Here is a 141,513-nt window from a genome sequence, read left to right as displayed (position 1 = left end):
TCTCTAAAGTTATTAAAAATAAAACAATTTATTTAAAAAAAAACCAAACAATTAAGCTGGCCCTGAGTAGAGGCCTCTGTGATACGTCCGTGCCATGTCCCCTGAGTGCCCTGTTCTTTGCTGTAGCTTAATTCATCCCACGATGTGACAGGGTCTTTCCCATTAGGCTAGCCGCTCCGGAGGGAAGAGGTCGTGCCATACTGCGCTTTCTGCACGTGTCACAGAGCATTTATGTTGTCCGGGTCACCTGATGCTCAGTGCAAACCTGGGGGTAGGTACTGTTGTCATCCCATGTCACAGATAAGCAAGCGGAGGCATAGGTCAAAGAGTGACAAAGTTCACAAAGCTCGGAAGAGGCAGGGCTAGCACCAGGCTTTGAACAGCTCTGGCTGCCTCACTTCAGAATTCCGTGTGTAACCCCTCTGCCATGGGAAGCCGTGCAGCTTGAGGGCTGAGCACATCACTGACATCCGGTTAGCATCCCAGCTCTGCCCAGTGCCAGCTGTGCGACCCTGGACAAATTCCTCAACCTCTCTGAGCTCAGTTCCCTCTTCTGTGAAATGAAGAGAAGAATAAGAACCACTTCACAAGGAGTAAATGAGACACGTCAAGTGCGCAGCACGGCGCTGGGCACATAGCAACCAAGGTGATGGTGGTAAGTGGTAACCATGGGGATAAGGAGGAAGGCGGTCCGTGGTAACCGTGGTGACGGCATGCTGAGTGTGGTGATGACGGCGATGATGATTTAATGCTTGCTGACTGAGTGAATGATGCAGGAGGAAAAGGGGGCTATTATCAGTTTCTGGAAGAGTCCAGACATGATAAACTGGGTGATGGGGAAGGAGCAAATGGCAGCTGCGGGGCAGTGGCCGTCAGTCCGGAGACCAGAGAGGACACAGTGGGTGCGAGCCCAGGTGCAAGGGAACGTGCCAGTGGAGGCAGAGTGGTGGGAGAGCAAACAGCCCACCCCAGGCCAGATGCAGACCTTTGGAGAAGGCAGATGTTTCCACCACGGCCTCCTCTACTCTCCAATCCTGGCAAAATGCAAGCAACTCAGGCAGGGGCCCCAGACTCGGTGAAAAGGCTGGGTCTCTTTGTTCCACAATTGGAAGTGGGCTCCTGTCCCTGCAAGAGCAGGAAGCTCTTGTTTGCCGGGAGGAGGGGGAGCCGGGCCGCACCGAGAGGAGCCCCCAAGGCCACTTGTTCTGAGTTCCTCCGACCGCGCCTGCCGGAGCCCAGGTGGGCGTGGGGCCCGAGGAAGCCCTTGCCACCCAGTGAGCAGGGCTCCAGAGGCCGGGCACCACCAGCGGGAGAGGTGACAGCTGTCAGCACCGAGGAGGAGAACGTTCTGAGGCACAAGAATAGCCCAACCGCAAGACAGGGAGGCGCTGTCTCTGAAGCATCGCCCTTCTCCCCGGGGCAGAATAGACCACATGCAGGCAGACCCCGAGGTTTCCTGGAGCCACTAGGAACAGAAGCTGTACCCCAGATAGACGAGTGTCCCCTGCGGAGCCCCGATGCCCTGTGCCCGGGGCAAGCGTCCTCATGGAGGGGGGTCCCCGTCTGCGCCGGCACCCTCCTCGCACAGTCATGTTGGTGACAAGAAGGCGACACTTGTGCAACCACCTTTGGAAGAGGGCGCATGCTTTTGTTGTTCATGTGAGAGCTCAGGCCCCAGGAAAGTGTTGGCAGAGCCCGGATCCCGTTGCGAGCTACAGAAAACACCAGGGAGCTTCAGATACACCCCGGTTCATACATCCTCCTGCATTTGATTGTTCGCTCGTTAGGTGACACTGGAGTGCGTCTGCATCAGGCCCTGTTCCAGGAACAGGGAGGTGGGGCGGGGCCCAGTGGCAAATAGAGAAGACCCCTGCTCTCCCGGAGTTTACATCTTACATGCAGAAGGAAATAAAGAAAGACAGCAGGTGATTTCAGATAGCAGTAAGTGGTGCAAAGATCTGAAGGGTGGTTATGGGATGGAGATGTCTAGGCTGGGGCATGGGGTAGCTGCTCCAATTGGGTGGTCAGGGAGGCTTCCTGGAGGAGGTGACATTAGAATGGATCTCTCCGAGGTGAGAAACAGCCAGCCATGCAAAGATCCGGGTGAAGGCTATTTTGAGCACAAAACCCATCAAACTGCGAAGTCTCTGGGAAAGGAGCCAGCAGGGAAGAGCAGAGTGGATGGTGCGAACAGGGGAAGGGGCAGCAGATGGGGTTGGCGGGGTAGCAGAGGCTGTGTAGACACGGAGCCAGATAAGTCAGTGGAGGGGGAATGCTTGTCCTGATTCCAAGCAGCCTGGGAAGCCACTAGAGAGCCATGAAGAGAGGTATTGTGTGATCTGGCTTTTGTTTTCCAAAGACCACTGGCAGCTGGAGGAAAGCGGGTTATAGCAGAGTCATGGGAGGGAGCAGGAAGCCTTCGCGGGTCCATTTCAGTGCCAGCTGGGGACGATGATGGCACAGACCAGCGAGGGAGAGCACCGGGCAGAATGAGGCTCTATTCTGGAAGGTTGAGCTGACAGGCGCTACCCATGGAATGTCAGATATAAGAAGACAGAAAGCAGAGGATTCAGGTTTGGGGCTTGAGCAAGTGTCTGGGTGATGATGTCCATTTGCTGTGGTGGGGGGGGGGGTCAAGGTAGTGCCACCTCCAACAGGAAGCTGGACATCAGGGCCAGACCTGGGTTTTCAGAGCAGCAGGAAGGTGTTTCAGGTTTAGGGGGCTGCCACGGGGCATGGGGAGATTGTGGGAGAAATCAAATCTTGGTTCAAACATGTCTTCTCTTTTGATCTATTTTGTAGATAAAAATGATGTTCAGTGATTCAGGGGGAAAGAAGCACTAAGTGAGCCTAATGGTCAAAACTATAGCTGTTGACCCCGTGTTCATAGCAATGTTATTCACAGCAGCCAAAATGTAGAAACCACCCAAATGTCCATCAACAGATGAATGGTTAAACAGAACGTGGTGTGTACATACAGCAAATATTATTCAGCCATTCGAAGAAATGAAATTCCGATATATGCTACCAAATGGGTGGCCCTTGGAAATGTTACACTAGGTGAAATAAACCAGACACGGGACAAATGTTACACACTTCCATTAATAGGAGGCACCTAAAATAAGCAAACTCCTGGAGACAGAAAATAGAATAGGTGTTGCCAGGGGCTGGGGGAAATGACGGGGGGATTTTTTTTTTTAAATGTTTTATTTATTTCTAGGAGAGAGAGAGAGAGAGACAGCGTGAGCAGGGGAGGGTCAGAGAGAGAGGGAGTCACAGACTGAAACAGGCTCCAGGCTCTGAGCTGGCAGTCAGCACAGAGCCCGACGCGGGGCTCGAACCCATGAACCGCAGGATCATGACCTAAGCGAAAGTCAGACGCTTAACCGACTAAGCCACCCAGGCGCCCCAACGGGGGGAATTTTTATTTAGTGGGTCTGCAGTTTTTGTTTGGGATGATGAGAAAGGTGATGCTTACATCCGATCCCCTGGGTACGTGGCCCCAGGTCTGAGTAAATCTGTCGATCCGCGCCACCAAGAAGAGTGCCCCCAGGTGGAGGTGCATGCAAATGCACTTCTATGTCTCTACCTGACTTCGATGCCCCCCCCACCCGCCATGGCCTTGCCTGAGCTCGGGTTGCCATCACCGACTAGGGTAGCCTGGGGGCTTAAACAACACAGTTCGTTCTCCCAGTTCTGGAGGCTGGAAAGTCCAAGATCAAGGTGCTGGTCAATTTGATTCCTGGTGAGAACTCTCTCCCTGGCTTGCAGAACTTCTCATTGTCCTCACGTGGCAGAGAGAGAAAGAGAGAATGAGCGCTCAAGCATGTGCTCTGGTATCTTCTCTTATAAGGACACTAATCCTATAGGCTCAGGGCTCTGCCCTAATGACCTCATTTAACCTTAATTACTTCCTTGCTCTGAATATAGCCACACTGGGGTTAGGGCTTCAACATATGGATTTTGAGGGGTCATGGTTCAGTCCATAGTGGGTCTCACCCTCAGTGTGGCTTGATTCCATCTCTCCTCTTGTCCCCAAGTCACCACTTCCCTTCCATTTGTCTGTGGTACTGGTGGCAGCTTAGTGCTCCCAGTCCTTCAGTGGTGGCTCCTCCCTCTCCCTCATTCCCATGCCCCACCTGTCACCTGCTGTCAGAGGCGTCTTCCTAAAACACCAATCAGACCATACCATTCCTTCTCTATCTGCATCATCCATGCTCAGACACCCTCCGTGGCTCCCCATTGCCAACCAAACCCTTCACCCTGGCTTGCACGGCCATCCTATAGCATGGCCCAAGCCTGCCTTTCCAGGGATTCCCCTGTCCCTCTAGTTAACTATTCTACTTTTCCACACCTCCCTCCCCATCTCTGCTCACACCATTCTCTCCACCTGCTGTACTTGACCCCCTCCTATCTAGAGGATTTACAGCCTCCCAAATCAAGTTCAAGTTCAACATCCTCTAAGATACCTCTTCTGACTGTTCCCGCTGGAAGAGACCTCGCCTTCCTTGAACTCCTTTGTTCCTTGCATTAGTCGATGACACCTTTGATAAGAAACCACAGAAATGCAGTTCATGTTGGTGTAAGTCCCAAAGGGGAAGTGATTGGCTCACCTATCTGCAAAGTCCAGGCTTAGAGTAGGTCCCAGAAATGAAGACATCAAGACCCTCTCGCCTTTCATCACTCATCTTTGTCTCTGTGGGGGCCGCCCTCACTCTTTCCTGCTCAGGTGGAGTCCCTCTGGGCAGTGGGGGGGGGGGAGGGCACAGAAAGAGGGCACAGTCATGCTGTGTAGCAGGCTCCCGCCATCCCTGTTCAGTGGCCCCGCTTGAGAGAGCATCAGTCTACACTCAGGGAATGGTTCTGACTGGCCGGGTTCACGTCACCTGCATCCCAAACTGGTCCCCGAGACCAGGAGACAAGAGTCAGGCAAGAGTCGCATTGCCAGCTGGCGGGCCAGAAGCATGGAACATTGTGGCAGACACCTTGCCAGTAGTGGAGCGTGAGAGAGGCCACTCCCCAAAGGAAGGGGTGTGTGGCAGACAAAAAACGAATGTCTATCATGCCACATGTCCTTATTATATGCTTTCTGTAGTTGTGATTCCCTTTGCACGTGTCAGTGTGCATTTCACACACCCGACTTGGACTTTCTGGGGACAAGGGAATGTGTCTTATATTCCTCCAGAGTTCACACTAGGATCTGACACATAAGTGCTCCCCAAATATTACTTCTATACATACGGTTGTCCTTTCCCCCTACAATGATCTTTCAAATCATTGAAAGGGGTGGGGGAGGGGACACAGAGCAGGGGACTATGGTTTTCAGAGCTTCCTAGGAATTCTGAGATACTGCTCAGGAGCCTCCTGGGAAGGACAACGAATCATCAGGCCTCTGTGTTGTTCCATTTTTGTTCTTATCTGTTCTGCATAAAATCCACTAGATTTCTTATAGAAAATAATTTGTACAAAGTGTTCTGTGTCTTTTCAAAAGTTGGAAAACCACCGTGCTGGGGAAGGGGGTTCCGTGAACCATTGTTTCTTTGAGCTGCCCTTATCCGAAGGATTCTGTGGTTAGATGAGCTGGGGAAACTTTCACTATAGCCCCTTTTTGGAGATTTAAAAAAAAAAAAAAGGCACATTAACATATTAAATGCTCTGAGAAGTCCTGCAGTGGTTATCTTCTTGGATTGCTTAATTCACTGATTCTCAAGATGATTGCATCGTAAGATCCTTTTGGCTGGCAATATCAATGAATCCCCTGCAGATCCGGTATGCCGGAGAAGCCAAACTGAGAACTCCTGGGCTGGGGACCCCCAAGGCCACTTCTGGCCCTGCCGTTCTTGCTTCTAGATGAGGAGTAGCTGAAGGACCTGGGGATAAGGAGCCTGGAGAAGGGGACCCATAATCACAGTCTCCCAATCTCTGAAAGGCTCTCATGGGAAGAGGCAGCTCTTTTGCACAAATCCCTTCCCCTCCCCTGCCAGCAATGTCCCCACTTAAAAACCCAAGCTCTCCTAACTTGCCCGTAAATTGGGTCAGCTTTTCTTTAGATCATTTTAGCCACATGTCTAAAATCTTAAAAAGATGTGGCTCCTGTGTTCTAGCCATTTCCTTTGTGAAACTTTATCTAAGGCAGTACCGGCACAAATGCACAGAGAGAATATGAATAAAAATGTTCATCACATAGTGGCCGTTATCCTGAAAACTGAAAGCCATCAGAATGTCCAGCAGTAAGAACTGGTAAGCAAAAGCTGGGGAGCACCGATGCCGTAAAAGTGAGGCACCACTGGACACAATGTGACAGGATAATGGAGACACAGTATGAAGACGGAGCAGGGAACAAAACCGGGTGTTTATGAAAAGATTATCGATGTTAGCGCTTCTCAGTCTACCTATGCTTGAAGGACCACTCCGTAATTTCTATTCGGTTACCACTCAGTACTTTTGGCAAACACAGTAATTTGGCCATGTCAAATGGCGACGGAAGTTTCTGCAGGCTCACTCGTGTTTTTCATACTTTTCTCTTCATGAAACAGCTTGCAGACCACACTTAGAATCGCCCTGGTTTCTTTCTTAGATAAAAGTCTGGGAGGAAATGCAATACAAGGTTGAAAGTGATTTTCTCTAACTAGTGAGGTGGGGCTGATGATTCTTCTTATCTGTAGTTTAGCTTGGCTGTAATGGATATGCATTGCTTGAGCAGGAAGAGAGGAGCTGTTCTGGAGCAGGGTAAGAAGCCAGGAGCCGACGGCCACGGAGGCTGATGGCCAATGGCTTCCGGTTCCCATACCCGACCTGTGGCTGCCTCTGGAGGAGACATCGTGGCCCAGCAGCTTCTTGTGGGCACAGCAGCGGGGGCCAAAGCCTCCCATTCCCTTCTGAGTCTGGATCATCATCCCTGGTCCCCACCCTCCTGTCTCCGCCACTCCGTCCCCATCCGTGGGCACTGAATTTTCTGGAACCCCGGAGCTGCACGTGTGTCACCTGCCCAGCACAGCCCCGCACGCCCACGCCAGGCCACCAGACATCCCGTCAGCATGTCCAGACCAGGGGCTGAGCCACGGAGGAGGCATCCTGAGCCCAGGACCCTGCCAAGGCTCCGGGCACCGTCTGCTGGCTGCTCGGCCACCGGAGTGTTCCCGGGGACCTCCACCCTGCCGGCCGCCAGGCCGAGAGGAGGGAGGGGAGGCAGGGGCTGTACAGTTGTGGTTAGCACGCGGGGAGGGATGGAAAAGCTCTCCCCACTACCACCCCTGCGGGATGGAGGCTGCGCTGTCCCCCAGGACATGAGTCCGGCTTTGTTGTCTCCTAAAAAGAAAAAAAGACAGAGATGAGTTTCCACAGGCCCCGAATGGAGAATGCAGAAACCCCCGGGGCTGACAGAGTCCCTTCTTCTGTGCAGCCTGGGCCCTGTGGATGCCTGGGAACCAGGGGACCTCGGCCAGCAAAGCTGGCTGCCTGGAGCCGCCCCTCATTCTGGCCCCAAGAGGGAGGACAGGTGACCTGGGGTGACTGTCATCTCTCTGTGCCTCCCCAAGGTCAGGCCCATCATGGTCATCAGGGCACAGATTCGAGGATTCAGACTGTTCTGTAGTTTTGCCCTAAGCCAGTGGGCCAGTGTGATCCCTGTTTTACCAATGAGGAAACTGAGGCTCAGAGCAATAAAGCAGCTGCATGACCCAAAGCCACAGAGCTGGGAAGGGACAGAATCCGGACTTGAATCCAGGCCAGGCCAACTAAAAGTGCCACGCTGTGGCACCCCCAGCCCTTTCCTGACACCTTGGCCCCATCCAGGGCCCGGGACTCCTGGCATGTAGATCACGCTCCTTCCTGGTCTTCCCTCCCACCTCCCCCCCCACATTGGAAGGTGCCAAGAAACTAGTTGTCAATGTGTTCACCCCAACAATGTAGAAAGATTAGCATTTTCAGAGCGGACTCTGGGAAATCCAAAATCTTCAAACCCTAAAGGAATAAATCTCTAATGGTGGAATTCCAGACAAGGGGGCAAGTATTTGATTGTATGTCCTTCCTGGGAGGTTTCAAATTGTCCTCTGCCCTCCACGTATCTAGCTCTGTTCCCACTGAGCTGCCTTGAGCTGGATCAGAAGACCTAGATTCTCACCCAAGTTCTGAACCCCTTAGCTGTGCGACAGTAGAAAGCCATCTACCGTCTCTGAGCCTCAGAACATCAAGGAGGGTGTACCAGAAAGTGACCTAGGGCTCACTTATATCAGAGTCAGCTGTAAGTGATGTGATAATTGCGGGCTCTTATATGCTCCACGGGCGCTGATGGATGAGCCTGTCCAGAGGGTGATGCCTGGGAATGTGCCTTGTGAATAGATTCCTCAGACGATTCTAACAGCAGTAGAACTTGACAATCACTGACCTGGAGGGTGTCTGAGGTCAATTTCAGGCTCTGCATGTGACGGTAAGGTAGTGAGCATTAGCTGGCTCTCCGTCTGCCTCTCCGCCTGCAGCCCCACCCAAGTTTCCTGTGCCTGATGAGAAGCGGCAGTGGGAGACCAGGCACACAGGGAGCTGGGACTGTCCCGGCAGCTAAAACAAGACAGTGGGTGAAGAGCTGGAGCACCGCCCGGGGGCCTCCGGGCTGGATCTTTGCTCCCGGGCTGGCCCCAAGTCCAGGAGTCTATGTGGGCTGGAGCCTGGGTGGGGCCGCAGCTTCAGCCCACACTGTCTGGGTCTGCTCCAGACCCCTCCCTCTGCCACAGTTCGGGCGGGGGGCAGGGGGGCACCTGACATCCCAGCCTCCGGAGGGCTTGCCACTGGCCCCGATCTCTCTGCCCACACTTAGCTGTGCTAAGCTAACCCAGTCTTCCTTCGGAGGTGCTTCTGGATGATGCCAAGGACGAGGTTTGGGCCGGATAAGGGTGAAAGGCTGGGCAGGGCCATTCCATCTGTCTCCAACTTGGGAAAACAAGTGGAGTCCTGGAATTCTGGCTGCGTTACTGGAGTGAGCTGGGATTCAGGTCAAGTGCTTGGAAAGACATTGGCAACAACAGTCAAGCGGGGGAAGAAGCATCTTATAAACTAGGATTTATAGAGCAATCCCATCTTTGTAAACACATGCCTTTCAATGAGTGTTTACGTGTGTGAATCCACATCTATATCCATATGGACCTGGAGTGGAGCCAAGCCTCACGGGAAGAGGGCACAGTCCTCCACCCGACTGCCCTCTCTTCACACGCTAGCCACAGTTGGGTGGTCCCCGGGGTCTACCTTCACTTCAGACCAGCTGGCCACAAACTCAGAGGTGCCCATGACTTGCTTCGGGTTCAATCATTCTCTAGAAAGGCTCATAGAACTCCGAAAAGCACTGTAATTGCTACTTGCATTTTATTATAGCAGAAGGATACAGATTAGAAGAGACACATGGGGCTCAGTCTGGGAGGGCTCCAAACATGACACTTGTGTCGTGCTCAGGACCATGCCCCCTCCTGGCATCCGTGTACGACACAGTACTGCAAACAAGGGAAACCTCACTCCAGCGTCCAGAGTTTTTGACAAAGCCTCATTACATTGAATCATGGACTGGACTCAATCTCTAACCCCTTCCCCTCCCCAGAAGTTGAGCTGATATCATGTGGCTCAAAGCCCCAAGCCTCTAACCACTTGATTAGTCTTCCAGGTATGGCCATCCCCTTGCCCTGAGTCATCCTGTTAGCCTAAACTGTCAGGTCTGGTCTGATGGGCACACCAAAAATAGTAAAGCACTCCTATTACTCAGGAAATTCTAAGCACTTTGAGTTTGCTTCCCTAGAAGTGGAGACAAAGGCTAGTCAAATGCTTGGTTACACAAAATGTACATGGCATAGAAAACGGAATGGACAGGGATTCCTCATAACGTGAATGGTGCTTCCCAGAGTGCTGAAGTTCAGGCTGTGGTAGACCCCACGAAGTGCTCCCAGGGTCCATCCCTCTTCTTCCTGATGCATAGTTAGGCTACATTTCCCACTCTCCCTTGTGGTCAGACATGGCCATGTGACTGGCTTCTGTCCAATGAAATGTGAGCAGAAATCATACTTGCCATTTCCAAGCAGAACCTGGAAAACCTGCTGCACAGTTTTTGCTCTTTTTTCTCCACCTGCTGGCTAGAGACAAAACAGCCAGGGCCCTGGAGGATGATAGAGCCACAGATAGGAAGATTCTGGGTCCTCGAATCATCCAGAGAAAGGCCATGTACCAGACACTGCCATTGGATTTTCGCAGGAGCAAAAATAATCTGTTATGCTAAGCCACTGAAATTTGGAGCTGTTTATTAATAACAGGTGGCCTACCCTGGTTAATGTGTGGGCAATCTTCTTTTCTTCCCCTTATGTGAATTTTCTTAACGTTCTATAATAAATGAGCATTCTTATTTTAAGAAGCAAAAACAAACACCAAAGTTATTTTTTAATGACAGCATACAAAACATTAAATTAGATGGTTAGAGTGGAGGGCGCCTGAATAATTTTAAAATGTTTTTGAAGAAAAATTTAATAGAAACGTTTGATAGCCCGGGAAAAAAGCTTTGTTTTTCTGGAATCCCTAGACCCTGAGGGGCTCTTCCCGCGTCTCAGTGATCCACCCAGCAGGACTTTTAAAGTAGCTTTTCTCCTTAAGCTCCTACCCCAGCCGGTTGCCTGTGAGCTGCCTCTGATCCTACCTTGTTCCCTCTGCCCCTCTGCCTGGGTCACTACCTCCCCCACCCCCCAGCACCTCCTGGGAATCCACCGAGGCAGGGCCCTTGGAAATTTTAGAGCCCTAGCCCTCATTATACCTTATATATGGGGAGACAGACGGAGAGATTTATCTTAAAGGATTGGTTCATGCAGTTATGGAAGCAACCATCCAAATTCTGCAGCGTTGATCAGCAGGCTAGAAACCCAAGGAGTAGCTGTTCTTGCAGTTCAAGTACAAAGGCTGTCTTGTGGCAAAATTTCCTTTCACTTAGGGAAGATCCATCTTTTCTTCTATTCAGGCCTTCAATTGATTGGATGAGGCCCACCCACATTACAGAGGGCAGGCTGCTTTACTTAAACTCCACCAAATTAACTCTTATTTCATCCAAAAACACCCTCACAGAAACATCCAGAATAAAGCTTAACCAACTATCGGGGCACCGTGGCCCAGTCAAGTTGGCACATACAATTAGCCCTCACAGGATCCTGGAAAACCCAGCCTGTAGATCAGTTTTTCTTGACACCTAAGACCTCATCCTCCAGGTGAGGCTCGGCCCGTGGTAATCACAGCCACCCGGGACACGCCACCAGGGAGCAGCCACCCGCGGGGTGCCACGGCACACTCGTGGCATTGGCACCACCACGGTTGTTATATTGACCATCACTGTCCCCACTCTACAGAGCACGCGCCCAAAGTTGCGAGTGACTCAGTGACGTCCTTCTGCGGCCGAGAGGAGAGAACACTGGACAGGAGCTCAGACACGGGACCCAAAGCCACGTGCTTTCCATGACACTGTGCTGTCTCCCTTCAGGCAAATTCAAAAGCACCTACAACACGGCATGGCCCTGTCCTGGGCGTCGATAGGCACCAACTCATGAAATCCCTAGGACACCAGTTCCTCTGAGCTCCCCTTGTGACAAATGGGAAGAACAGGGCACAGGATGTGGCAAGCCTGGCCCCACGGCAGAGCCCATGGCTGGGCCACCGCCCTGTCTGGCCTCTCTCCTGTGCCCCTCTCTCCTCCCCTCCCTACACACACTTGTAGTTTATTATCTAAAAATATATTTATTTATTTATTTTGAGAAAGAAAGAGCGTGAGTTGGGAAGAGGCAGAGAGAGAGGAAGACAGAGGATCCCAAGCAGACTGTGTGCTGATGGAGCCCCATGAGGGGCTCGATCTCATGAACCGGCAGATCATGAGCTGTGCTGAAACCACCGACTGAGCTGCTCGGGCGCCCCCCACCTACTTTAATTTTTAAAGAAACTCTATGGAAAAGACGACTCTGAAAAGTGTTAGGCTGCAGCTCTCTGCTTATCCCGAAACTACAAGCCTGAGTCTCTAAAACAAAGGCTCCTTGTTGTCATTGTGGCCCTCACCAATTAGGGGCTCTGCCTTTTGCACTGTCACCTGCTGATTTCCTCGTATCCACAGAGTCAGCGTGCGGGCACCCATGTGGCATGGTCACTCCCAATCTGGGGATTTCCCCAGCTGTTTGCCAGCCCCCCCAGACTGTTGGGGGTCACTACAAGTGGGAATTTTCCAAGAGGCAACACAGGGCCGAGTACAGGGCTGGGTTTACACACAGGGACACCCTGAGCCTTCCCTCAAGCGACCCCGTGAGGCAAGCACTTCAGCACCCCCATTTCACAGATGAGGCAAATACGGCACAGAGCCATTAGGGGACTTGGTTAAGGCTGGGAAGCTACTGCCTGTGGCCCAATCCAGGTCTGACCGACTTGACGACGGGAGCCGGTCCAGGAGCTTGCCAGGTAGACTTTGGCCCCACTGCATACCTGGTCTGAGCGTGTGCCGGGACCTAGATGCATGTGAGATGCCGGCCCCGCCCTCCCCTGCTCAGAGCCTGGTCAGGCAGCATATAAATATCTTACCTAACAAGCAAGCAGCCGGCCAGGACCCCACGCTGCCATCCCTGGCCGGCCTCCAGGTCCCAGCTTCCCAGCCTCCAGGCTGCCGCCCGTGCCAAGGCCCAGCCTCTGCCGGAGGCTGGTGGCATCTGCTTCTGCTTTGCTTGGGAAAACAGCTCCATTTACAAATATTTGGACTGTGGGGCGTCTCTCTCCACTCAGCCTCAGCTTGCGCTTCAAAATGAAGCCTTCCAAAAGGGACCCAGGACAAGGCTACAGGCAGGGAAAGGGGGGGTCTCTGTTGAAATCTTCATTTTCCCTAATGGTAACTGTACCCCCTTCCTCCCCCTTCCCCAAATTCAGCAGGGCTGCTGGTGGTCTGGGGCCCCAAGGGGGGCAGTATTTCCAGAGAGCAGGGCTGAGCTGGTGAGGTACGCCCCCCCCTTAAGACCCCAGACCCCTCCCCATGACACCTCAACAGAAGGCTTTTCCCTTCTCCCGCCCTGTGCTCCCTCCCACCCTCCCGGTTCTGGCTCTCACCTCTGAGACCCTCCCTCCCCAGAGCAGGTGAGTGGGAGTAAGGGTCTAGCGGTGAGGTGACCGGGATAGTTCTCCCAGAGGGGAAGTGCCAGGTCTTGCTGGGACAGAGCTGCTTTTGAGCCAGGAGTCTCCCCACAGGCAAGAGGCGGAGCCGGTCAAAGCCGCCAAGAAACACGATTCATTCACTAGCCAATTGCGGAGTTCCTACCCGGTGCCAGCTCTGAGCTAAGAGGGGCCCAGAAGCCACACAGATGGGTGGGAATTAAAACCACAGGAAGTGCTGAGGAGAGGAGGAGCTTGGTTCTATGACACTTGAAACAAAGACCCAGAGGGGAGTCTGTGAAGGCTCCCTGGAGGAGGTGATGCATGGCCTGTGTTCTGTCATATGAGTAGGAGTTAACCGAGGAAGGAGGCAGAAGAGTGAGCATCGCAGTTTTGGGGGGCAGGGAGACTTGGAGGAAGTGAAAAAAGTCCTGAAAAAAGTCCTGGTTAGTGAGAGGCCAGAGATGAGGGGGAAGGTCAGAGCATCTGGGCTAGAAAACCATGGAGGAGGGAAGGGAGAGGCAGACCAGGCTTTGAAAGCTATATTAAAGATCAGGTTTCTGACCACAGAGGGGCACCCAGGGTCTTCAACTGGGTCCATGTGGCTAGTAGGCAACTTGCCTAATGCCCAGCATCTCTCATGGGAGGATTCTGATATCCACATAGGTTCATTATTTATTTTATTTCTTTTTTGCCACTCTTTTTGTTTTTTGTTTTTTTTGTTTTTGTTTTTTTTTTAAGAAAATGCTAGGCGCCTGGGTGGCTCAGTCGGTTAAGCATCCGACTTCAGCTCAGGTCATAATCTCATGGTTCGTGGGTTCGAGCCCTGCGTTGGGCTCTGTGCTGACAGCTCAGAGCCTGGAGCCTGCTTCAGATTCTGCGTCTCCCTCTCTCTCTGACCCTCCCCTGCTCATGCTGTCTCTCTCCCTCTCTCTCTCTCAAAAATAAATAAAACATTGTGGTGCCTGGGTGGCTTGGTCGGTTAAGTGTCTGACTTCGGCTCAGGTCATGATCTCACAGTTTGTGGGTTCGAACCTCACTTAGGGCTCTGTGCTGACAGCTAGATCAGAGCCTGGAACCTGCTTCAGATACTGTGTCTCCCTCTCTCTCGGACCCTCCCCTGCTCACGCTGTCTCTCTCTCACACACAAATAAATAAAAACATTTAAAAATAATAATAAATGAATAAAGCATTAAAAAAAACTTTTTAAAAGAGAAAATGCTAAATAATTGAGCCAAGTGCTGAAAAGTTGTTGAAAAATAGAAAAAAGTTTTTAAAAGTATAATAGTTATTTAAAAATCTTGTTATTTCTAAAAGTTTAATTAGGAAGTCACTGTTGAGTCTAACAGTTCAGAGCAGACAGACTCGAGTTTGAATCCCAGGTCTGTCCTTTATAAGCTCAGTGTCCACTTCCCCTCTCCCAAATTCTATTCTCATTGGGAAATGGGAACATATCTATTTCACAGGATTATTGATAAATTAAGGGAACTAATGTAAGCAAATAGCAAGCCCACCGTGTTCAATTAACTAGAGTTACCATTGTTCGCATTATCACTCATGAACTTTCATTTCCTCGCACCAAAAACCTGTTCCAGCCTCTGTATTTCTCATCTGGAAAATTAGCTCACCACTTAACTACTATTTTTCAAGCCAAAAATCTAGGAGTCACCATTGAGAGTTCACTTTTCTTTTCTTTTCTTTTTTTTTTTTGAGAGCTCATTTTCTTTACCCTCCAGGGGTGATCCACCTGCAAATAGCATCACTTTCTAAATCTTCCGCCATGTGGGTTATGTCTGCATTTTCCCTATTCCCCTCCTTCTATTTCTGTTATTTTCACCCCCTCAGCTCCCTGCGTGGTCCCTGAGTGGTCTCCGGCTTGCCCCCCACCCCCATCCACTCTCCACCGCATGGCCACAGTGATCCTCATATCCTCACAGCTCTAGATCCTTCCTAACAATGGCACAAACTTAACTTTCAGCTCCTCAGGTAAGTGTCTCTTGACCACCTGACTTAACAAAAAAATTTTTTAATGTTTTTATTTATTTCTGAGAGAGAGAGAGAGACAGCGTGAGCAGGGGAGGGTCAGAGACAGAGGGAGACACAGAATCCCAAACAGGCCCCAGGCTCTGAGCTAGCTGTCAGCACAGAGTCCGACGCGGGGCTCGAACCCACAAACCGTGAGATCATGACCTGAGCCGAAGTCGATGCTCATCCGGCTGAGCCACCCAGGCGCCCTCTGACCACCTGACTTAAGTCACTCCTCTCTACTCCTCACTGTCTATTCTTTTGTCTTATTTATAGCCCTTCCGACTATTTGAAATGATCTTATTCATTTAGCTGCCTACTTGCTGTTGCCTAGAATGCAACTTCCTTGAGGGCAAGGACCTCTCTGGCTTATTACCATATCCCCAGCACAGGATACAGGCTTGGTAAGCATTTGTTAGATGAGGGATTAACATCAACTGTCACACCGAATTCACTTGGAAGTGCCTCAAATGTCACCTCCTCTCTGAAGCCATCTCTGATTTCCCAGGGTATTTTGTGCCTGTGTCCACTGGCTAGCTGCCCGATGGTTGGACTGGAACTAGACTCTCTCTGGGAGAATCGCTGAGCCCCCGTTGCCTTGGAGGCCTGGTAACACCACCTCCAAGCACAGCCACCGAGCCTCCATCCCCACCTTGCAGCTGATGGACCAGAAAGCAAGAGGTCAAGGCCAAAAACTAGCACCGATTTTCAAAAGAGGGAGAAAGCTGCAACCACCGACCACAATGTAATGAAATGAGAGAGCCACCCAGAGAACATTTGCATTTTAAAAACTGTGATCTTCCAGGGCTTGCTCTTACCCACTCGGTGTCCGGTTGCTGACCCATAACTCAACTCTTCACCCCGTTTTTGGAGCCTGTGTCTGGCCACTCTGATATCCTGGGGCTGCCTGGAAAGCTGGGCGCCCCTGACTTTTGGAAACAGAGCAAAAAAAGAGACAGCAAACTCTGGGTAATCCGGACTTGGGATTTAGAGGTTATTCTGAGGTTTTGAATAAGGAACAGATTTTTGCTGGGTTTTCCCACGCTACTGTGGTGGCTATGGGTAACGGCCCCTGGAGTCCCTGAATTCAAATCTTGGCTCCCCAGCTATAAGGTATATGACTGTGGGTAAGGCACTCAGCCTTTCTGTGTCTTCACCTGTAGAACGGAGTGAGCAATGGATTCTATCTCGAAGAGATGCCTTGGAGATTAAATGAGAGAAGGCATATAAAACTCTTAGGAGGGTGTCTAGCCACGGTGTCAGTGTTTGCTTTTAATATTATCTTTTATCCGCACCGATTGATTGCCCACAATACAATCTTAAAGCAAGTCATGATAACATTAGATCTGAAGGAATTAAAGATGCCTTTCACCGCATTGCCTTTTCAACAGGCAGGCAGAACTTCTGGAGTCTTATCAGCAAACTGAATAGAGTCCTAACTTAGATTATCAGAGAGAAAACACATTTGATATGATAGGCCATTTAGGACAAAGACCCACCCCGTGTCCCCACCCTCTCCTACAATCTGGCATAGAGAGTAATCGTTCCGAGGCATAGATCAGAGAGACAAGAAGATTCTTTTCATCTACCTGCAAAGGGCAAGATAATAATTGGAAAATATCTTATAGACAATAGAACAGCTTGGTATGATGTTCAGTTACAAAATACGTGTACAAAAATCAGTAGTTTTCTTATAGAGCAAGAATAACCAGTATACTGGAAATCACAAATCTGTTCACAGAGGCAAGAATAACAGCACTGATGAATGAAATGTTGGGAATAGCTTCCGTAAAAAACATGCAGGTTCATATGAAGTGGATGTTTATATATTTATTATATATGTGTTAATGATCTGGGTCCTGGCCTGAGGGGCACCCAGGGTCTTCACTGCGGTCCATAAGGCAACTTGCTTGATGGCCGGTGTGTCTAATGTTCATTGCTCATGGGACAATTTTGACAGCCACATAGTCCCATTATTCATTTTATTTCCTTTTGGCCATTCTTTCGGTATTTTAAGAAAATGTTACCACCTGTGACATATATATAAAATCCCCAAAAGCATAGAAATGAGGACTTGAATAAATAAACACATACTGTATCTTGTTTTTGTCTGGAAGGACCCAAAAGTAAACAATGGCAAATTTTCCTAAAATGTATTTAAAAATTCAATCCAATCTGCACCCAAATTCCAGTAAGTTTTTTTTTTTTTTTAAATTTCTGGAGCTTGACAGCACAATCCTGGATTTTACCTGGAAGAATAATAGGAGAGAATAAATGTCTGGGACCAAATGAGAAAGGAGGGAGAAATCGCAGTAACAGATATTGAAACACATTGTAAAGATGGAACAGTACAGATGTTTGGATACAGGATCAAAAATAAGCAGGTCAAGGGGTGCCTGGGTGGTTCATTCGGTTAAGTGTCCAGCTTCGGCTCAGGTCATGAGCTCACAGTCCATGAGTTCGAGCCCCGCGTCGGGCTCCGTGCTGACAGCCCAGAGCCTGGAGCCTGCTTCTGATTCTGTGTCTCCCTCTCTCTCTGACCCTCCCCTGCTCATGCTCTGTCTCCCTCTGTCTCAAAAATAAATAAACATTAAAAAAAAGTTTTTTAAATAGGCAGGTCAATAGAATAGAGCAGAAAGTGCCACTTCATATGGAAACTTAGGACACTAGAAGAGACTTCTAATCAGAAGCGAAAGATGTATTATTTAATAGATGATGTGGGCAACTGGCTGGCCATTTGGAGGGGGAAAAAGATGGATTCATTCTTCTCTCACCAGAATAAATTCCAGATGGAATGAAATTTAAATGGAAAAACCCACACCATAAAAATATTAGAAAAAAACTATGGAAGAATATTTTATGAGGATAAAGCCTTTATAAGTGGCAAATGAGACCCAGAAGCCATAATGGAAAAGATAGACAGCCTGAGGTTTTACAGATTTATAGTAAAATACGCTGCAAATAAAGTCGAAAGGCAAGCTTCCCTTGGGAGAAAATATGACAGAGGTAGATTTACTCTCCATAAGATAGAAAGAGCTGCTACAAATCAATGAGAAAAAAAGCAAGGAGCCTGAACAACCTTCAAAAAGATGATCAATCTCTCTAATAATAAAGGAAATGAAAGTTGGAACAATGGGATGTGCTCTCCTCACATCGCACTGACAGTCTGCAAAGATCAAATACTCGGAGTTGGCTAAGAGGTTGGGAAACAGGCATTTCCGTACACTGCTGGTGGAAATATAAATTGGTTCAAGCTTTTTGGAGAGCAATTTGGCAATCTCAACAAACATTTTAAATGTGCGAACTGTGTAGACTACATCTCTGCCCTCTTTTAGGCTCTTCATATAGATCATTTCATGGGAGAACAGCTGTGGCGTGGTGGATGCTGTGGTGAGTCGCCCAGAGCTCCCGCCAGCTACTGAGAAGATTGATGGCTGAGGGCTCCCAGCTGTGACCAGCCCCACCCAGCCACCCAGAGGTTGCTCTTGGCTGGAAGGAAACATCTTGCCCAAGGTCATGCTTGTCTCCTGGGGCAGCCAGCCTCCGATGGCTGGTTAAGGGAGGTACATGAAGACCTAACCCTGTCACCCCAATCCGGGTTGACTCTGCAGGGCTGTTCTGCTTCCAGAACTTTCTGTGGGATGAGCTGAGGCTTCTGTTGGGTCTGCATTGCAGCCTATTTCTTCCTGTGCCCAGATGTGCTTCCTGCACAGCCCTTCGGACGCTGATGTTGAGAACATCTCCCAGTAAACCTTCCACAAGAAAATCTCTGTCTCAGAGCCTGATTCCCAGGGCATCTGACCTGTGACCTTGGGTGCCATGAGTTATCCAAGAAGGCAGACTTTAAAATGGGGTTTCGGAGCTGGATTATTGCACACCAGACTGGCAGTGGGGCCCATCACTGTTGGTTTGTGGAGCACTGACGTCACTAGTTTTGACTAGTGTTGAACTAGGATTACTCATACTATGTCATGGGAGATTGACAAGTATGAGGGAAGGGATTCTAAGGACCTTGGAATCGAATGACTGTTTCCAGGAGCAATAGATGCTCTGGAAGTAGACAAGGATAGGCTGAGGGTGTTGAATCAGCAATGAAAACCTGATTGTGAAAGCCAGCGGGCCTCTTCCGCAGCAGAAGGCCAGAAGGCAAGAAAAGCTGAGATCTGGTCCAGGACTCCTATGCTTCAAAGTAGGAGAGCTCCAAGGAAGGAATTTCTATGAAAAGTCAGAGCTTCATGCAGGGGTAGAATCCTGAGATATGAGACGGGGATGTCAGGATTGATACACATGAAAATCTTCTGTTCCCAGATGACCTTGAATCTTCTGACCATTGCTTGCAGGCAATGAAGGGGTCTCTACTTATAAGGCAACATATGCCTTCCTTAGGATGTCTCCTTACCTCCCCTCCTGACCTTCAGACCAGTAACTAGGACTGAGTCACAACATAACTGAAGCAGGCAGAGGTGTGCTCCACTTGCCGAGGGAGGAAGGCACTATACTATGAAGGAGATAGCCAGCCAGAGTTGGTTAAGAGAAAATGGTACCCCTATGGTTGTATGGGCCAGCACCAAGGATATTTCTTAGTCTATACAATTAAATCAAGGAAGAAATAATCAGAAGTCTGAGAAAAGCCACCTAAATAAAAAGCCATGATCCCTTGACCAGTTTCTGATCCTGAGTCAGGTTCGAGATCTAGAACCCACTGGCTGTAGAAGAGGCTGCATCTCCAGAAGGAAAGAGCCTACAATACCAGGATTTCCCCAGCCTCTTCCACCAAAGGGGCCTACGACCATGTGCTTGGGCAAGTGAACACTGGAGGGAAGAACTGAAGACTAAACATTTTGAGGACTATGGAACACAGAGCATGGCATTGACATTGACATTCAGGGACTCAGAGCATCATCACGGGCTTTCTGTTAGAGTGGGGGTGTATGAAAGCCAGGCCCAGCTTACAGAGGATCCACTGGGTCCATCATGTTACTCATCATTTGCCTGGTCCCCATATTTTTCATAGGAATGTCTACACTTGGAAGTAGGAAGAACACTTTGGTTCCTTGGCATATGGAGTAAGATCCAGGTGTAAACTTTTGAAACTGACCTCCTCACTCTGACCAAGATGGTCAGAAATAAACAATATTGAATCCCAGGGTTGAGAAGGAGGTGGTGAGGGATGACAGCAGTTAGTGCCACCCTTAAAGTCCTGGCCCCCTACAAAACCCAGGAAGATCCTGAAGGATGACAGGTGCTACAGTGCACTGCACAGGGAGATACGCCCCTGCTATAGCTGTGTCAGATGTGGCTTCTTTGTTAGAACAGATCCGAGTGGGCTCCAGGAAACGATATATGACCCTTGGTCTAGTAAGTGGGTTATTTTCTATCTATCACATAGGAGGCTCAGGAACAGCTTGCATTCACTGAGAAGAAACCACAGTCCACATTCACTGTCTTGCCCCCAGGGCTCTGTTAACTCTGTAGAAGGCACAGCACCATCAGCTCATCCCACAGAACTCAGCTGGGCTTCCCTGCTGACAGCATCAATGTTAACCAGGCTAGATGAACAATAAATAGCAGGTACATTGGAAGCCTTGGTACAACATGCACCCCAGGGAGTGGGAGGTCGTTTTAGGTGGTTCAGGAGCCTCATTTGTGAAGTCTGGGGGTCCAGTCTGGCCCTGGTCTAGAACATCTCAGCACATTTCCTCTAAAGTAAAGGTCAGATTATTGCATCTCACACCTGTCACCACTGAAACAGAAGTACAGTGCCCGGCAGGCCTCTTCAGGTTGTAGAGAGAGTATATTTCACGTGTGTTGTAGCCCAGATAGTAGATGATATGAAAAGTGACCGGCTTTGAGCAGAGACCAGAGCAGGCTGGGTCTGCAGCCGATCCAGCCTGTCGAGCAGGCAGCCCAGCTGCGTGGGCCGTGCAACACGACAGACTATGTGGCATTGGAGCTCTCCATGGTGGGGAAAAGTGCTGTGTCGATTCTACGGCCAGCTCTAATAGGAGAATCTTAGCGTAGACCTTTGAGGTTCTGGGGCAAGGTCATGCTACCTGAAGTGGAAAATTATACACTTTTCAACAATAGCCCCGGAAAGGATGCTGTGTGCTGATAGAACACCTGATCGTGAGACATCAGGTCTCTCTGTGGCCAGAGGTGTCCATCATTAGTGGGGTTCAGACAATATTGCAAAGCTATGAGCTTGGGTAGGCCGCACAGGGCCAGAGGAGGCAAACAAGCCGTCCAAGCTGATAAATCACCTGATCTCCAGATGTAGGATGCCTAATAAACAAACACCTGGCAGAAGAGGGGGAAAAATTCCCAGCTGGGGTAGCTTGATGTGTGGATGCAAGCGACAAATAGATCCCCACTGCATTGGGCCTCACTCAAGGTTAGCACTGAAAAACCACACGGAGGGAAATCCTCCTTTGGGCAGAGTTGGACAGTGACCTGTCAATCCACTTGGTGCAGAAAGAGAAGTGGCCCGAGGTTGGAATAGTTAAGGCCTCCCAAGCAGTGGCGGATGGCTTGACTGCCTGTGCAGAAGCCAGGAAGGAGCCCATTTGGAAGATCGGGAACAAGGAAGTCTGTGGAAGAAATATGTAGATGGATTTAAGGGCATCCAGTGTAAAGATCTTTCCATCACATGCTAATCCCCCACACAGAGAGCATCTGCCTCAGAAGAGGCACTGAACAACCAGGCAGAGAGAATGACTCAGCAGGAAAATGTCGGCCAACATGGTATCATTTACAACCAGTGCTTGCACAGAGGAGTCTCGGTGGCAGGGACCGAGGTTGTGCTTGGCAGGGAGCCGCTTCTCAGGGCTGACCTAGCTTTTGCCACCGCTGAATAGCCAACGTGCCAGCAATGGGACCGATGTGGCACCTTCCCTCAAAGGGACCAAACAGCCATTCAGTGCGTTGGATCCCTCTGCCCAGGAAGAAGTGGATCTATCTTGACTGAAATTGACACACACTCAGCTTGTCTTTTCTGTCTACCTACTAGTTATGCGGGTTGTGGCTGTGTGTTCACGCACCCACACAGGATCCCGTGTAACCTCATGTAGACCAAGGGACCCCTTTTAGAGCAGCCTCCTCCCTCCATCTTCAAAGTACATCATTCTAAGCTGTTTCCATCATCACATTTTCTGACTCTGATCCTCTGCCTTTCTCTCTGTTTTTAAAAAATTTTTAATGTTTTATTTCTGAGAGAGAGAGATAGCATGAGCAGGGGAGGAGGTCAGAGAGAGAGGGAGACACAGAATCTGAAATAGGCTCCAGGCTCTGAGCTGTCAGCACAGAGCCTGACATGGGGCTTGAACCCACAAACTGTGAGATCATGACCTGAGCTGAAGTCGGACGCTCAACCAACTGAGCCACCCAGGCACCCCTCTGCCTTTCTCTTATAAGGACCCTTATGATCAACTTGAGCTCACCTCAATCATCCAAGATTCTCTCCCCCTCTCAAAATCCTTAAGTGAATCCCATCTTCAAATTCCCCTCAGGCAACACATTCATGACAGCCAAGCATGAAACTCTACCTATAGTTCTTTGACACACTACGGTTTGAAATCTAGTGAGCTGGTGGTCTGCCTGACCTTGGCCAGGACAGAGAACAGAGCAAGGCCATGTTGATTTGACCGGTCAAAAGGCTAATGATTCAGTAAGAGCTGAGGGATGGCAATGGCGGTGAGACGCTGGGCAGAGAGGTTAGCCTGGGGTCTCCGCACAGGGTGGCAATGGAGAATGTGATAGGCAGAAACAGTGTCACCCTTGGTAAGAGAGCCTTCCAGCCAGAGTCCATAAACAGACCCCAGCCTCCTTGCCATGAGGCTCAGAGAGAAGCCTCAATAAATCTGAAAACTGAGGGATGGGACAGAGTGCATCAGAACCCTCAGGTACCAGGACTGCCCCCTGCTGGAAAGTTTGGGGCATACAGGCTAAATGTCAGATCTGGGGTAGATGACAGATCCGAATCACCAAGCACTTTCTATATATGTGTTGATTCTCAGACTTTCTGTGATTTTCTTAAGGTTGCACCGCTGGAGAGGAGGGGAGCTGGGATTCAAGTCCAGATGCGCGTTCCCCGTGCTAGATCCCCTCCTTGGTCGGCTGGTGGGAGCTGGTTGCCAGGCCTATAAAAAGATTTTTAGTTTCAATGATATCCAAGACATGGCTAAAGCCATCATATAAAGACGCTTAGAATCAGATCCCTATAATCAACAGAAAAGTCCTCAGGAGAGGGCTTCAGTTTATGATGCCGGGGCCAAGAAGTCTACAAAATTTGGGTTGGAAGATCTAGAGAGAGAGAGAGAATGACCTGGCCTGTTTTCTCCTCTCGCTTCCTCTGTCTGGCCAACATCATTAATGTTTCTGGCATTTTTATTCTTGGCTCTTTACCTCAAACAAAACAAAACAAAACAATGAAGCTTATTTATTATATTTTAGATTTTGAGATTTATGGGTTCACAGTTAAATAATCTTATGGGGATTAGGACCAGGGTGAACTCTCATTATAAATGTCAATATCTCTGGGTCCCAGATCCCCAAAGAGCTGTCTAAAAGAGTCTGTATTTCATAAGCAAGCATTAGGAATATGGCATATTAATATTATTCATTATCTGTTGCCACAATAATGCTGAGTTATGGCCACAGAGACTCTGAGGCATACACACCAGTAAACGTGTGCTTGGCTCAAGCGTCTGGAGGGTTGTACTGATGCAGGGCAGGCTTGGCGGGCTTGCTGGCCTCGGCGGCATTCACCCCTGCCGCCGCGGCATGTGGGGTTGTCTGGGCAGCTCTGCTGATCTTGGCTGGGTTTGCACACATCACTGGAGTTGGCCGGCTCTCAGCTGATCTGAGATGGCCTTTTCTGAGACGCTAGACTGACTCAGCTCTGCTACACCAGTGCCATCCGCCAGCGGGATAGCCTAGACCTATTCTCAAGGGCAGGTGTAGAGGGGCAAGAGAAGGAAGTAGAAATATGCAGCTGCTTCTCCAAGTGTGTGCCTGTGTCACATCTGCTAACATCCTGTTGCTCAAAGCAAGTCACATGTCCAAACCAGTTAGAGAGGAAGGACACTAAACAGGTATATAACATAGAGTATGGGGGGTGGAGGGTAAAGGACTCAGTAGCAGGTGGAAGGGAGGAGGCATTAATGCCATCAATCTACCACAAGACTGATCATTTATTGGGCATTTACTGTGTCCCAGGTCCTGAGTCACATCCTTTATACATATGACCTTCAGTACTCAGGAGCATGACCATTCTGTCCCTGATTTAGAGCCTCAGAGAAGTGGAGCAACTCGCCCAGGGTCACACAGCAAAAAGCAGAGCTGAGATTAGAATTCCAGGCCTGCTGACCACAGGGGGGTGGCTGTCCATACCAGCACATGGTTCGGATGGAAGTATTTTTAGGATTAATTTTGAGGACGTATCACACCATGACTGTTCAGACTTCTAACTTCAGCAGAAGGTTAATGGCAAGGGTCTGGGCCTTTGTCGGTTTGCTAGTGTGAACATTTTGGGTATAAAATTTTAATATAAAACGATTACTCCCAAAGCACAAGAATAACAGTATTAGTGACAAAAACTTAATGAGAACTTACCACGTGACGAGCACTAAGAACTTTACATACATTACGCTTCATTAAGGGCTTAGAGCACGGTGTTCTCTCTCCCTTTTCTTACAGACACTGGTAAGGGGCACATCTGGGCCGGAACACAGGTGAGATGATGCCAGAGCTTAGCCTGCTGACCATCTTGCTAAATGGCGCCCTTCCTTTGTTAAGTAGAGCATAATGTGTTTGGGGCCACCTTGGGGACAGTCAGCCGGGTCCCCACCAGCCTCTCTGTCTTCACGGTGCCCCTCTGTATCTCAGGTGATGGATCGCCTTGGGCAGGGATGAGCCAAACCCCGGGGTGGAGGGGTGAGGTGGGTGCAGAGGAAGGCTCCCCAGCGGCAGCCAGAAAATTGTGCCGAGGGTGGGGGTGGGGGTGGGGGGCCTCTGCGCGGAGTGAACAGGCACTGGCCACGGGGACCCGGCTTCTTGGCAGTATAGCCTCCAAGATGGATGGCCGTGGCCTTTGGGGCTGGACAACCTCTTCTCAAGCCTTTGATGCCGAGAGCAGAACGAATGTGAGCCGGCCGCCCGGCCGCAGCTGCCTCTCATTAGGGCTGCTTCCGCCGGCCCAGGACAAGGTGGACCCGCGTGGTAAGCCGGGGCAAACGCCAGATGTGTCCCCCACAGCTGGCTGCAGAGCATTGCTCTTGACTTCTCGCCCCCCGCCCCTCACCCCACGTCCCCCTGGTTTTTCCAGGCGGAATCTGAAATCAGGACGGGTCCCCCCTCCCTGCTCCCACCACTTTTTCCCCCACACGTCCGACGCGTCAGCACATCCCCCAGCTCTGCTTTCAAAATATGTCCCCGCCTAACCCCTTTCTCCACCTCCACCTCCACGGACGTGGCCTGAGCCAGGCCACATTCTGTCCCTCTGGACGATTACAGTAGCCTCCTGTTACGGGTTGAAAATGCAAACATGTCGAATTCATATGTGGAAGTCCCAGCTCCCCCGTACCTGGGAATGTGACCTTATTTGGGAATGGGGTCGTCGCAGATGTAATTACTTACGATGAGGTCACGCTGGAGTAGGAGGGACCCCTAATCCAATATGCCCTGTGTCCTTATAAAATGGGGGAGATTTGGACACGGGCAAGGACGCAGGGAGAGCGCCACGTGGAGAGGAGGCAGAGATCAGGGTGGCCAAAGATTGCCAGCAAAGCACCGGAAGTCAGGGGACAGGCTTGGAGCACAGCTTCCCTCCCAGCCTCCGAAGGAACCAGCCTCCAGGACACCTTGATCTCAGACTTCCAGCCTCCGGAAGAGTGAGACAGTCGTTCCCTCTGTCTGAGCTGCTCAGTCTGTCCTTCTTTGTTGCCACAAGCAAACCGACAATCCCTGAACTGGGATCCCCGCTTCTCCTTCTGCTCTGCTCCCCTCCCCCCCACACACATCACAGTCCGCAGAAAGCGGGATATTTTAGAATTCCAATTTGGGCCATGCGACTACCGCTTAGAACCCTGCCACAGCCTACCATGGCCTTGGAAGACATGGCTCGCCACTCACACCAGGCTCCGTGTGCTACTTGAGCATGCCCAAGTCCCTCCATGCTTCTCTAGGGATTTGTGTGCCCTTGGAGGAGTCTCCAGTCTAGTGATATGGCCTCGCTTTACCCATCTGCAAAATGGATCTGTGCATGACATCTTTTAATCCTCCTCTAAACAGTGTAAGGTCGGGGGCACCTCTCTCAACAATGGATGCTGTTACTACTATATTTATTTCTTTGAGAAAAACTTAGGTGGATAGTGATAAAGTAACTTGCCCTGCAGGAAGAAAGGCAGAGCTGAGAGTTAAACCCGAGTGTCCCTGGCTCCAGCGTCCATATCCTTGGCCGCCTTGTATATTGCCTCCAAGAAGCTGGCCCTATGACTGTCCCCATCTGTAAAATGGGCCGGTGTCCATGGAGGGGGGTGATGAGGCTCCGAGTGCAGGTGTCCAGTGTAATTCTGTAGAGAAGCTCTACAAGGTGAAGTCCGGGCAGGCATAGGGTGCGATGCGGAAAGGCACCCCCAAGTACCCACACCATAGATAACGTGCATGTGGAACCCATCGTGTGCTGTCTGCTCTGTGGCATAAGTAGGAGAGAAATCCCAAAGACACAAGTCACACTCTGTGGGCTGTCCCCAACGGTAACGGTTGCTGCTCTTAGAGACTGAGAAACCACCGGGGTGACCCCTGAGATTTTCATCAAGTTGGGGAAGTTCCCACTGGGACATGGGCTCCATGTTTTCAACCTGATGCCAGCTCTGAGTTAGGGGGGAAAAAAAAGAAGAGAATAAGCAATGTCACCAAAGCTATACGATTGGAGCAAAGTTTTCATCTACATAAACAAACTGCTTTTAAACATGCCTAATACAGATTGCATATCATTAACGGGAAGTCCTCAGCTGCAGCTTACCTGTCACCTGAGTAGCACCTACTGACCAGTGCCCAGGCTGTGTAGGGGGCCCGGCCAGGGGCTAAGAGCCTTGCACACAGGCTCCCCTTTAGCGCTCGCACAAGCTTCTGAGGTAGATGTCAAGGCTGCTGCACCCATTCTACAGAAAAGGGCCCTGTGCTTCAGAGGAGTCCACTCTATCGTCTCGTGGCAGGCAGAGAAGTGACATCTTAATTAATATGTTTTTCTATAGTTTTACTCTTTGACACTCTCTGCCTCTCACACCAGAATATGTGCCGTTAGCTTTAAGTGGCCCTTAGTTATCGTCCGTTCCCGGGGGGTGTCACGAGCAACAGACGAAGAACAAAGCTTCCAAAATTCAACTAGGATGGGATGTCATTCAGGTGAGAAGCTGAGCAATTTGGAAAGACGGTTTGTTTCGGGAAGAGCAGAATCTGGGGGCATCGCAGGAGGCTTCGAGAATGGGAGCCCGGCCAGCACTGGGGTAGGGTCCCCAGAAGTGGGAACTACGTTGGGGGCTGGGCAAGCAGAAGGAAGTGGTGCCCACAGGCCTGGGGCACAGCCCTTGGTCCCAGCAAGTGCAACAATGGCCACAGGAGGGGACCTATGTCAACATCCCCCCCCCCTAGCAAGCAGGGCCCAGAGCATGGTGTGTGGGGTCTCCCGGGGCCCAGAGCATGATGGGAGAGCCTCCGGGGGGTGTCCAGGGACAGCACCCCTGCTTCCACGGGATTATGTTGGCTAAAGCACAGAAAGGAGAAGCTGGCACCGGGAGGCGGGAAGAGGCGCAGCTGCCTCCAGGGTACCAGCCAGAGTTGAGCTGAAAGCTGAGGGCTGTCAGGGGACGGAAGTGTGTGCTGCGGGGACAGAACTCAGGGGTCCCTGCCTCCCCTCCGGCTCAGTAAAAGCCCGAGAGCCTCGTGGCTGTCAGCGTGTGGGTGTGACTAAGCCTTATTGCGACTGCACAGTAAGGGCTCCTGATAAAGTGCATCCCAGAAAAACAAGGTTTCATGTATTTGCACACCGAGGTTCACAGCCTGTGAAACTTACACCTGCCTGATGGGGCATCTCATGCTGCGAGGTGGTCCCTCTGCTAGAATGTCCAGGTCTCTGCACACACACACACACGCACACACAAACGCACTCCCTCAGGAGGGTGTCTCTCTGACTCTGTGATGGGCAGAAAATGCCCCCCCCCCCCACCTAGTATGTCCACGTCCTAATTCCCGGAGCCCGTGCTGTGTTATGTTCTGGGATGGAAAGAGTGGGCCCGTCTGAGTCCCGGCTCTAACAGAACTACCCTAGACCGGGGCGGGGGGGGGGGGGGTGGCGGAGGGTGGTTAGGGACACCTAGACAAGAGGGATTCCCCTCTCAACGTTCTGGCGGCTGGGACGCGCGCCATCAGAGCCCCAGCAGGTCAGGCTTAGAAGGTTCAGGCCTCTGTTGGACTGTTAATGTGAACATTGTGAAATAAAATTTTAACATAAAATGATTGCTCTCAATAAAAACAATACCAGTGATGATGACAATGACTTACAGGAACTTCCCATGGGACCGGCCCTGTGCTAGGTTGTGTCCCAAAGACCCCACCTCCAGAGGCCATCCCATTAGACTTTCAACATCCGGGTTCCGGAGGACACAGGCATTCTGTCGATTGCAAGGTTGCCAAGGAATTCTGCGGTTGTGTGTCCATAACCTTGAAGGGGAGGTTGTCCTGGCTTACCCGTTAGACCCAAAGGAATCACAGGGAGCCTTGTAGGTTAAAGAGGGAGGGGGAGAGTCAGCGTCAGAGACATAGAGAGGTCCGCAGGCCTGTACCGCAGCCTTTGAAGATGGAGGAGGACCCTGAGCCCCAGGGGCTGGAGAGGGCACGGAGTGCAGTCCTGCCCAACACCTTGATTTTAGCCTTGTCAAGCCCACTTTGGACTTCAGACCTCTAGAATCACAAAATAATAAACCCATGTGGTTTCGGCAACTAAGTTTGTAACAGCAGCAAAAGCTGGCTGATTTGCGCGCTTCCTCGGGACCGCTCTTTCCCTCCGCTCCCCTCCTCCCTGCGGCTCCCTTCGCCCCATCAGCCCACCATTCCCTTGGTTTCCGGCCCGCCCCCCCCCCCCTCCCCGGCCCCGGACCGCTGCCCTCCATTCCTGGACCTCTAACCCAGCCCAGAGCGGTTCAGGCTCCCGGCCCCGGGCAGCTCCCAGACTCCAGCTCCCCCGGGGCAAGGTGGGAGTAAGACATCTGGGGCGGAGGGCTGGACCGTCTGGGCCTCCTCAGTCTTTTCTGAGGCAGGACCAATCGCCCCCACCCAGGACAAGGGTGCTTGGAATGGCTCCGCGTGGGATGGGAGCAGGAAAGGGGGCCGGAGGGGCATTGGAGGTGAGTGGAGCGGGTGGGCAGGAGGGGAGACGGAGGGCTCTCGAAGGTACTGGAGTGTATGACACCTCGTAAAACAGTGCAGACTGGGGCGTGGAAAGGTACTGGGCTCAGACTTTCATCTCCTGTCAGTAAAGCCTTATCAGCACTGAGCGGGTTTTCAGCTCTTAATTCCAGATGTGGCCCAAGGCCCATCCACAGAAGGGCTGCTTTCCTCCCGCCTCTTCCCAGGAAGGCTGAGCAGGGCAGTGCTGGGCCGGATGGAGGCGGACAGAGGCCTTTCTGGACTGTGTTCTGGGGTCCCAGGAGCCAGGCTGGTGGACCGTCATGGATGCAGAGATTGTTACCCCGGGAGACAGCAGGGCAGCGAGGGAGCTGGTGGTGCCTCCGCCAAGGTGGGTCTGTCCCTGCTGAAATGGGGGGGCACGGTCTCAACTCGGCGCTTCGAGCTTCAGGTCCTTCACCTGAATGGTGACCTTGGGCAAGTCAATTTCCTCTTCTGGCCCCAACAGTCTTAATACAATTAGGAATGAGCCCTAGTTCCTTGTGTTAGTTAATAAGTATATACTAAGCCTGTAGTGCACGCTGGTTTCTATTTAGTGTTGTGAGATGTGGGAAAACAAGGGCTCTCTGATCTTATAAAGTAAGTGTAAGGCAGTCCCAACTGAACATACAAAGAAGCAAATCACCCGGACCATGAGAAATTCAGTGAAGAAAGGAAATGAGATGGTGTGACCGCGGAAACCTTAGGGGAAGGACCCTCATGGGGAAGGTGGTCCGGGACACCCTCTCTGAAGAGGGGATGTTTGATTTTCCAAAGAAAGTTCTCTTTGATCAGAGTGGGTCTGAGGGGCCGCAGATCAGGAGGCCCCAGCTTCGGACTCACCCACGCACCATGCTTTTGCAAAACCGAGCGCATTGCTTCTACTGTCTGGGCCTGCCTCGGTTTCTCCATCCATGGAGAAAGAGGGTGGCTGAACTTGAAGGTCCCAAGAGTCCTTGCAATTAGCTCTCCTGTTGATAAAGATGTGCGCTCTTGAGTATCTGTGGAAAATGTGGGAGGCTTATTTAAATGTGAATCTATTAGTCAGGAGAGGCTCGGCCATGCTGGTAGCTGATAAACCCTGACATCTCGGGGGCTTAGCATGTTAACAGTGTATTTCTTACTTACTTACTGTCTGCTGTGTGTTAGCTGCGTCGTGAGGAACATGTGGCCACCAAGGTCCAGAGGCAGGGAAGAGAAAGGCCAGGAAGTCACCCTGGCTCTGATTGTCTTGGCCAGAAGGTACAGTACATTTTCCATTCACAGTCCACTGGTGAAGGAGCCCCACCCCAGCTGCAAGGGAGTCTGGGAGAGGGGAGGAGCCCTTGAAGTATCTGGCGAGTTCCAACTGTGTCTGACACACTCCGTGGCATGATGTCGGGGCACCCCACGAGCAGCGAGTGCCTTCCCAGCTCCCGCCCCCAAACCCCATCATTGCTCACATTTGGATCTCAGCTGACATTCAGAGACCTCTCCTCTATACCTGCCCCTCCCCCTCCGTGGAGCATCCAGTGCCTCAGAAACATCTGGAAGCCCTCTTTCCCAGTAGGAGACACAGAGCTGGCCACAAATGGTGTCTCACCAATCCCCGGGCATCCTTGGTATGACGAAGGGGACATCTGTTCTCCCTTTGCCTGGAGTACGGTCAAAGCGCATGAAGGAGAGTGGTCGTTCAACCGAGGAGAAGCCATTTGACACGTTTAAGTTGCCCCGTCTGCCACCACTCTCCTGCTGCGGAGTCCTCACACCCATCCACTCCGTTCCTCAGGACTCACTTCATTTTCCTAAAATGTTTATTTGTTTATTTTTGAGAGACAGAGAGTGAGCAGGGGAGGGGCAGAGAGAGAGGGAGATAGAGAATCCGAAGCAGGCTCCAGGCTCTGACCTGTCCGCACAGAGCCCGACGCGGGGCTCGAACCCATGAACCGTGACATCGTGACCTGAGCCGACGTGGATGCTCAATCGACGGAGCCCCCCAGGGGTCACTTCATACCAGCCGCCGGCTGACACGTTGCAGTGCAGAGCCTCTGAAGTGTGCATAGTGCTGCAGGGGCGCGAGAGCTCTGTGTAAGGGGCACACCCGGAGCCGAAGAACCCACAAGTGGCCGCGATGACGGCAGGTGCTGAACACCACGGTGACAGCTGTCACTTCCTGAGCGCCCGTGTGCCAGGCCCTGGGGGACTGCACTGAGTGCCTTACAGCTTAGGTTGCCTTCGAGCCTCAGAACAGTCCCAGCGGAGCGAGAACTATGATCCCCACCCTCTCAGTAACTTGGTGTTCGAAGGCGGCAAGGGTATGTCGTGACTGTAAAGTTTGCTGTGCAAGGTCTTCTCAGGGACCATGGTGGGGCCTCTGAGGACCGGCCGCACAATGTCACTAAGGGCATGGGTCCTCGTGACATGGCCTCTGACCCTGGTTCCCTGGCCCTAGTCCGTGCAAAGTAGCCACATTTGGTTTCTGTCGCTTTGCCACCAGGAGCTCCGTGTGGTTGGCATCAGCCTGTGGGTAAATGCCCCAGCCATGCGGGCAGAAATCCACTGGTCCCTCGGAGGTGTCCACAACTGTCTGGGTTATTAAGACGCCACCTAGGGGCCTCCTTAGTTGCTCCTCTAGCCATCCTGCACACGGCCAGCAGAGGGCGCTTTCTAACACAGACCCCGCCATCCTCCCCCGCTGGCTTCCTAGTGCAGCAGCCCTAGGACAGAGTTTCCCCGCACCGCCAGGCCTTCTGGGCCATTCAGATCGGCCACTGCCTGCCTGTGGCCCCAGCTCTGGTCCTTCTCCAGACACCTCCGGACTGTTTTCCAAGTGTGCCACTGACCTCAAGTGCCTGAGCCTTTAGTCATCCTGGCCTCCCCTATTTACCTGCTACTATTTACCCTGTAAGTAGTCATCGAATACTGAGCCCCGTGTCCATCTTGTCTGCACCCACAGTGTCTGCACAGCACGTGGCACATATGGATTTCCCAGTAAATGGTTGCTGGATTAATTGAATTAAAATGAGATGGGACCCTGGGCATCTCATCGAGAAGTTTCAGACAAGTAGCTCATGGGCTGGATTCAGCCAGCATCATTTAAGGTTCAGTTTTAAGGGGCGCCTGGGGGGCTCAGTCGGTTAAGTGTCCGACTTCGGCTCAGGTCATGACCTCACAGATTGTGAGTTCGAGCCCCACGTCAAGCTCTGTGCGGACAACTCAGAGCCTGGAGCCTGGTTCAGATTCTGTCTCCCTCTCTCTCCATCCCTTCCTCCCTCCCTCTCTCTTTCTCTCTCTCTTTTTCTCAAAAATAAACATTAAAAATTTTTTTAATTCAATTTTAAGGTGTGCCTGGGTGATTCAGTCAGTTAAGCATCCGACCCCGGATTCTGGCTCAGGTCATGATCTCACAGTTTGTGCGTTTGAGCCCCAGAGCCTGCTTGGGATTCTCTCCGTCTCTCACTCTCTCTGCCCCTCCCCTGCTCTTGCTTGCTTGCGTGCACTCTCTGTCTCTCCCTCTCAAAATAAATAAATAAAAATTTAAAAATAGTTACAAATTTTCCATTTTAAGCAGCGTCAGTATTTTAAAAGGGGAAGATTCCCCGTAGGAATGAATCGCGCTTCCTGACTTCTCTTCCCACCCTCTCCCCTGTGCAGGACAGGCTCTGACAATGGTCCCAGTGCAAGAAGCTGAATGGTGACGCTCCTTAGGAACAGGGCCAACATTCTCTGTTTCTTTGTGGCTCCTGCCATCTCACCTTCCTCATGTAGGCAAAGCGTGTCCTGGGCTTTTCTGTAGGCACTGACATTTTCAGTCCTTGACCCGTTTGAAGCTCCATTTTACACGTGGACATGGGGGCCTGTGGGGGCTAGTGCGTGGGGCAACGTGGGGGCTAAGACACAGTCCCTGCCTCATGTTCCCCACGCACCATTCTCCGCGCGGCAGAATTGGCTCCGCGCACACCCCACACATGCTTGGAATCTCCGTTCTGGATTTGCCTTAAGCTCCTTTTGCTACAAGGTAGGGATGTTTTAGAGCCTCCGAAGTCTACGCCAGCTCCTCCCATTACCACCCCCAACGAGATCCTCGGTGCCCCCGAGCTGGGCGTCCAGAGCCACATCCATCACGGACACTGGGCTGTCAGCACGGCCACGTGCCCCTCTCAGAGGCCTGAATCCAGAATGGATTCATCCTGGGGGGGAGCCCCGCGTGCTTTTATGTCTTCGATTCATTAGATTTTTCTGTCAGCAGCATAAATCAGGGCTGGACCCTCTTCTCACACTCGGGAATGGGGAAGACACGCAAGGAACAGATAGGAAACGTCCAGAGGGCTGGATGTGGCAGATGGTGATTCTACAGCCCTTATATTTATTCGTGTGTGTGTTTGTGTGTGTGTGTGTGTGTTTTAACCAAAGAGAGATCTTAGAGAGATCCTTGAGGGGAGACAAAGACTGGAGGGTGGGTGAGTAGACTGAGATTGAAATGATTACTTCCCCACAATCCTACCAGATTGCCCCTAATTTCTTCCAATTCCATGGTGAGAAAATCTCCCCTTTTATTCTGCCCAAGCACACCGGAGGGGGGTGGTCTTCAAAACACCAACAAATAAACAAAAGCCCAAATCATGCTAAATTCTCAAGTAGCTGCTTACGGCCATTAGTACAAAATCCAAACTCCTTACCAGGGTCAGCCAGGACTTCCGTGGTCTGAGCCTTTCCCTCTCCCCATCTCATCGTCATGTATAAACCCGCCCCTTTGCTTGATTAGTTGCAAAAATCTATCCATCCATCCATGCATCCCACAAGTGTTTCATGAGCACCTGCTAGGTGTCAGATACTTCTATGAGCTCTTGGAGTACAGGAGGGAATGAAGACAAAACCTTCTGCCCTTATATTTTTAGTGGAAGAGAGGTGATATTACAAATAAACACATATAATATGTTGGATGGTGGTAAGTGCTATTAAAAAGAATAAGGGATTAAGCATGAAAAGGGGAGCTATTTCAGATGGGTCGATCCAAGGAGGCCTCCTTGAGGTAGTGCCACTTGCACAGAGATCAGAGGGAAGTGAGGACATGAGTCCCTGGGACAGAAGGAAGGAGAGCGCTCCAGGAAGACATAGCAGCAAGTGCAAAGGCCCTGTGGTAGGAGCATGTAAGCTGTTCTAATAAGTACAAAAGGCCTGTGTGGCAGGAGTGAAGTCAGAAGAGGTGGCCAGAAGCTAATTCATGCAGGGGACTTGGGTATATTGTGAGTGTGGGAGGAGCCCTGGAGGTTTCAGCTGGAAGTGACATGCTTGTCTTTAGGTTTTAAAAAGATTACTCTGTGTGCTATCTTCTGATGGGATAAACCATGGGAGGGCTCAGGGAGTGCAGGGAACGGTCCAGGCAGGGCCTGAGCTGGGGACGGGAGACTGGAGGAGGGGGAGTTGGGGGTGAGGGGAGTCTTGGCTCAGAAGAATGGAGAATGGAGCTTATGCCTTGGGGGTTTGCCTGGGCCCCCCACTGGGGCCTTCCACCCACATAACATTTGTGTATGATTGTTACCTGCCACCTGCTGTCCTGGGACCACCAAGGTCTGGACTCTCTGATCATACTCTGCCTCTGCCTCCCATGTTTTCTCACATCTGACGAGGCGTTAGACTCGCCCCGGAGTGAAGCCGGGCTACATGGGAGAGACGCCCTCCTGAGGATGGAGAAGAGGCAGGTAGGACTTGTGTTCTTCCCATCCTCCAGGACTCCTTCCCGTGTCAGGGCCACGGCTTCCAGAACGAGCACCTTCACCCAGAGCTTCACCCTTCCACCCTGTAGAGCGTAGAGCGGGGGTGTGTTCCCTTCCCAGATTCAAACGTTGAAGCCCTAACCGCCCCTGTGACCGTATTCTGAGTCGGGGCTTTTAGGAGGTAAGTAAGGTTAAACGGGGCCATGAGGATGAGGTCCTGACCCAAGAAGGTGGGTGGCTTGTAAGAAGAGAAACTCCCCCTCCCGCTCTGCCCCCCCACCCATGCACACAGGCCTTGTGAGGACATGGGGAGAAGGCAGGTGTCCGCATGCCAGGAAAACTGCTCTCATCAGGAACGCATTGGCTGCCACCTTGATCTCGGGCTCCCCAGCTTCCAGCACTGGAAGAAATAAATGTCTGCTGTTGAAGGTCCCCCACGTTCCATTACAACAGCCTGAGCAGCGAGATGAGGGGTCTCCTAACTCCTGATCACACACATCTCCGCGGCAGGAAAAACACTGAGCACACCTCCCGCCCCCGTATGGATAGCTAGTTATAAAGGTCATACACATACCGCCTCTTCTACCATCAGACTGTGTATCAAACATACAGAAAATGTCAGTTTCTCATTTTTAAGGCTGAGAAATAAAAGGAAGCTTTGCTCTCTCCTGTATGTACCCCATCAGGTCCTCTTCTCCACTTGGGAGATATTATTTCAGAGCTCAACCCTCGTTCTTCAGGAAAGCCTTTTCTCATCTGCAACTCAGCCGTTCATTCATTCCTTTGTTCACTCACCGCGCAAATATTCGTGAAGGACCTACTAGGAGCAGAGTAAATACATGGACGCATCCAACACACAGGGTTCTGCTCTTGAAGGGAACGCGTTGGTGGGCCTTCCTGCAATGCAGTCTTCTCTGTAATTGGCTGTAATGAATTAAGCGTTTAATTACCTATTCACAAGACATCTACCTTTCCTACCAGAGGCCAGAGGCCATGACTGACCTCATTCATTCACTGGTGCCTTTTCTGTGCTTGGCGTATGGAGGGCATTCAATAAATAGCGGACGGATGAACGAAAACAAAAAGTGAATGAGCGAGTTCACTCTCCTGTTTTTCTCCCTCTCGGTGGGTCAGCCTTGCCGTGAAAACATATCGGAGTAGTTTCAGGGGCAGGCAGGCTGGCTGGCCAAGTAGGGGTGGGGCGGGGAGAGAGATTTGCGAGCAGGGGCCAGGTTAGCAGTGGTTTTATTACATCCCATTAAGCATATGGTCATGATTATAATAAGCACATGAGTTATGGCGAGCGACATGTTTCTTAAAAAGAAAAAAAAAGGAGCTAGGAGGAAGTGAAGAGAAGAAAAAAAAACAGCAAGCCTCAGACTCGGCCTGGCTGGCCAGGCAGGGGAATGGCCGGGAGGGGGCCTGCTCTGCCCTGAGGTTTTTAACCCCTTCACGTCCTGGGCATGGTGTGCCGGGAAAGAAGGACTCCTGGAGGCCAAAGGGGCTCCAAAGGGGATCCGACCCACTTGTCTGAGAGCCACCAGAGGTCAGGGATGCGGTCAGCCTGGTGGCCCCCATATCTGGGACCGGGCCAGGCCCAGGGCAGACGTTTGGTGTGGGTATGTGTGGAGGGAGGAAAGGAAGGACAGACAAAGGAGAAGAGGAAGGAGAAAAGAAAGGAAAGGATGCAGGAAGGAAAGAGGGAGAGGAATGGAATTTCTCAGCTTTCATTCGTTCATTCAGCAGCCACGCTCGGGATTGCACACGGCAGGGGGGACCCGAGGAGACCTTGGATGGGGTCGGGACACCTGGGTTCTCCCCAGGATTCACCATGGCCTTGGGCGAGTGCCAAGGCCTTCCTTCTCTCTGTCTCATTGGTTTAAGGAGGTGGTGGCTCGAGGGTCTCCTAGCTCGGACCTCATGAGGGAAAGGAGGGTGCACACCCAGCCCTTAGCCGGGCAGGTCCTAACAGATCACCTAATCACCTTCCTTCTCGCCCATTTTACAGAGCAGAGGCCTGGGTGTCTATGCTGCTTGACAATGAACTTGCTGGTTTACTTCCATCCCCGCCCCTTTCCTATCTTCCCCGAGGCCCAAGGTCAAAGGCAATTATAACCAGAGAATCAAAGACCAAACATCTTTCGTCCATCCTCTGTGACAGAGGCGAACTCCACATCTGGGCAGCAGCAGGGGACAAAAGCTCTTGTTCTGGAAAGCTCCAGCTCACCCTGTCATCCAGGCTCTGGGAGCCCACAGCAGTGGCAGCTGTCGACGGAGGGTATGGGACTGGAGAACTTGACCAGAGAGTGCCAGACCCCCTCTCTGAGAACGTGCCCAAGACCCAGATCACCTACAGGACTGCTCTTTAACTCACTCAAACGGTTTCGCACCCTCGTACCAGATGAGATGTGGTTTTTGTCCAAAATGTCACAGCACCAGGTGTCAGAGGCAGGCTGGAGTCCAGGCCTGCCTGACTCCGCAGCCAGCAGTAACGGCCTCCTCGCTAAAGCCTCTATCTCTGCAGAGGAGCCAGTGGCTTCTCCCCGGCCAGCGTGACCACGAGCAAATCAGGCTACCTCCATACATGCTGTCCTCACCTGCAGAATGGGCCCACCCTCGGAGGCCAGCCGGAGGAGGGGTAATCGGGCACAGAGCGGGGGCGGCGGCCTGGGGCTTGGGGCTGGACCAAATTAGAGCTTCCTGGCTTTTTCCCCAAGGAAGGCTGCTTTTCCTATCCTGTGTTTGGAAAGATCTTATCTCTTGAACAAACTCGGTTTTAAAGTAATAATTAATTTATTTCCCCATTCTTATCCCTCAAACATGCCTGTGGTCGCTCTCTGAGATGACGGCCAAGCCCACACTGGGCTGTCGGAATTCCTGCCACCCCACGACTGGACACTCTCTGTCCAGACAGGAGTCCCCAGGCAGGGCCTGCGAGGGCCTCAGAACTGTGGGACCCAGCGCCACCTCCAGGGACCCCAGGCTGAAAGGGAGTGATGGTGATGATAAAGGAGGCTCCTATCGCCATGGGGCTCACCGGCTGTGCCCCAGGAAGCTACCCCAAGGGCTCTACACCTGTCTTCCTACTACCCTCGAGGGACCAAGGTTCAGGAGATACCGTAGCCCCCCCCCACCCCCCCGGAGGCCAGGAGCTGGGCTGTGGGGAGGAGGGTGCAAGCCCTGTCTGATTTCAGAACCACCCGTCTGACCCCCTTCCCATGCCTGGATCTAGGTTTCTGTGATTGGGGTGAGGGTGGGGGTCCCGAGGCACCTCCTGCCTGGAGGACTTCCCTGTCTAGCGACGGACACCAGACACTCATTGATTTGCCCCAACCCGCAGGGCAGCAATAGGATGGCCCTCCAAGTCCTTGCATGATTTGGCCAAAGCCTGGCCAGTGGTATCGCAGCAAAGCCAGGTGCCTTTCTTCTCCGTGCCTCAGTTTCCCCCGCTGTACAGCACAGACACTAAGGCTTCAAAGGGCTCTTGTGTCGAGAGACAGAGGCCAAAATGCGCAGTCTGTGGCTGACAAGAAGCCCCCTGCCCCCCGCCCCCATGGCTGCAGGCCCTCTCTGCGCCTTGCCAGGTGTGGGCGAGATAGGAAGCCGGGGGCGGGGAGTGCATTCTGGGGGCCTGTCCTGAGAACCGGAGCCGCCCCGCAGAGCGATGGCCACAAGGGGACAGACCCGAAGATAAATAAGAACAGTCCGCGTGAGCCGGGGCTCATCTTAACACTAAGCAGAGGGCCCGGGCCGGACTTGAAAGCCGCCGGGGGAGATGGATGGGCTGGTGCCGAGGCGGGGGCGGCCGGGCGCGGGGGATGAGTGATGGGGTGTCGGCGCGCAGTCCCTGCCAGCCGGGCTGCCGGCCTCTGTCCGGCCGCCGCTGGGACGTGGGGGAGGGGGGAGGGGTGCGGGGGGAGGTGCTGAGGGGGCGCCCTCCCGCCGCCCCTCCCGCCGCCCGCCGGGATTTATGGCTTCGTTAAGGCCCGGAGAGTGGGGAGAGGGGGGAGAGGGGCCGAGGCCGGGCCTGCGGTGGGAGGGTTTGATGTCAGCCTGGCTGCCCCCGCTGGATTTCCGCCCTGCGCCTCGCCCCTGCAGGGGAAACTAGGCCGCCCCCGCGGGGCCACGGGTCACATGGGGAGGGGCGCGAGGCCTGACCTCCTTCCTCCTGTCGCCGGGCCCCGAGGACTCGAGGGTAGACAGGCCTGGGGGCCTCCAGGTGACTCCCTGCACGTTCCGTCCTCAGCCCACGTCCGCCTCTGTGCTCCCCCAGCACCCCTCGCGCCTCTGCCCTGCACAGGCCCCAGCCCACCTTCCAGCCTTGGTGTCTGCGCCCCCTGCTCTCGGAAGCCTTCCTCGACGCCCCTGCTGCATATATATGCAGGCAGTGTGGGGCTTCCTCCTCGGGATTCTGCACACCCCTCCCCCCATAGTCCTCACCAACCTCTTCCACAAGCATTGAGCATTTATCCCTAAATGACCATGAGCTTGAGGGCAGGGAGCCCATTTTTCTTCATCTTGACACCTCCAGGATTTGCTCAGTGACATCAACCAAACCCCATTTACTGAGGTCTGTCTAGTGCCGGTGGCCAGTGGCCGGTGGCTGTGCTAAAGGCCGTACTATTCTGCTGTTTATGGTGTTGTCCGTTTTACAGGCAGGCAGACTGAGGCTCGGAGAATCTTCAGCCACGGTTCAAAGTGAGTCTGTCTGAGTCCGAAAACACAAGCGCTTGAGACTATCCAGCTAAGCACCAGCCCGGGAGGGTGGGGGGGCTGGGGGGTGGGACGGGTATCAGCCAACATAGAAGGAAGGAAGTCTCTCTTCTCTGACTGCATCACCCAACGCCACGGTTTGCATTTGCTGTCGTGATCGGACTCCCCACGTATTTTCCCGTTGATTCTCAGAGCAGTCCTGCGGGGTCTGCATTATTATGATCACCCATTTTACAGATTGAAAAATCAGATTCAGAGAAGGGGCACACCCTGCCAAGGTCACAGCCAGCTGGGGGCTGAGCCAGGGCTTTTGGACGTCCCTCTTTCTCCCCAAGCTCAGGAAGAGGGGGGAGGGGGGTATTGCAGGTGGACTCTTGGTCCTTCCACTAGGGGAACAGAGAGGAACATTCCAAAACCCAGGCTTTTTCTAACACACCCGCATTCTGGAAGGGATGGTTCCCTTTGGTGGGATAAAACCCCTGGCTGGCCGCCAGCCCTGTTCTCTCCTGAGCCCGGGGTGCTCCTAAGGGGCCCTGACTTCCTGCCCACCAGCCCCGCTGTGCTGGGCTGGAGGTGCTGCCGTACCCCCTTCCGGCCTGGGCCTGCAGCTCCAGAGTCAGCGCAGCTGTGAGGAAGCAGCCTTCTCCCATCACCTCGGCCTCCCGGGTGGGGGCTCTGCTTCAAACCGGGGTGTGGATGATGTGGGGGTGGGGTGAAGCCATGCAGGCTGGTTCTGTCTGGCCTTCCTCCCTCCTCGCCCTCCACGTCCCCGCCGCTCGCTGGCTCTCCCATATAACAAGTTGGGACTCCTCGGCACCTGTCCCAAAGGATTAACCAAGATCCCGTCCACTCACTATTTAGGCAGGAAGGGGGGCTTGGAGGACGAAACAGACCAGTCTGCGACCTCTTTGGTGCGGGGCGTGGTTAGAAGTTGGGTCTGCCTCCATCATTCATGTATTTGCCCATTTGCCCATTCCCCTACTGTGTGCCAGGCACTGTTTGTTGAGCACCTACTATGTGTGAGGCCTGGCTCAGAGCACTGGGATACCATCATGAACAGGACAATTTTCATAGAGCAACAGTCCGGCTGGAAAGACAGACATGAGACCGATCATGACAGAATAATGGACTCCTGCTGTGATAAATCACTTCGCTCGTGGCTCTGTGCAAATGTCACCTCCTCAGAGAGACTCTCTCTGAGCCCCGTGGCTTCAAGTCTCACCGTGTCCATCACCAGCCTGTTTCTTGATTATTTGATAGCAGTGTGTGTGTCTGGTGATATGTATTTCTTTCTTTTCTATCTTTCCCATCACGAGAGTGGAGTGAGGCTGTTTTGTGCTCGATCTTTACCACCTGGCACGTAGTAGGTGCTAGAATACCTGTTGAGCGAGCAATGAATGGATGGATTGATGGCGGAAGTAGAGCGGAAACCTGTGCAGAGCCCAGGGTGCCCAAGAGAACTGATAAGGCCTCTCTTGATGTTCTCATGTGGGATGGTCCCTAGAAGCTGCCAGAAGGGCACTTGAGGGCTGGTAACACTCTCCAGCCAGCCTTGGTGCCTCGGGGCACTTTAGATCTTCGGATTAAATCCTAGCGCTGCCACCTGTCACAGTAGTCACCCTGAGCTAGTATTTCCCCTCTCTTATTCTCAGTTTCTTTGTCTGCAGAATGGGGGTGAGTATAGCTTACAGCTTGTGGGGTTATGTGTGAGGACACATGGGGTGACAGCTGTGGATTGTTTAGACCAGAGCTTACCCGCAGTGAGGGTTTAGTAAATGCTGGCGTTTGCAGCTCAGGGCCGCCTCTCGTGTTCCACGGAAAATTAGACCAAGGTGTTCAGGATTTTAAAGAAGTGGGTCCTGGTTGGCTTTAGTTTAGGACGGATGGGGTGAAAAGTCTAACATACTGAGTGCTAGTCCCTTCCAGGTCTCTCCCCGGAACACAGCATCCGCCCCTCAGCCTCAGTGTCCCCATCTGCTTGAGGGGGCGTGGAGGCGTCAGCCAGCTTCTCTCCAAGGCTGCCCGCCCCCCCCTTCCCCGCCCATTCCCAGCCAAACTCTCTGTTCCCTGAGGCCTTAACTTCCCGTCAGAGACCTCAGGGCCGTGCAGGCCAGGCCTTCACCTCCTGCATGAATATTTTGCACCTTCCCCCAGCCCAGATGTCCTGGAGTCTTGCCTCCTTGGCTCTTCTGGGCCTGTTCTCTGTCCCTGCTGGCTCTTAGCCAGAAAGCCACTGGCTCCTCCTCCCCCCCCCCCCCCCCCCCCCGCCGTGCCTGCTGCTTTGCCCTGAAAAGCCCCAGGAAGCCCTGCGACCGAACATTCCCGACCTCCCGCCCACCTTCTGCAGAGGGTGTCATTTCTATATGTGCAGTCATTAATTTTAGGGTCTTGGTCGCAGTGTGGGTTGGGGGTTCCTTAATCTCAGAAAGGCCCTATTTGCCCTCTACCTCTTCCCCTGGGGAGACATGGCCCAGGAAAGGGCATGCGTGAGTGCACGCGCGCGCGTGCGCGCGCGCGCACACACACACACACACACACACACACAGCCTCAAGAAGACTGCCAAAGCTGTCCCCTGAGACAGAGAGCTTATTTCTGAAACTCCGGACAGTGAGAAGGGGTGGCCGAGGGGCAGCCCTGGCTGCGGGCCCAGAGCTGTGGTTTCTGATGCTGCCTCTGCCTGGGGCTTGCAGGGGGGCTGGGGACTGGGGAGGAGGGACAGAGAGGAAGCTCTGAGTCGGCAGCTAAGCAGCGATGTGGAACACTGCACAGGGTGGACGCTGGGCCCAGGGGACCTGGCTTCTCTCCTACTTGGCCACCCCAGGGAAGTCCCTGTCCTTCCCTGGGCCTATACTGGCCCTGTTGCAGCCATGCAAAGAGCAGGCTGACTCAGGTCCCAGGCCCGGCCCAGACCCCTCATGCCATCTCTTACCTTGCAGAACTGCCCTGAGGACGGAACTGGGACATGGAAAGCATCTAGTGCGGTGCCTGGAAAACACCTCCTTTCCTCAGGGCAGACTGCCCGGCCCCAGGCTGAACTCAAGCCCCTCTGCTGGACCTTCCTTCATGGAATTCTGTCCTTCACGGCAGTGACCGCTGTCTGTAATTATAGACATGTTTATGGGTTGATCGGTTGAATGCCTTCTTCCTCATCAGATTATAAGCTTCTTGAAGGCAGAGATCTGAGCGCAGCACATAGTAGGAGATGCTATTAGGTGCAGTCAGGAAGCCAACACAGGTATTTCAACAGAGGGAATTTAACACAGGGCACTCGTTCTGAAAATGCGGGAAGGGCTGGAAGGCCTGAGTGGGGTGGTGAGGTACCCCAACAACGAGCAGCGGCAGGAGGTCACCACATCCTGGGGCCCCAGGGGACCATGGAAGAAGTGACAACAGAGCCCGGAAGCCAGGATCAGTCGGGGACACGGGAAGCAGAGTGGTGCGGGAGTGAGCAGAGTCTGCTCACAGGGGCTGGGACTTGGAGAAAGGGCCTGTCCCCACATGGAAGTGACCCAGTCACTGCCCAAGATGCTGTGAAAGTAGGGAGTTGGGGGTAAGAGTAACCTGGCTGCTGCCCTGGGGTCCCCAACCTGTTCTTCCCATTGACCAAGGCCAACAGGAAGCCAATGGCAAGGGAGCCTGGGAGATGCCATTGGGCAGGGTGAGCCCTGAGACAGAGTAGGATGAGGAGCAGGGGACAGACCTGAGCATGAATACACCAACGGCAGGCCCAAGCCTCACCTTCCGGATCTACTCACAGATGTGTTACGTAGTGTTTACTAGGCACTGGGCAGCGTTCGAAGCTTTCTACGGACATGAGCTCACTTAAGGAGCGTTTGTGTCAACAAGGAACAGCGGACACTCAGTAAATGCTGACTATCCTTGTTGGTAGTGCTGCTGCTGTCAGACTGGCTCCGGAGGGCTCAGTTGTGCTGTGATTCTGGAATTTTCCTGACTCCAAGAACTCCACCCCTGCCCCTGCTTTCTTGGGCCCAGCGAGCCGCCACCCAGGCCCCAGGCTCCCCAACCCCCACCCTGTGGAGAGCAGGGGAGGGAGGGCAGAGGATGCAGGCCTTGGGGCCCCAGCCCCCATGGAGCCGCTCCATCTCTGCCCTGGGCTCCACGGGGAGTCAGCGCTGCCTTTCTGCGCCTGTCAGTCAAACCCAGACTCTTGGAAGTTCAAGCGTGGCCAAAAGGAAGCAGATTTCAAAACACACCTCTGCTTGCCCCCTCTCCTTCCCCCGCCCCTCATGGCTGTTGATCCCGACTCCCGGGGGCTCCCTTGCCCCTGGCCTGTCCCAGGCAGAGCCCAAACCATACGGGTCTCGGGCAGAGGGAGGGGAGGGAGTGAGGGGGCCCTGCCTTGGTCCCACACCAGGCTGCGGCCCACTTCTTGTGGGTAGGGAAGAGACCTGAGGCAGATCAGGGCTACAGCTGCCCCTTTAGTGAGGAGGGACCCCGGGGTGGCAGGAGAGAGGGGCCCGAGCATCTACAAGGATGAGGGCCTTGCTGTTTTCATTGTTTTGTCCCTGCACCAGCATATGACTTATCTCCTAGAAGATTCTCATACGTTTCTGTTGCATAAATGAATGAATGAGTATATTCTCCAAAGAATTTAGTTCTTCCAACGGAGGAGAAGTTGGCCTAGCATTAACACCAAAGGTAAAAGGGAGCTATCAGGCTGGGGGACCCCCAAACTACCCACCCAACTCGTCCCAGCAGGGAGTTTTGGGTCAGAGCACTTGGGACACCAACTTGACTCTGTTGCCATCTAGCTTTGTAACATCGGACAGTTCTGCAAGCCTCAGTTTTCCTCACCTGTAAAATGGGGAGAGACCTCCCCCCTCCAGAGCATGCTGTGAGGCCCGAATTGAATGAGGCACTGCAAATAAATCCTAACACAGCCCCCTGGGGCAATAAAAGGTTTTACAGATACCAGTGACCTTTGGATGTTAGAGAATGAGCCAGAATGTCTTCCTGTGGGGTTGTAAATAGTATTAAAAGCATGGCCGAGGGCTTTAGCCAATAGCCATAGCTTCTTGTAGTCTCTCTGCAGAAGCAGATGAAACTAAAGCAAGGCCCAGTCACGGAGGACCTTTCTAGAACGAATGCCCTGATGTGGGAGTTCGCCCTTTCAGGGTCGGTTCTTACTCATCCGCTGCCCGGCCCGCCCTCCCTGCTCAGAGCCCAGCCATAAAAGCCGTGACAGCCGGATCCACACTGTTCACTTTATTGCAGTGTTGTTTTCCATTTGGAAAGTCTCCCTCCAGAACGTGCTCGAAAATTTTAAGAAGTGAGTGAATATATTGATGATGGCTTTATTGTCAGGATACTTCCTGAATTAGAAATAAAAGACTCTGCTGAATTCAATAAAATGACGTGGAGGAAAAAATGCTTTCTTTTTCCTCCCCCTCAGAATAAAAGCCTTCTTCTTGTGCTTAGCTTGAGGGGCTGGTGGGGGGGGGGGGGGCAACTTTCTGAAGTTCAGAGCTTTGCCTTGAAGATTCCTCTGATAACTCAAGAAGAGGTTGGACGTTCGATGCCCACCTTTACCCAAAGGCCAGCGAGAGATCCCTGCTCTCCTTGGAACAAGGAGCAGTGTCAATGGGTGCCCAAGATGTGGGCTCACCTCTGGCCCTTTCTGGCCTATGTAGCCCCCCACCGGTCCCTGGTGAGCCCCCGCTAGACTCCCCCAGCCCATGAGTCACCCAGGAACGTGGCTCAGACCCTTCCTTCTGCGAAACTGAGGAGAGACAAAGCCTGCCCTCAGCGTCCCCGCCCAGCTGAGCCCCGCTTCCCTTCTCCAGGCCCCACTGACCTGCGCCTTCATGTCCATGGCCCCAATGCCCACGCCCCCACCTTACTGACCTTTTGAGTCTGAAGTCTGTCTATGATTCATTAGAAGAGGCAGACGGCAAGGTGGGCTGAAAAGACAAGGCCTTGGGCTCGCACATATCTGGACCTGAGTCTCCTTGGCCTCTGTGATGCCGTGTGGCCTTGAACAAGTGTCTTCACCTCTCTGTGTTTCAGTGTCTGCAGCAGTGATGCAAACAGCCATCACGGGGCCTGGTAGTTACTGCTGCTGCATCGTCACTTCCCTAAATGACTTCTCTAAAGTCCCTTGCACTGGGGAAGGAGCACGCTGGGGGAGAGGGAGCCTATGGGATATTGGTAATGCAAAGAGCCAGGCAGCAGAAGCTTTCTCTCAAGGAGAAAGAAAGGAAGGGATGGCCATTTTCATGAACACCTACTATGCGTCAAGCATACAGCAACCTTACTCTACAGACTCAGAGAGGTTAAGTTACTTGCCTAAGTTCACACAGCTAACAAGAGACCCAGATTCAAACCTGGTCTGTCAGGCTCCTGGCTCATGCTAAGTATAATTTACCCTTGAGAATGTCTTCCCAAAAGCCGTGCATGGGAAGGAGTCTTGAAAGGCAGACTGAGGGGCTCCATGAGTGGATAGCAGAGGAAGCCCCTTGGGTCAGAATCCTGCTGTGAAGGAGGGTGGGGAGGGAGAGCAGGATCAGGCCTGAGCCCCCTGGCAGCCCTTGCTGTATGCGATGATGGATTCTGTTTCCGCCTATACCAGGCAGGTTCTGAGCGCCGCCATTTTTCTGTGAGGGAAGACCCACGTGTTCTGGGAAGAGCTTGTTGACTCAGAAGCCTGAGTGGGGTCTGTTTCCTAGGGTCCCGTTGTCCCAGTGCAGTGCTCATGTCTAGTGATCGACTCGCCTGTACGTCTGCTCTCAATCTCTCTGAATCTCTGTAGTCTGGCTTCCCTGCCACCATCTTGGTTCCATTAGGCCAAGAGCATGGGGGTCTAGGACCCAGAAATAGGGAGCTGGGGAGAGCCACGCTCAATGGCCAATGTGCACAGGGTGGGGCTCCCATGGTTTAGGACTCCTGGCGAGGAGGCAGTTTGGTTAGATGGGGAGGGAGCCCCAGTCACCCTTGATCTGCACCATCCTCAAGGAGCCACAGGTCAGGTTGTGAGGGGACACTTTGGCCGAAGTTGCATCTTAGCGAAGGACAAGGGGGTCTTCAAGTCTCAGCACTCAGACCCACTTTCCTTCCCTGAGGCACCCTGGGGAGGAAGCAAGATGCCAGTGCCTTTGTTATGAGCCCAGCCGACTGCTGTATTCCTCAAGTGAATGACAGCCACGCTTTGTGCCTTGTGGCCCCCACGTGAAGAAAATAGGAGGGATGACAGCCTTCCTCATGCAGTCCCCACTCTGGGGCTCTAGGACCTTCTCCACCTTCATCACCCCAATCTTTCACTTAAATTAAGATGACATCTTGATTCTTTTTCCCTCTGGCAACGCAGCTTTGTTTCCCATGAAACTTCTAGCTAATCTAAGGAAGGATTAGCTTGCATTCCCGTGCTCACCCAACCTCCCTGAAGCCTCCTGCCCCCGTTCTGTGCAGAAGGTCACGCCAGTGTCACGGCGATGGCCAGCGCTGTGGCCACACCCAACTGTGCTGGACCCAAGCCAGCACCCTCAGGCAGGGCATCTCATGGTCCCTGCGTGTGACAGTGATGACCCCCCTCGTTTGGAGTGTGACCTGAGTACCATGCTCTGAGTCACTCTCTTGACCTACTTGACCAAGAGCCCAGAGACCAGCCTTTGGTTGCAGGCCTGGGTACTGAGCTGCCGTGAGGGACCCGGCGTATGTAACTGCACATCTTTGTGCCTTGATTTCCCCAGTCTGAGCCGTGAAAGTGTCCCTCCTCCGTTCTACCCACCTCTCCCATTGTCCCAGGCGTCGGCACCGGGGAAAGAGGAGCTCCATGTCCTGGCCCCCAGGCCCAGGGGAAGCTGCAGAGGTGGGAAGGAGACACCCCAGCCCCGGGGAAAGAGGAGCTCGGGGGGGTCTGTCCCCCCGGCCCAGGGGAGGCCGCAGAGGTGGGAAGGAGGCCGTGGTGCTGCGGACCCTCCTGGGCTCGGCTCGGGCACATGTGCAGGCCCATCGGAGCGCCCCGCTGGCACACATGGCCCCCCGCCCCGCCTGGCTGCCTTCTCTGCCGCCCCCGGACTCATGCCCAGGATCTGCATACTTAGCCGCTCACCGCAGTGTAGGCCAAGCCATAAATCCTTCTCAGGCGGGGCCCTGGGAAAGCGCACCCCGAGCTTCCGCAGAGCCCCCCGCCCCCAGGCCTGGCTTCTGCAACCCAGCCCCCCGAGTCTCCCCGGGGCATGCGGGGGTGTCAGCTGCGTCCTCAGGGTCCCCCCTCCTCCAGGGGCAGAGGCGGGCAGCTAAGGAACCAGAACGACCCACATAGTTGGAGGAGGACTAAAAGGAAACGGGAACAGTTTCATTCTGCAATTTCAGGCAGCGAGTGAGAAGGCCGGGCCGAAGCTTTCCGTCTTTCTGCAGAGACAGAGGGGTAAACTGGGGCTCAGGCTCAGTCTCGAGTCATTCGGGGCCAAGCCAACAGCAATGCCAGGATGGCTTGTCAGGTCTCAAAAGCCTGGCCAGTGCCAGTGAGCGTCTCATTCTTGAGGCAGCTGGGAAGGGTGGTCCCACAGAGGAGGGGGCCCGTATGCTCGGCCCCCAGTTCCAGCTCGGCCCCCAGCCGGTGGTGTAGTCGTGGCCATGGCTCTGACCCCTCTGAGACTGTTTCCACCCCTCTTTTACTTCTGGGCTCTGTCCAGCCTCCCGATTTAGCCTCCCAGCCTCCCGCCTCCGCAGCCCCAAACCCAAAGAGAGACAGGACCTTTAGCGTCACCGATTCTCAAAAAAATGGAAACAGCACCCTTAGAAAGCCGTTACCAAAAAATGTGCGTAGCCGACATCCTGGTGCCCCTAACCCGGCCTTGAACCTGACTCCTGTCCTAAAGGGCCAGCTCTGAGCAACTTCGAGCTCTGTCTGCTCCCAGATGATGCAGTGCACGTTCTGTAGTCTGGACATCAGCCCCTTGGACAGGGAGGCGAAGAAGAAGATGGCGTGTGCGAGCGGCAGAGGCCGGACACCAAGCAGAGCTGTCAGGTACTGGGACTGAGGCTTCACTCCCTGCTGTGTCACCAGCCGCCTTGGGCGTCCCAGGGAAGAATTAACTTCTCGACTTCCGCTCTTTGTCTTCCCCTGCAGCCCAGTGGGCCTCGACCTCTCCGGATCCCCAGGGGCGCGCGACCTCGCTATTTTCAGCACTACCACCCGCACCCGCCTTGCGTCTCTGCTGTCCCTCTGACCTGGGACATGTAGTCACAGAGATTTATGCTAACCTTCAGCTTTAGTCTTACCTCCAGCTCAGGCTGCCCTGGGCCTCCCGTAAGCGTCCAGTTGGGGATGGAAGAGAGAATTTACAAAACAAATAGGACAGCCGTGCCTGGGATCCGAAGACCTGGGTTACGTGCTCCCTTTGCCATGAACTTACCGTGTGTGTGTGTGTGACCTTGAACAAGTCTCTCGGCCTCTGGTGCCTCAGCCTCCCCATCTGTTAAATGGGAGACTGGGACTCCAGCTGCCCCTCGAATGAGTTGTTTCTGTTCCACTTTGTCCATTTTTGCCACGCCCACCTGTCCCCTGTAACTCTAGTCACTGAATATCATGCTTTAAATACATGTACTTTCTCCAGTTAAATGAATTTATTTTAAAAGGAAATTTTAAATCACTTCCACAAATGAAAAAAAAAACAAACTCTGTATCGTTTGCCATAGGAAATAAAAGGTAGCCAGAAAAATAAATACACTGAAGATGAAAATCATGTTGTGAACATCTTTGGAAATTAATCCTCGCCAAAGGCTGTGGTCTCAATGCTCTGCCCTCTGTTTTACGCATTCACATAACAAATGTTCCATGAGCTCCTTCCACGTGTCAAGTACTGTTCTGATGCTGGAGATACAGCAATGAGAAAAAATAGACAAAGTCCCTGTTCACTTGGCGCTCAGGTGCTGGGGGGTGGCAGCAAGCACGTGTCAGGGAAGAGAAGCAAATATAGGAGCTACCCTACCCAGGAGGGCCAGGGAAGGTCTTTATGGGAATCTGAGCAATGCTCTAAAGGAAGCAAGGACTTGAGTCATGCAGGTATCTAAGAAAAGAGCATTCGGGTCAGAGAAAACAGCAAGTGCAAAGGCCCTGAGGCAGGAACGTGCTGGTGTGTCTGGAAAACCATGAGGAGCCCGTTTGGAGTGAGTTGTGGGAATGAGTAGGAGCTGAGATCAGGGAAGCAACAGGGAGGTTGCTGTTTGCAGAGAGAAAGAGAGGCGTATCCAAGGGGGGCTAAGAGTAAGGGAACAGCAAATTGAGACCTTCTCACTGGCTTAATGAGAAGGCAAGAAGGGAGTAAAGGAGCAGCTCTCTGGGTCTGTGACTCAATGCTGGGTCTGTCTAGCCCTCTAACGTCCCCCTACGACACTCCAGGGGTGGCCCACCGGGGGCACATCCCCACTCTCCACTGAGCTCACCTCCAGACACTATGGCGTCTTTCCTGCTCTCGAGGTTCATGATTCCTCGCGTTTCTAGGCCGGGCGCGAGGCTGCCCAGGGAATGATTTGAAGTCCACGAATGCCCAGGAGCTTTCCCTTCTGCGTCGCATTTATGTCTGCATGTTGCGTCCCCTGCCTTCCCGTCCAGCCAGCTTCCAGACCATCCGGTCCCAAGCTCAGCTCCGGGAGACCCTCTCTGTTCCGCGAGCGCAGGTAAGGTTGACCGCCCTTGGCCGGCGAGGCCCACCCGTGCTTTTCCTCAGTGAACCCTTGCGGTAGCCCCAGCAGGGCAGGCTGTTACTACCCCATTTTACAGAGGAGGAAACTGAAGCTTCCAGGTGTCAAGACAGGACCACCTGCTGGCAAGTCATGAGGCTGTTGGCCGCCCAGGCAGGACCCCAGATCGTGTCCCTTTCCTGCATGCTGCCGGCCTTGCCCTGACGACGACACCGGCAGTGCCCCGCAGAGGCTCCAGGGTGTGGGGCAGGGGCTTCCGAGGCCAGGTGGTGTGGCCGAACACGGGACTCTCGCTTAGCGGGGCTTCGGGGCTGGAGAAGGCAACGACATTAAAGTTCCGAGCTCCCCCTCAGTCGGCCGTCAGAGGAGGGAGATGACCCCCAAAACTGTCTTTCCAGAAAGATCTGTACTGGGGGAGGGGAGGCGAGGGGTCCAGGGCTGAGACCAGGGTGGGGCAAGCCAGCACCCAGGGCACAGAGTCGAAGGAGGCGCTCCTTGTGGGGCGGGTCCCCGCGCACGTGGTAACGAGTGTCTCCTTGCACTTCGCTCTCTGTGTCTCGCTTGCTCCAGCCCAGTCCTGCCCTTGAACTAGGGCCCTGTCCCCCAGCTTCAGGCAGGGCAGAGGAACTGCCACCCCCATCTTTCCCAAGGCTCAGTGCTTTAGAGCCATAGGCTTGGAGGGGGGTACACTGCTCCTCAATCCAGTTCTGCCTCTTATTCTGCATGATTTAGGTCAACCCCTCCCCCTCTCTGGGCCTCAGTTTCCCCACCAGTAAATGGGGACAGTTGAGCTAGACTAAGGCATCCAAGCGTCAGGATCACTTGCAATGCATGCAGGGTTGGGGGAGGGGGGCTACAGATTTCAGGGCCCGGCTCATAACCTACTAAACCAGAACCTCAGTGGGGAGGGTCCTGGAAATTGGTTTTTTAAGTCTGATGAAGCTTCTGGTCCATGAGCTGCTTTCCAGCTCTAGAACAAATGCTGGCCGTGCGTGCATGCGTGCGTGCGTGCATTCAATAAAGCAGCACATATTTCTGGAGTAGCTAGAGCTGTTCTGGGTTCACAGCCAGAGGAGGCGGCCACGGTCCTGCTCTCACACCTGGTCATGAGGGGAGAGACAGGAAACAGGGTGAGATGGTCTCAGATGATAAGAGCTGTGAGGAAGACACACTGTGGTGTGAGGTTAGGAGGGGCGGGGCTCCATTAACATCCTTAAAGGGGCCTCTTTGAGAATGAGACACTGAGCTGACACCTGGATGATGTGACATTCTGGAGGAGGGTGCTCCAGGCCATGCGAGCACAGTCAGTGCAAGGGTCCTGGGGCAAGTACCAAGCTGGTGCATGAGAACCATAGAGAGCCGGTGCAGATGGAACATGGTGAGGGTGTGGGAGGCATAGGTCACGGTGGGGGTGGGGAGAGCCCAGCCCAGGGCGGGCAGAGCGAGCCTGGGCGAGGCGTTCAGCAAGTTGTAGATGGCATCTGGGTTCCGGCTGAGAACGGACTGGAGGGACAGCAGAGGAAGCAGGGAGGCAGTTTCCAGGCGAGATGGTGGCTGGGCTGGAAGTCGACAGAAGGGATGGAGGTGAACAGATGTCCGTCTGGAGGGAGGGTTGACAGAAGTTTTGAATGGGCCTACCTGTGCTCCTGTAGATGGATGTACTGGGGGGGGGGGGCAGACTGAGAGACTCAAGGGCGGGGCTGGGTCTTACTGGGCCTTGTTCGTGCCATCTTCAGAGGCCAGGCCTGCTGGGTGAGTGAGAAGGTGACAGACAGGCCCGGCACAGCCCAGCAATTCCCAATGTGTCCACAAGGTGGCAGAATTCTGCCTCTTCCGGCAGCTCTGGGGCTGGACCGTTGGCTGCGGCAATACCAGGGTGCGCCCCTCGTGCTGGGTGGTGTAATGGTGCCTCCTGAGGTGGCCCTGCGGGCAGCCTGCCCTGGACTCCAGGTTCTGGCTCGCCTGGGGCTGCTAAGCAGTCAGGTGGGGCCGGGCCTGGCCTAACGCGGATCCCTGCCCTCAGCAAGCGGCGCCTCCTAAAAGCCCAGGCTTGCACTGGCCTGGCTGGGGCTGGAGCCCGGCTCTGCCACCCACCGGATGTGTGACCCCGGAGATGCTGCTTCATGTCTCCACGCCTCAGTTTCCTCATCTGTAGAATGGGGCGGATAACAGCATCCACCTCAAGGGTCACGGGCAGAGTAAATGAGCTGAGACACAAAAAGTACCCGAGATCTGGGTCATGTCAGTCCTGGATACACATGCGCGTTGGCCAGAGATGTTGCCGTTAATACTCCTTTCTTTGGGAATTGAATAGGGAGGGAGGGAGTTTGGTTCAGACAGAGCAGGTGTGATGGGGAAAGGGCATGAATGTCCCCAGGGAGGTCAGGGGCCCGGTGGGCAACAGCATCACCCACATGCCTGTCCCTGACTGAGCTGGACACTGACGGGACAGACAGGCCGACTTAAAAGGCTTCATGGCTGAAATGGGGGGGACTGAGCCAGAATATTTGGACCCAGCAGGGTGGGTGCTGGAGGCGAGGCCAGCCAACGGGGAATCAGGAAGGCGCCACATGACCCTGGAGGCCCCTCGGAGCAGGCCGGCATGGCGGGGAAGGGACCAGACAAGCGGACAGGAAGAGGGAGGGGGAGGGGCTCTGCAGGACACGGGGGGGGGGGGGGGGGGGGGGGGGGGGGGGGCAGGCAGAGCAAGAGGTAGAGTGGGTGTTTGCTGCAGGAGCGAAGGGGCGGGTCCCGGGGAGAGGGGTGGGGGGAGAGGATGGGTGACGTTGGTGAGGGAGGAGGGAAGTTCAGACAGACACGGCCCAGGGCCACACCAAAGTGCATGAAGTGGTGAGAAGTGAAATTTTGATTTCTCTCGCTGGGAGACCCTGGAGAAAATAAAAAGGCAACCTGCCAGGAGCATAGAGCACGTCAGGTGCTTAGACACGGTGTCATTTCACACTCTGAACAACCCTCTTGTTATCGACAACTATTATCATCTCTGTTAGGGATGAAGACACGGAGGGTCAGAGAAGGCAAGTGATTTTCCCGAGGTCACACAGCCGGACGGGGTAGAAGCAGGAGAAGGACCTCGGCTCACCCTCTGGGCTGCCCCGCCGAAGGCGGAAGGGACGGGCACCGGGCTGAGGACTGGGGGCAGGCGTCCAGCGGCCTCTGCCTTACGGTGGTGTGGCCTGCCCCCGTGGGAACAAAGGGGACGCCGAGGGAGCGGCGGCCTGGAGCGTTGAGGGACGGGCCTGGAGAAGAAGCAGGTGCCCATGGGGCTGGCCTGTGACCCGAGCGGGCGCCAGGGGCTGGCTTCACCGCCCCCCCACCCCCCACCACCCCCCACCACCCACCCCAACCCCCTACCCCCGCTCTGGGGAGGGATGGTCCAGTTGGGACGAGGCCCCAGCTCTGGAGCGTCCAGGGAGCTGTGGCCTGGAGTGAATTGGCCCCGGGAAGGGGGCGTGTGCAAACGGTGACCTTCAGAGGCGGGCTGGCGTCCTGCCCGCGACACCGGGCCAGCACCCACGACATCCGGCCCCTCTTATGCAGGCTCCAGGGAGGCTCCGTGGTGAGGGGCAGAGGTGGGCTGCAGATTGGTGGAGAGGCCTGGGAGCCGTGGGAGGGGGGGGGACCGGCTTCCAGCCCTGGCTCTGCCCTCAGGCCCTGGGGACCTTGGACTCATCCCGCCTCACCTCTTGGCCAGTGGCCCGCAGCTATGAAAGACAGTGGGCGCGGCCATGGACTCCCTCCCCGGGGCCCCCTTCCAAGCCCGCGAGTGTGCGGAAAAGCCAGGGAGATGGGAAGTCCCTTGGGGGTGGGGCCGTCTGGGCAGTGAGAGGACCTGCTGAGTCATCAGACTTGCACTTGGAAGGGACCTTGAGGAATTGCCCTGTACTTTGGCCTAAAGCAGCCTCTACAGCTAACGGTCAGCCTGAGAATCCCTCACCGAGGCCCCTCCCCTTCCACAGAGACAGAGGCCCAGAGAGGGGAAGGGACTTGCCTGAGTCACACAGCCAAGGAGGGGAGAGCAGTGGGAAGGAGTACCAATCCCACGTCCCCTGTGCCTGTAACCCTAGCATGTCTTCCCTCTAGAAAGTTCTTTAGTCTCTCCAGGTGGGCTCACGCAGGCACAGAAGGCACCCAGAGGTACGGCCCACCTGGGCCACTGGCTCTCCTGACGTCTTCGGGCAAAACCCAGACGGTCTCGTTTATTCTTCATTCTTTGTCCTTTCTGCCTCAGAATTCCAGGCTGGTGAGGTTTTCATTTGATTTCCACTCAGAGAGCCAGAACTGGCAAGGCAGGGGCTGCACCGGTCCCCAGCCGTCCCCAGCAAATACTGGGGAAAGGTCGACTTAAACACAAGCAACGAGAAAGCAAATCAAATGCTTACCGATGATCAGAGGGCCTGGTAACCTGCTTGTGTCCTGTCTCAGCATTATTGCTCCCATTTGGCGGCTGAGGAAACTGAGGCTCTGAGAGGTAAATAGATGCCTGGGTTCCTGGCTGGGACTGGAGCCCAGATTTTGAGGCTCCACAGTGCATGCTCTGGCGAAGCCTTTTCTGCCTTCTTGGTTTTGCAGAACAACTTCACCCTGGTCCCCCATCTGCTGGGCCAACGGTATCCGTCAGTGTCATCTGCCCCTTGGTGAGCCTGGATCTTGGGCTCAGGGCCCGGAGGTGCCCCATTTCAGAGCCAAGGGCGACACCTCATGGGCACTTGTGGGCATGACATGCAGCTACCCGTTCCCAGAATAAGCTGGGAGGATGGTGCCTGGATCCTTCGTCAAAAACATTTCAAAGTAAGAGAGAGGTTTCCTTCAAGAAACTTCCAGCCTGTAATATTGTTATGTGATGACAATTACAATGCAGAGTATGAAAGTCAGGTTTCACACGGTTTCCTTTTAATCAGAGCAAGTGAAATCCTACGTGAATATGCAATGTGCAATAGTAGAAAACACTAAGTGAGCATTTGCTGCACGCCAGGCATTGTCCTCCGTGCTTTGCTTGATTCAACACTGCATTCTCCCAACAGCTCTCAGGAGGCGGGCGCTATCATTAGCTCCACTTTAGAGGAGTGAATATATTACCAGCTGCCCATAACATCATGTGCACAATAATAAAATCATTAGTTCCGTCTGCAGACTAGTGATCAGAGAAGGTGGGTAACTTGGCCAGGGTTGTACAGCTTAAGAGACACAGAGTCAGGATTTCTGACTGGCTCTAGGAGCCTTGCCCTTCATCTCAGTGCTAGACCGCCTCTGTGCACAGCTGATACAGATGAGGCTTTAGGGCGCCTGCATGGCTTGGTCGGTTAAGCGTCAGGTTCTAGGTTTCTGCTCAGGTCATGATCTCATGGTTCGTGGGTTCAAGCCCCACTTTGGGCTATGCTGACAGTGCAGAGCCTGCCTGGGATTCTCCCTCACTCCCTCTCTCTCTGCCCCTCCACCCTGCATCTCTCTCACTCTTTTTTTTTTTTAAATGTTTTATTTATTTCTAGGAGAGAGAGAGAGAGACAGCGTGAGCAGGGGAGGGTCAGAGAGAGAGAGAGGGAGATACAGACTCTGAAACAGGCTCCAGGCTCTGAGCCGGCAGTCAGCACAGAGCCCGACGCGGGGCTCGAACCCACGAACCGCGAGATCATGACCTAAGCGAAAGTCGGACGCTTAACCGACTAAGCCACCCAGGCGCCCCTCTCACTCTTAAAATAAAAAATAAAAAAAGAAGTGAGGCTTCTCTGGGTGAAAGGGTGGGGGATGATTTAGGAGCCCATCCCCCACCTCCTCTGGACCCCCAAAGAGCCATCAACAAACAGCTGTTGACCTCAGTGTGGGAGTCAGTGCATACCTGATACCTGATGTGGAGACGTTGACAGATTTTAAGCAGAGAGGAGGAACAGTTCGATTTTTGTGTTGTGAGTTTTGTGGTCCTCCAGAGTGAAGCAAGGGGCTTGAGGCTTAGAAGCTGTGACACAGTTACCGGGTCTGGGCTGGGCAGTAGCCACCGGAGTAGGGGGCAGGAGGGCAGAGGAGGAAGGACAATCTGTCTTCGCCATGGAATCATGTGGACACAAGCTTAGCTTTTCACTTAGTTGGGAGGAGGGAGAATATGTTTCTAGTTTGCTTCGAGCCAATCAATCCATTCACAACTATTTGTAGAACATGTGCTGCATGTCAGCTGTTGTTCTGGATCCTGGGGATATGATTGCGGACACAAGGAGACAAGGTCTCACTCTCTGAGAGTTACACTGTAGTAGGGGAAGTCCGACAATAATCTTAAAAATAAATAAAATAAAAGAAGATGGTGTGCTCAGAGTGGCAATTTCTGTAGCAAATTAAAGACTTCAGATCCAGACCAGCTGAATTCTTATATTGCCACTTGACTACGCAGATCTGGAGATAGAATGTTTCTAGCAGAGGGAGCAGCAAGTGCAAAGGCCCTGAGGTGGGAAGGTGCTTGGAGTGTTAGAGAAACAAAGTGCGACCGCAGCATGGGAGGGGCGGGGGTCAGAGAGGTAGGCAAGGGTCAGATCACACACATAGGAATAAGCTTAGAGTTTCATCCAGGGCAACAAGACACCATAGGAAAGTTTGGGGCAGGAGTGTGACAGGCTCTGATTTGCATTTGTAAAGAATCACCCTGACTGCTAAGCAGGAAAAGATTAAGGGTAGTAAGAGTGGAAACAGGGACTCCAGTTAAGAGGTGATTAATTTCATCCAGGGGGAAGACAAATGGTGACTTAGAGGAGAGTGGACATGGCAGAGATCAAGAGAAATGGAAGGATTCGGATGTGTTTGGAGATCGAATTGGCTGGGCTTACTGATGGGTTATTCATGAGGGGCACACGGGAAAGGGAGGAATCGAAGGGGGGTTTCAGAGGTCAGACTACGGATGACAGGTGCTGTGATTTGCTGAGATGAGGAAGCAGGAGGAACAGGTGTGCAGCAAGAGGCTGAGGGGACCAGGAGCTCTACATGCGGTCAGGCAAGAAGAGATGAGACATAAATGCACGGATTCCTGAATCTGGGAGTGATTGAATGGATCAGCTCTGGAACTGTACATCTGGGTGTTATCTCGCTAAGAAAAGGCAAGCCATGGTTGCAAGAAGATGCTCACAATTCTGTCTGGACACATAATGGACTCTCATCAAGATTACTATCAATACCACCAATGTCACTACCAGACCATTATCACCATTATCAATGGTAACGTCGGTACATTACAGCCATCAGTGTCATCAACAATTACAGTCACCATTACCACCATCATCACCAGCACTCATCAGTGTCACCACCATCACCTTCATCACGTCACCCTTGTCGTCGCCATCGGCATTATAATCCTCACTGCCATAATGACGGGCATCAAAATCATCACCATAACCACCTCCGCTCTCAAGTTCACTATTAACACCACCAGCAGCCCCGCCGTCCTAACCATCCCCATCAGCATTACTTTAACCATCGCCATAACCAGCTCTGTCACCACTGTCCCCACCTGTACCATCGATCACCATCTCTGTCTTTATCACACGCTTATCACCAGCAGTAGCGCAGTGTATGGCTGTTACTGCCCTCGCCATCACCACCAGCACCAGCGCCATGATCCCCATTACCTCACATCCTCCTCATCACCGTGGCCGGTGCCATTGCTATCAATGCCATTATACCATCACCCCCTCCATCACCCCCAGGGTCACCATGAACACCTCCAATGCCATTGCCATCCTCACTATAGCCCTACAGTCCTCACCTCCATCCGTATCATCACCACCATCACCCCTCCGCCACCCCCACCATAGCCTCTACCGCCACTGTTCTCATCACGACTTGCTGAATTTCTGACTTTGCTCCCAGCAAAGCCAGAAGCCCTTCGCCTGTGATGGCACTCATCAGCCGCATGCCTCAGTGATGTTGAGCTCACACTCTTTTTTTTTTAATGTTTTATTTATTTCTAGGAGAGAGAGAGAGAGACAGCGTGAGCAGGGGAGGGTCAGAGAGAGAGGGAGTCACAGACTGAAACAGGCTCCAGGCTCTGAGCTGGCAGTCAGCACAGAGCCCGACGCGGGGCTCGAACCCACGAACCGCGAGATCATGACCTAAGCGAAAGTCGGACGTTAACCGACTAAGCCACCCAGGCGCCCCGAGCTCACACTCTTTACAGATGGGGGTGACGGGGGACTCCAGCATGGGCAGTACTGTGCTCAGGACCACAGAACAAGAGGTTTTGGTTCTGGCCGTGAGGATTTGAGTCAGGGGTCCTAGAATCTGAAGATGAGTTTGGGGTAAAGGTCACTCTCAGGATCCATAGACACTGAATGGGTCTTTCTAGGACAAGCTTCAAAGATACAGATAATCTGCTGCGGGCAAGACTCCAAAATCCAGCGGTGTCAGGAAGACGGAACTTCATCTCTGTCTCGGGCCAGGCTGGCACGGCTGCCCGAGGTTGAGGGAGACCCAGACTTGAGGCCACACCCCTCCCTCATCCTCCACACGCAGCTTCCCATTCACCCAAGCCCGAGAAAGCTGCCCCAGTCCTCACTGCTGCGTCCGCCCTCCAGGCAGTGAAGGCAGGGGGGGAGACGGGAGCGCCCATCTCCTGTGGGGACAGGGCTCAGAAGTGGCACACATCACTTCTCTGCACACCCACTGGCCAGAGACAGAGGTCTCTGTCCATCCAGAACAAAGTGTGGATTCGAATAATACTAATTATTATAGTAATAAAAGCTGCTGCTTACCAGGTAGCTACTAAACGTTGATTTAATGCCAAGAACATCACACACGCCATTTCTAATCTCGGGCAATAGATACGTCCTGCTCCCTTTTTTGTCTTTATGTTACATGTGAGAAACATGTTCAGAAAGCTTAAGCTCGTTGTCTCTAATATATCTTCCAGGATCTTCTGGAAGAGGAGGCTGGCGGTCAGACATCAGCAGCCATGTCTGTTCACTCATCCGTTAAATCTCATAGAAAAGGATCCTGGAGTCAGAATGCTTGGATTCAAATGTTAATTTGATGACAATGGTGATGATGATAAAGCTGATGAGGGGCGCCTGGGGGGCTCAGTCGGTTAAGCCTCCGACTTCAGCTTAGGTCATTAGCTCATGGTTTATGAGTTCGAGCCCCGCCTCTGCTGTCTGCATAGAGCCCACTTGGGATCCTCTGTCTCCCCATCTCTCTGCCCCTCCTCTGCTGTTCTCTCTCTCTCTCAAAATAAAAAAGTCAACTTTAAAAAGAATTGTTTTGTTTTGTTTGTTTTTAGATTCCAATGTATAATAAAGATCATACAGTATTTGTCTTCCTCTGACTTGTTTTATTCAGCATAATGCCCTCAAGGTCCATCTGTACTTTGACAAATGAAATGGCAAATTTTCATTCATTTTTGTGACTGAATACTATACCATCGTATATCTGTACCACAGTTTCTTCATCCATTCTTCCATTGATGGACACCTAGGTCGTTTCCATAGTGTGGCCATTGTACGTAAAGCTGCGCTGGGCGTGGGGGTGCACCTATCTTTTTGCGTTCGTGTTTTCATTTTCTTCTGATAAATACCCAGAAGTGGAACTACTGAATTATAGGGTAGTTCTGTTTTTAATTTTTGAGGAAGCCCCGTACTGTTTTCCATAGTGGCTGCACCAGTTTACATCCCCACCAACAGCAGGGAAGGGCTCCCTTTCCTCCACATTTTCATCAGCACTGTTACCTCTTGGTTTTTTTCATTATAGCCATTCTGACAGGTGTGGGGTGCTAGCTCGTTGTGGTTCTGATCTGAATTTCCCTGATGATTAATGTATTTTCATTTACTTGCTGGCCTTCTGTATGTCTTCTTTGGAAAAAATGTCTATTCAAGGCTGCTCATTTTTAAATCGGATTCTCAATTTTTTTTTTTTTTTGCTATTCAATTGTGAGTTCTTTATATATTTCAGATACTAGCCCCTTATCAGATATGCAATTTGCACATACTTTCTCCCATTCAGTAGGTTGCTTTTTCATTTTGTTGACTGTTTCCTGTGCTGTGCAGAAGTTTTTTGTTTGATTAGTTGGTTGTTTTTTTTGTTTTGGATTGGTTTGACATGGTCTTATTTATTTTTGCTTTTATTACTTTTACTTTTGGCATCAAATTTAAAAAATCATCGCTAAGACCGATGTCAAGGAGCACACCACCTATGTCTTCTTCTAGGAGTTTTATGGTTTTGGGTCTTACATTCAAATCTTTAATCTATTTTGAGTTCATTTTTGTGTATGGTGTAAGATGGCTTCGTTCTTTTGCTGTCCAATTTTCCCAGCACCATTTGTCAAAGAGACTGTCCTTCCCTCCACTGTATATTCTTGGCTTCTTTGTTGTAAATTAATTGACCGTATACACATGGGTTTAATTCTGGGCTTTCTGTTCTCTTCCATGGGTCTATGTATTCTGTAGTTTTCTTTTCCTGTAATGTCTTTGTCTGGTTTTGGTATTAGGGTAATGCTGGCCTCATAGAATGAGTTCGGAAGAACTCCCTCTGTTTCTATTTTCTTTTATTTATGGAGAAATTTAGGACATGCACCAACGACCATGAAAATGTGTATGTTCATTATAAGGACAATGTTGAAAACAAGCCTCTGTCTACCCAAGCCAGGAATTGTGACCTTGGGATAATGACTCAGCCTCTCTCTTCACTTTCCTCATGTGTAACCTACCATCATTCACGATAAACAGATCTTACCTATACTCCTGTTTCAAGTGTCAAATAAATTACATGTTAAGGGTCTGGCACGATGCCCAGGACATGGGAAGTACTCATAATATTAAATATCACGATGACCAGGTCTATAATTTTACATAGAGAGGTATGCCTCAATGTAAAAATCGAATCCATGCCTAAAGTGTTGGGTAGTAAATTTTGCATAGCAAGCAACTACATTCTTTTTTCTCTAAGAGGGAAAAATAACGCATTCCTAACCCATCCAAAATTCCCCACCAACTCCCAAAAGTCGTGTAGACACACAAAATAATCTATGAAGGATTTCTGTATAATTTAAATAGTGACAACACCAGTTGCCTAATTATCCCACCCCTAATGGATTCATTAGTCTGTCTGCTTGGCCACTGGGCATGCCCGGTGCCAACCTGACCTCAGGGGTTCACTGGTGGTTGAAGGCTGTCCATCCACCACCCAACTGTTTCTCTAGGTTTTTGGAAATATCGTGGCATGCTTGGGAGATGTGGTAATGTATTCCAGAACCAGCTACACTTTTCTAATCGTCCTCTACTTTCTGAGACATGAGAAAAAGTACCTGCAGTCGGTGGGGACAAGGGTGTGGCCAAAGGAATGGTTTTGCCCTTTTGTTTCCTCCATTACCAGACTTTCCTATTTGTAGATTCAATGTTCTAGGTCTCGTGGCTCGCCTTCTCTCTTCACAGGCTTTTCCTCTTCCAGAGAAAACATTTACACTTAAAAATGCGGGGACAACGATGATGGCGGCAGCTGGCCATTAGACTGTGTAGACACTGGATGTGGATCTCCAGGAAGAACCAGGGAGATGCAATTGTGACTCACACGCATCTTCTCACTGGATCCGCCCACAGTATAGAGGCCCTGATGCCACTTTCCTGCAGACTGCTCGGAGCTGGCTGGTTGCTGGGGCAAACGTTTGCTCAAGTAGTGTGTGTGTGTGTGTGTGTGTGTGTGTGTGTGTGAGTGTGTGTCCCACCTTCCGGAGCCCCTCCCCCACTGGACCACCAGGTGAACTCTAGGCACATCCGCAAAGACCACACGGTGAATGTCACCCTAAAGCTTGCTTTGAAAAACACAGGACCAGATCATTTCTCTATTTCCATCATGGCTGTGGCCGCCATAAAACCTAGTCGTCAGTTTGGGGCTCACCTGTACCAGCTGGTGTGGAATTCCGCTGCGTGGCTTACTTTAACCAGTGGAACGTGAGCAGGAAGGACAGAAGGGACAGCTAAGCAGGAGTTACGAGAGCCGTCATGGGGTTTGGCCGCTGCTCTTTTTCTCTCTTCCGTGAAAGGGCATATCCCAGATAGGGGTTGAGATTTCATCTTGAACCTAGGAATGACAAGGACACAAGGAGCCGGGGCCAGCTTACCCACAGCAATCGTCAGCAGTCATGAACACACGTGAGAAACAAACCTTTGCTGTTATAAATCAGTGCAGCTTTCAGGGTTCTTTGTTACTGCAGCATAACGTCTCGAAAGCTGACTAATACAGGGCTAAGGCGGGGACGGCACTGAAAAGTAGTTAGGTTAAGACGACCTCTGAAGTCCCTGTAGGCCCTCATTCTAGACACCCTGGCATTCTCAGTAAATGGGACCTGGGTCCCATGGGTGCCTGAAAAAGAAGGCACTTTAGGAAGGCAATAGAGTGCATTTATTAAGTTTTGGAGTCAGGCAGTGCCTGGCTTGTTTCCAGCTTTGCCACTTAGCAGCTGCGAGATCTTATTCAAATTATTTAAACTCATGGAGCCTTAGCTTCCTTCTCTATAAAATGGAGATGGTGATGTTCCCACCCAGAGGGGCAGTGTGGGGACGAGACGAGCCAGTGTCCGGTGCCCAGACTGTGCCATACCTTCCATCATTATGAGTGATGATGGACGCCTGTTACTTTTCATAGCTGCCCTATGTCTTTGGAATAGTCTTTCTATACGTGCAAAAATTCCCACCTGCCAAGTTCTACCCCCCAGAGTGGGCATCGGAACTCTCACCCCCAGCCTCCAGCAACTGGCTGTTCCCATGCAAGGCTGGCTTCAGCGGGAAATGGGCTCTTGTGAGGGGCTTCTGTGCTTTGCTGGTGTGATGGGGATAATCTCCCGGGGGTGAAGGGGGTCTCCCAGGGACTGGGAAGTTGACTTCCTAGGGCAGAAAGGCGTCAGGCAGAATATGGTGAAACTGATAGTTGTCCTATTTGGCCAGATCTTTAGTGGAGTTTGAGCCGGACTCTCCGCTATACAATTTAGGGGGCTTCTCAAGTGCCTTTTAATAAAGTTTTCTACATAAACAACTCGATTCCACTTTTTGTGCTTGCAGTGCTAGCTTCAGTCAATAGGATTTAGTCACCATCGTTAAATCAGAGTCACCAGGTCTTCGATGTCTCCGGACCCCAGGGGGACTGTAAGCCAGCTGGCATCGGCTCTTAAATCCTGCACCCCAAGTTTCCTTTTGTGGGATGGGTGGGAAGTCTGCAGCTGGAAGCTGCTAAGATCTAATTTCGTGTCTACCCTAGCCTGACCCTCATGCCAGGGCCCCACTCTGCTCCGGGGTCGGGTGGGTGGGGGGCTTGACGGAACAGAGGCCAGGAGCAGGTGGGGAGCCAGCAGGAACCTTTCCCCTGCCCGCCCCCCTTCACCTCTTCTCTCTTCGGGCTTTTCTGGATGGGCTGCGCTGAGCAGTATGGACACCAGAGGGCAGTACACGCCCAGTTTGGAGGGAAGGGTGTGGCGAGGTTTTGTTTTTTCTCTCCTCTTCTGTCGGTGAGAGAAATGACTTGGAGACAACTTACAAGTCCACCTCAGCGCTAAGGTAGCAAATGAGTGTGTGCCCCTTACAGCTGAAGAAACAGACGCAGAGAGGTGGAGAGGCGGGCCTCAGGCCACGTGGCTGGGAAGCCAGCAGGGCGGGGAGGGAGCCTAACCCAGCTCTCCCAGCCGGGCTGCGCTAACCCTGCAGCTTTCATAGGGAGGGTGGTGGAGAGGAGGGGGAAACAGAATGTGGTGCCCTGGTCTTCCTCAAAGCTACTCAGAAAGCTCCCAGTATGAACACGAGTTCGACCAGTATCTTTTGAGCCCGGGCTTGCAAACTCAGCTGTCCCTGGGGAGAGGGCAGCTCTCAGACATAAGGGAAACAGGTTGGGTGGGTAACAGGGAGTGGTGGGGACTGTGGTCAACTCGAGGGCATATATTTTCATCAAAGGGGCAGCCACACTTGGCCCGGCCAGTTGTTGCCCCTTCGGAAAGCATATCGGGGGTTTGGATTGTCCTATCTTTCGACAGAAGCCAGGCATCTAAGTGTTAGGTGAAATTTCCCAACTCTGAAATGCTGGTGACAAATTCAGACCTTTTTCAACTCATCTCTCTGAGCCTTGGTGTTCTCAGCTGTACAGTGGGGAGTCTGTCTACCCCACTGGCCTCTTCGACCTCAGCCCCATCCAGAGGGGGACCGCCCACTGACTTTGTGCAGCTCTACCCATTGGTGGGTGTAAAATGGCGGCTCTCTCGGCACCTCTGTGGCTCCACTGAGCATCCGACTCTTGGTTTCGTCTCAGATCATGATCTCAGGGTTGGTGGGTTCAAGCCACACACTGGGCTCCACACTCACAGCGTGAGCCTGCTTAGGATTCTCTCTCTCTCTTGTCCTCCCCTGCTTCCATGCTCTCTCTCTCTCTCTCAAAATAAATAAGCTTAAAAAAATTAAAACACAAAATAAAATAGCAGCTCCCTTCCTGTTCCCCTTTCCATAGCATCTCCCTGTTCACCGTAGGGACTTTTAAGCATCTGCAGATACTGACACAGCCTCACCCGGAGGAACGTTCTCAGTGTTTTGCTCTCACGGCTCCTACGTGTGGGTGTGGAGGCCATGGTAGATGGACTCCAATGTGATCTCCTGGCATTCAAGGAAAAAATGACAGGACTGCTTTATAATTCTTTATTTTTATGTTTGCATATATTGAAATTTTTAAATAATTTTGTCTCATATTTAAAAAAATCTGTGTGCATAGTTCAAAATAGGTAGCTTGGCTAGCAAAAGAGTACATATGTCTCAACAATAAGTAAATAGACTAACATATGTTGGGGTGTGGGCCCATGATGGTTTGGGGTGCCCAGCACCTGCCATAGGGTTAAGTGGATGCCTGAAAGGGGGAAATAAATGGGTGTCCAGGGCATTGTGGATGGGGAGAAGTCACTGAATCACTTCAAACAGTTAAAAAAGAAGAAGGAGAAGGAGGAGGAGGAGGAGGAGGAGGAGGAGGAGGAGGAGGAGAAGAAGAAGAAGAAGAAGAAGAAGAAGAAGAAGAAGAAGAAGAAGAAGAAGAAGAAGAAAATCTATAGAGTCATCAAATTAGTTAAATATATTCAAAGTCATTCTTTAAATGTCTGGCCCTCAATTAATCTTTGACAAAGCAAGAAAGAGTATCCAATGGAAAAAAGACAGCCTCTTTAACAGATGGTGCTGGGAGACCTGGACAGCAACATGCAGAAGAATGAACCTAGATCATTTACTCACACCATACACCAAAATAAACTCAAAATGGATAAAGGACCTGAATGTGAGACAGGAAACCATCAAAACCCTAGAGGAGAAAGCAGGAAACAACCTCCTTGACCTCCACCACAGCAATTTCTTACTCGATACATCTCCAAAGGCAAGGGAATCAAAAGCAAAAATGAACTATTGGGACCTCATCAAGATTAAAAGCTTCTGCATGGCAATGGAAACAATCAACAAAATTAATAGGCAACTGACGGAATGAGAAGAGATAGTTGCAAATGATGTATTGGATAAAGGGCTAGTATCCCAAATCTATAAGGAACTCACCAAACTCCACACCTGTAAAACAAATAACCCAGTGAAGAAATGGGCAGAAGACAGAAACAGACACTTCTCCAAGAAGACATCCAGATGGCCCACAGACACATGAAACGATGCTCAGCGTCCCTCCTCATCAGGGAAATGCAGATCAAAACCACACTGAGATACCACCTCATGCCGGTCAGAGTGGCAAAAATGAACGAATCAGAGGACTCTAGATGCTGGCGAGGATGTGGAGAAATGGGCGCCCTCCTACACTGTTGGTGGGAATGTAAGCTGGCGCAGCCCCTCTGGAAAACAGTGTGGAAGTTCCTCAAAAAATTAACACTAGAACTCCCCTAGGACCCAGCAATAGCACTGCTAGGAATTTACCCAAGGGACACAGGAGTGCTGATGCATAAGGGCACGTGGACCCCAATGTTCACAGCAGCACTCTCAACAATAGCCAAAACATGGAAAGAGCCTAAGTGTCCATCAACTGACGAATGGATCAAGAAGATGTGGTTTATCTATACGATGGAATACTACATGGCAATGAGAAAGAATGAAATCTGGCCATTTGTGGCAACGTGGATGGAACTCGAGGGTGTTATGTTGAGCGAAATAAGTCAGGCAGAGAAACATACCATGCTTTCACTCCTATGTGGAACAGGAGAAACTTAACAAAGGACTACAGGGGAGGGGAAGGGAAAAAAATAGTTAAGGAGAGGGAGGGAGGCAAACCATAAGAGACTCAAATACTGAGAACAAACTGAGGGCTGATGGGGCTGGGGGAGAAGGGGAAATGGGTGATGGGCATGGACTAGGGCACTTGTTGGGATGAGCACTGGGTGTTACATGGAAACAACTTGACAATAAACTATAATAAAAAAATAATAAATAAATGTCTGGCCCATGGTAATAGCTAACTTTAAAAAGTAAAGGCTGCTAAAAAAAAAAAAAACAAAAAACGAAGGCTGCTATTATGGCTGTCTCTTTGCTATTGGTGTTGTAACGCATGCATCACCACACTGGTTTATATGTCAGCTTCCCCACTGGGCTAAGAGCCATCAGGGCTGGGTGGCATTAACCCTCAGACTCTGAGCTGCAGCAGGGGTCTAAATGATTTTGGTCAAACAACTGAGACAGGAAGGAATCTATGGGTCAGTCTCTCAGGTGGGAAGCTGGGTCCTCCCCCAGCTACAAACCAGCTATCAAGGGCTTAGAGTTCAGATCCTCACTGAGTCCCTTGGAGAAGATAATAAAGGTCAGGGGCCCTGCTGAGCCCATTGAAATGCAGGTTTGAGACATGACTATTAGCCACTCTCTGAGGGCAGAGACTGGAACAAGACTTGAGTCAATCAAGGCTACAGCCCAGCATTCCAGGGACCAGCATCCTTTCTGCTTCTCAGGCAGGAAGCGGGGTCCCTGCAAGGCCCTGGGGGTGAGCTTGTCAACTCATTGTGGGCCTTTAGGGATAAGACTGCGCAGTGCAGTGTTGGGTGCTCAGAATCTGGATTACCTGCGCCTCAGTTTCTGCAACAGAAAACTGGGGTCAGCTTCCATCACTGACTAGTTGTATGACCTTAGGCAAATTACTTACCTTCTCAGGGGCTCCATTTGCACATCTTGGAAAGGAGCATCACAATAGATACTATGTAGCAAATAGAGGTCATTATTAAGAAGATCAAATGAGTAGTACTTTTTTTAAATGTTTTATTTATTTCTAGGAGAGAGAGAGAGAAACAGCGTGAACAGGGGAGGGTCAGAGAGAGAGGGAGTCACAGACTGAAACAGGCTCCAGGCTCTGAGCGCCAGCTCAGTCAGCACAGAGCCCGACGCGGGGCTCGAACCCACGAACTGCGAGATCATGACCTAAGCGAAAGTCGGACGCTTAACCGACTAAGCCACCCAGGCGCCCCAAATAAGTAGTATTTGAATGTACAGCTTTAAAGAAACAGTATAGGTAGTGAGGAGAGAGGTCTTAACTCTATTCTGAGGACTCTCTGAAGAAGGAAAATCCTAAATAACCCAAGTACACCAGGCTCATTGTCCGCCAGACTTCTTATTCATCTGTGCCCAAGGGGCTGTACAAGAAACATCATATACCTTTTTCTTTTAAATCAGCTAAGTCAGACGCTCAGTTTCCACCAGAGGAAATTCTCCACTTATTCTGAGGACCCACGTGGTGAGGACTGTATTTTCCAAAGATGGCTGCCACAGTATCTTCAGCTCTGCAACACAGGGGGCGACTCTGTCTCCCGTCCCCTTGAACCGGGTGACTTTGTGATTTCCTGCACTCATAGAACACAAAGGGAGTGATGGTACGTGACTTCTGGGGCTAGGTCATAAAATGCCTTGCGCTTCCACCTTGTTCTCCATTTGCTCTTGAAACCCAGCTGTCTTGCAGTGAGGAAGCCCCAGCAGCCTGCGGAGAGGCCTCGTGGAGGGGAACTGAGGCCTTGGCCCACATTCTGTTTCCAGCTAGCACCTAGCGCCAACTGGCGAGCCATGGAGCACGCCATCTTGTAAAGCATCCTCTACTTCCAATGGAAGCAGCTGATCTTGCACAGAGCAGAGACAAGCCTTCCCCCCATGAACCCACCCCCAAACTGCAGATTTATGGGCTACATAAGTGATCGGGTGGTTTGTTACAGGGCAACAGGAAACAGATACACCACCCTCACTCCTTCCCTTCCCCCAGAATTGTGTAAAAGTCTTGAGGCCTTACGTAGGCTCTGGCTCCAACCCCGATGCCTAAGTTCTTGACCATAAGGACCTTTTAAGGTCTTGACACACTGCGATCTCCCCTACCTCCACATTGGCCCTTAGGTACCTTCTCTCATCTTTCTAGAGTAGTCCTTCTTGCCCCTGTTCCCAACTCCCAAACTCCTGGCTTCACCTCTGGAAAGGACCGAAGAATTTCACAAAAGAAGGAAGTCGTCTCTCCCTAGAGGCTGCCTCTGTAAAATGCCCAGGGTAATTCATGACAAATTCTGGGTCCTGCCAAAAGGGAGGAGACATGGGAAGAACCAAGCCAATCTGATATTTTAGTAAATAGTTCAGACCCGCATCTCCTTAATGACTATTCCTTAAGCTTCTAAAACGTACCGGGCAGTGCACTTGGTAGGTGCCGTAGAGGGCCACTCACAGACCCAGGCAAGAGGGTCACCCGTCTACTCAGAACTTGTACCCCACAGCCTGATTTCATAATCATGCTACAGGTATCTAAAAGCCCTAGAAATCTCTGCCTAGGTGGTCCAACACTTCCCAAGGTCCATCCTTCTGAGGATACAACGTGCCTCATGTGCACTCTTAGAGGGGTGACTAAGCGGTGGCTGTAGGCAGGAAGTGTGGACAGGATTGGGCACGTGGGCTGAGGTGTTTGCATCCCTGGGTCCTAGGCCACTTGCACGCACAGGACAGACAGGGGGCCGGGAAGAGAATCGGAGAGGATGGGCTGAGGGCTGAGGGCTGAGGACTAATGAACCCCACGCTGCCATGTTCCTGCAGAGAATTCTAAGGAGTCCAAGACTCTACTTTTGAACGTGGCCTTCTTGGTCATTATAAGGAATATTTCTCAAGGTAGGAGCATAAACATATTTTATTTTATAGTCTGTTATGGTTGGATGTAAGGTATATGGGTCCCAATTTTTAGCATTAACATGTTAGGGCAGTTAGTTAATAGGACCAAAAAGCTCTGAGCTGCTATAGGAAGACCCTCTTCCACAGAGCTGCAGAGGGTGGGGGGAGGGGCAGATTCTAAAATCTGCCCACAGAATGCCCTCCCTCCATGTTACCACAGCTGCCCCCGTCTCTAATCTGGAGTGACAGACCCAAAGGGGTAGCAGATGGGCCGCATGCGATTGAACGTCTGTCTGGAGGGGAGGCAGGAGCTGATGTGGTCCAGCTGTTTAGCCCACTGCCAATCACCATCAAACACCACCAGCTTGAGGGGCGGGGACATGAAGCAGGGTTGAAGAGGGGGGGGGGTTACGCCCATTTTCAAGGGTTGGCTGAGAACCTGGTCTAAGATAGAACAGCACAGGGGTTCCGTAAAGGTGACCCCTGGACCAGCACCATCGACATCATCTGTGAACTCTTTCAGCTGTTGACCCCTTGCAGGAATGATGGTGTCCTTCTGTGAGAAGGACAACAGAATGGGGACATTGCCGGCCTTAAAGGTTCCCCAGCCCCACTCCCTTGACTTGGTGTGGAGATTCTACAAAGGAGGCTTTTTTACAGGAAAGAGGACATTTATTGAGCACGCACAGTGTCCACGAGTGGGCAGACATTTCGTGAACAGCAGCACATTTAATCCCCAATAGCCACCCTCAAGATTGGTCATATTATTCTTATTATTCCTCTGGTACGTGTTTTCTCCCAGAGAAGTTCGGGACCTTGCCTGGCCTTGGGTCACAAGGCTCCCAGGATGTTCCCAGGTTTTTGTGGTTCTCAGACCACCCTAATTTCTTCACCGTTATGCCCGTCAGGGATTCAGAATCCCCTGGAGGCCTTGTTGAAACAGGCCAGGCTCCTTTTCAGTAGGTTTGGGGCGGTGCTCCAAAACCCACATGGCTAACCAATTTCCAGACACCGCTGCTGTTGCCACTGCTAGTGCCTAGGTGTTCCCACCACACCACGCTTTGGGAACCGCTGTGCTGGGCTGGGATCCAGCTCCCCACCCTAACTCCGCCCAAGCAAAACCAGCATAGTCATACCCTCCCCACAATGGCGTCTTTGTGAGATGCCAATGAGATAATGGGACTTAAAGAGCTTTGTCTTCTGCAAGGTGAATGGTCCTGGTCATAAGTAGGAAACCTGCCCTAGGCTGGTCCCTGGGGTCTGGGAATGCAGAGGGCTGGCCTGCGTGCAGATCAGGGCACCATGATCATCTGGAGATCTTTGCAGCCCATCTTAATTCTGAGTCACTTCTTAAGAGAGAAAACCAGCTTCTGGGGCTCAGGCCAGGGGGGCCCCTCCTGCTACCGGCTGCCTCCTCCCTCACCTCAGGCAGCTTGCTGAGCACAGCACGGGCAGCTGGCTGACCCAGGCCACTTCTCCAGGGGCCAGTCCAGGCAAGCTGGGGCAGTATTGAACTTGTGATTCAGGGCTTGCAGCCGGATCCTGCTCACCTCCAGCGTGAGACTCAGAGGCCACGACTTCCCTTCTCTAAGCCTCAGGTCACTGACCAGTAAAATGGGCACAACAAAGAATACCATCGCATAGGGTTGTGAGAACTTAAGGGCCAGTCCTTTTAACAGGCCTTGGCATAGAGCCTGGCCCCTGGCGAGAGTCCAGTCCGTAGTAGTTGTTAGTATTTTCAAAAAGTGCCTGGGCCCAGGCCGCCCTCTGATAAAGGCTCGGACTTGGAACGCAAACCGCTCCCACGCACCCGGTCGCACCCGGATGCCCCCGCCCTGGAATGCCAGCTTGGGGGCCCGAGGCCGGCCCGCCCCAGGTTGGGGTTGGCAGGGCGGAACGGGATTAGGGAGGCGCTGAGGCGGGGAAGGGCGTGCCTGGGGATGGGGTGCCTCACCCTAGGGGGCTGGGGGGGTAGGAGGAGATCGTGACCGAGGCAGGGTGGCGGGAGGGTCTGGGGGGAGGCTGGGACGGCTGAGGAAGGCCGACTAGGTGGGGCGGGGGGCGGTGACCGTTAGGCACCGCTGTGTTGGGGCTTCCCACCAGCCGGGCTCCAGCGCCGGCCCAGCGAGGGGAGGTAGGCTTCCTCCGGCAGGGCCAGGGTACAGAAGGGGCGCAGACGACAGGGTCGAGGAGGCGGGCCCGGGGGCGGAGCTACAAGGCTGAATTAGGGAGGCCATAACGGTGAGGGGCGGGGCAAGGGGCGGGGCAAGGGGCGGGCCCACCCCGCCGCGGGGCGGGGCTGGCCGTCTTCCCCCGAGGCCCGGTGGGCGGAGCCGGATCTGGCCGGAGGAAGACTCCATTCCCGCAGGGCCCCGGAGCAGGGCAGGGGGCGGGCCCGGGGCGTGTCCTCCAGGGGGCGGGGCCTGGCCCAGCAGCAGTGTTTCCCCGACGGCCTCGGGGAGGGGGACTGCAGAGCGACTGAGCCCAGGGCTGCGCAGTCGGACAGCGACGGATTTGCGGCTTGCAGCGCCCAGCGGAAAGCAAAGCCAGCAGGTGAGAAGGGGCAGGGGGGAGGCCGGCCAGACGAACAGTAGCAAAGTTCGTTTTTATCCTTACTTCAGAGCCGCTCGGGCAGCTCTCTCGGCACGAGTGACAGACGGGGCTAAGGAGGCAGCTGTTGGGTGAAAAGGAGCGTAAGTCCCTCGAGCCCGGACCCCCAGTTCTCAGGCTCCGCCACGTACCCGCAGGGTGGCCCCGCGCTCAACCCACCCCCCACCCCCCACCCCGGTCCGGACTTCTCGGTTCCGTAAACGGAGAAGGTTGAACCAGGTGCTCCTGTTGAACTTCCTGCTCCGGTTGCCATTGCTCACAAAACCCTGGAAGGTGAGGGCTGGCAGGTGAGAGCGAACCGCAGTCCCTAGGTCAGGGAGGGTATTCACAGCACGTTGGCCAACTGCACTTTCCCTACCGAGTAGCCCTGAGCCAAGTGAACTCTCCAGGAGCCTTAAGCGAATTACTTTTAAAGATCACACGGGTTCTTCGCTCGGCCCTTGAACCCACAAGCCCTGGGAAGCAGCCTACATGGGGGAAATGTCAGTCTCCGCTTCCCTCCAACACAGATCCCAGGAAGCTTCAGACCAGAACCTCAGCGGGGCTTCTGTTGCCTTCCTGGGGCATTTCCAGGTGAGCTGGCCTGGAAGGCCCTGCTTGGAAACCAGGGACACGTTCTCAACGGGGTGAGAGGGGAAAAGAAGGGAAAACCCCACCACACTTTGGGCCCACAGTCGAGCCCAGGGCCCTTGCCACATGGTCAGGGTTAGTTCTTGGGCTGGGGCTTTCTGTTCCTGGTGGTAGTGGGTGGTCTGTGCCAGGGCCCTGGTAGTGGTCAGTGGTCAAGATCTTCGGCTCTGGGATCAAACTGACAAGGATCCCCTCTCCTCCAAGCTTCAGTTTCTTCATCTGTAAACTGCAAGCAATGACAGTAGCCACAGGCAGCGGCAAAGGCTACATAGAATAATGTGTACACAGTGTTTAGCATGGCACCAGGCACCCGGTGTGGCCTCACTATATGACAGCTGCCCTGATGCAGATGGGCAGGTGATGGGCTGGCTTCCCGCCTAGGAATGAGCCTGTTTTTGGAGGGCCGGATCCTGGCTGCAGCCCCTGCTGACCTTGTGAGAGCCAGAAATCGCCACCTGCCATCTGCACCGCTTTGTCCATTTCAGGTTTGGGGAGTGTGTCCTCTGGACCAAAGAGTTTTCTGTAACAGTGCTTGAGGTTGGTGGTTGTTTAATTCAATGCACCCCAAAATGTTTACTGAACACCTACTATATATTACATGGAGCTGGGAGATACAGAGGTGACCGAGCCAGACCTGGGCTCTGCCCTCATTTTGAGTTGCTGACAGTGAGGGCTTTCCCACCCCCAACATCCTCCTGCTGGGGAAGATAACTCACACCCAGGACTTGGGGCCAGATGAGATTTCATGAGTTTGTCTCACTCTAGTGTGTAGAATCCAGCTTTTCCATTGCACACTTGGCCTGGGGTGAGGGTGAGGGTTAGTGTGTTACCTGTTGTTGTTTTTTTAAAGATGTTTTTAAAAGTTTATTCATTTTGAGAGACAGCGAGCAGGAGAGGGGCAGAGAGGGAGAATCCCAACCAGGCTCTGCACGTACTGTTAGGCGGAGCCTGACCCTGACCCTGATGCAAGGCTCAACTCACAATCCTCAAGATCATGACCCGAGCTGAAATCAAAGTGTCAGATGCTTAACCGACTGAGCCACCCAGGCACCCCATTACCTGTTTGATCAAGGCTGGCTGCCGAAGGAGCCTGGGGGTGCTTCAGGTCGACTCCCTGAATGTCCTTGGGAGATGAGCCCTACACTTTGGAACCTGCTAGAAAGTAGTATGGGACATAGTCTGATTGAAGGCTGCACTGTGTGGAGGAGACAGTGCATGTGTCTATGGGAGAGGAAAGTGCTTAGAAGTAGGGAGACATTGGAGAAACCAGGGCAGAGGGCTGGGGGCTTCCTGGAGTTGCTGACACTTGAGCAACACTTTCTGCCTGGGCTCCCAAGTCCTGGCTGGGTTTGGATCAACTTGGGGCCACAGACCTCCCTGTCCAAGCATGTGAATGGCATAAGGTTAGAGTGTGGGGTAGGGGGGGGAGGAAGAGGGTCAGTAGGTGGGTCTCATGGCAGGAGGAGATGTTCATCTCAAACAGGACTTAGTAAGCAAATACTGGGACATCTTCCCCACCACCCCTCCAGCTCACATGACAAATGACGAAGAATGACACACTGCCCCCATCCTTAGTTGTTTACCGTCTGGGAAGGGATACCAGTGACTGATAGGAGATAAATGAAGAAAGTATTGCTGGGAAATTTCATGGAGGAGGTGGGGTTTTGGGTGGGTCTTAAGGATTGGAAGGGTTTCAGCAGCTACAATGGAAGTTTTGGGCAGAGGAAAATACCTTGGCAAAGTCCAGGAGGTCAGCGCGTTCAGGGAATTTTTAAGAAATTGCTAGGCTGGTCAGTCTGGCTGAAGAATTGGAATCACGCAGGGATGTGTAGGGAGAATGGTAGGCTGGGTCAACTCATGGAAGGCCTTCAATGCCAAGGTGAAATGTTTGGATCTGATTTGTAGAAGGTGAGAGACACTGAAGGCTTTTGAGCCAGGGAGTGACATAATCAGAGGGGCTCTTTAGGAAAGGCAATTGCTTGATGTCCTGGGGTGAGGGACCCCACTAGTCAAGAGAGAATGATCTGATGGCTGTGGTGATGGGGAAGGAGCTGGGAGTGGAGGAAGGGGCTCCGTCAAAAGGGTGGGAGGGGAGCCAGGGTGACGTGGGGAGAGCAGAAAGGGTCCCTATGTATGTCCTGTTTGGCTTTGTTTCCCCATTGAGCCTAGACCCTGGTGCATAGTAGGAGCTCAGCGGTGCTGGGGAGGGTGATAACATGCTACCGAGTGACAGGGAGGGAGCTGCCCGGGGCCGGGGGGGGGGAGGGGGCTATGCTTGCCACGAGGCATCTGGGCCAGGCAGAGCTTGCACCCCTCAGCGGTGGATGTGAGAGCATGGTGGAGGAGAAGTGCGGAGGCCCTCTCCCTCCTAGTTGCAGCCCAGGGAGGGCTGGGGTGAGAGATTAGCAGTGGGACACAAGTTTCCTGTGGGGGGGGGGTGAATTTTGGTTGGCTCTTGTGAAGTTTCTGCAACATGGGCCAGTCCCTTCTCTCGAAGCTTCAGACTTCCTGAAAGCTGCTCCCCCTCCCCCTGAGGACCAGACCCAAGCCCTGAACCGTCTTTTGGGTTTGGAGCCTCTGGGGACAGCCGGCACCCCCTGTTTTGGGCTTGGCCTTGACCCCTTGCTCCAAACCGTTAGACCCACTTCCTCCCCCCCATGGGATGCTCAGAGGGGGCGGTTATGACTTAATCAAGAGCATCAAACAGTCAGGAGTTGGCTCTGTGAAAGGTGGGAGGGAGGGAAGGGGGGGGTTTGGGACAGGATGGGGCCAGGGCTGGGGGCCTGTTTAATCTCAGCAGGAACGGCCCTGCCCACCAGCTTCCCCTGCTCTAAGCCTGGATCTGAGGAGGCAAGAGGGAAGCCCAGAGGTAAACACGGCCTGCAGTGTGCTGTGTCTTGTTCCCCTCCTCCCCTCGTCCCCATGCTGCCTGCTCATGAGCAGGCCAACTGCGGGCTCAGGGCCTCCGTAACAGGCCCAGCTGGTATGTGTGTCCGGGTGGGGGTGGGGGGTGGGGGGGTGGCGGGTTCCTGACTCACCCCAGGGGTTCCCCCTACGCTATGGGCTGTCAGCAGCTGATTCACTCTGTGCTGACGCAGAGAAGCAGCTGAGGAGAAGGAAGAGGCCCGGACTCTGGTTCTTGGATTCAGTTCCAGCCCCTTGGCGTACTGGCTGTGTGACCTCGGATAAGTTCTTTCTCATCTCTGGGCTTCCTTCTCTCTCTGCTGCGCTAGTGGCCCGTTCTTTAATTCGACTTTTAGGAAGTCCTGGAGCCTGGGGTGTGTGTTTGTAAAGTAGGGCACATGTGAGCACACGCACATGTGCACGCGCACACGCACACAGTCACAGCACAGAGTGGAACTGGGAGACTCCTCGCGCACATGCGAGAGTTGGACCCACCTCCCTCGCTCCCCCGCCTGAAGCAGCCTTACCTGCCTGTCTGCAGATTAGGGAGATGGCGGAGCATGGTGGCAAAAAGCTGGACTTGGGAGCTAGACCTGGCTCTGCCCCTTGCTAACTTTGTGACCCTTTCTGCGCCTCAGTTTCCAAATCTGTGGATTGGGTGATGGTGATGACCTCATAGCATGGCGTGAGGCCCAAAAGAAGCAATGCCTTGCCCAGCACATGTTTCCCCCCACCATGGTGACTCTAAGCTTTCTGAGGGTAAATAGATCTGAAGATGGATGGCAGAGTTTTCTCCAAACCCTTCCTTTCCCTATACCCGCCCCCACCCCGCATTGTCTACACAGAGTACTTTCCTCTTCGTGGCTGCTTTGTGGCATATGGAGTGGCTCTGTGCAGGCTCTTAGGAAGTGATGGTTGAATGAATAAGTAAGTGATTCTCCTTGGGGTGGCCCGGTGGGGCCCAGCTCAGTGCCAGATCCTTGGTGACTGCCTGGCAAAGGTGGAGCTGGGAAGCAGGCTTTGGATGCCCGCACCTTGTCCTTCAGGCCCGCCCCCTCCCCCCCCCCCCCCCCCCCCCCCGGGTCCTGGAGCCTGGGTCCAGGGAGGCGAGAACGGTTCGGTTCAGCCGGCGTGGGATTGCTTCAGTCAGGGCTCCAGCTTCCCTTCTGAGGCCTGGCCTTTCCCCTCCAGAGAGGGGAACAGCTCTACTTCCTCCAACTCTGGTAGTCAGGGGCCACTTTGGCCCTTAGTGTACCCTGACTCAGCCAGAAAAGGTGCCTTCAAGTCAGCAGTTATTTGGGGCAAGGTGCTGCTTCCCTCTGCAGGCACAGAGTCAGGGCAGGGGGAAGGAGAAGGGAGCCCTCTGGGAGGCTCATCCCTGATCATAGCTCTGCAGGCCACCAGCTCTGTAACTCTGGGAGGCCCCTCACTCTCCCCTTTGACTTCTTTCCCCACAGTGGGAGCCCCTGAGTCTTCTTTGAGTCCTGCTCCTGACTTTCCTTGCTGTGTTGAGGGGTGATCCAAGATGGAAGCTTTCGTTTCTGGACTTGGCTCATAAAGCCAATTCAGGAAAGTGGACAGAGTGTTGGAGTCTGGGCATTAGGGAGTCTGGGTTCGGGTCCGGGCTTCACTGTGAAGTTGCAGGGTGACTTTGTCCAGGAAGGTGACCTTCCAGGTAGGTTTGCTACTTCAGGCAGCAAGTGCTCCAGAAGCCTGCCTGGGGTCCACTGGGCTTGGCTCAGGGTGGGAAGGAACCATAAGCAACGTCACAAACCAAAGTGCCTGAGGATGATTCCTGGCCCTGCCACTTACCTGTTGGCCGTGACCTTGGGCAGGTGTCTTAGTCTCTATGCATCAGTTTAAACATCTAAAATGGAGATCATAATAGTACTCACTTCATAGGGTTGTTGAGAACAATTTGAATTACTGTGTGTGAAGCACTTGTGACACGTGCCTGGCACATAATAAGTGGTGTGTATGTATCAGCTGGTTTTGGTAGTGCTGCTGTTTTAATAGGAAGCAGGATTTCAGTATTCAGGCAGGGCCGAGAAAGCTTGGTGAGTAGCCTGAGTCTGGGGATCAGGAGACCCGGGTTCTGATCCCAGCCCATCCTTTACACCTGCCATTTGCCCTTGGGCAACTTACAGCCCGTCATGGGGTTCACCGTTAAATATTATTCTGCACTTGCTGTATTTGGCTTTTGCAAGCGAGGCCCACACAGTGTCACAGTGGGCAGTTGTAGGGGTTTATTCAGAAAGAGGACTCCAGGGCCCAGCCTGCTCTTCTGCACCGAGATAGACAGCCACTGAGATGGGCGGGTCCTGGGGCCATCAAGCAGGCACTGCCCACACAGAATGGCAGAGCTACCCCCACCCTCCACTGTACTCAAGGCTGAAAAGTGGATGAGTAAGTACATTTGAATACTCACATAACAACGGGATTAGACAGATCAGATTACAGCCCTTTATTTTATTTTTTATGTTTTTACTTTTCCCCATTTTCTGAATCTTCTGCAATGATCTCCATATTTTTATGCTCAAGAAAGGGGCAACACACTATACAATAAAGTTATCAAAGAACTTTACACAGTTAAACAAAAATGTATTAGTTGAACTTGGGATCATATTTAGGTCTTTGTTAATAAATGATATATATAGATATAGATCTATATATAGATAGGTCAGGGAGGTGGGTTGTCTATGCGAAACAACAGGGATCTATGTATAGATTTGTCAGGCCTCAGAAGACAGACGGACTGTCTGTGGGGAGCCCCGGAGCCCGGGAGACAAGAGTCATCTGTGGATGGGAGTGTCTTCCAACTTCCGTCGTGGGCGCTACACTCTGAGTGATGCCTGTTTAGAAAGCTTCACCAGAGAGCTTAATTTCCTCACATGTCAACTAGGGATGAAAGTTGTGATATCTACTTCAGGGCGGTGCTGTGTAAAGGAGCTTAACACATGTAGAGAGAACCCCTTTTCTGAATTTGGAATCAAATGAAAACAGATGACAAAGATGGGGCTCCAAACGGAAGTGTTATCCCTGAGAAGGCTGGCTGGAGAGCACGGCTGTAGATCCGGGGCCCAGAGGGCCTGCTAACCGTCTGCCCTCAAACTGGCAGAGTCACCTGTCCGGTCACGGACAACGCTGCGCAGGGGCCAGCCTCCTTGCCAGGAGCAGGTGATAGAGGCAGAGAGCAGCCCAGACACACGCAGGCAGCCCGCTCTGGGGGAGGAGGAACCCCACAGAGCATGCCCAGTGTGTCTCCTACACGAGCCAATCACACAAGCCACTACTGGGGTCCCGGAAATAGAGGAGGGGACGGAGCAAGACCAGAGGTGTTCCCCAGGTAGAGGACCCTCCACGGAGAAGTAGAGGGGAACGTGCCTTCCCCTGATAAGTAGAAGGCCCTTTGAATGATGCTGGGTATTCAGTTAGCACTCCATAAATGTTAATTTGTCATTGCTAATAATAATGATAGCAATGAATAATTCTACGGTGGAAAAATGACTTTCCCACTGTTTTAGGAGAGATGGTTTCTTAGAATGCTTTTGCAGTGGGACCTGTTGAGATGCCCTGGTGTAGAGAGAAAATTGAAACTCAGTGGGTGTGGGGGAGGATTGATTTGTCTGAGGTGCTTGCATACATGAGTGGGTGGCTAGTCCTTGGGTCCCTGTGGTTTTGCGTAGACAACCCACCTCCCTGACCTCTCTTGAACACCTAGCGGAGGAGTAGCTGGGGAGAGTGTGTCATCTACTTGGCGCTGGGTGTTTAGAGGCTCTCCGGAATACTCTCTGATCTCTGCCCCACCCCCACTCCTGGCACCATTGAGCATCAGGCTGCTCTTTTGCCTGGAGACTGTATAGCTTGTTTTTCAAACTGCGTATCAGATCCCTTGGAGACGAGCTGCAAGTAGGGGACTTAAGTATGGGCCAGCTCTTCTTCCCACCGTCTGCTCACCGTTGGGCAAGTTTCTCAACCGCTCGGCACTGTGGTCTCCTTATCCGTGAACCGGGTAAGGATAGAGGAACGTCTGCCATGGCTTGCCCGGGGGAGGATTAAATGAGGTAATGGACACGGGTGAAGTACTTACCAGTGGGCCCAGTGCAGAATGCACCCTCATTAAAGGCCGGAGACTGATGAAGGTGGTTATGATGCATGAAGGCTGCGCCTGCCACTCTTATTGAGAAATGACAGGGTCCTCCTCCACAGAGATGAAGATCTCCGTTCTGATGTAAAGGAGCTTTCCAGGGCTCTTTGGAGCTCTGAGGGCCATAGAGAACCTCAGCCTTCAGTGTGCTAACTCCTCCATCGGACGGTCTGAGCCCAGCTTCGACCTGACCGTTCCTGGCTTCGAGTGAAGGCACCGTTAGGGGCTTGTGCCCACACTAATGGTCTTGTGAGCATCTGTGTGGTTCACCGAGCCAGTCTACTGAACAGCATCCAGCCTTCGCTTGCATACCTCAAGGCTTGGGGAGCCCACTCTCTTTCCTCTCTGCCCAGATCTGGCTCTTAAAACACACGGTATACAATCTGAACAAACCCATCCTCCCTTAGATTCCACCCGTGGCCCTGATCGTGCTCATTGGGATGATGTCCACACGGAACATGGACACTCCCGAGGGGAGACCAAGTCCCCCTTGCGGCAGCGGCCGCCAACTGTTTAAAAAATATCGTCTCTTTCTGAACCAATGGTGCATGGGTGTGTATGCACATGCTCACACACACACTATCACTATTGAAGAAATATTTTTTGTGGAAAAATTTGGAGGTTAAGGAATAGATGCAAAGGAGGCAATAACAGCTCAGAAAGAAGGACTGTGAGCAGTTGGGTGTTTATACACACACACACACACACACACACACACACACACTCTGGGGATTATACCGCGTGACCCACGGCCTCTGCTGCCGCTTCAGGTTAACATCGTAGAGGGAGGATTTGTCCATGTTATTCAATATTCTCCCACAGCCTGTTTCCCAGCTCCATAGCGTCACACCACGTGGATCCGCCATGACCCAGTTAAGCATTCTCCTGTGGTTGCACAGTTAGGCCATTTTAAATTTTTCATTAGCTTCCACATGGCTACAGTGACCACTTCGTCCATACATATACCTTAAGCTCAAATCCATTGCTCTCCATGGAGTGAATTCCTAGAAGTTTTTAAACTCACGGTCTGAGGACCAGAAGCCCTTTCCCCAGTGCCCACCAGGATGTACCCCCCAACTTAGCTCCAGCACCACTGGAGAGAGAGGGCACCATGTCCTTAATATGCTAGGTAGAAAGTGTATAGAAGGAAGGAGGCCATGCTTCGGGGGGTGAGGAGGGGTGTGATTTTGTGTGTGTGTGTGTGTGTGTGTGTGTGTGTGTGTGTGTGTGTGTAAGAGGCAGAAAGAGAAAGATGTGGGGGAGCTTTTCGTCTTCAGTCATAGTCTGACTTTTGACCCTCTTCCTGTCTCCTTTCCAGGAGCCTGTGGTGTCATTAACTCATTAGGAGATCTCTTTACTATTTAATGACCTTTCTCCATGGTGACTCCTCCCTTCCCAACAGCCTTCTGGGAGCCCGGGAATGGGACGAGGAGTCTGTAAGAGGATGCTCGTCTGGACTAGGAGTTGGGTCGTGGAGGGGTGCAGTGGTTCTCAAACTCTGACCTGTGGCAGACCTGCCTGGAGGGTCTGTTAAGGCACAGATCATACCCCCAAGGGTTTCTGACACCATTGGCCCGAGTTGCAGCCCGGGAATGTTGCCTGGCTCATGTGTTGCTAGGGGATGCTGTCGCTGCTGGTCTGGGAAATACAGTTTAAGAATCGTGGCGTAGCGAAGAGGGCAGGGGAGGCTGTGCGGTCTCAGCTCCTGGTCCTGCTGACGGAAGAACCTTTGTCCTACTTCGTACAGGGCTTGCGTGAGGCCCGGACTTCCATTCCCCCCGCCTCCACCTCTGTGCAGGACGACAAGATGTTTATCACCATCCCCATTGTACAGAAAGGAAATCTGAGGCTCTGACAGGCAACCTAATACGTCCAAGGATGCCCTCAAAACCAGAAGGGGGACCAATGCAGGAACCCATTCCTTGCCACCTCTCCCTGCTCCCCTCCCCACCCCTCCTTGCCCCCCACACTGTATCACACACTCTAGGCTTCCCTCCTGTGGGTCTGGTGCAGAGGAAGTGGTGCCTTCTCTGAACACTACACCTGCCCCAGGGGACCCAAGTGAGGGGGCTCCGAGGGCACGTTCCCCCACACTGTCTCTGAGCCAGGGTCTTGCTCTACTTTTTATCACCCCCACCCCCCACCGCCCAGTAGCCGTTCAGTAACATGATCATCTTCTCAGGTCTAGTGTTCTCCAGCCGGTTTATGTTCCCAGTTATTGTTCCGGGCATTTTCCTGGGAAGCCGCTGCCCGGCAGGCACAGCAGAGGATGAGGAGAGAACCCTCATCCACCGAGCATCTAGTATGTGCTGGGCCCCGCCTGTGCAGCCGTGTGTCGGTCACCCTCCCACCAGCGTCCATTTTACAGATGAGGAAATGGAGGGGTCCAGAGCTGTAGCGACCTGGCCAAAGTCACAGCTGAAAGACACAGAGCTGGGCTTTTGATCCCAAACTCCAAGGCTGGGCCCCCTCGCCTTGAGTGGTGGTGCGTCCTGGACCCGTGGAGCTGGGGGGCTGCCTGTGCTCTACCCACGACTTACGCAGAGAGGGTCGGCCCAAGGGGCACAGCTGCCCTGAGATTTGGGGTCTTGCCCGGGAGGGCCCTGGCCTAGCCATCGGGAGACCCAATTCAAATGGCGCTTTGCTGCCGTCTGGCTGTGTGACCCTGGGGAAGCCGCTCCCCTCTTCAGGGTGTTGGAGTTCTCATTTCTGCTAATGATACGTTGCGCTTTATAGCTTTTAGCAGTGGACATTTTCTCACGTATTTACTCATGCAAACCTCCCAACACCCTGTGAAGTAGGCACGGAGGGTATTATTTCTGAGCCCATTTTACAGATAATGACAGGCTGTGAGTGAGAGGTCTGGGATCCTGTAGCCACGGAGGCGCTGGAGCGAAGACTTGAGCCCGCGTGGCCTTGCTCGCCATCCTGAGCCTGGTCCGTCGCTCCGAGCTGCCTCCTTCATAAGGAGGGGAAAGCCTGGCCTCCTCTTAATTCTCAGCCTCTGCATTGGGGATCCCAGGGCTCTTCCTTGGGCTGGTGGATCATAGGTGCAAGGGGCTCCAAGAAAAGACCGGACTGGGATCCTTGCTCTGGGCCAGAAGCCTGCAGAGGGAAGATAGTGGTTCGACCACCCCTGTTACTGCCTTCTGCCTGGGCATTTGGGGCCCCTGGTGATGGAGGGAGGTGGGTCCGGCCCAGCTGTCCTTCCACTTCAGCTCCTGGCTTCCCCTGGGAATTGTGCCTGCTCCCCTGTACTCTTGCACAGTACAGAATTTTCTAGACTCCCAGACCACGGTGTCCAAATGCCCTCACCTCCTCCCTTACCCCCTGACTCAAGTCTTCCTCCTCCTTCTAGGCCCGGCTCCAGCCACCTGCCTCTCTGGGGCCAGCCATGCACTCTGGCCAAGCTAGCTCAGCTGTCTGGGGTTCTGCCAGTGGGTGAGCTAATTAGTGGGTGAGCTAATTAACCAGGATAGTTAACTCCCCACCGAGGCTGTGAGACCAGGAGCTGTGGCTGCTGTCGGTCTGAGCCCCTGAGGGGCCCACCAGACTGGCAGGGCTCAGGGTCCCGGGTCTGGGTGGGCCAGGCATGGCTGATCCCCTCAGGGTCAGCCTCAGACTTGTGGCTCTCACCCTTTGTGACCCTGAGCAAGTCCCCTATCTCCTCTGACCCCTGGCTCCCTTCTCTTAAAAATAAAGCTACTTTCCTCACTGACACTTGTGAGGCTTGCATGAGATAAAAGGATGCAAAACACCTACCACTGATGTCTGGTGGGTTTGAGGCACTCAGGAAATGCCTCTTCCTCCCCTCCCCTGCAGTCAGCTCGCCTTCATTCTGCCTCCACCCACCTAACGCCTTGGTCTAAGGCCCGCTCTGTATCTGCTCTGCATGGGGGTGTTCCAGGCTGATAACAGGGGAGGGATTGGGCAGAGGAACAGAATCAGCTGCAGGCATAGATGTGGGGTTTCTAAAAAAAATTTTTTTTAACGTTTATTTTTGAGAGACAGAGCACGAGCAGGGGAGGGGCAGAGAGAGACGGAGACACAGAATCTGAAGCAGGCTCCGGGCTCTGAGCTAGCTGCCAGCAGCACAGAGCGTGATGTGGGGCTCGAACCCACGAACCGTGAGATCATGACCTGAGCCCAAGTCAGACGTTTCACCGACTGAGCCCCCTAGGCGCCCCCAAACATAAACGTGTTTAATCAGGCTCTGCCAGGTCTAAGTTGGGGCCCCCGACACAGTGCCTCCCTGAGCCTGTTTCCTGATCTAGAGAAGGGGGTACTCCTGCCTTCTGTGTTCTTGGGACCGCGCTGGGGCCTTCCTGGTAGGGTCGGGGTGGGAAGGCAGGTGACCCAGCTCGGCGTGGTTCATTAACATGTCTTTTCCTGGTGTGGCATGACCAGTCCCCTCGCCCTCGGACACCAGGAGGCTCACCAGGCCGTTGAGTCCTTGGCTCGGGGCCTGGTGCGCCAGGTTGTCTGGGGGCAATAGCGTGTCTAGGCAGCCAGGCGTGAGGCCCTGCCCGACTGTCTGAGACCGAGGTGGGTCCCCGCAGGTCCCCAAGGTCCGCCAAGCCTGGCCCCTGGGGCCCCGTGGGGACACAGATCCCTTCCTGTAGCGCCATGCGCTTTTGCTTCCCATGTCTGTCTGTCTGCACACAGAACCTTCTCACGGTGATAATAATCACACGCTTCTCTTTATTGTGCTCAAACGGTTTTATTCCTAAATCCCCCACCTCCCTGGAAGGTAGGAATGAGCTGTCCTTATCCTAGAGAAGGAAGGGGGCTTGCCAAGGCCCGCTGCTGGGACTCACGGCCTCTCGGCCTCCCCACCCAGCCCCGTCCCCCCCCAGCCCCTGTCCCCCCTCCCCACCCAGCCCCTGTTCCCCCTCCCCTCCTAGGAGGTGGTTGAGCCCTACCTAGGTCTCCAGGGCGAAGGGTCCTAGATCCCCGCCCCAGGAGACCCCCAGCATAGGGCCTACCCCAGTGCACGGATAGGGAAACTACCGTTGAGGGAAGGGCTGAGATGAGATGAGAAGATAGGTCGCCTAAGTGGAGCTCTGTTCCTTTCTTCTTCCCCTCCCCCAGGGCCCTGAGGGCTCAAGTTAGGGGACTCCGAGGGGCTGTTTGGGACCTGGGCGCTCATTTTGTCTTAGCTGCTGCAGGCTGAGGTCAAGGTCTCCCCCTGCTTCAGCAATCTTAGGGCTCTGTGAGTGCCTCCAGTACCCCTTCTGGTGATACAGACTCAGCCTGCCCAGAAGGGGCATCTCAGAGGGGGCAGTTTCCGGCCATGGCTCTGCCTGGTGCTCCCAGAATCTGGGGGAGGTCAAGGCTGAGGAGAATGTTCTGGGGAGGGGAGGGGCCATTGTTGATGGCTGGCGGGCAAGAAGATGGAGGGTGCCAGTCTCTCAGGGAGGCCACAGGGGAGGTGGCGGGCTATTGCCTGGAGAAGAAGGTGGGGAGGGGGAAGTAGGGGGGAGGCCGAGCTGGGCTGGCTCCTGGGGCTGGATCCTGCTTGGGTCAGCAGGGCCTTGTTCCTGGGTGAGTTGTGCCTTCGGCTCCCACCAGAGACCAGAGAGGGCTGGAGTCCGGGTGCACCAGAGGCTCCCTTCTCCTGGGGTCTGTCTCCATCCCTCTCCCTGTCATTCTCCGTCTCTCTTTCCTTACCTCTCCCCTACCCCACCCAACAACACCCCCCACCGTCTCCCTCTGCCTACCTGCCAAGCACCTCTGCAGCCACGCTCAGGTCCCTGGAGGTGCCGAGGCGCACAGCCACGCTCGCTGACTCTGCCCAGGCCCGGGGCTCCCTGTCCCTGGGAACAGAGCCATAACAGGCTGTGCCCTGGCCGGCAGGTGTCCGGGCTGCGTGAATGGCCACCACCTGGTCTGGGAACCTGGGGCTTGGGCTCTACCTGCCACGTGGGGCGTACAGCCCTTCATCGCAGGCTCGGAGGCCCTGGTGCCTACAGCTGACCGCGGAAATGGATTTCCCCAGGCTGCCCCTTGCTGGAGCTGGGGGCCTGTGTGCTGGCGAGGTCGCCCTGGACATTCTGGATGTCAGAGCTCTAAGGAGGCGCAAGGAGGAGACTTGAGAGCTAGTCTTGGACACAGGGAGAGACAGAGTCCAGGGCAAAGCTCATGGGTGGAAATAGGGACCAATACACAAGGGAAGAGGCAGTGGAGTGGAAGGATTGAAGGAAAAAGCAGAGAGCCCGCCTTTCCCTTCTCTCCTGGGCTGAGCTGCTTAGCTGGGTCCCAGCCGGTGAGACCTCCATCCCCGCAGAGCGCTTGGAGTTAGAGACCTGCCCCTGCTTTCCACCCTGAACTCCATCTTTTCTGTTTTCCCCCAAGGACCCATGAGAGAGATAGTTCCCATACTTGTGTGTGCAGCACTTTTCCTGGACTGTGTCTCACCCGCCCCTGTGTCTGTCCCTTGCTCTTCCCATCAGATATCTCTAGAGGCAAAATGCCTCTAAGGCCTAGAGATGCTGAAAACTATAGCCTTGGGAGGTATGAAGTATTAGCCCATTTTACAGATGAGGGAAGTGAGGCTTCGAAAAGTGTAGTGACAGGACTAGACAGAGCCAGCGTTGACCCCGTGGCTGTCTGATGGCCACCCTAACCATTCATGCCAAGATGATTAGGGCTGCCAGACAGTACTCTGAAAGAGTCTGTGCAGGAGAATGTTCTGGGAAGGCTGCCTGGAGGAGGTAGCATCTCTGCTGCTTTTTCTCTTTCTTCCTGAACCCAGTGCTTAGGGAGAGGATGCCTGATGCCACGTGGGGTCCCCGGATGAGAATCCCCTTCCTTCTCCCTAATTGCCAGCCTCAGGCTCTTAGGAACCCCAGCCCTGGCCTGGAGGTTAACCTTTTGTTAACCACCTGCCCCCAGGCTCTATGGTGGGTGTGTGGGGCGGTCCCTGGTGCTCCAGCATGGTTCCAGAATGTCTTCAGTTGGCTGGGAGGCTGGGGCCTAAAACCCAGCGAACTTGGATTGGGCCGTGGCGAAGCTATTTCAGTCGGCTGTCATTTATAACTGTTTCTGCAGGCAGCGTAGATGGCAGCAGAGGGTGGGACTGGTGGGACTTAGCTCCCAGCTTTGCGGTCTGTGTAACCTTGGGCAAGTCCCTTTCCCACCCCGAGCCTCAGTTTCTCCTCCCCCTAAAATGGCTTTAAAAGCAGAAGTCACCTCATAGGGTCAGTGCAAGGGTGAACTGAGCCATGTGAAGCGCTTAGCACACCCGCTGCTAAGTAGTAACTGCAAAAAGTGCGAGCTTGTGTGAATGTTAAATACGGGACAGTATGTTCTGAAGAGCCTGACTTTTCCCTCCAAAGGAGAGCCAGAGACCGGGTGCTGCTTTAAGATGATGTTGGTGTGTAATTGCTAATGTTCATGTCCGTGTCCCTCCAGACTGGGCACTCCCTGAGGGCAGGGGCGGGGTCTCATTCATCCTCCCGGGGTCCAGCTCAGGAACCCCGGGAGTTGGAGATTCGAGGAACCGCAGCGGGCTGGGCACAGGATGGAAACTCTGAGCAGAGGCGGCCACTTGGGGGCCCCCGGCAGGGCATCCCCTCTGGCCACAGAGGAGGCAGGACACTGGACTCCCGGGTCAGCGCGTCCGGAACACAAAGCTCATGTGACAATGGCAAGTGCCACCACCTTCCTGAGCCCTGGAGACCCTGCTTATAGCACAGGGGTGCCGAAGCCACGCTCTCCGCCTCACGGAGCGGCATGGGGGCGGTGGGCTGAAGCTAGGGGAGCACCGCTCACTCGGAGCTGCTTGCGTGAACGCTCATCTGGCTTCCCTCTGATGTCCGTCCCAGGTTCGCGGGCACCGGAACCTTCCTGGGGCGTTTTGTAGGAACCTGCGTGTGTCCTACGTCTCAAGGGACAGGCTCCATGCACACTGTCCTCCTGCCGTGTGAGTAGGGGCGTCCCTTCGCCTAACTCTTCCCGCAGCCCCCATCTCCGTGTGCTTGCATCCGAGCGTTTTGTAAGCTGACTCCACCATTTCCCTGGCCAAGCCTTGATATCCCCTTTTTCAGACGAGGACACGGAGGGTCGGGGTGGGTAGTCAACTTGCCAAGAGTCACAAGCTCTGTGAAGTGGGATTGGAATTTAGGCCTCTCTCAATTCAAATGAATTGAAATGGCCTGGTTCATTATTCAGTCCCCTGCCACGGGGATGGGGAGGGGTCCTCAGAAGGCAGCTAAATTCTGAGGGCCCATCTGGGGCTCCTGGATAGCCTCTCAGATAGTTCTAAATTTCCCTCCAACTTTGGGCTTCCCAGCCGATGTGCTGAACGTGCCCAATGTGTTGATGGTTGGTTATCTTCTTAGCCCTTGGGGACAGAGCCCTGGGCTGGTCAACTCAGACCAGGAGTACTTCTGTCTGTCCACCTCAAGACACCAAACAAATAATGTAATCTTCTCTGCATGTATCATTATGTGAAGCAGGTTGGGAAGGACTGATGGCTCTAACCAATCCCCTCCCTGCCCCCACCACACGTACTGAACACACACATTCCCCAGAAGGGTGGGGATTCATGGTCCTCTCTGGAAATGGGGACAAAGTAGGTGATGTCAAAGGCAGCCTTCTGTGATTCATAGCATATAAGCCCTGAGCCCAGCGCTGGGAGGGAGTAGGGGCTGCGTAGGGCCCAAGTAGCCTGCTAAGAAAGTAAAAGACAGTCCAGAAAGGGAGACATGGAGAGGAAGAGGTCAGAGGCTATGGTTCAGCCTCAATTTGAGGCTTTGGCTGCATGGTGCCGGGTGGGGAGGCTGGAAGGCTCAAGGTGTCTACCTTCTTGATGCTGTGCCCTCTGTCGGAGTGGCCTCCTCTTCATGCTAATGGCCTGCCAATCTCATTGCTTGCGTTTCAGAGCAGAGCTTCATAGGAAGAGCCACATCTGTCAGCCTCATCAGCGATGCTGAAAGAACATTCCGGCCAGGATTGGTGGGGCTGATCTTTTCCTTCCTGACAGGAAGCCAAGAGTCAGCCCCGGAGCTGCGGTGGGATGAGGGGCAGGCAGGCAGCGGTGTGGAAGGGTAGGATGGGCTGGCCCCACCATCCACTTCATTCACTTAGGCAGTAGGTAACAGGAGGGAGCTTAGCCACTTACCTGTGTGGCCTTGAGCAAGTCACTGACCAGCTGAGTCTCAGGTTCTTATCTATTAAGTGGGTATGACAATATCTCTGTGGGGTTTGTTATAGAGATCAAATAAAAGACAGTATGAATGGTATGATACAAACCATAAGGTTTGTGACTCCTGGGCCACAGCCCGGCCAGGCATGCTTGCTGCCTGTGTTCCTAGGGTACCCCTGGCCTTCCCCCAAATGGCAGAAATCAGTCCCAGCTGCAGGTGTTAAGGTCCTCAGGAGAGTCGGAGCCTGTCACCCGGGCTCGTGGGATATGTGGCAGAAGCTGTTTGTCACTGGGCCTTGGGTCCTGGATCTGTGAGATGAATGGGAGGGCTTGGGGCTCTAAGATCCCGTTATTCCAGGGTGGGTCTGATCTGGGTGAGTATCTTCAGACCCAGGATGGCAGAGGTGGGGGAATTTGTACCTCCGTGTTAGGGACAAGATGGGAGCTCAGAGAGCTTCAGTAGTTCCCTTGCGCAAGGTCACACAGCTAGTCGGAAGCAGAGCTGGGATTCAGACTGAGGTCTTAAAGGAAACTTGAGCCTAATCACATTCTGGGGCCTTGTGATCTTCCTGTTGCCCAGAGCAACAGCCTATTACTTTTTCTTTTCTGTTTTAACAACAACAAAAACAAAAGGTGAGATCAGGGAATGAAAACTAAGATAGTGCAGAGGTCAAAAAGCCAGCCCCTGGAGCCACCCAAGGTTTCAGGAAGCACCTCACCTGCCACAGGTGAAAACAAACACAGCCACCTGTGACCAGCCTCTCTTTGTGGATGACCAGGACAAAGTCCAGAGAACTGGAGAGCTGAGTGGCTAAGGACTAGCTTGCAGGTGGAGAGCTGGCAGGATAGGCTGGCTTCCAGAAGGGCCAGGCTTTCTCTGCTCACCAGGTGAGATCAGGTGAGATAGGTTGTCAACTCACCAAACTGGCTGGACCTCCAGGCCTCAGGCAGGCAGGCAGGCCCCCGAGGCACCACCAGAGGCTCAGAGACAGAGGCTCCGCCCACGCCCAGGGCAGAGGCCCTGTTCCTTGGCCGGCCCCGCCCTGCCCTGCCCTGCTTAACCCCTACCCTCTTGCTGGGAGCAGCAGCAGTGCCCCTCTGGCATGAGGCCTCCAGGCCAGGCATACATTTGGAGGCTGGATCCAGCCCCCCAGAGGGCTTTGGACTGTTGGTTAGGAAATCAACAACTTCAGGGTAGTAATCATCATTGTTGTAATTGATAGCATTTATGTGACACTTCCTGGGTGCCAGGCACTTTACAGATAATAGCCCATGGGAGCCTTGCCATAATCCATTAGTCAGTCCATTTTACAAGTGGGAAAGCTGAGGCCTTGGCAGAGTGATCGCTCGAGAGCACACAGTAGCCTAAGATGTGCAGATTTGCAATATTGAGGCAGGAGGGCAGGAGGAAGGGCCGGGGTGCCCAGAATGGATTGAGTCCTACTCTGCGGGAACCTGACTATGGGGCGGGTACGTTGACTATGCCCATCTGCTGATAAAGAAGAGGCTCTGTGGTGTTTCCCAAGGTGATGTGGCTGATAGGAGGCAGCCCGGGGGGTGGGAACCAAGGCCTCCGTGGGACTGTCCTATACCTGTCTAGGCGGAAGGCCAGGTGAGCTGGGACAGGCAGCAGCAGGTGGCCTGGGGATGTCCAAGTCCTCTGCGGTATGCCCTGCCTTGATCTTGCTGTGGGACTTTTGAGCTCTCGCACTTTCCATCCCCTTGGGGAAATGCGGTGATCTGGAAGCTCTTCTGCAGAACAGATACTGCCGCTGGGGTAAATGACCCCAGAGGGGATAGGGGGAGGGGTGGCATGAGCCTCTAGGAGGTTGAGGATGGAGCAGAGGGACAGGGAGCTTCATGTGAGAGTCCCCGAGGCCAGGCCTGCCTGCATCGCACTGGGAGCAGAGGGACCAGGCCATGATGGGGGCCTGGCCTAGGGCAGTGGGTCTCAACGTGTTAGAATCCCCCGGAAAACTTGAAAGACCTGATGCCTGGGCTGTACCCCAGACCCATTCCGCCAGGATCTCTGGGAGGGGGGCGCAGGCACCAGCAAGGTGTACAGCTTCCACAGTGATTCTGATGCACAGCCGAGGTTGGAGACCACTGCCCTAAGCCAGCTGGGAGATGAGGCAAGTACGAGCTCAGCTTCCCAGGGCGAGTGACCCCCTGAAACCCGGGGAAAGCACAAGCCTGCCCATCTGCGTCTAGTTATAGGGCTCACAGCTTTTCTGACCTGGAGGAGATTAAAATCCCTTCCTGGGAGCAAGTGGCCTCCCCTTCCCATAAACCAACAACGTCGTTTTTAAGGACCAGAAGCCTCCAGGTGCAAGATCAAAGCTGGTTTGTCTCATCTCCTCTGAGAAATCTTTCCTGAGCTCCCCAGACAACGCCTTCCCTTCCTTCTCCCTGCTAATACATTCCCGGCGCTTAGCTCGTGCTAGGCGCTGCTCTAGGCCCTGGGGTCCGGGGAGAATGAGACAGACACAGCCCTCCCTGAAGCAGCCACGTTCCTCTGGGGGCTCCAGAGTGAACCAATCGGCCAACCGCGACGTGCGGGCCACGTGACAGGTCCCAGTGTCCCGGGTGCTGTTCCTTACGGTCAGCAGGGGACACCCCTCACCGCCACCTGAGCCCCGGACCGCTCGGTCGGGGCAGGGACAGGGGGCTGGATGTTGGCATGTTTTGATTCTGAGGTTCAGCTGGAGGTGAGGTGTTCAGGGAAGGCCTCTGGGAGGAGGAAGTAGAGGAGCCAGCAGGGGGCTTTGAGGGAACCGCCAGCCAGCACAGAGGCTCTGGAGCGGACCAGGGCCTGGTATACACAGAAGAGAGTGGCCTTAGGAATGAGTGAAGAGGAGGGGGAAGGCGTGCGGTGCTGGGGACAGGGAAGGGGGCAGGGCAAACCAGGCGGGGGCCCCCTCTGCTCCCTAAGAGGCAGGATCTTATAGGGAACATGTTGGCTACATCACGGTTACGGGGCTGCAGGCAGGGGAGTGACAAGGTCTGGTTTACAGTTTTCAAACCCCTTCCTGCGGTGCTGGAGAGGGACTGGGGAGGACAGGCAGAGGCTGTGACCAGCAGTGGGCCGCACCGGTCCAGGCGGGGGTGGGATTTGGGCCGGGTGAGGTGTGGGACTACAGGAGACACCTTCGGGCTGTGGGATGCATAGGGAGGAGGGAGAGCAAGTGTAGGTGGGTGTGGCTTTCAGGCCTTTGGTCTGGGAAGCTGCTGGGTGGAGCCCCCCCCCCCCCCCCGCCCACGCCGTCCCCACCCGGGCCCCCGAGCCCCCCAGCACTTAGAATCCTTAGCACGGGCCCTGATCAAGAGATGTCCCCGTGTGGCCTTGAGGGCCATTAAGTGAAAAATGGTTTCAGTTCAGCAGCGTTTGCTGCCAGCAATCTCAGGGATGTTAATAGCCTCATGTGCAGTGGCTCTCGGGGAGAAGTGGCACTTTACAGACTTGGTGACAGCAAACCTTCTGTTCCTAACAGCGCGTCTCCTAGGACTCACTCTGAGGAGCCACTCCAGAAAACGCTGCTCTGGTCCCAGCCCGGCGTCAGACAGGTGAGGAGGCAGCCCCAGGGAGGGCCACCCCGCGCTCAGTCTGGTGCCTGGTGTCCCGCCAGAGCCGGCACTGACCGTGCTCTTCCTCACTCCAGGCCCGCAGGGGCCATGACATCTCGTAACACGTTTCCACAAGGCCTTTCTGGGACACGCATGTTCTAAGGTCAGGCTGGAGGGCCCCCACCCCATCCTCAGGTGAGGGACACACCAAGCCTCCTACCCTATGGGTGCAAATTCTCAGGTACCCAACCCGGACACGGTTCTCTTGAAGACACCAGCCCTTCCCCGGTCCTACTTCCTGTACCCAGGGGGCTTGAGGAAAAGTGAAGGAGCCTTGGGGTTGGGTCCTGGCACTCAGAGCTGCTATTGGAAGGAGGCAGAGAGGGAGTGTGGCTAACCAGCCTGTGTGTTGGCAGGGACTGGGTGACTGTGGTGGCAGAGACTGGCCAGCTAGAGCAGATGAGGTTTCCTGGAGGTGACTTCTGAAGTCAGTATTAAGGGTGATGAGTAGGACTTCATAGAATATAGTGTAGTCATCTCCCTGTACAAACTGATTTGGCGTAAAATTATATATTCGGTCAATTTCAATTGTGGTTGCTTAGAAATGGTCCATCTACCTGCTATAAAGTATAACATAAAACTGGCGGGTGCTCAGACACCCGTCAGCGAGCGCTCTGGAATTTTCCAATAAAATGTGCACGCATGTCATTCCCTTGTGTTATCGGCTGTCCGTGCATGCGTTCCGGAAGGCACGGGCAGGCCCTCCAGTGTTTACAGGAAGTGTGCACAAGGATCCAGACTGCAGTTCCGTCCGTTCAGCTCTTGCCACCAGCTCCCTCTTCCCCAGTAGCTGAAGCTGAAGGTGGTCCTGACCCTTGCTGCCACTTGCAGACACTTGAGTATAGGCCACTTGACCTCCTGTAGTGCTGGCTAGCAAACTTCTGCCATAAAGGGCCAGATAGTAAACCGACTCTGGGAGCTCCCTGATGTTGATGCCACACCCATCACAGGGCGACCTGGGCACATTCTCAGCCTGAGCTGTGACCCCAGATGTGGCACCCTTGGGTGTTGGCCAGTGTGCCCTGGAGCTGCCACCCCACTGTGCCACTGATCCTGGGCACCTTCTCCCTGACACGGTTCCCAGGTGGCCTCTGGGCCTGCCGGGATTGGCAAACTGCCTGCCAGTCATGGGGCTGCTTGGCTCCCTCTCCCGCCCCCAGCTGCCTCCTGGAGAGGATGGGGAGGCCTAAGGGGTGAGGTGGCCGGAGTTCTGTCCTTGCTGGTCCACATACCAGTGATTTGGGGCAGCTCCTTCACCCTTCTGTGCCTTCGTTTGCTTCTAGGACATGAAGGGCTTTGCCCAGTGTCTTGTGCAATTGCCCGAGACCGGCGAGGTTGCTCGGTCGGGGGCAGCAGCGAAGGCCAGTTTAGCGGCTCCTTCTCCTTCTTGCCCACTCGGGAGTCCCGGCCATCCCCAGAGATCCCTTTATATCCTCGAGGCCACTCTCTGACAGCACGTGCTTCACAGGGGAAAGATCTTGGGGTCTGGAACCCACCCCTGCTTGGGAGCTGTGTGGCTTGGACGAGTTACTTCACCTCTCTGAGCTGCGGCCCCCAGGGATGGGGACGCCTCCCTCCCTTTCTGGGCACACGAATCGCAGGTGGCGGCCTGGAGTCGATGCCACTCGCTGGCGGCTGCTCTTTCTCAGCAGCGGGCCCAGAATTCACTCTTGTCCACCGGCTGCCCTCTCCTGAGCCCCCACAGCCCAGTGCGGCTGCCCGGGCGCCCCAGCCCGAGCAGAGGGCGTGGAAGTGGAATGTGTGTAGAAACTCCCTTCCCGTGCTGCCTGGAAGCAGACAGACAGCGGTTGCCAAAGACCGTTTCCGTACTTCTCCAATTGCACAAGAACCCAGCGCATGCTGCTCGCGCCCTTGGCCACTGCCAGAGCGCGGTGAGAGTCTTCCCGTGGAGTGGTGGTCTGTCTGTAAACCGAGTGGGGCTCTCCTGGGTCAGCCCCTCGGGGCGTCCTGTGTCACTGACTGAGGGAGACCCAGCCAGGCAAGCAGGTCCAGGTAGGAATGCAAAACACACCCCTTGCACGAGAGATGCTTCCCTCCACTGCTGTTTCTCATTCTGTCCAAGTTCATGAAGAGCCTGTGGGCGGCCAAGCGTGGATTTGGAGGGGGCAGAAGAGAGCAGTAACGCCCCTTCGTGTGAACTGTCCCCTGCAGGTCTTCCTCAGGCCAGGCCTGGGTGCAGGATCTCAGATCTCTAGACCTCCTGACACAGGGGAGCCCCTGTTCTCCCTGCTCCGGATCTGGGATAGGCCCCTGGTGGAGGTGCCGAGGCCGGGATTTCTCTGGCTGCGAGCTCCCTGTTGTCTCAGACCCGGGCCTTGGGCCCTGGTGGCCTGGAAGGGCCATTCAGTCTCGTCTCCCCATGTCGCGCTTGAATCCCCACAAGTCCTTATGCAGACTTGGCTTCCATGCCACTTGTAACAGGGCGCTCATTACCACCCAGATAGCCTTTTCCCTCTCTGGACGGCTTCGCTTCAGGTTGTGCCCGAATCCGGCCCGCGGAAAGACAGCCAAAGAAAATGTTCTCTCATTGAGATGTGAGAAAACTGAACTGGGTCCCTTGGGAGGTGGTAGGTCTTCCCCTCTAAGCCCTCCACCCCATTACTAGAGGTGCAGAAAGGCAAAGCGGAGCTCGTACTGGGAAGGATGATAGATGATTATATCCAGAAAAGACAGAGGGGGCCTCCATATGGACAGGGGACATTCACAAGGCTTAGAGCTGCCTTTTACCCTTAGAAGAGGAGGAATGGGTGAAGCCCCCCTCGGCCCTCTTCCCCTCCGCACTGTGGCCTGTGCCCCCACCTCTGTCCACAGGGCCATGGGAACAGGCCTGGGCCCAGTGCCTGCTTCCCCGCCCCCCAGCCCAGCTGTCCTGGCCCCAGCTGCCCGGCACTGGCTCCTGCCGCCCCACAGAGCCCAATAGCTGGACTGTTGTTACTCCTGGATTGTATGGCTTCAGGGAGGGGGTGAGGGCAGCCAGCTCCCAGCTTCCCTCTCCCTCCCTGAGTCCTTCTCTGGCCTGGGTTCCATCAGTGCGGGCAGACGTGGCCAGCGTGCCCAGGCGTGGCTCGTGTTTCAGAAGCACGAGTGTATTGCCCAGGAAAACAGTGAAACAGCTGTGTGTCTGCTCATAGCGTATGGATTAAATGCTCTGTGATGTATCTGTATCTGGGACTTTAACTCTCGGAGCCTCGGGGGTTCCTGAATGAGCTTGGTGGGGCCTGTAAACCTCCAGAAATTATTTGCAAAATGCTGCCTGCGTTTGACTTTTCTGGAGAAATCCCACCCTCCAAAATGTTAAACGTCCAACAGTATGGAATCCTATACAACATGTAAAGTTGTATCGTAGAACATTTTATCAGCATGCAGAGATAGTAGATTGTGAGATGAAAAAGGCAGGTTACAAACCACTCTATACCGTATGAGCCCTGTTTTGTTTAAAACCATCTGTTAAACACACATGCTGAGAGTATAGCTCCTAAAATGAGGACAGGTTTTATCTCTGGGGTAAGAGAAAAGTTTTTGTTCCATCTGTGTTATTCTGCATTCGCCGGATACTCTACAATGCGTATTTGCTCTCTCTGTGAGGAAAAGGTGGAGGGCGCGCTCAGTCCATTTTCTGAGAAGCCAGAACTCTCCTTCAGCCCCAGCAGCCCTTGGGCCCCAGACGGGGCTGCAGATCTGTGCCGTGAGCCACGGTCTCAGCTCTGAGGCTCCACCAGCCACCTGTGGACATCCCTGCTCCTCCCTTGACCAGCGTCCATCTGGGCCTTTCCGAAGCCTGAGACGGTCCTACGTGATTTCAGCCCAGTAGAGTGGCCAGACTCTAATTGTCAGACATCAAACATGGCCCGCGGGCCTGCACTTCCTAGCTGTGTGGCTTTGGGCCAGTCCTCTAACCTCTCTGGGCCTCGGGGTGCCATAAAACAGGACCTCGTGTTAGGGCCTCCCTCTAGGATTGCCGTGAGGATGGGCCTGGTTGATCTGGGGGCCGGCGTGTCACCGAGGCCGGTCAGATTTGTTCCCTTCCTCCTGGCCATGCCTGGCCCTGACCGACATGCCTTCTCTCTTCTCCCCAGGGAGCTCCAGGACTGGCAGGATGGGGTCAGCCTGTGTCAAAGTCACCAAGTACTTTCTCTTCCTCTTCAACTTGCTCTTCTTTGTAAGTATGACCCGCACCAGACTCTCCTCCTGGGGGCAGGCCAGCCTGGGGGCCCTCCTGAGACCCCAGGCCAGGGATGGCAGTGCGACGCGGTCGGTGGGGGCCGAGGACAGACCACTGCAAATGCAACTGGGCGGGGCCCGCCAGGAGATTGCCTGCACCCCAGCTGGTTCTGTGCAGAGCACTGGGTGCCTCTCCCAGCGGTCCCCTGTCCTGCAGCACTGAGGTCCTGGCCAGTCAGGATGGGAGGTGGGTGGGGGTGGGGAAGAGCCCTCTGGGTGTCCCCTAACTCATCAGCAGGGAGTTCTCTGAAAGCTTTCTCGTCCTGTCCTGGCCCCCGCCTTCCTCTGCCCCCTCTGAAGAACTGGTGTTACAGTGGAGATGTCACCTGTCCCCCTTCCCCCTCCCCCCCATTGTGGGGGACATACCCAAGCTCCCAGAGGGGGTGCAGGAGAGATCAGGCTTGGGGCCAGAGTGGGGACACAGTCCCCCTTCCCCAGACCCACCACCCCCCAGCAGGCCTCACCAGGTCCCCATGCAACGGGGCCACCCTGGGGTTGCCGGGATGATGGTGTGTGTGTGTGTGTGTGTGTATGAGTGTGGGTGTGTGTGAGTGTGTGTGAGGATGGACGTGTGTGTGAGCAATGGGTGTGAGTGCTCGTGTGTGTGTGATGGGGCGGGGGATACTGTGATGTGTGTGTGTGTGCTTGTGCATGTGTGAGTGTGCATACGTGTGTGTGCATGAATGAATGCGTGTGATAGGCAAGGGAAGAGTGATGTGTGTATGTGCACATGTGCATGTACACGTGTGTGTGTGAGTGTGTGTGTGATGGGGCAGGGTGGGGCGGGGGCCTGAGAGGCCCTCCCGGGCCCCGGGTGGTGCTGGGGGCGGTGTCCCCTCTGTGTTTCTGGTTCACCCTATACTGTTAACTGGGCCGAAAAAGAGGATGTTTATTAGGATCCAATTTTATTTTTAAAAGCCGTGCACGTATATGAATATTTCCGAGAGGGGAAGAAAATGCGTCTGGGTGTTCATGCTGGGCTTCCTGGGAACTTGGATTTTATTCTGTGTGTTTCTGCAGTTTCCAAATGTTCCTATGATAGACGGGCGTTATTTGTGGGGAAAGGACGTTTTGTGTCAAATCACACAGGATTGTAGACGCTTTGGAAAATAAAGAGTCATTCAAAATCCCTGCTCATAACTGTAACCCAACACACAGACTTGCGAGTGTGTTCCTGGCATGTGCAAACAGACGCACGCCCTTATGTGGATGCACACACGCACACAGACGGCTGGGGGCTGCCTGCGGGCTGCCGGTCCACCCTGGCTGTAGCCCCAGCCCCCTCCTGCCTCACGGACAGTGCGAAGAGCCTGCTGTGGCCCCGCTCCCCCCGCCCCCCCCCATGACAGTGGGTCCAGAAGCCCCTGCAGGCAGGGCCGGGGCACCTGGGCTTCCCCAGCCCGGTGGTCGGGCCCCTCCTGGCTGGGCCAAGCTTCTGGAAAACAGCAGCCGTGCAGCCTGAGCCGAGCCTTCAGGGGCCAGCCGGCCAGGGCTGGGGGGCAGGAGGGCGGGGGTGCTGCAGTTCTACCCCTGGGGACTCTGGGCACTGAAGAGAGGGGTCTGGGCTACAGCCTAGGAAGTGCCTGGGCTTGGAGTGTGGGGGCACCGACGGCCTGTCCCCCCCCCCCCCCCCCCGCGCGGTGGGAGGGAAGGGGGAGAGACTTTGTGGAGAAAGGAAACAGGTTTGATGGTTTTGGCCAAGGGGCCCCTTCCCGTCCCGCTCCTAGTCTGCCCCGTGGAGCCAGAGACTGGAAAACTCGTCTCAGGCCAGAGATTTGGGGGCTGGCTGGGGCCAGGTGTTAACTCCCTGCGCGCTGGGGTCCGGAGGGCCCATCAGGACGTGAGCAGGCGTGGGCAGGGAGAGGAGAGAGGCTTTTGTCAGAGGAGGGCGAGGGGAAAGGACTGAGACTTACAGGGACAGGGCACGTTTGCTCGGCGGCTCACTCCCTCCTCCCTCGTTCACCAGGTGCGTCCTGGGCACCTGGGCATGTTTGATCCCTGTCATGGTGCCGGGTAGTCACTCAGCCACAGAAGAGCCATGATTTCTGCACTATGTTCTCGGGGGAGGGAGGCTCCAGGCAAGCATTTGTTCAAATGAGTGATGAGATGGTAGTTGTGCCACAGGGCACTTGGCCTTGTGGGGATGGCCAGCTGCAGCTACCCCAGAGTTTTGTGTGCGTGGGGAGAGAGGAGCTGGGGCTCAGCCTAAGTCCAGCATGGGGAGCGAGACAGAGTGGGGCTCTCCGGGGTGCGGGCCGTGCAGGCCTTCCGGGAAGGGTTCTGGTCTGTTTTAGGCTTGGTGGGAAGCGGTTACGTGATCAGGCTTGTGGCTTGGAAGAGGCGCTCAGGCTGCTGCGTGTCCGCAGATGCATACACGTACACGTGGACAGCCTTGCCTGCGCTCCCTCCCGGCCCCAAACTTCCCAGAAAATTGCTCAGTCAGCTTAGGCTCACACAAACCCAGGAGCTGCTTGCTGCCTCTGTACTGTCCTGGGGGAGGCTGCTGGTATAAGGGTCCCGGCTCCTGGCTGAGCCCCGACGGGAGTTTCTGGTGGGGCTGGGGGCTAGGAGGCGGGGTTAATGTGGGGGCGCCCCATGGTCTCAGTCATGGTTCCCCTGGTGCCTCCCCCATTCTGGTTGCCTGCCTGGCTGGGACTGTGACTCACAGCCTGGCGGCTGGTCCAGCCACACAGATGTCGGTCTTCGGACATCAGACCCACATGCGGCTGAATGGATTAGTGCTGGGGACTTCCTTTTTAGGTATTTTGAGGCAAGCCGAGGAGGTTAGCTGGGCAGCCCTGGATTTCGATCTACTTGGGATTATGTTCGCCCGGAGGGAATTTTCTGCCCTGCCCTGCGAGTGCAGGGAGTTAGCAGGTTGGGCTGTGCCCTGTGGGTCAGGTGCACAGGAGCAGACCCAGGGCCTGATGGCTGGCTGTATGGTGAGGGGCAGGGGGGCAGGGCCTCAGGAGCCTTTGGGAACCAAACTCCCGGGTTCTGTAAAATCTTGCTTCTCCCCAGCAAGCTGTGTAGCCGAGGCACCCCCACCTGACAGGGACCCTCCCGCTCAGCGGGGTCTTGGTAGCCTCACTGTCCCCAGAGACCAGCTTTCCAGGTGAAGACCCAGGACAGACCCCGGGTAGCCCCGCTGAGGTGCCACCAGCTGGCCTAGAGTAACAGACCTGGGTGTGAGCCGTTGATGGGCAGGATGGGAGACCTCTGGCAAATTGGGGCCTCAGTTTCCCCATCTGTAAAATGAGGATAAGAGCAGGGCCCATCTGGCAAGGAGGGAGGAGGGGACTCATGACCTGCTGGGAGACAGTGGGGGGCAAGTGTAGGGTCGCCATCAGCTGCTATTTTCTCTAAGGGGGTCGAGACTGGGGTGAGGTACTCCCTTGGGGATGAGAAACAGCCCCGCCCTGTGCCATCAGGGCTCCACTCTTTTCAGAAGGAAAAAAAAAAACAAAAAACTGATGGCTATCCTGCCTTTATTTAAAAGTTTGGTATTTTTGGGGTGCCTGGGTGGCTTAGTCGGTTGAGCGTCCGACTTTCGCTTAGGTCATGATCTCGCGGTTCGTGGGTTGGAGCCCCGCATCGGGCTCTGTGCTGACTGCCAGCTCAGAGCCTGGAGCCTGTTTCAGTCTGTGACTCCCTCTCTCTCTGACCCTCCCCTGCTCACGCTGTCTCTCTCTCTCTCTCCTAGAAATAAATAAAACACTAAAAAAAAGTTTGATATTTTGTTCATCATAGATTTTTAAAATTGATTTTGGTTTTTTAAAAGTAATTGCTGTAAATTCTTATTTTTCTTGGTTTTGGTTACTGAGGCTTTTGTTTGTTTCCTCCTAGTTTTCGCGCCTGAGGCAAGCACCCTGTGTGCCTTACTGTGGTCCTGGCTCCGGCTTTAATGACCACACAGCAAGGCTGCCCGAGCCCCTTTGGCTGGGGTGCTCACCCCACCGGGAGGGCCCAGTCGGCACCTGCTGGCCTCGCAGCTCAGGACCTGATGGCTGAGCTGGGGACCCAGGGCCCGTAGCGGAGGCGGGTAGTGACATGCTAGTACCCCGGCTCAGGCCAGACCCCGCGGAAAGGCCAGCATTGCAGGGGTGATGCAGGGTCCTCTGCTCCCCCAGGGAACCTGTGCTTTGACCCTGACCTAGGCGCTTCCCCAGCCTTCGCTGGCTTGGGGGCATGTGGGCCTCAGCTGGGGTCCTACCTGGGGAGGCAGGCTCGGGTTGGGGGCCACCCTGGCGTGAGGCAGGGGATCCCTGGGCCTATGCCAGCCGCTGGCCCCATGTTTGCCTTTCTGTTCCTGCCTTCACAGTGGGTTCACGATCTCATTCATCTCCAAGCACGAAGCACCTGGTACTAAGGAGCGCTGGGCATACAGTCCGGCCCTGCCCTCCAGGAGTGCACAGTCTAGCCAGAGGAGGACGCACACAGCACATTAAACACATTAAAGCCAGTGGAGTGGGGGGGGGGGCGCCTGGGTGGCCCAGTCCAATGGGTTGAGCTTCCTCCTTGTGATTTCCTTCAGGTCATGATCTCAGGCTCATGGTTCGTGGGATCCAGGCTCGGGTCTGTGCTGACAGTGGAGCGCCTGCTTGAGATTCTCTCTCTCTCTCTCTCTCTCTCTCTCTCCCCCCCCTCACCCCCCCCCCGTCCCTCTCCCACTCCCATGTGTAGATACACCTTCTGTCTCTCAAAATAAATTAAAAAGCATTGAAAAAAGAAAAGAAAGGAAAGCCAGGGGGCATGGCTCCTAAGAAAGGTCAAGGAGTAGTTGCCACAGAGTCAGGGCCCCTTGGTCTGCCTGTGGGGGGGTCGGGGGGAGAAGGTCAGGAGGGCTCCTGGGGAAGCCGAGCTCTGAGGGGCAAGAGAGCTTTGGCATTCCCGTCCACACAGGGTTTTCCCCAGAGCTTGTGCGGGATGGTCCCCGCCCCTGAGGAGGGCTGGAGTGGAGAGCGTGGTGGTGGGGAAGAGCCAGGGGGCAAAGCAGGAGGGCACCCCTGGGGGAGGCTGCACCCCTCAAAGCTGATGGACTTGGTTTGACCACCCGTGGGCATGGGGTGGGGGGGATGGGAGGCAGCCCCTGCTGTCTGGATGGCTGGGGTGTGCCAGGACTTGGGGTACAGGGCCTGAGGCCCCCCTGGCATCCCTGGGCTGGGGCGAAGATGGGGTGGCAGCCCCCGGGTATCCTGGCCTGGCCGCAGGGGCTGCCCATGGAGCCTTCTGAGACCCCCACTGACTGCGCCCTCTCTTTCCAGATCCTGGGCGCCGTGATCCTGGGTTTCGGGGTGTGGATCCTGGCCGACAGGAGCAGTTTCATCTCTGTGCTGCGTAAGGACCCCTCTGACCCCCCTACCCGGCCGCCCCCAGACTGGCGGGCCTGGGGCAGCAGGACTTGAGCCTCAAAGCCGGTCCCTCTTCCAGCTACCCTCAGGGCCCAGCCCGGGTCCTGTGCCGACCACTCCGCCCAGGGCCCCCTCTGCAGGGGTTTTCAGGAGGAATTTTCTCTCCCTCCCCAGACAAAGCAGCCGTTGTCTGCAGAACACTGTAGGGGTGGGGGGTGGAGGAGGCTTGCTCTCCCATCCCCGCCCTTCCCTCAGCCCTGACCTAGAGAAAGCCTCTTACAGTCTCCGCCCCTCCATTCCCGGGCTCAGCAAAATGCGGGCCACACCGTCCCTCCCCAGTCAGTTCAGGGAGATGTGGGAAAGGCTGGGAAAGACTGGGTGTCAGGGTCGATGACGAGCCTCCAGTGTGCCTGGTGCCACTCATGGGGCCCGTGGGCCGAGGGGGAAGCCACGGGGTGCAGCAGGCACTGTTCATGCTCCTCAAGTGCCAGGCACAGGACCAACTGTTTTACACATCAAAATTGCCTCAGTCCCACAACAGCCCTGGGAGGTGGGGACTCTTCTGTTCCTTCCTCACAAATGAAGACAGGAGGCTCAGAGGAGGGAAGTCCCCAGCTCAAACTCACATAGCTCCGAGTGACAGGTATGGGACTCAAACCCCGAGAGCTTAGGTCCTGAGTGCCACCCATGGTAAGGGGAACCACAGCATAGAAGCCCCTTCTCTCATTCTCGAAGCAAGAGGAGAGAAGCCCAGGCCACTCTCGCACAGCTGATGAGAGCCCTTGCAGACCTCCTCCAGGAAGCCCACCAGGCTTGCCACACCAATCTCATGGGTGCCCGGAGCAGCATAGTGATGCCACTCCCTTCAGTGAGTGCGCCCTTGGCTCACTTCCCTCCCAGCTGCTGCCTGAGGCTGCAGGTTTGGCCTCAGGCCTGAGACAGCTGCTTGATTTGAATAAAGCGGAACCAGGCTAGGATGGGTGATGGAGAGGCCACACCTGTCACTGTGGCCCCAGGGGGCTGGGCCTCCCCTCAGCCCTGGAAGGAAGCAAGGGTGATCCCAGCTGATGTGGCCTGGGGCCGCTAGTCCGGCCTCCTTCTGGGGGGTGCCACAGACTGTACTCCCATTCTGGGGCTGGGGTCTGCATTTCCCAGCTTACCGGGGTGCCCATGCTCCCCATGCCTGCCCTACATGGGCCCTGATGAGGCCCGGGCTCCCCACTTCCTGGCCATAGCCTACACCCAGCAGGCACTAGGCCATGGGGCAGAGTCTGAAGGTCCAGCTCACCCACTGCACCCCTGCCCTCTGCCCCTTGCCCAGGCCCCAGGCACCTCCTGCCGCTCCTCCCGCCTCCTCCCGGATCAGTTCTCAGCTGGAGCTGCCAGAATTTAGAAGTCCCCTAGGCACACCCAGAACGTTTTCACAAATACAAGTGCTCCAGGTCCACCCCAAGGGAGCTGACTCCACTGATGTGTGGCTAGGGGCCTGGGGCACTAAGGGTTTTAAAAACCTCCCCAGGTGAAACCCCGGCCAGGGTTCAGAAACACTGACCCACTCGAGGAAAAAGCCTTTTCTGAGAGTCACATGCGACATGAGGGTCCGAGCTGGGAGCCGGGGCTCCTGACCTGTGTCCCAGGCCTGCGTCAACGTGGCCCTTCCCCTACCCACCCCGGAGTCCATGGGGCAAGGCGTTGCATTTTGCAGTGGAGGAAACTGAGGCACAGGAGGGGGGCAGTCACCTGTCCGACGACACAGCTAGGAGGTAGAATTGGGATGTAAGCCAGGCGCACCGGTCCTGAGCTCCTGGCCCCGAGCCCCTGTCCTACAGGGTCCCACACTTCACGCCTTAACAAGAGGAAGCGAGCGCAGTGGTTACGAGCACAGACTTGGGAGCCGGGCTGCCACGGTTTGAATCCTGTCCCTGCTGCCTTCTTGCAAGCTGGGGGTCCCTGGGCAAGTTACCTCACCTCTCTGTGCCTCTTATCTGGAAACTGGGGATAATAGAATACTTTTCAAGGTTATTGTGAGAAATGAAATGAGTGGCTACACAAAAAGCATTTACAATAGCTCCTAGTGAACAGTAAACCCTGCACAAGCGATTAAGTTCATAATAACGTCTTTAAGCAATAGGATTTCGTTCCCATTCTACAGAGCAAGAAACAGAGGCTGGAAGATGGCTTGCCCAGAGCTGGGATGTGAACCCCAGTCCCTTTCGGTCCGGGCCCCTTCCTGTCTCACTGGCACCTGCCAGGCCTGGTGAGACCCAGAAGTTTCTGCTGTGCACCGTGGAGGCCACCCCAGAATGTCCACTTGTCCCCTTACTAAGTCGGGTTGCTGAGACCCTGGGTGAGGTCAGGGACTGGTGTCCACGGACTGTTCCGAGAAACTGACACCGCACATCTGGGCTGGCACCCAGCCACTGCACATCTCCTGGGGGAGAACCCGAGTTGGGGTTCAGCCCTGGGCGCCTGGGTGGCCTCTTAGCCTCGCTGGGCTTCAGGGCTCCCAGGGACAAATCAGGATGTAAATCTACCCTTGTCCGGGCCGTTGTGGAAATTAAGCAGATGATTCGGATAAAGGGCCTTGTTCTGGCTGGCACACAGGGCATTCTGGGCAGTGCCAGTTTCTTTTTTCTGGGAGGAGTCCCTAGGAGGAGCCCAAACCCAGGAAGCTTAGACACAGTGACACTGGACGGCCTCCCCTTGCCTGTGCCGATTGCCGAGAGCCTAGAAGGAAAACGGGTTCAGTGCCAGGAGCCCCTACACCCTCCACAGCAAGGGCACTGCCCGCCTGCCTGGGGGCTCCTGTGAGGACCTGGGTGGAGGCGGCCCTGCACTGGCACCCCAGGAATGGGGTGGGCTGTCCAGGGCCTTTCCGGAGCTCCAGAACACTCTGTCTGTGACCGGGAAGGGGAACTGAATCAGGCCCTCATATCCACCCACACTCCAGCTTTGTAGTTATTTCTTAAGGGCACTGCCACCCCCTTGGTGGTGAGGGGAGGATCTCAGCTTCTCCGAGGTCCCCCAGAGCCAGCCAGGGCTCTCCCTGCCGACCGTCACTGTGTCAGCCCTGGCCCGGGCTGAGTCATTAGGAGAGCACATTAAAATCCCAGATTCCAGGTGGCCCCCCGGGGAAGTCCAGCAAGTTGTGACGGACCCAGGAATCTGTGTTCCTGAGCGGTCTGACTTCCGAAGCCCCGGCAGCCCAGCTCGGTGTCTGGGACGCGGTGGGCGCCTGGTAGTGTCAGCGCGCGTGCCCCCTGCATCAGGGGAAAGAGCGTGCCACTGGCATGTGTGGCTTTCCACCTCCCAGCCCGGCGCCTGCCCCTGCGCCTCGCTGAGCCTCCGTGAAGTGGCTGTGCTGGTGCCTACCAGACAGAACGGCGTCAGAGCTGGGGGTGGCGTGTGTGAGCCCCTGGAGGGGCCGCGAGCGGGCAGGAGAGGCGGGGGATTATTAGTACGGGATAGGGCCCCGGCGGAACCTGCCAGTGCGCGGTTCATTAATTCAGCAGATATTCAGGAAGCTCCTTGCGGCGCTAGACACTGTTCGGAGTTGGTGGGGGAGGCTGGGAGTTCAGCAGGGACCAAAGCCCCTGACCCATCCAGCTCACCCCTCCGTGGAGGCAGTAGGCAAGGAGCAGGTACATCAGTAAACCATAGTCTTTGCAGTCCAAAGTGCCGAGGAGAGAATCAAAGTGGGGCTGGGGGTCAGGACAGAGAGGGGGCGGGGACATCAAGGGAGGCAGCTCCCAAAGCCCGGGAGGGAGCAGGCTCCTTGGGAGGGGGCTGATCCCCAGGAGGGAGCGGCCCTAGACCTTGGGCTTTGCTTGTGAAGGTGTGCGTAGTGAGGGTGAGGCCACCGGGCTGCACTGAGCGCCCCCTTTCCATCCGCAGAGACCTCCTCCAGCTCGCTCAAGGTGGGGGCCTCTGTCTTCATCGGCGTGGGGGCTGTCACCATGTTCATGGGCTTCCTGGGCTGCATCGGTGCCATCAAGGAGGTCCGCTGCCTGCTGGGGCTGGTGAGTGTGGCCGGCCCGCCGAGGCGGGTGCGGGGTGCGGGAGGGACCTGGAGGGGGTGCCTGGCTGACTCCGTGCTGCTCTGTGTCCCCAGTACTTTGTCTTCCTCCTCCTGATCCTCATCGTTCAGGTGGCGGCCGGAGTCGTCTTCTACTTCAACATGGGCAAGGTAGGCACGCTCCTCGCCCTGCGCTGGGCTGGGCTGGGCTGCGGGGGACTCACCCCTGGGGTGGGGGAGAGACACAAACCCGGGAGGTGCTGGCAGCCTCTCGGGGGGGGGGCCCGCGATCTGGCGAGCTGGGAGGAAGGCAGTGTCTTGGGCAGAGTCACCGCAGGGGCTGAAGGCAGTAGCTGTGCTCCCACACGTTGTAGCTGTGGTGCGGGGGGGGGGGGGGGGGGGGGGGGGGGGGGGGGGGGGGGGGGGGGGAGGGGCAAGCTGCTGGCCTCTCTGTGCCCAGGTCACCTTCCGCAAACTGGGGACTGTCATAAATTCAACTCCCAGGCGAGCATGCAGCGAGGTCACCTTAGTAAAACCCCGCATGGTGCTTGGCATGGTTGTCCGTGTGTCTAGTCAGGCCCCTCAGCACATCCTGATCCATGTCTCTCGTCCACAGATGAGGCCCAGGGAGGGGACTGTCGCTAAAAACATTTGTGTCACAGGGAAGGCACTCAGCTTTAAGGAGTAGAAAGTCAGGCTCAAACTCTAAAGACATTTGCCCATGATGTAACCAGAAGCCGGGGTTGGAGTCCCAGAGAGCATTTCAGCATTCCCATCATTCCACTCCCTGCATCACCCCCCCCCCCCCCCCCCCCCCCCCCCCCGCCTCCGGCCTCATGGTCATAAGACGGCTGCCACAGCACCAGGCACAACATTGGTGTCACTGTGGCCAGAAGAAAGGGAAAGGGACAAAGGCAAAGTAAAGTCAGTCCTCCCACAGCCTTCCCCAGAGCGGGTCACAAAGGCACCCAGGCGCAGGGCAAGGGCACCCAGCCAGCCGGTGGCCAGGCCTGGCGAGGGCACGGACTCCTGGAATCTCGTGCAGAGCTCGCCCCAGAGCCACTGCCTGTGGCCTGTGATCCAGCTGGCCCTGGGGGCCCTGCCTTCTTCCAGCACTACAGTTCTCTTTTTTTTTACATTTTTTTTAAATAGTTTATTTGTTTTTTGAGACAGAGAGAGACAGAGCGTGAGCAGGGGAGGGTCAGAGAGAGAGGGAGACACAGAATCTGAAACAGCCTCCAGGCTCTGAGCTAGCTGTCAGCACAGAGCCTGACGCGGGGCTTGAACCCACGAACCGTGAGATCATGACTTGAGCCGAAGTAGGATGCTTAACCAACTGAGCCACCCAGGCGCCCCAGCACTACAGTTCTTGTCCACCGACGGGGGGCACAGAGCTGGTGGCTAGTGAGCCCTGCACATTACCACTGGGAGTTCACGTTGCCTCAGCTTGCTCTTAGAAGGAAGGTGAGAAAGCAAGAAGCCAACATGAACAAGTAACACTTCACAGAGCCTAGGACAAGCCAGTACCTGCTGCCGCACGCACACCACAGTCACTTGTGCTTTCCCCACGCCTGGTCTGGGAGAGCGTGGGTATGATGCCCTCATCTTCAGATGTGGAAGCTGAGGCACAGAAATTAAGTGGCTTGACCAAAGGTCACACAGCTAGAAAGCGGCCGAGCCAGGATTTGAACCCAGGCAGCTCGCTTTCTGGGTCCATATTAGTGAAATTTGTGTTGCAGTGGTCCCTACCTGAGTCTGCCTTACTTATTCATAAATTACACTTAGCCTGTTGATCAGGAGAATTAGAGCTGAGTTCCAACACAGGCACGGGGTCACTAAAATCAAAAAGACTAGAAGAGGAAAAGCAGTGTCCCCGAAGCCAGGGGACAAGATGCTCATGGTAGTTGAGGGCTAACTTGAATGCTGAGCTTCCTGGCAGCCAAGGCAAAAGGGGAAATAAGCGGTTTCAGTAGATGAAAGGAAGCTTACTTGGTGATCAGACAGGATGACAGTGTTTAAGGAAGGGAAACCCTTTTCCCACTCATGAGATCTGGTCTTCTTTTCTGCCCTATATAGCACCCAGGGCTTCTTTGAGACCCAGTCAATGGTACATTATAATCAAGATGAATTAAAAACTGGGCCCCGGTGAGCTGGTTCCTATGATTCAGAAGCTTGTCAACTCTATAGGGGTTTTGAGCGGTTGGTCACCTTCTCAGCCTCTGTGTTTCCCCAACTTACATTAACAAAGATGGCGCCCATTGATTGGATGGCAAGCCCATGCCAGGAGCTGAGTAGTGACTTGGTACACATTTCAGTGTTACCAGCATTTTCCAGTTTAAGAAACTGAGGCTGAGAAAAGCAAACAAAATGCCTTTTGGCCAACAGCCCCACGTAGCTCGGATGCATCAGAGTGGAGAATTCCATCCCGACCCCTCTGACCCCAAGACCCATGCCTCCCTCTACCACAGGCTGCCCCCCTGAGGGCTGGTATCATCTCTGCCTGGCAGATGACCAGGACTTATGTCTCAGGCATCCCACAGCCCCAGTGTGAGGCCTGTTTGGAGAATCAGGACTCCTGACTCCATTGCAGACCGTCCCACCCCACTGTTCTGGCCTCTGCCTCCTGCTTCCTGCACCCCACCCTCTGAGGCTCCACACCCCATGTCTCCTGGTCCCAGCCCTCCTCAGCTTGGCCCCCCTCTTCTCCTAGAAGGCAGAGTGGTGTTTCCTGGCTCTGCTGGGGAAGTTCTGGCACTGTGCGATCGCCCGGGTTGGAATGAATGATTTATTTTTTCTTTCCCCGCACATTGTAAATCCCAGTGGAAGACTAAACATGCCCTTGATGGTGTTTATTCCTGCAGATGAGGTCCAGCTGGGGAGTTGGGCCTTGCTGAGCCTGAAGGAAGGGGCCTTTTAAAAGCAATGGGCCGTCCTTTCCCCCACTCCCCAGGCCTCCCGGGCAGGTGGGAAAGACTGAGCCACTGGGCACCCCCTGAAGTGGTCTCCCAGGGTTGCCTTTGGTCCTTCCTACCCTGAGTTCCCAGCAGCCACTGTTCCCAGGGGAGCCACAGGGGAGGCCGGGAGCCTGGGGCAAGGCACGTGGCCTCTCAGGCCCCAGGTTCCGCATCTGTAAACTGAGGGGACGCCTGCTGTGCCCCCACTCCCAGGAGTCAAGTGAGCACAGACTGTGCCTCATTGATAAAATAGAATGGGGGCCACGCCCTTGACTCCATATCCTAACTGCAGGGGCTTGAGTCCCTCCTCCGAGGCCCCGCCCCGCAAGTGATTTCGCCCACCTCTCTGTGCCTCCTTGGTCACCTTGCAAGTAACCTAACCTGAGCGGGTCCGCTCCCCATTATCCGCAATCCTGAAATCCAAAAACCACTTTGAAAAGCCATAATGCTGCTAGCAGCTCATTTGGTGGTAAAATCAAACCTAAACAGAAGCAAGGCTATTTATGGCCTCTGTTTACCCCCTTGAGGAGTTCCTGGGGAATTATGAATGGGAGAGACTGCGGGGTGTGGCACAAACCCCAGTCCCTTTCTAAAAGTGGAATGCTGCGCAGTGCTGGAGCCTTCCTGCCCCCACTGCCCCTGGAAGCGCTTGTGCTGAGGATTAAGATTGTCACCCTAAGGGAGGGACATAGCGTGGGGCCCCGCCCAGAGCAGGTACTTGCAGGGCATCCTTGCAGGGTTTACTGTGACTGTCACCATCAGTATCTTCATCAGTGCTTAGTAAGGGCTTGATAACCGCTGTTTCCATTGCCATTGGCGTTACCATGAGTGTTATTTGCAAGGACTGTGGAGACCAGGGATTTGGGGGCGAAGATTCCTCTGGCTGTTTCCTCCTCTGACTATTTCTCCAGCCTCTGTTTAGTGGACACAGCCCAGGTCTGGGCTTCAGCCCTGCATTCTAGGCTGGGCTCTCAACAGTTGCTGTGTAGGCCTGGACAACTTACCCGGCCTCTCTGAGTCTCAGCCGCCGTCTAGGGCCATTCCCAGCTCTGAACTCCGGGGTTCTGATGTGTTCTCTCCAGGCAGCGGAGAGTGGCAGAGGGTCAGGAGGAAGCAAGTGAACAAACTGTTTGCCAGGAGGCATTGGGCACAGGCCATACTGCCAACCCACCCCCCACCCCACCCCCAGCCTGCACAGGGGAGGCCTCTAGGGCTTTGGTGGCTTCCACCAGGGGCTTGAGCAGAAAGCCTAGGGGCTGAGGGCTCGCGTGGGTCGGGTGGGAGCTGGGGGATGGAGGCGGTGACGGCGGCTGGCCCACATTGCTGTATGCTCCCCAGGGAGGCCGGTCAGGAGAACCATGATGCCCTCCTCCCCCCACCACCTGGGAGGCTCCCAGGAGGCAGCGCGCACACACACCCTAACGTATAGGTGTCAAGACAGGTTCCTTGAGGACAACGCGGTTCTGTGAGATACCTGCTCACTGTGCCGGAAACTTTGGATCCACTGGCCTGGATTTTTCCCAGCCTTGGGGGTGGGCAGCTAGAGCCGGGACAGAGAGAGGTGGCCTGTCTCTAGGAAGAAGGCATCCAAGCTGCCCTTCTGGAAGGGATTCACGGAGACAGTGGGAGGGGGACGCCTGAGCACCTGCTGGGCGCTGGGGGCCTGTGTGGTTCCTGGCAGCAGCGGAGAGCAGCGCCTGCCTCAGACTCCGCCCTCAAGGAGCTACGGGAGCCTGGGGAGTTCGGGTGGCAGGTTGAGTAGCTGCCTGGCTTTCGGGAAGGACGCAGGTGGCAGTGACGAGGCATAAACATGCTACCCGCTCTGTGCTCGCTGTTGCCCTCTTTTCCCATCAGGATCCCAGGAGGATGCCTCAGATCTGCTGTGTCTGCATTCTTTTTTATTTTTTAATTTTTTTATGTTTATTTTTGAGAGAGACAGAGACAGACCGTGACTGGGGGAGGGGCAGAAAGAGGGAGACACAGAATGCAAAGCAGGCTCCAGGCTCTGAGCTGTCAGCACAGAGCCCGACACGGGGCTCGAACTCAAGAAACATGAGATCGTGATCTGAGCTGAAGTGGGATGCTTAAGCCACCCAGGCACCCCTATATCTGCATTCTGGCAAAGCACTTGGCAATGTATCCTGTGGGAGCCCTAGGAGAGGACAGGAAGATGTGGGTCCATTACATTGCAGGGGGGCACCTTGTTCCTAAGGGGCAACTGAATGCGTTAAAGAGCATGGAGAGGTCTGGACACCATCCCAGGGAGTGGTCAGAGGAGCTGGAGGGGAGGGGGTCAAGGGAGACACAGTCTGGCCTTGAGTATCTGAATGGTTCGTCCCGGGAGAGAGTGATTTGATTTGTTCCGTATGGTCCTGTCTGGGACTTGGGAGGGAGGGGGAGCATGAGAACTCGCAGGAATGGGCAGAAGTCATTTGAGCTCAACTTAAAGTGAATTGCTTGTATCAAGAGCCTCCCTGTCCCTGTGATGTGCTATTCTGTAAGGTACTGAGTTCCCCATCACAGAGAGCATTTAAGCAGAACCTGGACAAGTCTAGGAAGGACTGTTACATTTGGATGATGCGGTGGACTCAAAGGTCTCCTCTAATTCTACTTTTCTGTGAAAAGTCACTGCAGGGTGAAATAAAAGCACAGCATTGTGGCGGCGAGGAGTCACCCCAGAGGATGGTGGGATCTGGCACTGGGTGGAGACGGCTGGTGGTTGGCTGTGGCTGAGATCTCTGGCTTCTGGGGCTGCACGTATGAGGGTTATGGTCACGGCTCTGCCGCTTGCTAACTGTTTGGCCTTGAGAAGGTGGTTTCTCTTCTGGGAAATGGGGAAGGTGGTACCAGAGGGCTGGCCTCCTTGCTGGGTGACCTCAGCAGGGACACAGGGTCCTACACTTAAAAGAGTCCATGCTCGGTTTACACTCTGGTGCTGTGTTGAAATCAAAACCATTGCTAAGCAAGGGGCCCCGCCTTTGCGTTTGGCACGGGCTCTAACCATGCTGCTGGCCCCGGGCAGGACTCCCCATTGCACAGATAGTACCGCACCTTAAAGTGGCTAGAGCTGCCAGAGGCTCCGCTGGATCCAGATTTCCAGACTCTGTCCCTGCCCTTCCCCTGCTCCTGCTCCCCTCCACCGGCTCCCTTCTGAGGCAGGCTGCCCCCAGTGGAGCCCGAGCTGGCCGCCAGCAACATAGGCCCTCATTCCGCCAGATTAGTGGAAAGAGAAGGTCCCCCTGGGTAACAAGCCTGTTCTTGAACCACTCACTGTGCCCAGGGCGTGGAAAGCGCCAGGCGGCAGTCTGGGACTTGCCCCTGTCAGCGGGGGGAGGGGCAGAGCTCCCCAGCTCCGTGGACGTACTGAAGGGTGGTTACCCCTAGGGGAAGGAAGTGCTGTTTCGAGAAGGGAGAATCCGGTGCAGAGCAGACTGAAGTCACAGAGGCAGGGATGCAGTGAGCATCTTCCCACCGCCCCGCTCCCCGTTCTTTCTTGCCCCAGGAACTATCTGGTTGCCAAGGTGACCTCCCTGAGCTCCTACGTGGCCTCTTGGGCCTCAGGATCCCAAGGCATCAGCTCTGAGTGAATCAGCCCTGCAGCCGTGGCCCCCATTAGGTCTTTCAGCTACATCCTGGGCTGCGGGTGATGTGGCGTTTCCATGGAAACCACCCAGCCTCAGTGGAAACCACCCAGCTTCCATCCCTGTCTCATTTCAGGGGGCCTGCGGTAGGGAAGTCCAGGCTGCTGTGGCAACCGCTGGGGAATAAATAGAGACGAGGTTGTGGGGGAGGGCAGGTGAGGCAGCCCGCCATGCAAATACCTCTGCCCCCCCCCACCCCACCCCCGCTAGCCGTGCCTCCTAGAAGAGATGGAGCAGAGGTGGTCAGGGCAGAAAGGCAGCCAGCCCCAGCCCTGTGACAGGGGCCAGCCACCTAGCTCCTCTGGGCCCTTCTTACCATGCCTCTGTGGTAAGCTCCGGCCATGCAGGTTAAATGCTGGTAGAGCTTAATGGGTGAAAACTTCGGCTGCGCATCAGACAAGTCTGGGTCCAAACCCCAGCACTTCCTTTGTTGGCTGTGTGACCTTGGCCAAGTTATTGACCCTTTCTGGGCCTTGTCTTCTGCATCTCTGAAAATGAGGGACCTGGTCTGCCCTGAGGATTAAAATGAATTAATGCACTAAAAGTGCTTAGCACAGTGCTGGTCCAGAAGGAGCATTTGATCAGAGCTAGCCACTGTCATTGCTGTGACTAATTACCAACAGGAAAGCTCTGTAAATCCTAAAGCTCTGGGGGAGTAAATCAGAAAGTCCCATGCTGGGAGTTGTGTCCTGGGGAGGGGGCTGGTGTCCCAGGCCTAGTGAGGGGAGGGGTGGGGAGCTGCCCTGGGGAAGGGCCTGGTGTCCCAGGCAGGGAGCCAGGGCTGCGGCCCACCCGGAGGATGTGGGTTCTCTGAGCCTGCGTGAGAGCCGGCTGGGGGTGCTGGCGGAAGCCCACTCGCTGCACTGCGAGCGGGGCCCTGAAAACCCCTGCCTGGAAGCATCTGTCCCATGCCCTAAGTCCCCTTTCCCCAGAACCCAGGGGCAAGTTTGTGGCCATCCCCTTGGAGCCCTGGCCCTGCGCCCTGGGGCTCTGTGGTAGCAGGGTGACCGCGGGAGGCCTCAATCAGCCTCTGCATGCCAGTGTGCCAGGAAGGCCCCAGAGCAAAGTCTGCGGGAGAGGCCAGGCTGGGGCTGGCTCCTGGCCCCCCGCCCCCCACCTGGAGCCTGGGGCCCTGTTCTCAGTTCTCAGGCTGGTTTCGGCCCGCCTGCCTTTGCACGGCTGACTTGTTCCTGAAAAGCTGCCCGGGTGAGAGCCTCCGTTCAGAGCTCCGCTGAAGGGCCACGGGGCTGAGCCGTTTGTCCCCTGCAGTCCTCTGAGAACCACCATTTTCTTGGTGGGTTTGAGGGAAAATGGGTGCTTCTCCATCACCTAGGGACCCCGCATTCCCAAGGACAGAGGGTGGCCAGGATGGTCGGGATCTGGATTTCGTGGGGCCCTGGGGTAGGCGTGAGGGTTAGTTAGTCGGGAGAGTGTGTGAATACCCCCTTGAGGGCGGGGTATGGCACTGACTCTACCCCCATTCGCTACTCACGTACCTCTCACCTGGCCAGGCTTCAGCAGATACAGCCTTTGCTCCCTGTGAGCTGACATCCTGGTCGACGGCAGAGATAATAAGTCCTGAAAACAAATGAGCACCGAATGACGACACTATGAAGGAAAACACAGCATATGCCTACCCTTGCAGGGCGAGGGGTCCTGGGAGGGGGTGGGGAGAGGGGATAGAGAAGGGATGTGTTCTATAGGATGGTCTAGGAAGACCTTTCCAAGGAAGTGGCATTTAAGCAGAGCCCTGAAGGAGGTGGAGGAGTGAGTCGCGTTACTATTTGGGAGAAGGGGAAAAACGCAGGTGGTGGGAATAGTAAGTGCAAAGGGCCTGAGGCAGGAGTGTGCCTAGCAGGAACACAGCAAGGAGACCCGTGTGATTGAATCAGAACAAGAACAGAGAAAATGAGGTTTGGGAAGAGCAGGGGCCAAACGATGGAGGGCCGTGTGGGCCATTGAGAGGATGCTGGCGTCCTGGACGTACCAGGAAAGTGGTTGGAAGGCACAGTGACGAGAGCGCGTGCCTAGAGTTGGGGAGGGTGAGGAGAGAGCCCGTCTGAGTAGACGTGACCAAAGGTGGCACGTGGGTTTCAGGAAATGTGACCTTGGTCTCGCTCTCCGCTCTGCAGCTAAAGGAGGAAATGGGCAACATCGTGACCAAGCTCATTGAGGACTACAAAGATGGCCAGGAGGACAGGCTGCAGGACGCCTGGGACTACGTGCAGGCGCAGGTGAGGCGGGTGCGGGTGAGGCGGGCGGGGGCCACAGGGCCGGGGCGCCAGGGTCCCAGCCTGTGCGAGCCGGGGTCCACGTGTCCGTGTCCCTGACGCAGCGTGCCCATGACTCTGCGTGTGTGTGTGTCTCTGTGGAGGGCACGGGGGCCCCTGAGTACTCCCCTCCCCGCACCCCTGCACTGCAGTCCCTTGCTCAGGGGCCCAGGGTCTCGGAGGTGGCCGGGGCTCGCCACGTTCTGGTCTGCGGTCACGGCAGGCTGGGGAGCGCTGGGGGTCCGTCCCGGGCGTGAGGGGGCTGTGTGCTCACGCGGGTCTGAGTGGAGGCCCCCTCTGGGAGGGTGCTGACAGCAGAGGAGCCCGCGGGAACCTTCTGGGGCAAAAGAAAGGTTTTATCCAAGTCCTGATCTAGGTGGCAGTTAGCCAGTGTGGGTGTAAGCATCAAGCTGTTAGTGCACTTGGAGTGTGGGCACTCCACCCCAGTTATAGTGAAAGAGACCAACCGACCGACTGAATGATAGACTGACTGGCAGACAGAATGACTGGTGGGTGGATGGGTGGATGAATGGGTGGATGGATTGATGAATGAATGAATGATAGACGGACTGGCAGACAGAATGACTGGTGGGTGAGTGAGTGGGTGGATGGACAGGTAGATGAATGAATGAATGATAGACTGACTGGCAGACAGAATGACTGCATGGGTAGGTGGATGGATGGATGGGTGGATGAATGAATGAATGAATGAGTGAATGAATGAATGAGTGGATGAGTGAATGAATGATAGACTGGCTGACAGAATGAATGATGGGTGGGTGGGTGGATGGATGGATGAGTGGGTGGATGGATTGATGAATGAATGAATGATAGACGGACTGGCAGACAGAATGACTGGTGGGTGAGTGAGTGGGTGGATGGACAGGTAGATGAATGAATGAATGATAGACTGACTGGCAGACAGAATGACTGCATGGGTAGGTGGATGGATGGATGGGTGGATGAATGAATGAATGAATGAGTGGATGAGTGAATGAATGATAGACTGGCTGACAGAATGAATGATGGGTGGGTGGGTGGATGGATGGATGAGTGGGTGGATGGATTGATGAATGAATGAATGATAGACTGACTGGCAGACAGAATGACTGGTGGGTGGGTGAGTGGGTGGATGGATGGGTGGGTGGATGAATGAATGATAGACTGACTGGCAGACAGAATGACTGCATGGGTAGGTGGATGGATGGATGGGTGGATGAATGAATGAATGAATGAGTGAATGAGTGAATGAATGATAGACTGACTGGCAGACAGAATGCATGCGTGGGTGGATGGATGGATGGACGGATGACGGAACGAGGGACTTGTGCACTGGGCTCCCACCCTGCCCTGATGGTGACCCATTCACCACACCCACAGACGGACCTCAGTGATCAGGTCCCGGATGCTGGGAGCCCTCGGCTGGGGCCAGCGTCTGGGCTGCAGCCTCCTCCTGCCTCCCGCGAGGTGCTGACCACAGTGGTGGCTCTTGACCCACGGACACTGACCGACTGCCGCCTGGGCGGGGGCAGCGGGGGGGGGGGCAGTAGAGGAGCCCTGACTCTGGCACCAGGAGGGGAGGTGGGACTCTGCAGACAGCATGGGCGCGTTTTCTGGGCTGTGGCAAGGGGGCGGTGATGTTTGCTGGCCCCCGGGCCTCACCGACTTTGTGGGTGACCAGCCGGTGCCAGGCCCGGGGCCTGTGTCAGCTGGAGGGCTGGGCGCGCAGGATGTGGTTTTCACCACACGCTCAGATTGACCCACCATTGCTGAGTGTGGGGGCAGGCTGGTGTCCAAGACGAGCCGTGCCACCTTCAAGGAGCCTGGGGGAGAGGCGGGCTCCTCGAGAGAGTGCGCACCCTGTCCTGGGAGGTAGTTGACCATTTGGGGGGTTCCTGAGGCCGACAGGGCCTCTAGATCATTCTGTCAGACGCTGCTTGGATTTGGGGCTAAGAAAACAGACTGGGTCAGGTTCCCGGGGGGCTGGAATACCAACTCTGACCCTTCCTGAGCCTCAGTTTCCTCATCTATAAAATGGGGCTGTTTGCCCACAGCACTTATGCAGCACTTACTGTGTGGCACGTTGGTGGTGAGGTCTTATTGGTCATGCGTGCACAAGCCGAGACACAGGAGGGCAGTGGCTGGGGACAGATCCTGGCACCCGTCAGGGTGGGTGGGGGGCTCTGCCTGGTGTGGTAGAAGGGCCAAGGAGAGCTGTCTACCTTTGAGTGTGTGAGGGCCTGGGGTGCCCCTCAGAGGAGGCAGTCAAGTAGCTTTACAGGACGTGAAGGGGATAGTGAAGCCTGGAGGGGCAGCTGCTGGAGCCCGGACGCCTGAGCGTGCTCAGCTCGCCCCCTGCTGGCCACCCGGCTGCTCGTCAGGCACCGCCAGCCGGAGGTGGGAGCGAAGCAGGGACCAGGCAGGGTGGCACGAAGCTTGTCTGTGCAAGTCCACTTAACCCCCCCGGGGACCCTGGCAGAGTGGCTCTTGTCACCCCATTCTCCACATGAGGAAGCCAGAGCTGAGAGAAGAGTGGCGGTTTGCCCAAGCACAGGCTTGGCCCCTCAGATCCCAATCCGGCCAGGAGTTCAAGCCCCAGTGTGGTCTGAGGCCTCGCAGGATCGCCTTCTCGGGCCCCACGGAGGCTCCTTCTAGCACGGGGAGCACAGAAAGGCTTTCTTCCCCTCTGGAACCCGAACATTTTCTCTTCTAAAAGGCAGAATGGACCATATCTCCCTTTTCACCTTGGCCACCAGGAAGCTCAGCCAAATCTCACCTCCAACATGTACCCCGCACCTAAAAGTGGCGCTGGCCTGCCCCGAGCAGTTACTGTGCTCTCCGGATCGGTGCCGGACGCTGCGCCTGCCTTGTCCCATGTAGTGCTCCTCACAGCCCCGCTGGTTAGGGACCTTTGTTACCCCACTGGTGGGTGAGGAGGAAGTTGGGCCGTTGGTCAGTGGCAAAGCTGGGATTTGAGCCCAGTAGCCCGACTCTAGACCGCACACCCTTCCACTACGTGCCGTTTGCCCTTCTCGTGCCCCGTACGTCTGTGTTCTTTCAACCTGAACACCCTCCTGTACTGCTTTATATTTTTACTGCTCCCAGCTTGTTTCCCATGTTTCTGGTCTGTTTCCTGAGAGCCCCTTTACACTCCCCGCGGCTCACAGGAGCCAGAGTGAAACCTACCCTCGGATCCTGGCGGTTTGGGCCGGACCGGGGGGTGGGGGTGGGGGGCTGGCCTCCGCGTGTCCGTGCTGGGACACCCCGCCCCCTGAGGGCCGGGGGCGCAGGCGGCTCGTGTCCCCGCAGGTGAGGTGCTGCGGCTGGGCCAGCTTCTACAACTGGACGGACAACGCGGAGCTCATGAACCGCACCCGCGTCACCTACCCCTGCTCCTGCGAGGACGAGGAGGACCGCGGCGACCTGGTGAAGAAGGGCTTCTGCGAGGCCCCCGGTGGCAACTCCACCGACGGCGGGAACAACCCCGAGCTCTGGCCCGTGTACCGCGAGGTGTGTGGACGCGCTGGGCCACTCATTGCCTGGGCTATGCCCTCCTCCCTCCCTCCCTGCTTCCTCCCTCCCTCCTTTCCTTCCTTCCCTACTTCCCTTCCTCCCTCCTCCCCTTCCTCCCTCCTCCCTCCTTCCTTCTCTCCCTCCTCCCTCCCTCCCTGCTTCCTCCCTCCCTCCTTTCCTTCCTTCCCTCCTTCCCTTCCTCCCTCCTCCCCTTCCCCCCTCCTCCCTCCTTCCTTCTCTCCCTCCTCCCTCCCTCCCTGCTTCCTCCCTCCCTCCTTCCCTCCCCCCTCCCTCCTTCCCTCCCTCCTCCCTCCTTCCCTTCCTCCCTCCCCCCTCCTTCCCTTCCTCCTTCCTTCTCCTTTCCTCTTAACGCTCCTCCCTTCCCTTCCCTTTCTTTCCCTTCCCTTCCCTTCCATTTCTCCCTCCCTCCCTTCTTCCCTCCCTTTCTCCTCCCTCCCTCTTCCCCCCTTCACTTAGCTGCTCCTGCCTTTGACTCATCTGTTTGCTTGTCATTTGTACCTGCATCTCCATATTCGTTCACTTATCTGTTCAAGGAATACGCAGGCCCCTCTCTGCAGGCCCTCTGGGCTGGGGGTGGGCCCTGACCGGGCACGGAGGGGTGAGGCAGCCGGGCCTGGGTGACAGGGCAGTGTTCTCCCTGCGCAGGGCTGCATGGAGAAGGTGCAGGTGTGGCTGCAGGAGAACATGGGCATCATCCTGGGCGTGTGTGTGGGCGTGGCCGTCATTGAGGTATGAATCCCCTCCCCCGCCCCCCATCCGAGGGCCCCAGGCCTGGCCTCCTCCCTGCCCCTCCCTGGGCCCCTCCGCCTCCTCTGCATCACGGGCGGGTCACGAGCCATGTCACGAGGCTCCCGTTGTGGGCCTGCTCGGTCCCACTCTCAGCCTGCGCCCCTGGCCCACCTGGACAGCGAGCCCTGCCCCCCTCACCCTTGCCCTCCGCCCCCCCCCGCCCCAGCTCCTCGGGATGCTCCTGTCCATCTGCTTGTGCCGGCACATCCACTCCGAAGACTACAGCAAGGTGCCCAAGTACTGAGGCGGCCGCCGGGCCTCCCGCCTCTCCTCCGGGCTCACCTGCCCCCTCGCTCCCCCGGCACGTCCCGTGCTGGCTGGACGCGGGGCGCCCTCCGGGACCCCTCTGCCTACCTTTCTGCCTCCAGACTGGAGCCCGGGTGTCCTGCGGCTCCTCGGCTGACCGCCAGGGTTCTCTTAGCGATGCAGAGAAAACGCCCCGCCGCATCCCTGCGCAGGCCACCGGGTCTCTACCTGCCTTGGGCGCTGTGTCTGTCGGCCGGGGCCGTGTATTAAAAATTGAGGGTCGGGGGTGGGGGGTGGATAAGGCACCTGGGCTGCCAGGGGATGCCCACTGCGTGGGTAAACTTTTTCTTTCCACGACAATGCTTCTGTCCTTGGTTTTCACGTTTTCGCTGAAGGTAGGGGGAGAGGGGGGGCTTTCCCTGACACTGGGGGCAGCTGCCCTTCCCCAGGCCGGCCCCACCCCCACCCCCACCCAGGCCGTAGCCACGGGAGTGTGGATGCGCCCGGGCTGCTGAGGGAACCACAGGGGCGAAAGGCCTGGCATGACACAGAGCTGCCCCTGCATTCGCGGGGACCCCCGACTGTCCAGGGAAGGAGGGAGGGAGGAGACGCCGGGCTGGCCTGTCCTCGGCACCCCCTCCCCGGGAATGGGAGGGTGAGGCTGTGCCTTGTAAGGGAGTGGGGAGGGGCCCTGTGCATAGCTCTGTAAAACGTGTTCGAGATTTGACAACTAACTATTAAAGAGGATTTGTAACAATCCCGTGTGCTGCATGGAGGTCCCGCTGCCCTGCAGTGGGGCCCGGAGGGCAGCGGCCGGCAGGGCAAGGGCTGGGAGGTGTTCCCGCAGGGCCCACCAGGTGGCGCTGCTGTCCCAGCCAAGGAGCCTGGCGGAGCCCATAGCTGTTCTACGGCTGCTTCAGGCACCTCACCAGCCACAGGCTGGTGTGAGTCTTTCATTCCAGTGGCAGCACCGGTGAAAATGCAGATTCCAGGGCCCGGGGATTCTGATGCAGCAGATCTGGGTTGGAGGCAAAGAATCCGCATTTTTAGCAGCCCTCCAAGGGGATTCCTGAATCACATTGCTTTAGATCCCCAGGTCCTGATGAGACGGAGCTACAGGTGCTCCCCAAAGAGAGAGGGGTGGGGGCAGGCCAGACAGGCTTGTCTTCAGCCGGGAGGTAGGAGGGCACACTTCAGGGACAGTCTCAGTGTTGCCCTGAGCCTCATTAATTTCTTGCAAAAGACTTTCTGTGGCTGATAGGCAAGCCTGGGGGAGGCATGGGGACAGTCCTGGGGGCTGCAGAACCCTTCGGCTCCGCGGGGGGGGGTGGGGAGGGCTCTCCGCTGCAGTCAGAGGCTCTCCCTGGAGCCCCTGCCCTGCATGGAGGGAGGAGGGCTCTGAGTGACGCCGTTCCAGCTTGTTTTACTCATGACCTGCCTCATTCCACAGGGGAGTACACGTAATAAAATATAAAACATAGCCGGGAAAACGCAGAATTACGAGGAAATAGAGGCATGGGGGAAATAAGTGCGGCTAAGTTGCCCCACCTGGTGATGGCACATTCATGCCGTGCCCATCGCCTGTTCTCCGTGGCTGTCCTCGGGGCAGACATCACGAGTTGATCGCCATTCTCACTTCCTTAGCCCAGAAGCCAAGGCCATGCTCAAAGCCGGTGTTACTCAGTGCAGCCTCAGAATCCTTCTCTATTCCATATGACCCATAAATCTCGCTGGCAGGCAGAATGAAAGCAGGTGCCATTTTTGAGCTCTGGTGGTTTAACTGAACCATATCTAATTTGCCTCCGAGCTTCCTGGTGGCCAAAGCAAAAAGGGAAACTTTGTCATTTATATGGCTCTCATTTCCCAAGGTTCCCTTAGCCTAGCTACTAGGAGTAACGTGGCTGGCTGGAATCTAGAATTCAAGGCCATCCTCTAACACACAGACTTTGCTATCCTTTCGTGACTGGAGCAGAAAGCATAAATGAGCCTACGGGGCCGGACCTTATGCTGGTTATTGGCAGCAAGGACAGCCGTGTGTCTGCCAAGGAGGACCCAGGAAGACCCTGTGAATGCGCGCAAAGTGACTGGGGGACAATTTCGCATAGCAATTGGTGCTTAAATAGCATGTGCTCTGCCCTAGCCCCCTGACATGTGTTAATAGACTTGCTCACTATAATCCTAGAGGTACACGTCCGTCCTTACCCCCAGCAAGCAGATTGAGGGATGAACAAGTGAGCAAGTGACTTCATATCTGCTGTTGCCAAGGGCTGCCGGAGCCGCACCCCGGCCATCTGGCTGCACAGCCTGCAAACCCCTTCGCCCCTTGGAACCTCCCCCTCCTCATCTGAATGCTGGGATGTTGACAGTGTCATGTGAGGCTTAGGCGACAGGAAGGACACAGAGGCCTCAGCAAGGTGCCTGGCTCCCTGGGCGCCCGAACCGGAGCGGGCGGCTATATGCCTTGGCTCTGCTCACCTCACAGTGCTCCCGACTGAGCAGATGTCTTTCTGGTCTCTTTCCCAGCCCGAGACTGTAAAGGGTCAAGGGGATCCTGAAGAGGGGGAGGGTCTGCAGGAGGTGGGAGCACGGGGCCCCAGGGGGCCCCAGATGGTGCGACTTTCTGCCCTTCAGTGATGCCCGTTGTGGGGAGCTCCGGGCACGAGACTGGGGAGAAGAGGGCATGAGGGGGCTTGCGTGCTCCAGAGCAGGGTCGCTGCCCATGTGATCACTTGGGGTTCCATCAGGCCCCTGAACTCAAGAGACAATACCCAGGTGGGGCCAGCAAGCAGAAGAACGCAGAGAAACTGGGGGCCCCTTTCTTCCCCCATTTGTGTCTCCGCTCCCCACTCCCTGTAGGCCGGGGCGGTGGGGAGGAGGGGGAGCTGGGACGGCCCAGAAAGCCAGACCCCCACCCAGAGAGCGGCAGTGGACGTCAGCTGGCCGAGAACAGACCGCCACGTGAGATGTGGGTGACCCCGCTCCCGGGGGGCTGGGGCTGAGGCTGGGAGCTTTGAGAGGGTGGGCGGGGCACACGCAAGGGAGGCCTTAGGTGACCGCTGTCCCAGGCCAGCTGCTGGCCCCCACCCTAAGTGGAACCTGATGAGGGGTGTCAGCTTGGGGTGCCTCTGTGGCCTTGGCCGCCTCTCTCCTGGGCGGGCAGAGGGAAGGGGAAGATGGAAGATTCTACCTGGCCTATTCTCAAGGGCCCTGTCGTCCTAACGGGAGACCTCACATCGTCCCCCTCGGGGAGGGTACAGGGAGCTCCTCAGAAACTCCTTGCCACCAGGAGCCTAGGGACCTGGGTTTGGGTCTAGCTGTACCTCCGTCATAAAGCAGGGGTGAGCTCGAAATTGTTTGTGGAATACTCAAAAGAAGGCTGGGAGAGCGTCAGAAGTTACTACGAGGGTGGGCTGAACGCCCAGCCGCTTCCTCTGGAGGCTTGTCCCCAGGCCTCGCCGCTGGAAAGTGCCAGAGCCAGGACTCTCAGACACCCCCTGCCTCCACTGCCCCCCAGGCTTCCTGGGACGGTCCCCCAGGCCAGCTTGTGTCGTCAGAGCCTGGGCCTAACTCCCATGAGCTCTTGGCATTGTGGGCACCAAGCCCACGGGGCCCCCCTCTCTCTCTCTCTCTCTCTCTCTCTCTCTGTCTCTCACACACACACACACACACACACACACACCGGAGGACCCAGGTTCCACTGCCCTCCTTATCAGCGCCCCCCCAACCCCCCGCAGGCTCAGGAGGTCCCAGAGGGAGGGAGCACAGTCCGGCCTCGCTCACTCCTGAGCTGTCCCCAGAGCCAGCCAGCCATCCCAAGCCCACCTGGGGCTTCCGCCCTCCTTGCCTCCCTCCTTGGGCTGCTGGGCCAGCTGACGGGCACCCCCAGGCTGTCACCTCTGCCACTAAGTGCCAGGCAGAGGGACATGCTGGCCGAGAGCCCAGATGTGGCCATGGAGCCAGAGGACAGAATGACACCAGCCACCCCTGGGCGGGGCCCCGTCTCAGTCCCCTGGGATGAGGCAGCAAGTGTAGGTGGGCACCAGCCTGCTCCCCGGGTCCTCTGGGGGCCGGCTGCCGCATGCAGGAGGCGTCCAGGGAGGGTGCCGTCCAGCACAGACACTGACAGTGGGTGTGGACACCGGACGTGGCCTGGAAGAAGGCCCTTCTGTGCGGACGGCAGGCGGTGCAGGGGCCCGAGGGGCTGGCCCCAGGGGGCTGTTGTCAACCGGGAGAGAATGCCAGTTTTATAGGCTCGACTGCTGAACATTAGCCCAGCCTGTGCGTGCAGACACACACGCACACACACACGCGTGCACACACACATACACACTTGCACGCGGACCCTGCCACCCCTGAGGCTCCGCCCATCCCCATCTCCTCCTCAGACTCAGCTGTGCGGCCCGTGTAGGGCAGGCAGGAAAGGCCAAATGTCTGCCAACCTAGAATGTTCCACGCACAGACCCCAAACCTGCCTGTTTCCTAGCAGAGCCTTCTCCGGCCCCCTCCCTGGGGTCTTACAGGTGAACGGCTTTCCCAGAGAAGGAGGCTAACGTCACGAATGACCCTGAGCGTCCAGCCACCAGGGCGCCTGCCAGGCTGTAAGTGCCACCGTCCTTCCCCTGCAGAGGGACGGGACCGACTTGCCGCGCTGCCTCGGGGTGAGTTATCTGGCTGCTGTCTGGGGTTTTTGTGCTAAGCTTCCTTTGTTCATTGTTCATTTATTATCCATCCCTTCGTTCTGTCATTCATTCATTCATTCATTCATTCATTCATTCATTCCATGCATGCTTAAATGGGCACCTACTGTGTGCCAGGCACTGTTTGAGGCCATTGAGAACAGAGCAGTGAAGAAGATTCCTGACTGTACGCCACCTGCATTCCGGTAAATACAAGGGGTCCGGCACGCCCACTGGGAGCCCCCTGCGCCCCCAGGCACGTGCGCAGGCGCCGGCCCCGTGGACGGCGCAGTCCTGGCCCGACATTGCTGTGGGGTCGGGGGGCCCATCCACGGCTCTGGCATCCTGTGGAAGGAAGCGGAATAATGAACAGCAGTGGACAAACAGGAAAGAGTGAGGAAGCACTCCTACTCAGCCCCCTTCCCCCCTGCCTGCAGCCGCTCACAGGAATCGGCGCCCCAGCAGCCCCCTTCCCAGCGGAAGCAAATCTCACCAAGCAGCTCCGCGCTCAGGAACCCCGGCCCGCACAACCTCTCCCTCATCCGGGACACACAGGCTATAATTCCAAACTCCCGGAGTTACTGCAGGAGTTGCATGAGGTAACAGACACAGTGAGCTGCTGCCCAGGGCAGCCTCTCCCCTGCCTGCTTCCCCACTTCAGTGGGGCCCCCCATCCCCTGGCGTGATGGACGGGAACAGGCCAGAGGAGAACTTTGGTGCCGCCGGGGCAGGAACTGCGGTTGGGTCCCAGGGGCTGGGATGGGCCAGGAAGGGGTCTGTGCCCAGCCCCTGCCTGGTGCGGTGGGGTGGGGTCCCCTTGCTTCTGGGGAACGTGCAGCCAGCAGGTAGCTGTGAGCAGCCACCCGCACCCCCAGCAGCTGCCTTCTGGGCTGGGGGCAGCAGCCACAGGCCAGTCCCTCCCTGCCCCGCGGTGTCACCTCACATGCCTCAAGCAGGCCCCCTGGGAACAGGAACGGGCTTCCTGCAGGATGCTGCGGTGTGGAGTGGCGGAAACAGTGGGGGGCTGGAGTGCAGAGGGGCTGGAGGGGAGGAAGGATGGGAGGTGGGGGCTAGAGAGGCCCCAGCAGCCTCTCTGGGGGCTGTGGGGGGGTGGCGGGGTGCTGGTGGCGGCTGACAGAGGGAAGAGGTCTAGCCTCGGCCCCTGCAGCACGCACCGGGCGCTGGGTTATGGAGGACACTGGGCCCGGGGACCGTGAGGTACCCTGTGCCGGGTGGGATGGAGGAGAGAGGCCCTGCCTCGGAGGGGCCGGCTCCACACCTGAGGGGGAGGGGGTGCGAGAGAGGGAAGGATGCTGTGAACAGGACCCCAGCCAGAGGTGGGGCCTGGAGGAGGAGCCCATCAGGGCTGCGGGGGGAGGTGTGCCTTGGGCAGGGCAGCCGGAGGAGAGAGGCCAGGAGGCCAGCAGGCCAGGGCAGGTGGGTCTCCCTGGACCCGGCCCCCACCAGGCAGCAGCGGCAGCTCAGCAGCCCCATTGTACGTGGTGCTAACGTTCAACCTGCTCCCACCTCCAACATGGCAGACACGAACGCTACCCCCCTGCCCCCTGCTGGTTGTGAAAACCAAGTCCAGGGAAAGTGACATTGTGTGCTGCAGGCTGCCTCTCTGCACGAGTCTAGGAGTAGTCATTCACATTGTAGTCTAAACCAGTGGCTGACCTAGAGTTGGCAGTGAGCAACCAGAACAGCCACACGTGACTGCCATGTGTCTCCAGTCACACACGTTGAGATGCTGGGATTGGTCCCTGGAGCCTGTGGCTTAGCGCCCAGTGCCTTCTCCACAGGGGATGCCAATGGGAAAAGATCCCCCCCCCAACCCATTTCAGAAATGGAGCTGAGGAGGTGGTCCCTTTTCGAAGAGGCTCAGCTCGATGAAATCTGACATTTTATCCATCAATCTGTGTAGTGCCTATTGGGCACCCACTGAATGCCAGGCACTGGGGATGGAATCAGGGCTCAGCCAGGGGACCGAAGCCCCTGATGTCATGGAGCTCGCAGTCTAGAGGTAGCACACAGGCAAGAAATAAAAACCGGAAGAAGTACCCCGTGTCAGGGACAGATGATCAAGACTGGGTCCTACCACCGATAAATGCCGAGAAGCTGACAGAGGAAGCGTGTCCCTGGACTGGCTGGTGTCACCTAATGTCCTCACTGTCGGGTGTAACGTGGGGGCTGCCACTCCACCAGGAGGCTGGCGGGCCCAGAGTTCAAGAGGAGGCATAGGAGCCAATCAAAATGTGGATGTGAAGGTCACGGCCTCCCGGGGATTCCACTGGGCAGGGACACCTCTCCCAGGCAGCCGAGGAGAACCATCTGGAGCTTGTGATGGTCTAAAGGCTGCCTTGCCCGGGATAGTTTGCAGCTGGGGCTGCCCTGTGGGCAGTGCTGGGAGTACCACCTTCCTCTGGGGATGGAGGGGGTGCAGGTCATTAGGTCCCCACGACCCTCGCAGCCACCCAGCTCACCTACTGCCAGCCACAGATGCAAGAGGGACCGAAGGACCACCCAGTTGAGCCCAACCTCCATTTTTGACAGGCAGAGTCATGAGGTAAATCAATCTGGGGGTAGTTATTACCCAGCGATAGCTAGCTGATACAGCAATGACCATAGAGTATAATGACGACGACTACCATTTGCAGAGGGCTTACTGTCCGCCAGGAGATCACCTCGTGGAATCCTCCCTCAGCTCTGACAGTTGGCACTTGGATCGTCACTTTACAGATGAGAAAACAGAGGGGCAGAAAAGACCCTCTTCTATGCCCACCTGGGCAGTGAGAGGCGGAGACAAGATTGAAGCCTACGTCTGGACTCAGCTCTGAGTCACCTTCTCAGACGAGCCTCAATGTCACAGCAAGCCAGCAGCCCTGAGAGGGAGTAATGTATTCTGCACACAGGGGCTGACGTCACTTAGAATGTTCTCAGCCTTCCGCTCCCCAGGAATTATGCCGCATCTCGCCCTGCTCTTCTCTCACCCCCAGCCAAGGCCTCTGATTCCAGTGTGCTTTTAGGAAGAAAGACAAAAGCAGAGATGCTGGCATCATTTATCACTTTTTTTATTCTACCTCCTATCTAATCAGCAAATATTTATTGAGGGCCTGTCATGAGCTCATTTCCATAATGTTCTTTCTTTCGTGACATTTCCTGGCCCCCTGTTGTGTGCCAGGCCCTCACTCAGCCATACAATCCTTACAGGCGACACCGTGGCAGCTAGGATCGTCCCCCCACTTTGTAGATGGGAAAGCGGAGGTTCTAGAGAAGTGAAATGGCCACGCTGAGGCCACCTACCTGGTAAGTGGCCAGGACAGGATTCCATTCCTGGTTTGGCTGAATTCAGACAAAGCCTCTTCTTTTTCTATCACCAGAGCTGTGGCGTTTGCAAAAAGAGGTTTGAAATTGCCCCCCCCCCCCCGGGCTCTGTGTATGGGAGGGAGGGGGCTGGGAGGCTGAGAGGGGAAGCGTAGTGGGTACTGGAAACTGTGCCCTGACTCCCAGCGCTGGTGGGCTCCCCGCACGCCGCCCAGGCTCTGGGAGAGGCTGGGGGCACGCTTGGCCCGCCAGGAGGTGGCGTGTGCCGGGGGAGGGGTAGGGTGGGGGTGGGGGAACAACCACGGGCTCCATCTTGCGCCCCTGCGTCTAGCCCTCAAGTCACTTCCATCCTTCCCCCCTGTCCGCCCGCCTGCCCGACCCTCTGCTTTGCTCCTGGCTGGAAGCCATCTGTCAGCACCCCCCCCGCCCCCCTGGCACCGGGCACAGTGCCCTTCCCTCCCGGCTGACCTGTTTACAAATGGGGTATTCAGGGACAGTCCGGGCTTGTCCCTTCCTTCCAGGGCGATCCCTGGGGTCGGGGCTGAGCTGTAGGCCCCCACATTTCCCAGAGCCCAGTTCCTACGGAGGCTGCCTCCTCCAGGCAGCAGGCCCCACCTAGGTGTCCCGGTGGATCAGAATCCAGTTACTAGTGGCCCAGGAGCTCTAGTGGGGGCAGGAGGGGTACAGAGGTGAGAGGCTAGGAGGCAAGAGGGTCTCCTAGGCGGAGGGGGAATCTTATCTTCAACCGCAGCCGACTGCCCTCCCCTGGGGCAACGTGGGCGTGGAAAGACCGCTGCACTGGGGGCCCTCAGCAGTGGACAGCCCTTAGACAGGTCACCTTGGGCAAGTCTACATCTCTGGACCTCCATCTCCTCATCGTTAAGTCAGACGAGAACGCCCAGAGCCACAGACACTAGTAACTCGTGTTGAGTAAGGGCTCCCCGCTCGGCACACATTCTCTCAGCTATTCCCCCAAACAACACTGAGACCTAAGAATGCTTAGCTTCGTGCCCATTTTGCAGATGAGAAAACTGAGGAGGCTCAGAGCAGTGAAGTAGCTTGCCGGGGGTCAGGCAGCTGCTGAGTGGGTGGCCGCAGGGGATGGGAACTCAGCCCCCCTGCCTCCCAGCCCAGGGGCTCAGCCCCGCGGCCGCTGCGCCCCCTTCTTGGGGAGGTAACGTTGATAAACGCCCGGACGTCCAGCCAGAACACCAGTTGCTGGTCAGGTCCTGCTCCCACGCCTGCCTGCCTGATGGCGACGGCCCCAAACTCCGCGGGTGCCCTGAGCTCCTCGGCTGCGCCGTCCCCGCTCAGACATGAGCCCCGCTCTTCTGGCCTCAGTTCTCCTGGAACCTCCCTGTCACATCCCCTGATGACGCGGTGGCCTTGCTCTGCCCTCCGGGGCGCCTTCTCAGGAAGCAAGAAAGCACCCCCTCCTCTCTGGCCACGGGTTCGAACGCAGACTCCGCCCCCCCCAAGGGTGTGCAACCGTCAGCAAGTGGGTTGTTTCACTTCCTCCTCTCAAATAGGGGCGTAGTCGGCGCCCCCCACCCCCACCCATAGTTACTGCAGAGGCCAAGGACGGTGGCGCGTGCGCGGTAGGTGGGCCGCCCGAGCCCCACGAGCTCTGCTTTCCCAGCCCCGGGCTTTCCCGGAGCTGCTCTGCAGGGGCTGGTTCGGTGGTCTGTCCTCGCCCCAGACCCCGAGTCCTCGGGGCAGAGAGAGCGTCCGGCTACCCCCTCACCCCGCCCCGGTTCAGCACATAAAGGACATCTAAGAGATCTTTGTTGGGGCGCCTGGGTCGGCCAAGCGTCCAACTCTTGATCTCGGCTCAGGTGGTGATTTCACAGTTCGTGAGTTCGAGCCCCGCGTCAGGCTCTGTGCTGACAGCAAGGAGCCTGCCTGGGATTCTCTGCCTCCCTCTCTCTCTCTGCCCCTCCCCGACCCGTGTTCTCCCTCTGTTTCTCTCTCAAAAATAAACATTTTTTTTAAAAATGCATATTTGGGGCTCCTGGGTGGCTCAGTCGGTTAAGTGTCTGACTTCAGCTCAGGTCATGATCTCACAGTTCCTGAGTTCCAGCTCCACATTGGGCTCTGTGCTGACAGCATGGAGTCTGATTGGGATTCTGTCTGTCCCTCCCAAACTCAATCTCTTTCTCCCTCTCTCCCTCTCTCTCTCAAAATAAATAAACGTAAAAAATTTTCAAAAAGACATATTTGTTGAATGAATGAATGAATGAATGGAGAGATGGGTGGACCCCGCTCTCAGTGCCAGAATGAAATCAGGTGATGTGGAAAAGAACTCAGGCAACGGTCCTTAGAGTGGAGCCCAATATGTGCCTAGCAACCACTTGAGCCTCTTCTTAGAAATCTAGATTCCTGGGCCCCCACCCTTGGAGATTCTCATTCCTTGACTGTGAAGGACTCTGGAAACCTGTGCTTTTAAGAAGTACCTCTGACTCGTGTACACAGGCAGTTCGAGAAATGCTGGCTTAGAACGCAGCTCAGAGAGGAGATCCACAGAAGAAGGAGGGGCAGATACAGCACTAACATGGCCCAGAGGCTGGGGTCAGGGTGTCCTCCTGAGAGAATGGGTGAAGGAGAAAAGCCTGGAGGGCTTCCTGAAGGAGGCAGCGCTGGGGCCACACTCGAGGACTGGGAATGAAGACACGAGGGTCAGGGGTATCCAGCTCCCTTGCCACAGTGACCACATCTAGAAGATGGAGGAGGGTGGCAGTGGCCCCCTGCGGGCCGAGTCCGGGGTTCTGTGCCTCGGGATGTCCCAGGGAAGCATACAAATGTGACATCCTGTCTGCCCTGTTTGGGAGGGACTGGGCTCAAGGCAGCACTTTCTAAAGGAATCCCAGTCAGGAAAAAGCCTCAGGCCTGTGACTAGGCCAATGAGCCTCACCTGGAGGGGGGGGTCCCCTGGTTCTGGAAGGGCTGGGGGTGAAGGGGGGTCATGGGCGATGTTCCCCGTTTCCATCACGGCCCGTCTGGAACCGCGTAGCAGGCATTCAGACTAGAATGGGTGAAGGCACCAGGGCCAGACCCTGGAGGCCCGGGAAGGTGGAGAGAACACCAGTGTGGGGCAGGGGGGAAGGCCGCGGGTGGGGGCTTTCTACTGTGACGTGCTGGCCCCGAGGTTGGGGCTTATGGAGCCCCTGGGAAAGCCGGTGTGAACTGAGCCCTCTGTGCCTTCCTGGGTGTGCGTGTGGCCGCAGGGCCGCCGTCGGGCCCTGAGCGTATGCAGGGAGGTTACTGCTTCTTCACCACTGTATCCCACGTGTCTACCACTGCCCGGCATGCAGGCATGCCCAGTGGCCGCGTAGGTGACTTCCAGGGTGTCCACATGGACGTCCACACCGTGATCCAGGGGCAGACAGGTCCAGGGCTGTAGGACCCACCGACGGCCTCTGAGAGCTCCAGGCAGGACAGGACCTGCTCGTCTCTTTGGAGTTTAGCTGTCTGGGGAGACAGGAGGGATGGATGTGCAGGAGACAGAGAGCCTTGACAGCCAAGGGCAACACGCGCCCGGCCATGGGGGGCAGAGAGGGCAGGGGGCACAGCGTGTGCTGAGGCTGGAGGAGTGAGGTGCTCAGCCTGCACCGCCCGGGAGACTTTGAAAAGTCACTCTGATTGCTGTGTGGAGAAGGGCTTGGAGGGGCTTGAGTTGGGCGCCTCGATCTAGACCAGCGGCAGGGGGGGAGATGAGCAGGGTGACCCACCCGCCGCTGCCTGGGACTGAGGGACTCCCCGGGACGCGGGATTGTCAGCGCTGACACCGGGAAAGTCCCCGGGAAACGGATTGAGTTTGTCCCCCCCACCCAAGGGTGGTGAGTGCTCAGAGCAAGGGGCAGGCTGGGATTAGAAGGGGCTGGAGAAGGCTCTCATGTTCTGCACCGACAGCTGAGTGAGGCCGCTCTACTGGGCTTGGAGTCCTGACCCTGGAGGAGGGCCACAGCTGGGGGCAGACAAGGGGCCATGACGCAGGGACAGCCATTGTGGAAACTGCAGCCAGGAAGGGGTTAATGGCAGGCCCCTGCTGAGGGGAGAAAAGGGTTAAGTGGCTGATCTGAAGGTACGTGGATTTCCGTCCCTGTGAAGGGGCAGAGGAGGGAGTAGCACCCCTCCCCTGGGCTTGGCCAGAAGCTTCCCCGTGGGTACAGTGGGTGGGGCACACGGTGGCCTGGATATAGCTGGTTCCCACCAGGAAGATGTACAAGGACCAGACAGGGGCTGCCATCTTCTATGGATGAATGAGCAGAGATGTGTCCACAGTGGGATGGCCTCAGACGCCCGGAGCTCTTCAGAGGACACGTGTTTTCTGGGGACCGGACGCAGGCCTGGTCTGCCAAGGTGTTTCACAAGACACAGAACATTCCCTTCCTCCTCCCCTTCCTCCTCTTCCTCCTCCTCCTCCTCCTCCTCCTCCTCATAATCATCAAGGTTATGTGGTCTAGTAAATTTGGGGAACAAAACAGAATGCATGGACCTGGAAAGCCAGAGAAGATTGGGGAGCAGCCCCGTGGAGAAGGCACATGGTCTCCGCCTGGGAGGCACAGGAGAATGTTCTCGGGTGGGAAGGGGCCTCGGGACTCTCGAGTCAGCCTCGCCCTCTGCGAGGAGGCCTGGGGAGCAGAGCCAGCTCACAACAGGATGCACGAAGTAAAGCTTTCCTTCCCTCCGCCTCTCCTCCCCCCTCTCCCTCTCCAAGCAGCCTGGCAGCCTCTGACCTTGCATGGAGCAGGCCGAGGAAGAGGGACGGGGGAGCGAGGAGCCATGCAGGGGGGAAGGAAGGCCAGACCCCCGTCAGGGCTCCCTGCCTGCGGGGGGCCAGCATCACCCAAGCTCAAGGCGGGGACTATGACCCGGGACCCGATGCTTTCGGTTGTTCACCTGACCTGGTGTTTGCACCTTAAAGGGACCGAAGAGTTTTTGTCACCTAACAGAGGTCAGAAAACTTGCGGTAGCGGCCACCTGGATGGTTAACTCTGCCCTTCCTTCTGCCTGAGCCGGGGCGTTCAGAAGAGGTGACGTCAGGTCCCGGTGAGACTGAGCCCAGGTTCTCAAAGTGGTGGACAGAGATGTGGCCCCTCCCCGCTGGCATCTCCAGGTCCGTCCATCAGCTGGAGAGGAAATAAGCCGCCGGGCCAGCAGACAGCTGGGCATCCCTCGGGGAGGCTGCACGCCAGCCTGGCCTGTCAGACACACGGGCCGCCGGATGAGCGCCCTGCTCGCTAGCAGCCGTGGGCCCCGCCTTCGAGAGCCCACCCACCCCCGGGTCTCTGAGAGCCTCTCTCCTTTCCCGGTGCCGGGTGCTCCTGGCATGGTGCCTGCTCCTAATCAGGGACTTGGCAGCCTCCTGGCTGCCCCCCCGCCCCCCGCCTGCTTCCTCTCCTTCCCAAGGTGGGAGCTTCAGGCGCTGCCAAAGCATTACTAACAGCAGGGGTGACGTCACCCTCCTGGGCCCACCCTGGCCTTGGCCCCCCTCACCCTTCACCCTTGCCTGTCCCAGAGAAAATGACACATCCCGGGAGGGGGAGGGGCGTCCCCTGGGACAGAGACCCGGAGGTCCGCAGCCGCAGGCTCAGTGCGCTGGCACTGCCCTGTCTGCCCCCAGCCGCAGGCTGTTCTGTCTCCCTGGACAGCGGGATCTCCATCCCGGAGACCGAGCCAGACAGACCCGAATGTGCACTCAGGCGCCCCCAGCCCCGCCCCTGGACGAGGGCCTTTATCTCTTTGGGCCTCATCTCTAAACAAGGATGGTTATTAGACCTACCTCGGAGCAGAGGGCGAATGTGTGGCTTCAGTGAGGTCACTGGGTCCTGACCCAGAGAAGGGAACTTGGGTCCATCCTGATCGCCTGTGGGGTCTCCATTCCTAAGAGACACCTGCACACACCTCGGCTGCCACCACCACCCCAAATAAAATAACAGTAGTGAAGGTATGAGTGGAGTACGTTTGGGAAACAATGCGAAAACTCTCTCCTGTTACCCCCTTTCTGCCCAACCCGACCTCAGTTTTTCACAAGGAACACAAGGGTTTTTTGTTTTGTTTTGTTTTTTGTATTTTATAGAATTTTATTTTATTTTATTTTATTTTCTTACAAATAGTTTATTGTCAATAACTATTGTCAACAGTTACATGTTGGTTTCCATGTAACACCCGGTGCTCATCCCCACAAGTGCCCTCCTCCATGCCCATCTCCCCTCCCTCCCCCCACATCCATCAGTCCTCAGTTTGTTTCTCAGCATTCAAGAGTCTCTCATGGTTTGCCTCTCTCCCTTTCCCCCACCATTTCCCCCCTTTTTCTCCCCCAAGGTCCTCAGTTAAGAAGGAACCAAGTTTTTATTGGTGTTCTTATTATAAACATGCGTGATTAGTGTAAAAAGCCACAATGGAGGCAAATGGAAACCTGAAGATGAAGTTCCTCAGCTCACTTAAAAATATGAACAAGGAGGGCACCTGGGGGGCTCAGTCAGTTAAGCGTCTGACTCTTGATTTTGGTTCAGGTCATGATCTCCCGATTGTGAGATAGAGCCCTTCACTGTCAGCACAGAGCCTGCCTGGAATTTTCTCTTTCTCTGTCCCTCTCCTTCTAGCATTCTCTCTCTCTCTCTCTTCTCCTCCTCTCTCTCTTCCCCCCTTCCCTCTCCCTCTCCTTCCTTTCTCTCTCTCTCTCAAAATAAATAAATAAATAAATAAATAAATAAATAAATAAATAAATAAACTAAAAAATATGAATAAGCAACAAGAGCCCATACATACATAAATATATTTGGAAATAAATCAAACACAACTTCCAGAAATGAAAAATGTAACCCTTGAGATTGCAGAATTCAAGGGATGAACCAAATAGATTATGTAAAGCTGAAGGCAGAATTAGTAAAATACAAGATAGAGATTATCCTGAGCACAGCTCAAGGAAGGAAAGAGTTGAAGAATATAAAGCAGAAAGAACAGACGCAGAGGATAGAGTACGAAGGTCTAACACATGTACTTAGAATACTAGATGGAAAGGAGAGAGTGTATGGAAGAGGCCGTATTGGAAGAGACCGTAAAAACAGTTTTCAAGAACTGTGGAAAGACAGCAAACCTTCCACCCAGAAAACCCAATAATTCCTAAGCACTAAATAAACACTAAAAGTTAAAAGAAATCCACAGTGACACACATTGAAGTAAATCAGCAGAGTTAAAAGACAGAAAAAAAGGGAGATATGGTGAAAGCAGCCAGAAGAGACAATCACTTCTTTTTTTTTTTTTTTTTTTTTTTTTAATGTTTTATTTATTTCGAGGAGAGAGAGAGAGAGACAGCGTGAACAGGGGAGGGTCAGAGAGAGAGGGAGTCACAGACTGAAACAGCTCCAGGCTCTGAGCTGGCAGTCAGCACAGAGCCCGACGCGGGGCTCGAACCCACGAACCGTGAGATCATGACCTGAGCGAAAGTCGGACGCTTAACCGACTAAGCCACCCAGGCGCCCCGAGACAATCACTTCTAATGGAAGAGCATTTAAGCAGATGGGCTGACTTCTCAACAGCAACAATTCAATCCAGAAGGTAGCGAGTGGTATTTCTAGCATATTTGAAATTTATATTGCTGAAATAAAATACTTGTTTACCTAGAATTCTCCATCTAACAAATCTACTTTTCAAGAGACGTAATAAATCTGAGAGCATTTACCAACAGATTTCTAGAGACCCTCCTAAAATCAAGAATGGGAAAAGGATATCTGCTCTCACCGCTTCTATTTAACATTATCTTGGAGGCTCTTGCCAGAGCAGTTATGCAAGAAAAAGAAATTCAAGGCATCTAGTTTGGAAAGGAAGAAGGAAACCTATCTTTATTTGTAGATGACATATTTTTGAGTATTAAAAAAACCTAAAGAATCAATTCAAAAATATTAGAGCTAATAGACAAATTCAGCAAGATTTCAGGATACAAGATCTATGTGCAAGAATTCATTGTATTTCTATATATTAACAATGAATAACCCAAAAATGGCTGTAGAAAATAATTCCATTTGCAATAGCATAAAAAAAATACTTAGGATTACACTTAACAAAAGAAGGGAAACAGTTGAACTCTGAAAAACAGCAATAAATGTTGAAATAAAGTAAGGAAGGTAGAAATAAATGGGAAGGTCTCTACCATCCATGGATTAGAAGGCCTAGTATCGTTAACATGGCAAATATACCCCAACTTGATTTACAAATTCAGTGCAACCTTTATCAAAAGCACCACTGGTTGTATTATAAAAATTGACAAACTGATCCTAAAATTCATATAGAAATCTAAGGGACCTAAAGTAGCTGAAACAAAATTGAAAAAGTACAAAGTTGGGGGGCTCACACGTCCTGATTATAAAACTTCCTACAAAGCAATAGCCATCGAGACAGTGTGATATCGGTATAAGGACAGACAAGCATCGACACACCAGAGTGTGTGTCGACACACAGTTTGACAAACCAGTACATTTATGGAAAATAGTACGTAGACAACCTGATGAGAAAGAGTAGTCTTTTCTTTTTCTTTTTTTTTTTTTATTTCTAGGAGAGAGAGAGAGACAGCGTGATCAGGGGAGGGTCAGAGAGAGAGGGAGTCATCACAGACTGAAACAGGCTCCAGGCTCTGAGCTGGCAGTCAGCACAGAGCCCGACGCGGGGCTCGAACCCATGAACCGCGAGATCACGACCTAAGCGAAAGTCGGACGCTTAACCGACTAAGCCACCCAGGTGCCCCAGAGTAGTCTTTTCAACAAATGGTGTTGGGCAACTGAGTATCCACATGCCAAAGAACGAAGGTGGACCACTTCCTTATACCTTACATGAAGATGAACTTAAACTAGATCATGAAGCCACATGTCAGAACTAAAACTGTAAAAGTCTTAGGAGAAAACATTGGTATACCTCTTAGTCACTTCGGGTTAGGCAGAACCTTCTCTTGATACAAGAGCAATCGCACGAGCAACAAGGAAACATAGATAAATTTGATATCATTAAAATTTAAAACTTTTGGGGGCACCTGGGTGCCTCAGTCAGTTAAGCATCTGACTTTTGATTTCTGCTCAGGTCATGATCTCACAATTTGTGAGTTCGAACCTTGAGTCGGGCCCCATGCTGTCAGCTCCGCTTGGTATTCTCTGATTCCCTCTCTCCCCACCCCTCCCCCACAATCGCACTCTATCTCTCTCTCTCTTAAATAAACATTAAAAAAATTTTTTTTAACTCTTGGGCTTGAAAGGACACCATCAAGAAAGTGAAAAGACAAATACAGAATGGAACAACATATTTGCAAATCATACACTAAATAAAGAACTAGCGTCTAAAATATATAAAGAACTAGCACAATATTAAATATTAAATATCATAGCACGATATTAAAAAAGACACACAACCCAGTTGAAAAAACAAGAATTAACATAGACTTTTCCCCAGAAAACACATACAAATGGCCAACGAGTACATGAAAACATAAGTACATGCTCACCATAATTAACCATCAAGGAAATGCAAATCAAAACTACAATGAATACCACTTCACACACACTAAGATGGTTATAATAACATTTTTAAAAAGAAGAAAGAAAATATCAAATATTGGTGAGAACTGTGAAATGAGAAGCCTCATTCATTGCCAAGGAGAATGTAAAATGGGGCAGTCATTTTGGAAAACAATTTGGCAGTTTCTCAAAATATTATATGTAGAGTTAACATAGGACCCAGCAATTCTGCTCCTAGGTACCTACCTACCCAAGATAAATGAAAACATACATCCATGTGAAAATTATACATGCATGTTTACAGCAGCATTATTCATAATAGCTAACACTGGAAAAAACCCAAATGTCCTTTGGCTAATAAATGGATAATACATACAAATAGCATAATATGGTGGTGGGATAAATCCAAATATATCAGTAATCACAATCAATATAAATGGACTAAACGTTCTGAGATGCTATCTTTGAGCAGTAGATCATGGTATTTTGTCTTCTCGTTGATTAAGTGTTACTTTCCAACTTTTTTCCAAAGAAAGTGCTTTGTCCTTTAAATGAAGGAAATTTTAGGGGCACCTGGGTGGCTCAGTCTGTTAAGTGTCCAACTTTAGCTCAGGTCATGATCGCGCAGTTCGTGAGTTTGAGCCCTGTTTTAAGTTCTACGTTATGGTGCCTACTTCAGATCCCCTCTCTCTCTCTCTCTCTCTCTCTCTCTCTCAAAAATAAATGTTAAAAAGATAAAGTGTACAGTTCAATGGTTTTTAGCATATTCACAGAGTGTGCAACCATCAATTTCTGAACCTCTTCATCACTGCCAAAGCTACCCCAAGCTCTCTAGCAGTCACTCCCCATTTCCCTCAAAATTTTGAGCCCCAGGCAATCGTTACTTTCTGATTTTGTCTCTATTGATTTCCCTATTCTGGACCCTTCACTTTAATGGAATCACACAGTATGTGCGTTGTGACAGGCTTATCTCACTCAGCATAATCTCTCCTTTGCGCATGTTGTAGCCTGTCTAGCGCTCCATTCCTGTTTGTTGCCTAATAATATCCCACTGAATGGATACACATTATACTTGTCCATTCATCAGCCAAAGTACGTTTGGGTTGTTTCCACTTTTTGGCTATTATGAATAATGCTGCTGTGACCATCACCATCTTTTATGTTTTGTGTGGATATATGTTTTCTAGGACTGGAATTGTTGGGTCCTATGAGGAACTGACAGATTTTCCCAAAGTGGCTGCAACGTTGTACATTCCCATTAGCAATATGTGACAGTTCCAATTTCTTTTTTTTAATGTTTATTTTTGAAAGAGAGAGAGAGTGAGCGAGCACAAGCAGGTAGGGACAGAGAGAGCAGGGAATAGATCTGAAGCAGGCTTTCCACTGACAGTAGAGAGCTCAGTATGGAGCTAGAACTCACAAACCGCAAGATCATGACCTGAGCCAAAGTCGGAGGCTTAACCTACTGGGTCACCCAGGCACCCCAATCTGCCTTTTTAATTATAACCATTAAATTGATAATGCATCGTCGCCAAGTGGGATTTTACTACAGGAATGTTAAGATTGACTTAACATTAAAAAATCAATGAAAATAATTCACCATACTGACAAAAAAGAAAAGCTATTTGATCATCTGAATAGAAGCAATAAAAGCATTTGTCACATTCAATATCCATTCTTTATAAAAACTCTCAGGAATAGAATAGAATAGAATAGAATAGAATAGAATAGAATAGAATAGAATAGAACTTCCTCAACATGATAAATGGTAGCTATAAAAAAAACTTCTACAACTGGGGTGCCTGGATGGCTCAGTCGATTAAGCTTCCAACTTCAACTCAGGTCACGATCTCAGAGGTCATGGGTTCAAGCCCTGTGTCAGACTCTGTGCTGACAGCTCAGAACCTGGAACCTGCTTCAGATTCTGTCTCCCTTTCTCTCTGCCCCTCCCCACTCATGCTCTGTTTCTTTGTCTCAAAACAAAAAACAACAAAAAGCCCCCCCCCCCACCTCTACAACTAACATAAAACTGAGTATTTTTCCTCTAAGATTAGGAACAAGTCAAAGATGTCCACTCTCACCATTTTAATTCAACATGGTACTAGAGGCTCTGGCTGGTGCATTCAGGCAAGAAAAAAAAAAAAGACATCATCATTAGAAAGAAAGAAGAAAAACTGTCATTAGTTTGTAGATAGCATTATGATCTATGCATCAAATCCCCTGGAATTTACAAAAACACTGCCATAATTAAATGAATTAAGAAGAGTGGCAGATATAAGATCTATATACAAAACTCAATTCTAGTTTTAGATTCTAGTCCAATAGGCAATTGAAACAAAAAGCACCACTTACAATCATACCAAAAGATATGAAATACTTAGGGATCAATCTGAGAAAATATGTGAAAACCTATATACTGAACATTATAAAATATTGGTTAGAGATGGTAAAGAAGATCTAATTATGTGGAGAGATAAACTGTGTATGGATTGGAAGGCTCAATAGGATTGAGATGTCGGTTCTCCCCATATCGATCAAAATCCAACTCAAGTAGATTCAACTCAATCCCGATCAAAACCCTGGCAAGCTGTTTTTGTAGAAATTGCGTTGATTCTAACATTCACTTGGACACAAAAACAGCCTAGAACAACTAGAACAATTTTGAAAAATAACAAAGTTGGAGGAATTCCACTACCTCACTTCAGGTCTTAGTATAAAACTATGGGGACCAAAACAGTGTGGGATTAGCATCAGTCAGAATGAACAAATGGGTCAGTGGAACAGATAGTCTGGAACCAGACCCGCTGTAGATGGTTTGTTGATTTGGAACAAAGGTACAAGGCCGTTCACCGGAGAAGGGGAGGTGCTGAGAGTTTAACTCCACTGCTCTGCAGTTTTGCTGTCTCAGCACCGATGTCGTTTGGCCTGCGGGGACCTTATGCTGATGTTAGTCCCTTGTGTGAGTGGTGCTCTAGATAACAGCCCACAGAGTCACATGCGAGTGTGAGCTCCTGATAGGACTTTTGTGACTGTCCTTGTGATAGTCTCTCTTGCCTCCCATGGCCTTTCCCTTGTGGGGCCCCTAGATGAGTGAAGATGCCCATGGAGCTCAACCAAACACCACTATGTTGATTTGAACTGACCATCTACCTTAGCCTCCAATGCCTCCAACGCACTCTACCCACTTTCTTCAAGAAAGACAAGGGCCCCAGGTCTTGCGTTTCCCTCTCTGTCTGCACCCTGCTTGGACCTCCCATGTGGCTCCTTGGGGCATGCCACACACCTCCTCCAGGACCCGTGAATCGTACATTGTCTCTATTTCAATGTCTCCTATGGTTTGTTGCTGAATCTTAACTCCCCATCTGGCACCCTGCGCTCCACTTACGTGTTAATTTAACAAAGTCCTAACAGCAGTCTTGTCAACACGTGGTCCTGGAACAACTGAATGTCCATATGTTAGACACAAACTTTGAGGGGCACCTGGGGGGCTCAGTCAGTTAAGTGTCCGACTTCAGCTCAGGTCATGATCTCACTGTTTGTGGGTTCGAGGTCCATGTCGGGCTCTGTGCTGACGGCCAGCTCAGAGTCTAGAGATTCTGTGTCTCCCTCTCTCTCTGACCCTCCCCTGCTCACGCTGTCTCTATCTCTCTCTCAAAAATAAATAAAACTTTAAAAAAATTAAAAAAAAAGAAGTCTTAAAACTCAACAAATAAAAATTAGAAATGGGAAACAATTTGAACAGATACTTCCCCAAGGGAAATATATAATACAGATGTCAAATAGCACATGAGAAGATGCCCAATGTCATTAGTTAAATATGGAAACGTTAACCACAAGGAGACAGACTGACCATACCAAATGTTGGGGAGACTAGGTTAGAACTCTCATACACTGCTGGTGGGAAAGTAAAATGGTCCAACCACTCTGGAAAGCAATGTGACCGCTTCCTAAAAAGTTAAATATATACCAGCTGTACAACCCAGCCATCCCACTTCTATTTACCATGAGAAGTAAAGGCATATGTTTCCATCAAAGATTTATATGCCAAAGTTCATGGCAGCTTTCTTTATAGTAGCCCAAACTAGAAACAGCCTAAATGTCCACTGAAAACTGAAAAGATAAACAAATTCTGGTATGT

The 141,513-nt window shown here is 54.3% G+C and overlaps 1 protein-coding gene across 1 annotated transcript; it reads left to right on the top strand.

Moving 5' to 3' along the window:
• The first annotated feature begins 72,205 nt into the window (after nt 1-72,205).
• CD82 (CD82 molecule) lies at nt 72,206-120,629 on the top strand. Its single transcript, XM_039226746.1, has 10 exons — nt 72,206-72,320; nt 92,698-92,770; nt 96,928-97,010; nt 102,337-102,409; nt 106,318-106,442; nt 106,535-106,609; nt 115,166-115,267; nt 118,613-118,813; nt 119,483-119,566; nt 119,793-120,629. Exons 3-10 carry the CDS (start codon nt 96,948-96,950, stop codon nt 119,868-119,870), a joined length of 801 nt encoding a protein of 266 aa, XP_039082677.1. The 5' UTR covers nt 72,206-72,320; nt 92,698-92,770; nt 96,928-96,947; the 3' UTR covers nt 119,871-120,629.
• The last annotated feature ends 20,884 nt before the right edge of the window (nt 120,630-141,513 follow it).

Source organism: Hyaena hyaena, unplaced genomic scaffold (assembly GCF_003009895.1).
Source record: "Hyaena hyaena isolate Hyena2069 unplaced genomic scaffold, ASM300989v1 scaffold_23, whole genome shotgun sequence".
Classification (NCBI taxonomy): Eukaryota; Metazoa; Chordata; class Mammalia; order Carnivora; family Hyaenidae; genus Hyaena; species Hyaena hyaena.
This window is presented reverse-complemented; position numbering and strand designations above follow the sequence as displayed.

Bases quoted from the DNA above. Each gene is read 5' to 3' on its own strand.
- CD82 (XM_039226746.1), top strand. From the start codon at position 96,948: ATGGGGTCAGCCTGTGTCAAAGTCACCAAGTACTTTCTCTTCCTCTTC. The intron at 115,268-118,612 runs GTGAGGCGGGTG...GTGTCCCCGCAG, and splicing joins GGGACTACGTGCAGGCGCAG to GTGAGGTGCTGCGGCTGGGC. The intron at 119,567-119,792 runs GTATGAATCCCC...CCCCCGCCCCAG, and splicing joins TGGGCGTGGCCGTCATTGAG to CTCCTCGGGATGCTCCTGTC.